General features: G+C 47.4%; 8 protein-coding genes and 1 long non-coding RNA gene across 13 annotated transcripts; 7 read left to right on the top strand and 2 right to left on the bottom strand.

Annotated features, from left to right (window-relative positions):
• The first annotated feature begins 26,370 nt into the window (after window positions 1-26,370).
• On the top strand, window positions 26,371-43,355 carry LOC127604717 (uncharacterized). Its single transcript, XR_007963390.1, has 3 exons — window positions 26,371-26,471; window positions 41,293-41,434; window positions 43,182-43,355. It is a non-coding gene; the product is annotated as an uncharacterized LOC127604717 (long non-coding RNA).
• med10 (mediator complex subunit 10) lies at window positions 29,456-30,920 on the bottom strand. The gene is made up of 4 exons (XM_052071941.1): window positions 30,611-30,920; window positions 30,447-30,530; window positions 30,067-30,169; window positions 29,456-29,997 (listed from the first exon to the last, which is right to left on the bottom strand). The coding sequence occupies exons 1-4, from the start codon at window positions 30,730-30,732 to the stop codon at window positions 29,902-29,904; spliced, it is 405 nt and encodes a 134-aa protein (XP_051927901.1). The 5' UTR covers window positions 30,733-30,920; the 3' UTR covers window positions 29,456-29,901.
• Window positions 31,646-39,270, top strand: ube2ql1 (ubiquitin-conjugating enzyme E2Q family-like 1). Its single transcript, XM_052071938.1, has 3 exons — window positions 31,646-31,886; window positions 32,211-33,112; window positions 36,720-39,270. Exons 2-3 carry the CDS (start codon window positions 32,402-32,404, stop codon window positions 36,849-36,851), a joined length of 843 nt encoding a protein of 280 aa, XP_051927898.1. The 5' UTR covers window positions 31,646-31,886; window positions 32,211-32,401; the 3' UTR covers window positions 36,852-39,270.
• A 372-nt stretch (window positions 43,356-43,727) lies between the features above and the next one.
• On the bottom strand, window positions 43,728-49,847 carry nsun2 (NOP2/Sun RNA methyltransferase 2). The gene is made up of 19 exons (XM_052071928.1): window positions 49,601-49,847; window positions 49,170-49,327; window positions 48,821-48,925; window positions 48,647-48,752; window positions 48,466-48,537; window positions 48,199-48,283; window positions 47,686-47,881; window positions 47,400-47,474; window positions 47,096-47,226; window positions 46,712-46,785; window positions 46,511-46,641; window positions 45,972-46,068; window positions 45,618-45,811; window positions 45,442-45,534; window positions 45,214-45,349; window positions 44,922-45,002; window positions 44,627-44,765; window positions 44,499-44,538; window positions 43,728-44,415 (listed from the first exon to the last, which is right to left on the bottom strand). Exons 1-19 carry the CDS (start codon window positions 49,664-49,666, stop codon window positions 44,118-44,120), a joined length of 2,277 nt encoding a protein of 758 aa, XP_051927888.1. The 5' UTR covers window positions 49,667-49,847; the 3' UTR covers window positions 43,728-44,117.
• Window positions 49,848-50,035: 188 nt separating this feature from the next.
• Window positions 50,036-55,193, top strand: txlna (taxilin alpha). Its single transcript, XM_052071932.1, has 11 exons — window positions 50,036-50,676; window positions 51,074-51,239; window positions 51,532-51,783; window positions 51,951-52,042; window positions 52,115-52,285; window positions 52,679-52,873; window positions 52,947-53,066; window positions 53,147-53,221; window positions 53,302-53,394; window positions 53,474-53,569; window positions 53,920-55,193. The coding sequence occupies exons 1-11, from the start codon at window positions 50,647-50,649 to the stop codon at window positions 54,241-54,243; spliced, it is 1,614 nt and encodes a 537-aa protein (XP_051927892.1). The 5' UTR covers window positions 50,036-50,646; the 3' UTR covers window positions 54,244-55,193.
• A 1,086-nt stretch (window positions 55,194-56,279) lies between these two features.
• Window positions 56,280-64,205, top strand: LOC127604700 (trafficking kinesin-binding protein 1-like). Of its 2 annotated transcripts, XM_052071926.1 has the most exons (18): window positions 56,280-56,444; window positions 56,515-56,709; window positions 57,186-57,262; window positions 57,745-57,861; window positions 57,954-58,054; window positions 58,400-58,505; window positions 58,593-58,671; window positions 58,772-58,902; window positions 58,984-59,058; window positions 59,309-59,446; window positions 59,543-59,619; window positions 59,866-60,114; window positions 60,179-60,453; window positions 61,735-61,853; window positions 62,084-62,255; window positions 62,342-62,447; window positions 62,534-62,659; window positions 62,759-64,205. In XM_052071926.1, exons 3-18 carry the CDS (start codon window positions 57,212-57,214, stop codon window positions 63,342-63,344), a joined length of 2,508 nt encoding a protein of 835 aa, XP_051927886.1. In that variant the 5' UTR covers window positions 56,280-56,444; window positions 56,515-56,709; window positions 57,186-57,211; the 3' UTR covers window positions 63,345-64,205. The 2 variants fall into 2 exon arrangements, with proteins under 2 accessions (XP_051927886.1, XP_051927887.1); XM_052071927.1 differs by lacking the exons at window positions 56,280-56,444; window positions 56,515-56,709 and having other exon boundaries at window positions 57,749-57,861; window positions 57,954-58,505.
• A 9,637-nt stretch (window positions 64,206-73,842) lies between these two features.
• Window positions 73,843-109,405, top strand: LOC127603576 (growth factor receptor-bound protein 10-like). 4 transcript variants are annotated; one of them, XM_052069927.1, is made up of 17 exons: window positions 73,843-73,979; window positions 78,189-78,295; window positions 83,065-83,158; window positions 85,786-86,029; window positions 86,459-86,582; window positions 94,380-94,536; window positions 96,537-96,652; window positions 97,821-97,895; window positions 98,223-98,360; window positions 99,616-99,726; window positions 101,188-101,286; window positions 101,391-101,468; window positions 102,279-102,395; window positions 102,482-102,548; window positions 102,633-102,720; window positions 103,226-103,319; window positions 104,887-109,405. In XM_052069927.1, the coding sequence occupies exons 2-17, from the start codon at window positions 78,245-78,247 to the stop codon at window positions 105,031-105,033; spliced, it is 1,800 nt and encodes a 599-aa protein (XP_051925887.1). In that variant the 5' UTR covers window positions 73,843-73,979; window positions 78,189-78,244; the 3' UTR covers window positions 105,034-109,405. The 4 variants fall into 4 exon arrangements, with proteins under 4 accessions (XP_051925887.1, XP_051925888.1, XP_051925889.1 ...); XM_052069928.1 differs by lacking the exon at window positions 83,065-83,158; XM_052069929.1 differs by lacking the exons at window positions 73,843-73,979; window positions 78,189-78,295; window positions 83,065-83,158; window positions 85,786-86,029; window positions 86,459-86,582 and adding an exon at window positions 92,669-92,982.
• Window positions 109,406-109,881: 476 nt separating this feature from the next.
• rpl14 (ribosomal protein L14) lies at window positions 109,882-112,098 on the top strand. The gene is made up of 6 exons (XM_052071881.1): window positions 109,882-109,959; window positions 111,051-111,152; window positions 111,257-111,351; window positions 111,455-111,554; window positions 111,774-111,827; window positions 111,998-112,098. Exons 1-6 carry the CDS (start codon window positions 109,957-109,959, stop codon window positions 112,061-112,063), a joined length of 420 nt encoding a protein of 139 aa, XP_051927841.1. The 5' UTR covers window positions 109,882-109,956; the 3' UTR covers window positions 112,064-112,098.
• A 1,925-nt stretch (window positions 112,099-114,023) lies between these two features.
• Window positions 114,024-128,349, top strand: snrka (SNF related kinase a). The gene is made up of 8 exons (XM_052069919.1): window positions 114,024-114,355; window positions 118,524-118,848; window positions 118,925-119,143; window positions 120,133-120,379; window positions 123,720-123,861; window positions 123,948-124,160; window positions 124,613-124,747; window positions 126,114-128,349. The coding sequence occupies exons 2-8, from the start codon at window positions 118,726-118,728 to the stop codon at window positions 127,309-127,311; spliced, it is 2,277 nt and encodes a 758-aa protein (XP_051925879.1). The 5' UTR covers window positions 114,024-114,355; window positions 118,524-118,725; the 3' UTR covers window positions 127,312-128,349.
• The last annotated feature ends 1,562 nt before the right edge of the window (window positions 128,350-129,911 follow it).

Below are 129,911 nucleotides of genomic sequence, written 5' to 3'. Positions count from 1 at the left end.
TACGGATCGGGAACTTCCCCGGTTGGAGTTGTCGACAATAGGCAGGAGCTAGCGGAGGCCGGGGAACGCCGGGCGGCCAGAAATCCCCATTATTCATTGGCCGCCAGTTCAAGAGCTGACCCCGGTGTAACACCGACACAGCCGGTGAACAACACTGAGGCCCTTTGTCTCGACCGGCCCGCTCTCTGATCACCCTGTAATGAACTGGGGGGCTCCGGTGGAAAATTTACAGCCCGTCGTCGCTGTGCGGGCCTTGCCTTTCGCTTTCATGCACCTTTTCTGCCGCATCCTCCAGTTTTTAGTGCTCTTTTCTGAGCCGACATCCTTTTAAAGGGTGGCCCTGGCTCCAAATGCGCTCGCACAATAACAATGCAAACAATGTAGATGGGTTGTTAATTTCCCTCTCGATAGTTGCCTGTTGCTTTGCAGGATTCTCCTTGTCTCAAGTCCTTCCTATATCTTGTTGTGTCTTGTGTATGCGAGTCGCTGCTTTAAAAAAAAAAAAAAATACATATCGTCTGTTTGGGAAAAAATATTGCGCTAATAGCTAAATAATAGCAATAGCCCACAACCCTAAATAAATCACTTCCCACTGTTAGTATAATATGGAGTTAAACAGTTTAAATGTTTTATGACATGTAATCATTACTTTAACACCCCCCCCCCGCCTCCCCCGTCTCAGCCCCATCCCTCCCCCCCCCGAACACACACACACACACCCACACACACACAGCCTCAGCACAAGCCTTATCTGTGTGAAAAGGAAAAAAACATTCTAAATATATGCAAAACTATTCCAGGTTCTCAGTTCCACCCAAAAGATGTCTTGGGTTTTCTTAACATCTTATTTTTCTCCCTGAACTATTTTCTCAGTCTGGAATTGGTGATGGATTTCTGTGAACTGCTGCTGCTGTAATAAATCCGCTCCTTGAAGTTGTGGTTGTGTGTGCATGCGGGGCCACTGTGTTCGTGTGTGTGTGTGTGTGTGTGATATCCCGGGGTAAATTGTTTCCTCCGGTCTTTGAGAGGTGGGCATTCAATAGCTTGCCAAAACAGCTATAGGCAATAATTAAATGAGTCCACGCTTGAGAGGAGAAAGAAAAAGAGAGAGAGAGGGAGGGCGAGAATGGGAGAGAGACACTCAGGCAAAAGGGGAAGGAAGGAAGAGAGAGAGAGAGAGAGACCTGGACCGAAAGCAACAATGTGAACGGGCAACAGAGAAAGACATATTTAGAAAGAGAGCGAGAGGGATCGTAACACAGTCTGTGGGGCCAACACGCTGCGTTGTGCAAAGCCAAAGCATCGCCGCTAATCAGCCATGTTGGAGGCGTCCAAATCATGACGACTCCCGTCAAATGCCAAATGAACACCAGAGGAAAGATGCCATTTATTTCAAATTCGATTTCCTCCCGCTCGTCTTTTCAACTCATTTCGGCCTGGCAAGCGCTGCATTGCATTTCCCGGTATAGAAAAGCATCACTTTAATGAGTTAGCAAGTCCGCCGACAAGATTTAACTGGACAATTTGATTCGTTCGGTTCTGTTCTTGCCAAGAAGCCTTTGGCGAGTCAGTTCACAACAGAAGATGTCTTGAGCGGGTAAAAAAGCGCACCAAAAAACACCAAGCAATCGGAACACAGTGGCCATATTGTGCTTTTCAACAGAACCTAACCATATTTCTAATTTCATATGTAACCCGTTGAGGATATAGCGAAAAATATATGCGGGTGGCATACGTACTGTGCCACGTACATTCAAACGAATGAGAGCAAGCCCTGCATTTTTTCCCCTTTTCTTTAATATTTTTAATCTCACCCACACCCTCGTTCTACGTCGTCCTTTGACCGCCAATCCATTTTATGGAATTTTTTTTAAAAAGCGATACTGAGCAATTATATTGTATGAGGAGCCTTTAGACCTTGATAGGGGAGCAGAAGCATCGCGTGATATTTAATGCTTGATCTCGAAAAATAATAGCTCTTGTTGTACTTCACCTGCTAATTCAGAACAAATTGCGTTGCCATTTATTAGTTCTTTGTAAATAAATTGTCCATTTTATTTGGATTTTTTTTTAACAGCAGTATTGCAATTTCTCTTGGAGGGGGGAAAAGTAGCTGATAAGATGATTGGCAGAAGAATAAAGCCCTATAATGTCGGATTTGAATTTAAATATGGAAATCAACCTATCAGACCTGCCACAGCCCCCCCCCCCCCTCTCTTTTTGAAGCCGAGTTGCCGGCTACTTCCGCGGGATTTCGTTCCAGGTGCTGACGGGCGCCTGCTTAGCTGATGATTAGCTGCCTTGACGCCGTGAGATTTACCAGATACCGGGGGGGCAATCATGCTGAAATAATTCACTTTGTCTCCTCTATGCAAATCGCGTCTTATACTCGGATGCACCTGAAGCGCCATGCCGGAAATATTTGAGGGGCAAAAACAAAAGACAAACAATGATTTGCGGATGATTGGAAATGGACACACACACACACACACACACACACACACACACTGACTCAGACACATTGAGACGAGCAGCTGTCTGCAGGCAGGGTCAAACGTTGGTTAATTAGTCCTGTCGCCCGCTCGGGTCATCACACCTTCAGCTATGTCTGCCGCGATGAATAATAATACTGCAATATTCACTCTGTCAGCTCGGCTGGGGCTGATGGAGTCAACCTGTTGTTGGTGTGATGCATGACACTTTGCTCCTATGACACAGACGCACACACACACACACACACATATACACACACACACACCGTGTCCCCGAAAGGCCACCGCAGACTGTCACTTAGCGCTAATGACCGTCACAGTGACGCGTGCGCGGCGCCTCCTCCTCGTCTTCATCTTCGACTACGCGAGTCACTTTGTGTTGGAAATCGTCTTCGTCGAGTCGTCTTCGGGATCTCTCGGAAAAATGGCTCTCGTTAGCTCGGCCTGTCCGCAAAAGTCCTCCGCCGAGAGTTTTTGATGGTATTCCACTGTTAGGAAAGGTACATTTCAACTCGGCTGCCTGTGTGTGACTGAACTCTGTGTTGGCTTTTATGGGGGTGGGTGGGGGTGGGGTAGGAGGGGGGGGGGGGGGTGACAGGTGCTTCCGGGACAACAGGGAAAAGCAGGCAATGATTTTCCCATCTGGTTAGTCCGTAGAGAGTTGGTGTGGTTGTCCAATCTGAGGCGGGATGCGGCTAAAAGGAACATTTAAATGGAGTGGAAAAACTGATTTCCACCCTCGGAATTCTCATTTCCAATGGCGCGTCGCTACCTGCGTTTCCGCAGTCCTTTTCCGCCCCCGTCGGACGTTGCTGACGATGGTATCATAGCGTTAATTTGCCTGCCCGTGCACATCGCCGGTCCTCGTCCGTGGGTTTTTTTTTTTTTTGATGCCGACAAATATAGTATTAACTCCGGATGATTAGATCAGTTAGACAGAGACGCGCACCAGGGGATGGAGGGATGGATAAATGCCAGCCAGGCCTCATTAGCTTCTCGCTGCTTTCCTGGAAAGACGGGAGTGAGACGGTGGGTAGGGGGTGTGGGGCGTGGGGGTGGGGGGGTGGAAGGAAAGTGGGAGGTTAGATAAGCAGAGGGGAGTTGAAAGCGAGCCGAGGGGGGAGGCAGAGGTATGGGCTGGGGGGGGGGGGGGGGGGGCGAGAGAGAACCAGGTCTAGGATGGTGACCTGTTGGATTAAGGCTATTAGAAACCCATCTGGGGGCTGTTTGGCCACTTCACCGGCTGATCCGCCCCCAGCAGCCGCTCAGCTGAACCCTACAACGCTCACAAAATGCCCCCCCCCCGTCCCCCCTCAGGACACACTCGCACACACACACGGTCAAAACAGGATTACGTCCGTCCTTTCGCATCGTTTTTATTCATTAATTGACGAGGAGGCGCCGACTCTAAATCGTACGCAGCGGAAGAAAAATGACGTGGTAGTTTCATCAGCAAAGTCTTTTCTAAAATGGCTCTCGGGCGCTTTGTATTGTTGATGAATAAGCAACCAGACATCTCAGTGACACATCTCTTAAACGGTACATATTATCATTAGACGCACAGGATATGGGGGTATGTCCGCACTCTGCTCTAACTCCAATGTGTGTAATAAACTGTACCGTACATTCTAGTTTCATGCTAAGCTAATGCGGTTGTTCAGTGAAGGTCCACCTTGTGCTCATTTCGAGCAAATAATTGCCAAAAGCGTCCGTCCTGTCATTTCCCATCTTGTCGCCAACCCTCCCGTATTTTGATTGTTTGGATTTACATTGATAAGAGCTTAAAATTGGAACGTTCCAAAGGCACCTTACTGTGACATTGACGTATGGCTTATTGGGAAGATTCGACTTCCGTCCCAAATTGGATTCGTTTCCAACTCCCTCGTCCGCCTCTCCTTGTTTTTGCATTCCCATTTATTGATCGGAGAATCCCTCGTCATTGCCTTTCACTGCATAATCTCATGTCCCATTTACCTCATTATCATTATTATTATATTGTGTCAGACGGTACTACTCGAAGCTTATTGTGAGTGCTTTAGCAAGTGTGAGTTTGCTTTTTTTTTCAGTGGGGGGGGGGGGGGGTACTGGAAATGGCTTTGACTCACTTCACCAGATTACGAGAGCGAGTCGCCCGGCGCGGACGGACGAGCTCCCATCTGAATCGCTGCACATCAAACCTTTCAATCACTCGCCATTTACTGGGCTAAGCACAGATGAGAGGGGCTCCCGCCCGCTTGAGTACACAAAAACCTGCTGCAGTTTACTCACGCGAGAGCCAAATTCGGGCTTGCGCGCGCACACGCCACGGGAAGCCGCGTGTTAAATATGCAGCGCGTCTTTGAAAAAGAGAAATATTCATTCGCAAAAGAGAAATATTCATTGGGGCGATGTGTCTGCTGTCTGTGTGAAAACAAACGTGTGTGTGTGTGTGTGTGTGTGCGTCCCCTACAGTGTCACCAATGAGGTGATTAGCGATTTATACAAGGCAAATGATTAGCATACACCCCCCCCCTCCCTCCCTCTCCTCTCATGTGCGTGGCTCGCGGGGGCGCGTTTGCTCCCAGCGCCGCTTAAGTGTTTTAACGTGTTAATAATCATCAGGCGCTGCGCCGTCAAGTGGCAGAGGAACCGGGGGGAGGGCGGATGATGAGAAGGGGTGGCTTGGCACCGATCGACTGCCCTCCGACCTTTGACCTTCGACTCTCCTCCCGTGTTTGAGAGGCCGGCCTCTCATCTCGGGGGTCCATCAGGGACCCATTAAGGGCTGTCTCACACCCCGCCACCTCACTTAACTCCATCTTGTCAATATGCTACACCGCCTGTGAGAAGGAGAGTCGTGTTTATATTCACCTCCCCGTCCATCATGCTCATTTTTTTTTTTTTTTAAGCTGTCTCCCTCCACTTCTTAGTGTCTCTCTCCCCTTCCTTCTTTTCTCCTCTCGCTCCATCCCGCTGGCTGCGTCTGTCTTTGGAGATGCTAATTCCCAGTCCGGGGAGACCACATGAAACAGAGCCGAGTTTCTCTCATTAGCTGACACAGATGCCGAGGCGCGTGGACCTGAATAACAACGCTCTTGGCAGGCGGCGCACCTCCTCTTCCTCTCCGCACGCTCCACCGACGAGACCGCATTCCGACCGTATTCCGCACAAAGCCGGGCCGCGCGTGTCCGCTTCGTCTGCCGCTTTGCTAGTTTTACGTGTGAAATGAAATGTCCTTTTCAAAGAGATCCTGGCATTCCTTTGAGTGTTTTTTTTATATAAGTGCCTCGTCAATCCCCAAATGAGCATCAATACATTTGATTTTTTACAATTGTCACTTTCTATGAAGACTGACATGTTCTTAATTGAAATACTTTCACAAAAAAAAAAAACAGTCCCCACCCCCTCTCCAGCCATCCATTTTCTATAGCGCTTGTCCTCACTTCGGTCACGGCTAAACGCCAGTCTTAGATCACTAATTTGATAATTGAATAATTTAATATGCACTTGTGTGTTTATCCCCCCGCCCCCCTGAGCCCCCCCCCCCCCCAAAGTATGGTTGAAGTGAGAAATTAAATTTCCTCAGCCACGGCTGCGGCTTGAAGTTTTCATTGACATGCTGATCTTGAAACCTTTTTCTTGGTTCGGTTAGAAAGGATAAGCTTCGGATCAATCGGGGAAATAAGTCCGACCCGTTGTGCCGGAGCGCCGCGACGGACCGTAATCCCGTTTTTAAACCAGATCCACATGTTGACCATGTGAAGCTCTCTTGGAGTCAGACATGACTTCACCGGGAACTATGTCACCGTGCACCCCTTATAGTCGCCCCCTAAACACGGAGCTCAGCATTGTCACGGACAACGCACGCTGCTCATTTACACTCCATCACGGAGGCCCCGCAGAGAAGCATTGGGATTTACACACACACACACACACACTTTTGGTCCGAATGACAGTAATGTAATATTAATAGCCAGGAGGATGACGGTCTGTCTCCCTTGTGTTGATACCCTGAGGCTTGACAGAGCTTTGGTCACACATGCCACTGGTGGAAATCTGCTAACATTTGCTACAATTAGTCTCTCTCTCTGTCTCTCTCTTTCGCTCGCTGTCAATCTAGTCTCTCGTTTTAAGATCTGCCCCCCCCCCCTTCGGTTCATTTCAGTGAAACATCTGTTACCTCATTGCAAGCCCAATTGACTGAGCAGAAGTCCGTTCAAATAAGATCGTCTTGTTTTGTAATGATGAGGATACTGCGGGCAATACATTAGTGCCTTGAGATCGGAGTTTAATTTGGTCTGCGACCGTGGTCGTATCGCATGCCTGGGCAGCAGCATGATGCAGACAAACTGTAGAATTGCAGTAAAAGGCTCTCTAAACTACAGTAGTAATAGTCCTGTTTTGCAAATATAAAGAATGACTATTTGTCTGCTTGTGTTGCTGCACCATTTGTATTCAAATATTGGAGTAATAATAATAATAATAATTCTTGTTCCATTAAGCTAATGGAGCTTGATGCTAAATTGTGTGGTTGTTTGAATTGACAACATGTACACAATATATGCTAGTTCTGCATGCTCTACCTCTGCAACCTGGATGTGTGCTGCTGGTGCAGATAAAAAAAAAATAGCAAGAGGAACAAGTAAAAGAGGCGATGAGGACAGCTGCATCTTGACTTAAGAGAAGGGTGAACGATGGAGTCCACCCGGCTTCAGTCAGACAAATGCAAGTCCGAAAATCCCCCAACTGAGTCTCACAAATGCAGACGAGTTGGGCTTTGGAGGGGGGGAGCGGTTAGCGGCTTGGTGAGGAAGAGCAGCAGAGGAAGTCATTATCACTTCCCGACCTCACTCGCTATCTTATGTATTCACAGCCAAACAGTTAGATTTGTTGCCTTTGGCAGCCCACCGCCCAAAAATCGATTAGAATGGACGCGATAGAAGGAGCTGTTTTTGGTGGTGCCACTTCTCTGGGCTGCCCGTGTGCGTGCACGCCCGTGTGCATTGTCCTCCAAAACCTCGTTATGCATACGCACCGTTCATCTTGTCCGCTTTAAACTGTGTCCTACAGAGGAATCAGCGAGGAAGCACTATTATGGGGCCGGTGCTATTCATGAGCCACTCTATGGCGTTTTCCATTGTTTGTTAGCATTGAGCTAAGTGGGCTTTCCTACGGGAAAGCGATGTGTGTGTGTTGTTTTAAACACATAACATGGAATGATGTTTGTTTTGCATTTAGTTTGACAGAAAGCTTTAACTTGGAGGAGCAGTAAACAGCTTCAAGCCGCTCTTTTTTTGGGGGGGGGGGTGTTCTGCCAAACTGCTGCTTGTTGTCAAGTGACTTATTTGCTGCCACGATGGATGGAGATTTTTGCTTTCAATTCAAAGTAAAAAAAGACTTGCCATATTCACTCACATTATTTCCACTTAAAATAACATTTTTAAATGTTATTTAAAATAACATTGAAAGTCACTCGATAAATCACTTATTTATTATGGTAGAGTTTTTTAACCAATCATATTTCAGATAGCTTGTGTTGCCAGGTCAACTAAACTTGCTCGGGGCCTTCAGATGAAACAGCAGGCCCTGTGAGTTGGAAATGAACGGGCACAGTCAGCTTGCAATAGCCAATCAGATCACGAGTCTGCATACCAGGGCCAGCTGGAAGCGTTTACGTTGACACAGGACGTGCGCGTTCGGTGATTGGATTAGCGCCTGCTGTTGGTGCATTTTGACCCAAAATGGCCGTGGGTGAAGACGTTGATCTGGTTGCAGGACTACTTTCCACACAATTTGCAAGACGGACCTTCCACTGGATTTACCAATTGAAGCTGTTTTACCAAGGCAGCAAGGAAACATCAGAGCACGGATGGGCACTTACGCACTATGGTGCATTTAAAAACGTTTGGGGACACTCATGTAGATCTGCAGCTCAGTGACAAGGCACTACATTGGTGAGTAAAATCACACAGTGTCATTTGGGTGGCATTTTATTGAGTCTTTTTTAAATATTTTTATTTTTGACAATATCTGTAAATTGAGTTTCCTGCTCTTATTCGTGAATGCACACTTGATGGTTTTAAATGCTCCTGAAATTAAGTGCTGCTTGACGAGCCTATATTGTGTTCACATATGTGACGTCACTGAAGGCCTAAGGTTGAAATACACGGCCCGCCACTGGAGGCTCGTGTAGTTTGTCTCAAGGCAATTTTGTATAGTGGGATACTAGAAATGTAATCTGGCTCCCGGACCTTCAGTTTGACACCTGTTGCAATGCTAAAATCTATTGACAGAGTCGTATGGAGTGGGGACCTCAGGTTTTTGGGTCCTGGCTGTGTCTGCATACGTGTATGTGTGTGTGTGTGTGTGTATGAGAGAGAGATCTGACCGAGTTTGTTTTGTTTATTTATTTTAAACCCAAATCAACAATGGTGGTCTCCTGTTGAAGCCGCTACATCTGGTTTAATTGAAAGTTCCAAGAGCCTCCATTTTTGCTCCAAGACTGAGGGAGATTATTGTAATGAGTTGAGAGGTTGATGCGTGTGTGTGTGTGTGTGTGTGTGTGTGTGTGTGTGTGTGTGTGTGCATGCGCCAGTGTTCAGGGTGTTGTCCCCGTTGAGTGAAGGTTCAACAGCTCACAGGTAGACGAGGGCTTTAGTGGCCAAACATCCGCACAGGGCGCCGCTTGTCCCAATTTGATTTCGGACATATTTGGGGTATCGCTCGGAGAGCTGATGAAAGGAAAATAGAGAGCTAATCCCGGTTAAATTTGAGGGTATTGCAATATACACACACACTTGCGTGCACGCACGAACACACACGCACACAACCTGTAGGACATGTGTAACCTAAGTCTGTTGTGATTCTTTTCCTGGGGAGGCCAGGAGAAGTCTGGGAGAGGTTATAGCAACACTGCGCAGTGTGAAAACACATTGTGTGGTGTGCGCGTATGTGTGTGTGTGTGTGTGTGTGTGTGACTTTGATTAATTGGCCCTGCCTGTGTTTGCTATTGAGACAGTATTCATTCAGGTTTGCGAAGCAGTCCCTCCGCCCTCCTCCCTCCTAATAAAAGGTCAACAGACACACAGCTCAATCGGGCAGCCATTTTGGGGATTAATCCTCACTGTGGCCTCACTTGCCTCTGAGGGGCGCTGCGGTTCAAAGGTGAGGGTGAGCTTGGTCCAGAGAAAATGGAGGCGCCGCATCCACAGACTAATGAACCGGGAAACGTTTGCGCTGAATCGTCGTCACTTGGCAGTTTTTTTTTCCCCAAATCAATTTGAAAGGGCATCCCGGAGAGGAATAGTTGTTGATGCAATTTCAGGGACAGCATTCTGTTTGTGGCCGATAGTTTGAAGCTAAAAGATAATAATTTACCGGAAAGGTCAACAAATGAGTGCTAACACATTGTTCGAATGCATACTTTTTTTTTTCTGTGAGGCTGTCAACCAATTTAGTTGAAGCACTTCATTAAAAATACGTTGACATTTAATGTGAGACTTTGCATCATAAGCATTCATTTCTGATAGGCCAACGATTAATTGATAGATATTAGACTAATGTCTAAAAAGTGTTGTTGGCTTGATACAAAATGATGACATTGATTAACTGTATTGCAGTGTGTGTGTGAGTGTGAGAGGGCGAGATCTGCACTAATCACTCACTCACTCACACACACACATTGACACTAGGACAACTGACGCAAATGTTAGTCCTCAATTATTAATCCAGTTTAAATGGCAATCTGCAGGGTTGGAGGTGCTAATAGTCGAGCTATTAGGGCATCGTAGCTCCATGACACGGCGTGTCGCCACACCTACAGCGCCCGTGTTAATTGCACAGCCCCAAACTATCTTGTTGACTTTCACTGGTAAGCAACGTGCACCTCATGTCATCTGATGCGTTCTTAGATCACCTGACAGATGGTCTCAAATCTCAAAAGTCATCGTTCCGAGTCGGAGTGTTTCACACTCTTGGCGCCTGTACTCTTCGGCTCATCGCTTCATGTGTGTGTGTGTGTGTTTAGCATGATACACCCCCCCCCCCCAAAAAAAAACAGCTTATGAATAGTGATGAGGTAAATATTGGGCACGTGCTGAAAGACGCGAGAATACATGTGGGGAATAAACACACGCACAGAAATAGAGCCTGTGTGTGCAGTGTAAACGTTGGTGGAAAAATTCAGCATATTAGGTCCCACCCCTTTATTTCTAGTTAAAGTGGATATGTGCTAAAAATGCCACGACATTTTTTTTTTCTCCAAACATGTCAACGCTGTCGACATTCATCGACAAGCGGGGTCCACTACAAAAGGCGAACGCAGTGGATACTCGATATTTTGTCATTTGTATAACTACTCATGTTCACAATGCTGCATTGTCCCTTTGCTAGGACGTTGTTTCCTTTCAGAATATGAACAGAGCAAGTCACTGTGTGGGATTGATTCTGGCACAAAAAAAAAAATCGAAAGTATGAAAATAAATATCCGTCTTGTGGCTGGCAAAAGATGCGTGACGGCGTGCCGTTACTGCATGAGGCGCAGCAGTGAAACCATATGTGGCTCGAGGATATGAAAAGGGAAAGTGCGAGTCGGTTCCAAAGCAGCACAACTACCTGGCTGACCATCGCTTTTCATTTCATACGCCGGTGATGGAATCATCCTCCCACTTCTCCGCCATGAAGATGTCTCCATCCTCTCTGGCTGTTATCACTTTCACATACCTCCATTTAGATACGTACACGGAAGCACATCTGAGGCCCCGGTCCGTGTGTTTGAGCCGCAATCTCACAGGAGCAGCTGTATCCCACAGCCTATATGGAGATGGCGGTCAGTCACCCTGACCCGCTCGCCCGGCACACTGCGCGGTTCTTGCAGACTGGCAGGGGGAGCGGGGGGGGGGGGGGGGGGGGCACTTCAAAAGGTTGACTATTAGGACTTCAAGGGCGTTATCTGATCCAGGCGGCGGTGAGCTGGCGATGGCGAGTCAGAGGGGAGAATATGGCGGATGGCTTTTGATGACTGCCGAGAACATTTGATAGCACGCGGCATGTCGGAGTGAGATGCTTTGCTGGCAGAGCCTGCGCACCGTTGCGGGAAACTTGCGTTTTTGTCATTGTGAGAATGCCGTTCTGGAACTCAATCGGCAAAAATGCGGACAGTTCAATTCAGTACAGAATCGAATTAGTTGACAATTCCTCGATCAAAAGCAATGCACTTGTTTTTCATTTCATGTGAGGACCAGCTAGAAACATAGTGCTCCAAATGCCATCATTATGACCAATATTAGAATATTGAAGCATAGGAGGCCTATTGATCGTAGAACGTTTATTCCTCACAAGTATATTTCATATCCTTGAAAGCCACTCAAACATTCTGCACATTTTGAACACTGAGACATTTTGAAAATGATTTTTTCCATCTTCAAAATGAGATAACATGGACCTGATGATCAAAATGTCAAAAATCCTGACTGGCTCACCTTGTGTATCCATTTTATTTACAGCTGTTCATTAATCAAAAAATAATAATAATAATTGAGTACATTCCATTGGGTCTTGCGCTCCATCATTGAGTAATTGACTATTTTGACCAAAAGTGGCTCGACATATGCTCTCAAATTTAAAAGACCAGATGTCGCTTCGTAATCTCCGACTAAATAGCAAGTCGCACATCCTTTGCAACAGGGGTGCCGATTAATCACTTCCTCACCACAGATCATCTCATTCTGGGCCACCAAATTACCGCAGCCTAGGGTGCGTTTCAACGTTCAACCCTAATTATGGCTCGTTATTTGCAGATTCGCCACCCTGTCGCCCTCGTTCACCCCATGAGCATAACGCGCGTGCGAACCGTACAAATAATTGTCTGCATCCGCCGCTGAAGGCGACGTTTTCGGGTTTCATTCATGCATAATTACTTGCGTTAGAAGCAGAGAAAATGCCCTCCCGTGTATGCCATTGGATGTGAAGTATCTGCTGCCATCTACTGGGAAGAGTTGGGAAAAATGAAATAAAATTGTTATTTGCGCACATAGCCTGTAGGTGGCGATGCTGACGAAGCCAGTGCGGTTCAACGCATTGGTGACGTTGGTCGGGACACGTGGCGCAAGGGGGGGTGGGGGGGGCTGGGTGGGAAGCTGCATCAGCATTTACGGCAATGGCAGGAATGCAAAATATTTGAAGCAGAAAACGACAAGCATAATTAGAAACATAATGATCGTGCATCTTTATTCGATTTTTTAAATCATTGCAGTGTCATTTTTGTAATGTGGGAAGAAAAAAAATCAATTCTTACTTCTGAACTGCCTATACAGTAGTAAATGTAAAAATCTAAGCAAAAAATTTGCTAATAAAAAAGTCTACATCGCCCCTGATTAAATGAGACCATGTTAGTCATTTCAGATTTTTTTCCGCCGTTAATTTGACCTGCAACCTGTACTACTCAATTGAAAGCCTTCAGGTTTCTCCTAAAAGCTAAGGCAAAAAATAATAAAACAGGCATTTGATGCTACTGTTTAATTGTGAGCGCATCCCCACTTACGAAAGGCAACGCAACCACTTTGCCTCACTTGTGTAGTTATACTTATTGCAATAACATCTGTGCAGGTGATAGATCAAATTAATGGTGTCAAAAGCTCAGAAAATCGTGACAGACATGATGGCCACTCATCCGCCTGACTCTTTAAATAAATAATTTAAGGGCAATTACAGAACTTGGCTCAAAAAACACCTAAGACGTTATCTGTGCGTTTTAAACACAGCCACAAGAGGGCAGTCGTGTTCTAGTTTTGGACTATTTTTCAGTACATCTTTTCAAGGGCAAAGCGGGGGAAGCACAAGGAATACTCAACCTATTCTTTCTTTTTGAAGCATGCAGAATAGAATGAAGGCTGTGGGTGACGGCGGCAGGTGTTCTTTTTTGCATTCAGGGGGGGGGGGGGAAGCACACAGATACACACTGCAATAACAAACGGGTCATGGTCATGATTGCATCTTCTTCCCTCATCTCTTCCTCACACTCTTAATCAATTTCTCCCCCCCCCCCCCCCCCCCCCCCACACACATACAAAGACGTGCATCCCCTTTTTAAGACAGATCAAATCCATCAAACACTCTCCTGCCTCGTCCTTATTTTGCTCTCACCTTGTCTCGGGGAAATGTGACCTCTGGAGGCATCATGGCTGATTTCATTTCTGCTACGCAAACGGCAGCGTTTACACACAAGCCCTTTGTAAAAGACTTCCCTTGTGTATTTGTGTGTTTGTGCACGTCACGGCCTGGCGAATTGGCTATTTTGGGTCTTATAATAACCTATCGTGGGTGATTCTCCGCACTCATCCGACGGATTAGCATGCTAACATCGGCATGGCATCATCTCGACACGGTTGGAAAATCACATGCGGCAACGACGGTGTGAAAGTCGAGTGTGGGAACGGGGGGAGGCTTGCGGTGATGTCTACATTGTTGTCAAGAGTCGCATCAACGTAAGTGCTACTTGGCGGGTAGGAATGTTTTCCTTCATCCTAATCAGGGACGTCACAGAGGGAGGTTGTCCGTCAGCAGTCCAAGTCAAAGCAACCCACTGTGACTGCTGATTGGACCCCGGCCCCAGTTACTTATGTATACGTTTAAATGTGACGTGACATTAATATTTGTAGTCGCAAACAAGTAGCTGGATATGTTCTCCCGGGTGTGATTCCTGTTGAGCTGCTGTCAAAGCTTATACTGCATGCGTATTTGTGGTTCACCATTTGTGCATTCATATATGTGTGTATATATATATATATTTGTTGTCACCTATCCTCCATTAGTCACCGAATAACCCCCTTGTCGTCTTTGCGGACGAAAGTAGTGCTTCGCCACCATCTTGTGGCATTGTGGTGCCGTTGACGTAAATCGATCGACTTCATCTCGATTAAAGTGGTGCTTTACTGCCATCTTGTGGCGTCTTGGTGCCGAGGAACAATGCGAGAAAGAGTTGCGGAGTTTGATTCTGACCAAAGTAGTGCTTTGCCACCACCGTCTTGTTGCATTTTGGAAACGAGAAATGTTGTTGAATTGAGATGAGGTCTTTCATTTAAACAAGACTAGTGCTTTGCCGCCACGCGAATGGTGTCAGTTGTTGCTTTTGGAGGCTCCTTCTAAAGAGATTTGAAGTGGTTGTTTCAATGCCGCTAGCAGCTGTTTGTTTGTTTGTTGTCATAATTAGCTCTACAGTCCGCTAGCCAGAAGCTGAGCGGCACTGTGTCCCCCCCCCCCCCATCCCCCCCCAATTATTGCCCATAGAGACACCACCCTCTCTCCCAAAGTCAGATGTGATGGGCTCTCGTTCGCCCGCCAGTCGTGTCTGTCAAGAACGTGGCAGCACTCGTAATACAGAGCAAATTGGATCCGTCGGAGTTTCGCTGCTACGTAGCCAAACTGACCTTTCCATCCTCTCTTGCCGTGTCTCTTCCTCCTCATCCCCGCCACCCCCCCCCCCACCCCCACCCCCCGCTTGTCTCTCCTCCTCCTCCCAGACACACCCGAGACATGGCGTTGATCCCGCAGACGCGCGAAGATCAATAGCGCTGATAAGAAGCGCCGGTAAAGGAAATGACACGGCTGCGCTCGCCGCCAGCAGATATTTTATTTTCCCCAGCCCTCTCATCTTGATTTCTGCTCAACGCTGTGATTAGTCCCGCTGACGTTGGCTTGAAAGCGAAACCAAAGCGGCGGTGATAGCGCCGCGCTTGGTTCTTTTCTTCTGCTTTGTGCAAACAGCCGCTTCAGAGGCCTCGTCTCTCTCCTCGTCAGAGGTCTTTTGATGAGTCGAGCGGCCATATTGTCGTGGCGGTGACCTTCTGCGACCCCTGCGTACGCGTGTGTTGGGATGAGTGACAGAAGAGAGCATCTGTCACTGAAACGCGCCAGCAGACATCTCATACATAATTCCCTCGGTGGAGGTATCATACGGGCAGGCGGCGTGTGTAGGTACACGCGCGTGGCGCGACGCGACGCTTGCTGTATGTTTGAGCTTTGCCACTCAAATGTGACAAGAATTATTTGGGTATTTTATCACCTTCATGTGTATATGTGTGTGTTTTGTGTAAATATATGGCAGAGGAAAATGTTGCACTTTGGTGCTCGTGAATTGGTCAAGGTCATTGGCACATATGAATTTCCAATTCACACACACACACACACACACACACACACACACACAAACATGTATACAGACAAAGTACACAATCTTGACAGATAATCAACAACGTCCAATCATCCTGAACAAATGTTGTCCCGCAGGCTGAGAGCAACGGGAACTCCGGCCTAATCCCAGATGTCCTGTGGAGACGGATGGAAAGAATGGAAAAGAAAAGGTAAGAAGCGACCCCGCGGTGAAGCTTACATTAAGTTTGTATCCTAAGATGAGATCTAAGATAAGATAAGATAAGATATCTTTTATTCGTCCCACACTGGGGAAATTTACAGCCTCCAGCAGCAAGAATATATGTAGAAGAATATATTCTATTTCTATATATATATATATATATATATATATATATATATATATATATATATATAAATTCTATAATATAAATGCGTTCAAAATAAATCAAGGCAATGATATGCAAATGTGGGCATGGTGTCACCTTCACATGCGCCGAATGTTTGGGACCGTCTTCAGATGAAAGGCAGATGATACCTCTGAATTTAAATAGTGCCTCTTATCGGACCGGTTGCATTTCATTTAAAAAAAAAAAAAAAAACACGTATCCGTTGATCCAAGCGATTCAATCTTTTCGTTGGACAAAGAGAGACAAAATCTCTGCTGCTTTTGATGCATTTGTTTCCCTTCCGCCTGATCGCCGTCATCCATCTCCCGGACTTTTCGACAGGAAATTAATTATGAAGCCAACTTCCTGTTTAATGAAGCTCAAAACAAGTAAACAAACACCCGGCCTTGTTAGAGATGGCGTTGTGTGCAATGCGCGCCCGACAAGTCCTGAGTTTACAAACATTATCGTTCGCTTTTGATTGACACTGTCAGAGGGAGCGAATGAGTTTACATGCAGTCATTAGTTGGCAGTCGTGCGGAACTACGTACCCCCCACTCTAATATTGTCCTTTCTAAAAAAAAATATCATCACAAGAAATTGATTTTTTTTTCAAAAATTCTACTGTTTTTGTCACACTGCATCAATTGAATGGCAACGCTGATCCTTCTGGTGTGCCCGCCTTGGCCACCAGGGGGCAGCATAATGAAAAGATCTCACTCCTTCCCTCAGCTCATCGGTGCAGCACTAATATTCATTATTCTACGCAGTGGATAAAGCAGACGTGACTACGAGTACCGTGCCGCTCCACTGTTTGTCTTCAGTTTGTTACTCCGGGGGTGAAAGCATGTCGGGAGTTTAGTCTGCATCGTTGATTTTCATGCTTCTCTGGGTGTCGCGTCCCCGTGGTCCAGGTACTTTTGTCCGCGTAATGTAAATATGAAAAGCACAGATGCTCGCCCGCCCACGCGCGCGGCAACAGACGTACAAAAAGAACACAGTAGGGGGAACGAGGAGCACTTGCTCATCCATCTGGGTGGCAGACTGCTGCGTGTCACAATTAATCACAAGAGGACGACACGGGCGCCCGGGGGGGACGTGGATCATCACAACCTGACGAAAACAAAAGCAAAATCGCCCAGGTGAACAAGCAGAGATGGTGTGTCGTTTTCAAAGTCGGTTTGATCTGCCTCTTGACGGGTGCGCAAGGTAGTCTCGCCGTCTGTCCCTATTGTTTTCACTGTTTGCTGCCATTGTGCCCCCCCCCCCAAAAGTCAAGCCAAAAGTGGAGACTGTGCTTCAATTTCCCCACCCCTTAGATTCGTTGCAGTCTACTGAAAAATGGAAGGAAATTGATTCCTTTTTCATTGAGGCTGTGATGATAAGCAAGTGAAGGATTTAGCCCAGCCACCTGCACACACACACACACACACACACACACACACACACACACACACACACAATTTAGAGGGTTACAAAGTGAGGACCGGCCAAAATGTCCTCACTTCGTCAAATGTCCTCACTCTGTTGGTTAGAAACTCATGCCGGTCCTCCCAATGTGATGAGTACAAGAACACACACACACACACACACACACACACACACACACACAATTTAGAGGGTTACAAAGTGAGGACCGGCCAAAATGTCCTCACTTCGTCAAAATGTCCTCACTCTGTTGGTTAGAAACTCATGCCGGTCCTCCCAATGTGATGAGTACAAGAACACACACACACACACGCGTGACCTTTATTCGCCCCTTCAGTGGCAGCGTGCATTGCAGATGGACGAAGTATTTATCACGGCGCATGAGCATGCAAACCCTAGCACACGTGCGCACGTTTGGGGCTTCTCTCCCTTTAAATTGTCCAGCTGAGAAACTGACCCACCACCATATGTCCGCCGACCTCCCACCAATCCCAAATCTCCTTCGGTAGTCAAAACCATCCACGTGGAAGACAAAACGGATGGACAAATGGATTTCTTTTTTTTTTTTAATGAAGATTATTTCAGATGAAAGACACACACAATCGTTTTTGATGTGTTGCGTGACTTTAAGGGGCTCGGTCTAGTCGGTGACATCAGAAGCTCTGACTCCAGCTCTGGTGGTTATCCAAAAAAAATCATAATCATTTGGAGTGAGCTTAAAATGTCAAGGCAGCAAACGCCAATCCAATTTTAAGTTTGGCATTTAAGTTTTACAGTTGCTCTAATTTCAATTTTTGTTAGTCCCCATTTTTTTAAAAATATATGTTTTTTGGGCCATTGCAGTTAGCAACTCTTCTGAGGCAGTGTACCTAAAGATTCTATTTATTTATAAAAACAAAACAAAACATTTTTTGCTCAGCACAAAGCAGGAAATCGACCAAGTAATGTCTCTGAAATGAAGAAACTCGCAAGGTGTGATGCTTGAAATTCAAGTCGTCACTCTTCCTCACTCTCCGAAAAGGCCCAAATAACGTCGCTAATCATGAGCTCAGCCTAGACGGCAAATCCCAATCCCTGATGTGGTGACATCATCCTCTCCCCGCAACCCGACACGACATGACTCCGTGTTGATGCTGAAGCCACCCAAGTGGCCGCCTGTCCTGTCTGCAGCGGTGACACCTCCCCCCCCCCCCGAAAAGTCAATGCGATGACTCAACCGCTCGCGTAGTCCCGCTTGGTAGAAACCTGCACCCAAAATCCAACGTTACCATCACATGAGTCTGACTAGACGGTCTGACTCATGCGTTAGTGGTTTGTCATTGTCCTGAAGCGCATTCATATTGCACACAAAAAAAAAAACCATTAATGACTATTCATCACAACGCCATCTGGCTCAGGCGAAATGAAGTGCTAATTGGATAATTTCATATTACCTTCTGATAAAGGTCTTGCGATGAAAGCTTTGCAAAGACCGCGTGTCCTCTTTCAGTTCTCTTTGTTATGAAGTGTGGCTTTTATTCAAGGTAGAATCATATCTTGCGATCATTTAGAGCGCGGAAAATGTCATAAATGAGGCGCTAAAGTTGTCAATGAAATGTGAGCTCACTATATGGCAAGCGAGTGGTCATTCCTCGCAAGAGTGACAGTCGCCACTCAACGCCGGCAGGAAGTAGAAAATGCTCTTGTGTGAACGTTGCTCGACAACAACAATTGCATTTACGATGCAGGGCATGCAAATGAATTCATAAAGGAGCCGTTTTTAATTATTCAGCAAAGTGACACTTTTTTGCTCACAAAAGAAGGCTTCTTGCATCTTATTACATCACCGTTGCAGAGAACCGAGAGCCCCCCCCCCCCCACACGTTTTAATTGAAATGAAATGATTTGGATCAAGTAATGCCAAAATAAACAAGCTACAACGGGAAGGATAATGACCTAAATATCTAAGATGGGGGGGGGGGGGAATCCAGCTTAATTGAAATGTTATTGTCAGGCGTCTAGCAATGTCATAAATGTCAAAACATCACCCCCCCCCGAACCCTTCCCGTTTCCCCCTACACCAATACATTCGACGAACAATAAAATACTCAAATGCAATCAACATCAACTAAAATAGACTAAAGTACTAATTAAGTGCTTCAGGAACTCAAAGCGTAGATAATTGCCAGTCCCCCAGTAATGATGGGATGAGAAGGTGCGGCCGCCCCCCCCCAATAGAAAACCCAAGGTTTGTCGTAATTGTTTGGTAAACTGATGGCAACGCTTGAGCTCATTAGGCAAAGGATTGTGGAGGGTTGCGCCGATGAGGCTGGAGTGAGCGTTTTCGGGAGAAGAGCCTACCAGCCGAGTGCCGTGCTCGCTTTCATCCATCTTTTTTTTTTTTTTTTGCTCCATTTATGACCATAATAGATTTCGGCATCGCTATGGAAACAGAGAGGCTGTAATCAACGCGCGACGGTCTAAGTGGGGGCTCCGAACAAAGCCGGCGTAATGACGGCGAAGGCTGGTGGGAAGAAAAAAATGTTGACTTTGGCAGACGGATGGAGAGCGAAGGGAGGAAAAACAATAGATGGATTTCAACATGGTTCCGGGGGGGGGGGGGGGGCGGCGCAATCCTTTAAGCGCTTTGATTTATTGTCCGCTGTCATTTAAGTGCGATTAACTGGGGCAAAATGAAGAACTGGCAATCAGTCATCGCTAATGATGTTTTGTTTTGCTTTTTATTATTTATCGCTACGTACATTTACATATATAGATCATGCGCGACGGTCGCCCGAATACATCATGCGCCGTAATTGCAGCTCAAGTTCAGTTTGTGCGCTTTGCCTGCAGATAATACGGAAATAAGAATCGGCTCAGAAGATGGATGTTTTTTGTTTTTGTTTTTTGGAATACACGCGACAAAAGAATTCCTTGCTTGCAGCTTTTGTATTCATTCTATTTGCTCGCTTCTTTGTATTGTCATTCACGGGAATGGTGCTTTCATTTTAAATTCACTCCGCCAGTCGATCGCTGATTGTAGCAGCGTGAACGAAAACAATGTGATTGATGCCCGTTCGTGAAAATGCCTATTTAAGGAGGGTGGGGGTGGGCGGGTGGGGGTCTAATAAAACGAACCTCATAATTGTAAATATTTGGATCAGAATGTGTCACATCTGCCATTAGAAAACAAGCTCAAGCCTTTAATAAATCCTCAACCAAGGCATGTTTTTCGACCCATCAGAAAGGCTTTTGGGTGGGGGGGGGGGGGCAGAAGAGCTGCTCATCACGACAAGAAAGTCATAAAATGGCAACTTCCCCCTTTCAGATGAGTGGGCGGCGTGATGAAATCTGGTCAGAAGCCCCCCCCCCCTCACCTTGCTGAGCAGATCGCTTCCGCAGTGGGATAGTCTGATGCCTCACTGTCCCCTGGGGAGGTGTGTGGGAGGAGGCGGGGGTGTGGGATGGTGGGGGGGGGGGGGGCGGTGTAGAATGCATGTATTGTGTGTGTGTGTGTGTGTGTGTGTGTGTTGTGTGTTTTGTAGCTTTCCGGACTGGCAGCCTTCAGCCGCCCACAGAAAAGGAAAAGCGAGAGGGAGAGAAATCTAGGTGGGTGAGGGGCTTTCCTCTGTGCCGCACCACATAACCACGCACCTTGCGATGCAGAGATGGATGAGGATGATGGGGGGGGGGGGGGGAGAAGAAGGAAGAGGAAAGATGATAAAGAATGCAAAAGGGTGAAAATACACAGGGGTCATGTGAGAAGGTGTTTTATGGAGGAGGGGTGGTAGGAAGAAAGTTGAGGAAGACCCCCCCCCACCTCCCACCCCCTGCCCCCTCCAAAATGCAAAAATCCATTGATGTCATTTATCGACCGAAATGAGCTCGCCGCCATCTCCTTGGAAGAAGACACTCAAAAGAGGCGGAGATGATGACATCATCTTTCATTTTAAGGCCAGGCCAATCCATCCACTTCCATACGTGTGGAACGGCGGCGTGACATCACGTCGTGCAAGCGCACCTAATGGTCTTATCGAACAGAAATCACCACTGGGGAGAGGAGGAGGCTTGATTCAGCCGCTTTGTGTGCGCATTGTACGTGCGTGTGCTGTCGTTACGAGGTCGAGTCTACTTTGACTGATCCGATCAATAAATGCAGGAGGAGGGGTGTGTGGTGGTGGGGGCGGGGGGGTTACACAGACAATGGTCTTTGATTCCAGCGACTCACAAGGGTAGAGTGGAGGGCCAGAAAAGGAGGGCGTGATCAAACGGGAGAGCTGACAGGAGAGAGTCTCTTGTGTGGCACATCGGCTGAAAAGAATAGAACAAAAATCAAAACGTGAGGACACCCTGAACCGTTGCCAGCCCATCGCAGGGTACACGTAGACATCACACTTGGGGACAATTTGGAGCGTTCCATTAACCTGCCATGCATGTTTGTTGGAACGTGCCTTTGAATGTATTTTTAGTTCATACATGCCCCGTCGTCTGCGATTGGACGTTCAAGCCGCCGCGTGGCCTGCAGCCAAACATGCTTTGCGCGCACGTCTCGACCCAATTGCGGCCGCAACAACTCTTGTGAGTCACACTCCTCATTCACCGCCGCCTGAATCTCAGCCTGACCCAGTTAGACGCATGCTCAAGTCACGGCAGGGGGGGTGCCACGCAAGGCACAAAGAACCACAGTTGGCCGATCGACATGGTCGACTCATCGTCATAATCAGTTGCCTCTGGTGGGAACCTTTTTTTTTTTTTTTTTAAATCTTCCTCTGAGGGTTAAAGCGGCCAGTGGTGAGATTAGCTGCGCGGGGGCATGATTACGCCCCGTCTCCGTGTTCTCGCTGACCCCCGGCGGTCAGAAGTCGGCGCTAAGCCGTGGCCTTATGGCGACAGCACCATTACTCTTTCATTTGCCGCCTTCTCACCCCGCGCCGTGTCGTCATAGCAACAGCGGAAAAGCTTATCTGGATGCTGAGAAAATTGCACCTGAGCAGTGACACCCCCCCCCCAGGGTGATGCTTGTGAGCGTATGTGACATATGGTGTGCCCCGACTTTGGGTGGGAGAGAAGTGAGTTGTATTGTTCACCCGCCCCACTCCAGCTTACCCCCCCCAACCCCCAAATGATGGAAATTTCAAAAGACATAGTCATAGTTTGCAAATGCTACAGGTTACATTTTCAATTTTTTTTTTTTTAAATATCAATCAATGGCCGTCACCTCCGAACTGGATATTTCCTGCTTCCCCGAGTGCTTGAATGCATCGTGTAAAGCTTTGGTTTGAAAAGATTTGAAGCCAATGATGTCAATCTTATCATGCGAAGGTATCACTGACTGCGGCGTAGATTGTACGTTCAGTCGCCGGTGCAAGAAGCGAAATGTGATTAAAACTCCATTAGAGAAGCACGTTTGAGCTGACTAACAGGGTTGTTATAGATTTGTACCATTCCTTCACCATTCTGGACATGAATTGCTTTGCCCAGAACATGCTGAATCAAACACAATGCGATTATTTTCTCCCTATTAGATGTCAGCGCAATGAAAAAAAAAAAAGATATAAAAAATACACAATTGGCTGTGGAGTGCTAAGAATGTTTTGCAGGACGTTTTCATGTCGCTTGGATATTTAGACAAAATATTTGGACCAGACCTCTCGTAACAAAGTGAGGCCGTGTCGAGAAAAAAATTGCCGACATGGCGGCAAGGAGCGCTTCTATGCTAATGATATGCTAATTAGGACTGAAACGGGGTTGAAAGCGAACGCGCGTGTGGCTGCATAATGGCTGGCTGTTTGATCTGATGGATGCTAATTTAAGATATGTGTCGCATGGTAATTTCAGAGTGTTAGGCAAGCTCTCCAACAGTCTCCCCCCCACCCTGACCCCCCCCCCCCTCATCACAACGACATCTTCACCTTTCTTTTTCTGCATACCTCAGCACTGTTGAGATGGTCCTTGTATGCTGTGACTTTTTTGGTGGGGGGTGGGGGGGGGTCAGTGGGGGGGTGCATGTCGGTAATCATTCTCTGTGAATATGGTTTTGGAAATCACCTCTCTTCCTTGAGAGGTTTGTGCGTGCGAGTGATGTGGCCGGATGGAACCAACACACATGAATTGACACAGCATTGTAGACAAAAGTATCGGGACACCCGGACTGGACAGCCCAATTTTCATTGCTCAAAATGTCTTGATATCGGAACATTCTGATGAAGCGCGTGGTCTAGTCCAAAGCTTAATTGACTGAGTGAGTCTTCATGCTTAGTGAGTAACAGGTCGTAAAGGTCAACCCGTAATTCGGCCAATCGAGGAGAACTTCTGAGAAGCGAACTGACGATGTCGTCTTCAAATAACCCTGCCGTGGCACAATGGCGTCACGCTCAGCCACTTTTCCCCAAATAGCCGAGTCACCAAAGAGGCTCTTGCGACTGCATAACCCCCCCCCCCTCCCCCTTACGTAAGATCTTGTGCAGACAGGTCGTCCGACAATTTGTTGTCTGGCAACGGGCGGTTTACGCGCAACATGTCGTCAAATTGTGCGAAAAACCCATCAATGCCTCCCCGTAAGTGAATTCGTTTGGATTACGTGGCCGCGACAAGATGGCGGTAAACCCTCAACACGCCGTTGATGATTCTGTGACGAGAAAAAGGAGCTTACCTCCATTCAGAATGTGTCTGCCCCCCGTGTGCCATAGAGTATTTAAGCCCCTTGTTAGGCCTATTCTTGTCTCTGCGCACAGGTGCTTACCTAAGCTTAAGAAGGTGTGTGTGTGTGTGTGTGTGTTTTTGTGTGTGTGTGTGTGTGTGTGTGAGAGAGAGAGAGAATCTCACCCAGTGACTCAGAGAAGATGACATGAGTAACAGTACGACCTCACACTCGTTTTCCGCAGTGACGTCTATTGTGCAGATGGCGTGTGACGTGAACACGGGATCATTCTCGGAGCAGCCGTGTGTGCCAATCAACACATAAATGCCCCCCCCCCCCCCACAATGTCACATTCCCCCATGGGGGTGTATGGATTGAATGCACCACCGCCGCCACCAAATATATGATCCATCTATAGATACCATGTCTTTCCCGGCCGGCTAATTCTTTTTTTTTTTCTCTCCTCCCTTCATTATGGAGCAAAATCCCAGCGGTGCCTAGTGGCTGGCAGTGAGTCATTGCAAATGGCATTTGGGTTTTTACGCCCCCACCGCCAGCACCAAAGTGGTCCACAAACCCAAAGACTCCTGTCACAAGCTCCCCAATTTATTTATTTATGAATTTATTTTCTAGAATTCAACAGCCTCGAGTGAATGACGAGCCAAATGACGCAATGGCGCTACACAGCTGCAAAAGAGTCTTGGAATGAATATGAAATGCCCTGTTGGAAAGTATTCCTCTTTGGAGAATTGTCCATCTTTTGGCTGCGGAACTCATTTCCACAACTACGCGGGAGAGCTTGCTTCGCCCCCCCCCACACTTTCCCCCACTTTATCAGCAGCAAAAATGCTGGTGCAACTCATGCTAAAATGAGCTAATGTGGGCTCGCTTTAATTCAATTTAGATGAGCCTAATTCTCTTCATCCCAGAAGGAAATCCAGAAGGCGCGGTTGGCATCATTCCTCCTTACTTGCGCTTTGCCCGCAGCCCGTTTTCTTTGAGCGTAGACTCGCGACATCCCCCATCGGAATCCATCTTCATCCCGTCCGATGAGGGCGACGTAGTGTGAAGGAGCACAGTCTCAGCTTTGTCACCGAAATGTGTTCAGTGATGGTGCAGTGGTTCACTTGTCTGACGTGTATGTGTGTGTGTGTGTGTGTGTGTGTGTGTGTGTGTGTGTGTGTCCTTACGCGTGCTCTGTGATTGGCAATGGACAATGACAAAAAAGTTTTTTTTTAATTGATTACATGTCTACTTCCCCCAATTAATGTATTTGTATGCAAGGTGTTCAGATGTTGGTGGAACTCCAAAACCGCACTGGCGCATAGCCCCGAATGTCTCTTCTGCCTTCAGGTTGTCCTTTCGGTCTCGCATCAGGAGATTGTTTTGGCGAGCAGGTGTTTGCGTCCCTCTTCACTGCTTTGTTTATTCACCTTTTTTTCCCCCCCTCCCTCTAAGCCTGCAGGAGACATGCATGTTAAAATCCCAAAAGCGCTCGCGTGCAGCCGTACGTTCGGACCAGCCGGACCGCTTTTCGAACGTATAAAATAAACTCCATTTATTTACGAATCCAAAAAAACGTCTCGCCAGTAAACAAAAAGCAGTTGTTTTTTTTTTTTAATATTCCACAACTTGGTCTTTTCTAACTCCAATGACTTGAGTTGCGGTGATTCACCACAGGAGTAGTTCCTCTTGGACGCCGCCGCTCTGAAATCCAGATGAAGTTGTCAACAAGGCCGGAATATCGGTGCGGGAGTTGCGCTTCCATGAGTCGAGGCGTCCCAGCTGCGTCGCCGGTTCAAAAGTCCACTCGTGACGCGCTGTTGCATAAGTCGTAAGCCGCGGTTGGTCGCTGGCGGTTAAGCTGCTCATTTTGTGACCTCTGTCCACGTTTGATCGTTACTACTGACCTCCAAGGATGGCGGCTTTATTTTTCAACCGGGATATATACAGTCAATATTTGCCGTTCTATTGAAATTCTACGTCCACAATGCACATGGGAACGCAGAGGAGAAAATGTGCTTTTGCGTTATGTACCGCTGAAACCATTTTGGCCCGTAAAAAGCAGACTGAGGGACACCTTAAGCCAATATGACATCCGATTTGAATATTTCATTTCCAACTCGGTCCTTCTTCTGCGACTGTAACATCTTCCGCTGCTCCGGCAAGACGACATTTTGGTCTTTGCGAGTCCCATTTGTGGGCCCACTGATGCCGAAGGACATTTGTGAGGTCACTGACGCGACAGAAGTTCTCCCGCGACAAATTCACATTCTCACGCCGTCTGCATTTTTAACCACAAGCGCAATATTTCTTCTGTGTGTTCCCTCCCAGTGACGAAACCGTCGGACATGCGCTTCTGATATCAATGTCAGCACTTCCGCGGCAGAGTCACGAAGGCCTCCTCCAAGTCACGAGGTAAGCCGCGGGCCGACGCGCTCGCTTGACGGTCCTCCCACACCGGACTCAAGTACGCGCGTGGTTGTAAACGCCAAAATTGTGCGGGGTGGTGCACAAAGACGGAGAGAGAGTGGGTCGAGGGATGATAAATAAAAAATTTAAAAAGTGCTAAGCTAGCTATTGCGGCTAAACGCTGTGCTGCTACATACAGTCAACAAAGTATTTTTACCTCGTTCCTACATAGTCACCGTTGTATGACATGCGATGAATGCGTTTCTCCCTTTCTCCATAAGGAGGAGAGTGGAGGGGTTCCAAAAAAAAAAAAAAAAAGTGGGGGGAGGGTTGGCCTGGCATTTATGGGTTGACCTCAGTGAGGGTGTTGGAGTTTTATGGAGCGTGTGCATGTGTGTCCGTTGGGATAATGCATCTTGGGGACAATAGGGGAGGAGGGGGGGGGGGGGTTATGGGTAGCCGCTGACTATAGGTTCGAATATTCAGGAAACAAATAAACGGTCGACTTGACCATGTGGGACATGGGACATAAAACTCAGAAAGCCGTATGTGCTTGTGAATTAGCAACTATCCAGCCGCATATATTATTTTTGGAGTGAGCCAGGCAAAATGTTCTAGCCCGATATATATTATCGGCCAGCAGCTTCTGATTCAGTCAACTTTATTTAACCCACTAGGGGCAATTTTCGTTTGCATAAATGAAACATGAAAATGGCTGTGAGCTGCTCACTGATTTTTGTCATTTCTAGCCAGCGAGACCTCGTCACCAAAATAAAAGAGTAAAGTCAGCTAAGGCAAAAACGATTCCCTTCATAGTAATGCGGCAATACCACTTTATTTCCGCCCCACCTTTCCGAAACACCATGATGTTCGCCCCCCCCCCCCCCCCCCCAGTAGTGCACTGCTGCTCTCCCCAACACCCCCCGCTTCAAAACGCCTGGAGCGCTAATCGCCGCCTCTGGCAAACACCGATAGCGTTACGGTGACCCCGGTGGACTGTGAGAAGCTCCACCGACAGCCTTCCCACATTTGAAAGCAAAGCAGCCACTGAGAACCCCAATAAGCGATAGCGTCCGTAATGTCTTCCATCCATTACATCGGTGGGTAATTGCCTTGTTGGTTCTCCTCGGATTAACTCGTGTGCAACCAGGTTTCAACTTGACAGTGAGATGACAGCAGTGGATGAGCTTTGTTGCAAATGTCACACTCGGCGCTCACAATTTCACCCTTGAACATGGCGCCGCACGAGGCAAACGAGGTGCAGGCTTAATTAAACCAAAGGGAAATGACGAGAAGTCCTCCCCCCCCCCCCACCTGCTCGTCGCTCTCATCCTTTATTCATTTCTGCCTGCCTCGCTTTCTGCGTTGTTTGTTTTCCCTCAGCAAATTAGGCCAGTTGCAGATGCACGTAATAAGCGACGAGTGTGTCTGGATGCCACGGACGGCGAAAAGCGTGGCAAACTATTGTTTTCCACCTATTAAGGCCCATCTGCGGGGCTTTCTGAGCGGCGTAATTCGATAGCCGCCGTTGACGGGTCCCTAAGCGAGGCCAGGTGCTAGGGGACATCAAGGCGGCAGACATTATCGCTCTGATTTATGGTTTTCATTCAGCACCTTTATCGTCCTATTATCGGCACTCTCGCATCGTCTGTTTCCCCCCGCCCGACGTAGCTGAGCGCTCACGGCGGGTCAGTGGCTCGCCGCCTCCAAATGTGACGCATGAAGGCCTCACGTGTGCGTGGTTGGTCGTTAGGAATGATTGTGGACAGATGGAGTTTTAAAGATGCGGCGTGAAAGTGTTTTTTTTTTATAAATTGGGTTTTTTTCCTGATGATGCGCATCAATCCAGAATACTGCTCATTGCAGCTCATAACCTTGATGCTAATTCCTGTTAGCCTGTGTATGGTGTTTTGTTTCATATGAAGCATTAAGCTAGTGAACTCGCACTAGACAAAATTTGGTTTAGGCAAACATTTTGGCATTTAAATATACATATTTGAGGGTGTGTGTGTCAGTCAGTTCGTGATGTGGGGGGGAGGATTGTTGCCATAGGGACGAATGCAGCAGAGGGAAGATGGGGGCCCGCCTCCTGACCTGCACAGAGAAACCGAATGACGGTCACAGAGCTGAGCTAGACAGGCGCTGGTCACAATGAGAGGAAAAGGGGAGAGGGGGCAGAGCCGCACCCGCGCAAACAAATTTCCTGGGCTTCAGCGACTACTCACCACTTAGCATTAGCATCAAAAAGGGATTATGCTAATTTGATCAAAGGTGGCTTTTGTGTCCCAGTAGCAATCCAAGGACACTGGGGATGTATGAAACCATGATAGCATTATGCGCAGGCTGAACATTAACACTGTACTTTAATATAAGAAAATCGAAACTCATTTCATTTCAAAGGTATTGCATGGAATAATTACATCAAAAAGAGTGCTTAAAAACAACCAGTTCCTAAAGATGAAATACAAGTATATGGAACTGAAGTTAAACACAACTGAACTGTTCTTCGGGATTAATTATTTTGAATGCCACTAGAGGGAGCCCACCTACGACTGGTGCTTCTGAAGTTTATTCCATTTGAATGTTAGCAGTGTAGCCAAATTGCACTCGTTGATATTTGTGTGCTATTATTTGCTATCAATGAAGGACTAGATGATGTCAACACGTAACATGTGATGTCACTAGCAGTACAGTATTGCAGTAGTTGCACATACTGTTGTCATTCATCCGTTTCCCAAAAGCATAGCACGTCGCAAAATTATAGACAGTGGAGAGCTTTGAAGAAACGTAAGCACCTCGCAGGTGGTGCCTGAACTTTTGTCCTTCCGCCCTTGTGAGATAAAACATGACTGGGCATACGAGTGTCTCTTTTTGCAAATATATTTCCGTGGTTCCGCTTGCCACGGGAGTTGATTTCTCGACTTCAGCTCAGTTTCTTCTTTCTGGAGCAAGTGAGGTGAAGTGGAAGTGAGCAATCAGACCAATAACGATTATCCACTTACAAAACCTTTAATATGATACAAATAAAGAGCAGACATGTTGCTGAGCAGGGCCGAAAAAAAAACAAAAAAAAAACACCTGCATTCAGATTGATCACAGCCCGAGCAAACAAATGTATGTCCAACTCTTACTGTGTGCCTTGTCAATTATTATAAAAACATATAAATAAGTACCACCGCTTCAGGGAGAGTCAGGAAGGAGCTTCGGTATGGCGCTTGAAATTTACCCTGCTGCTCATACAGCATCCAAGCGACATGGACGTGTAAGGCCACATTTGTCCAGCCAACACACTCCATCTGAATCAATTTTTAGGATAAAGAACATTGTCTCAGTCTGGTTGCGAGTGCAAAGGGTTCTCTTCCTTGATCTGACCGGTTCAAGGCTTAAAAAGTAATTGTCACAGGTTGACGGGTCAAGGGTAACAGTGCAGGAATCACTAGGATGGGCCGTCGTCGCCGTGTATCGCCTTATATTTCAACATCTCCTCCGGGAAGACTTTGCTGAGCTCGGAGATGAGAAGGCTCTTGAATTTCTGTAATAGAACAAAGAAGCCAGTAAATCAGAGGTGTCCAGTTATAACAGACTCACAATTACTTCTTACCGTCAGGGTGTCAATTTTTCCTTTAACTTGCTCGTTGCGGGCCAAGGCTCTCTCCAAACACTCCTTTGTGTATAGCTGTGGGTTTCGACCCTGATCGATGTATCTGAATAACATCACGCAGACAAAGGATGCACAATTCACAATTTAATCATCATCAATCCTTTTTATCCACCCGTTTTATGCGTCACTGTGGAGATGGAGCCTATCTGAGCTCTCTAAATAATTTCTAAACTTTCCACAACATTGCGACTTCAATTTAGAGGGGAATCCTTCTTTGGAATTGGGCGTTTTGGTATAAACAAACACATCAAGGCATACCATGTGGATGCTTTGGTCAAATGCGAGGAGGCAATGAAGTCAACATTCGAGTCCAGACTTACTCAAAAACTTCCAGTGGTACGTTGATCTCGTGCAGCTGCTGACGGCACTTCTCAATGTCTTGCAGTCCCGTTATCATTAAATTTCTGTAAAAGAAAATTCAGCCATAAAAATGTCCGTCGTATTGTATAAGTGTTTACAGGACGTCAATCCAAACGTGACTCACAGTTTTTGGTTGAGTCCAGCTTGGCTGCTCGACTGGAAGTCGCTTACGATAATTCCAAGCTGTCGAATATTTTCGACAAACTTTTCGAGGTGCTCCTCGAGGTTTTCGTTTTTCTCCGCCATTTAAATGTTATTCGAAAGATGAAAATGGCTTCAAGTGATGTCGTTTGTCAAAACAATCGCCGGTCTCTCGTTAGCCACCACAAGTAGCGTAGCTAAGAGTGCAGTTGTGCTTTACGGCAAAGAACCAGCCAATCGCTATACTGGGCGCTGCTGTGTTACCATGGTGATAACCAATGAGTGTTGTATTCTGTATGAAAACGTCGCGCTTCGGAAAATAAAGCTGTTTTTGCGAGCATTAAAGATGAAAGCAAACCGCTGAAACGTTCCCTTATTAATTTCATGTTTTCGTGGAACAAAAGCCCCAAATAGGAAAGAGTCATCACGCGACCGACTTATCAGTACTGTATCTACAGCGCCAATCAACAATTAAAAGACTAATTTACTACGTGTATAAACAATCGTTATTGGAGTAAATAAATGGCATATTAAAAGGTATAGGCAGGTGTCTGACAACCCTTGACCCCACATGAACAGGAAATAATACCACCACCTTCTCAATAAAAGCTTTGGGTCTTCTCTCCGTGAAGTGACATGATGATGTATTAATGAATGATAAAATAACGATTGAATGACGAAAAAGAGGGACTGTACTGATTGAAATGTTTAAATCTTGTGGATGTTGTGATTGTCTGATTATCTAACATCATCAGCAAGGACGCTAATACCACATGTTCAATTGACACGTAATGAATATTTTGAAATGTGTATATTTGTTCTTTACGGCGCGGCATCGCGTCTGCACAGATGCGCGCGCACGCACACGCACACAATCGTCAATGTGCGTGAGGAGCTTTACTTTGAAACGCACACAATCGTCAGTGCGCGTGAGGAGCTTTACTTTGAAACGCACACAATCGTCAGTGCGCGTGAGGAGCTTTACTTTGAAATGCGTCTTTGCTGGGTGAGCGCGTGTGGGCTGAGCGTTCTCGTTGGTGCGCTTGCTCGAGTCGTCATCCTCTGCATTACTCGAGCTGCAGCAGCTGAACACACATACACTCGCACGTACATTTACGCTCACACAAAGACAAGCCCTCTAATAAGCGCTTTCCTGCAGCTCCGCTACTTGGCAGCTCTCGTGGATCTTCTGGATTGTCGTTTTTTTTTCTCCACGCGGTGGCTATTTGCAGCAGATACTCTGGATTTCACGCAATTGGGTAAGCGAGTTCATGGTTTCATATGGGTTTCAGTGGCAAGGGGGGGACACTCGCGTTCGTCGTGCAGGTGTTGGATTTGTGACCTCATCTAAAGATGTCGTAGGCGTTTTTGGCCATTTTGTTCATGTACTGCAAACCGATTCGATGTCCTGTAGTGACGTGCAGCGTTTATCTTTTTAAATACATTTGCGTGACATCTCCCGTACTGCGGCTAGAACAAGGTTCTTAGGCGCGGGGGAGGGATGGGCTAGATATCCGGACGAAAACGCTACCTCCATTGTTGTTTTGCGGGGCTGAGGATGACATTTCTCTATCTGTGTGTAGTCACGCCGTGCAGTGATGATGCACTGAGAGGAGAGGCGCAGGATCGTGGGCTGCGATTACCCCCCGAAGGCTGCAGTGCAGGTTGAGATCTGAGAGTGGCGCAAGCAAGGTGAACTCAGTCGTCCCTATCCCTCGACCCTCTGTCGTGGGGGATCGGTGGAGGAATCCCAACCAGATCCGTTCAATAAATTATGGCCACTCTACTGCGGAAAATCGGCCTGATCCGCCTGCACGACCGAGACACGGAGGACCCCAAACACCACCAGGGCTCTTTAAAGGGCACCAAAGGCACCCCGAAAAACAACAAACATTGTCAGACGGCCAACGACGCCAACATCCTCAGCACCCCGGAGATCAAGGCGAGGAAGCTGGACCAGCACGGCAAGGACAAGGAAAAGCCAGGCAAGGATGCCAAGGAGAAACAGCAGCAGCAACAACAACAGCAGCAGCAAACGGGCGGAAGTGGGAATAAAAGCACGGCAGCCTCCTCCGTCCCTCCCCTCGCACCTCACCGGCATCATTGCACCCAAGTGCGGACGCGCAGGCTGATGAAGGAGCTGCAGGAGATCCGCAGGTTAGGGGATAGCTTCATCACGGTGGAGCTGGTGGAGGAGAACCTGTTTGACTGGAACGTCAAGCTGCACCAAGTGGACAAGGATTCCGCGCTGTGGCAGGACATGAAGGAGACGAGCACCGAGTTCATCCTCCTCAACGTCACCTTCCCCGACAACTTTCCTTTCTCGCCGCCCTTCATGCGGGTGCTGACGCCCCGCTTGGAGAACGGCTACGTGTTGGACGGCGGTGCCATTTGCATGGAGCTGCTGACCCCCCGCGGGTGGTCCAGCGCCTACACGGTGGAGGCCGTCATGAGGCAGTTTGCCGCCAGCCTCGTCAAAGGACAGGTGAGGGATCCTATCGCCGTCCTGACCGTGCGACAGTTAATCGTCACACTTATACCGCACCCGTTTGTAATTTACATATTTAAAACTCCCGTCGCGCACATTTTGAGGTTTCCTAATGGCTGCACCTCTTCGGATCAGCGGTTAGCAGTGGTCTGTCTGTCCCACACCTCAAATGTTTGGAATTTGAATTTTTTTTTATTGCAATAGAATAATGTAGAACAAAAACAGGGATGGGTGACTGGTGCCCTGCAACTCAAAAATATCTTTAAAAAAAAACCTTGATTAACATCCAATATACATTTTTCCTGAAAAAGTGGGGTGGAAAAACTGGGGGAAATACAAAATGTTGAAAAAGGGGAAAAAAAAATATGCCAAAATACCGAGGGGTAGTTTGAAGTTGTAAAATCACCAATCACCACTAGGTGGCAAACGTGTCATTAATTTGCGCTTACATGACTTTCCTGGGGCCGAGCAAAAATTTCCCATACGAGCGGCATGCCGCAACCTTTGCAAAATCCGCCCACCGTCAATTTTCATTGCTTCCCTTGCAGTGGAAGCACATTATCGGCTAGCTTGATGGCGGTAATGCACCATTAAGATGGGTCGCCACCCCTGCACAGTGGAGGGCAAACGTTACTGTGTACAGTACGACACCGCAAGTAACACTCGGGCATTCTTTTCAACGGGCAGTATTAATTATCAGCCAAAGGGAATGAAATTGAAACAAAAAATGTCCTTGTGGTCTGCACACTTGCCTCCCAGTTAGGAGGTTCTGGGTTTCGAACCTCGACTTGGCCTTTCTGTGTGGGTTTTACGTGCCGTTCCTCCTGCTTTGTTTTCCCTCGACCCGAATGAGGATACATCCTATCGGAGATGGACGGGTGTTTCTTTACGGCAACCATTTCGAGCCACGCTTCCCCCCCTCACGCCCCTCCCTCCCTTCCTCAATGCTCTCTGCAGTCCCAGTTTGATTGCCTTTCATCAGTCAGCCTCCTCTGGCAACAAAGACCCGCATACCAAGTGAAAGTCACGCAGGCTCACGATACGTGTCCTCCACCCCCCTCCCACCCCCACACAGCGCATTTACGAAAAACAAATAGACCACCGGGGGATGGGAAAGCAGGCTGCGGGCATGCCACGATTGCAGACGTGTGTGTGTGATTTAGATCAACTGGATTATGTAATCCTTTCAAATCCTGCCCCGCTCGGAGTTTGCAGCATCTCTGCGCTTCCGATGGAAATGGCCGCATCCTCAAATGCACTCCGCCTTATAACCCGCAAAGCTTTAACTTAAAATGACATCTGAATCTGCTTGCTCGTCCTCAGCGAGACTGAGCAGGATGATTGATATCCCCCCCTCACCGCCCCCCCCCCTCAAAAAGTACCAGATTGTCCTCCACGTCACCCTGTTGTGTCGTGCGTTTTGTTCAGTTCGCAAAGCATCTCCTATGCAAATGAGACTGATCGCTTGTGTGTGCGCGTGTGCGGAACCCCGCTTGGCAAAATTGACGACTGTGCCGCTCACCAAATGCGCCGCAGTGGTTCTTCCTCATATCTGATGGAAGCCTCATTGATCAACGTGGATGTACAGTATGCATTTGCGGCTTCCGCTAACAGTGCTTGGCATGCGATGCAATTTCAACACTCAAATAGGAATTCGATTTGTTGCATTGAAATTGTTCAACATTTTAAGAATGAATACTAAAGGCGAGACAGTCACAGAATTTGAATTCCTTCAAACATTCCGCACCAGCATGGGTCGAACCCACGCAGGAAAGCCAGAGTTGAGTCTACTTCTCATTTTATTTTTTCCCCCCACATCCAAGTGTAGGTAGCATGATGACATCATAACTAGCGTGTTAGCTTGATGAATCATCCCATTAATGCTTCCTGTGGTGTGTAAGTGCTTTCAAGCGCCACGTGGATGCGACATTTCATGCTGGTTATGACATCTGACCATTTTTTTTTTTTTGTAAGCGTGATTTTATCCTCTAATGACCCGACTATCAGTCCCAGAGAGGCTCCGTGATCCAATGAGTCCACTATTGATCTCTTGTTTGTTCATCCCTGACCTCTTGGTGCACATGCCCGCGTTATGCAACAAGCCACCTCCCGCTCCCCTCAGGCCGTTTCCCAACATGCGATGTGGCGTTGCCATGCCTGTCCTGTTCCGTCCATTGAGCGATTGCCATTCATCCAATTAGCCAACAGCCACTCTGCCAGAGTGTGCCGCTCTCCGCAAACGAGCACTTTGCCCAAATAGATAAACGCTGACATGGGACAACTTTGGCTGCCAGCACTGATGCTGATTCATTTAATCTGATCTCCCACTCCCTTGATGCCCCACCCACCCCAATTTTTTTTTTTTATGTAAGGTCGACGCATTCACCAGCCCTCTCACATCCTCGCAAATAAGGGAATACACCAGCGGCATAGCACAGGCCCTATTTAAACAAAAAAAAAAATCCTTGTTCAATGAAAGTGAGGTTATGTTCCTTGCCAGCGCATCACCATGGCAGCAAAGTCTTTCACAATAGCCGGCAATAATGAGTCCCGTCAGCAAGGCGACAGGCACCATTTTGAGGTGGCGAGAGCAACCGTAAGTGATGGCAAAGATATGCATGGCTAATCAGATCGCCTGTGATCCCTTGCCCCTGCGACCGCAATTGAGCCTGCGAGCGTGTTGCTGCATCATCGTGACATCACGGGCGCATCAGGATGCATCACTGTCCACTCACAAGGCACCGAGTGGGGGGTGGGGGAAAGCGGGTTGTATCATTCGCCAAGTATTTATCTGAGCTGCAATGCAGCATGCAGAAAGGCCGGCCGGTGAAACGTTTGTTTTGTTAGTTTGAGCTGCCAATAACAAGTCATTTCAGTTCATTTTTAGATCAAAACACTCCAGTGTGTGTTTTTCCCTACAGTGCAAATGTAATTGCGTGAAACTAGCTTAAAAGGGGGCAGCATGGTGTACTACCAGTTAGCTCAATGCTACCATACATGCAAAATTCCATAGACAGGCTAACGGATAGCAATGATGTGACAGCGTGATGCAATTTGAGGAGAGAGACAATATAATGTGTACTCACAGTCGCATATCTTCTTTATCCTCCGCGGAAAATTCTACGTCACTTGTGAAACTCTTCTTTCTTTGTATATGATGTTTTTCCCTACAGTGCAAATGTAATTGCGTGAAACTAGTTAAAAAGGGGGCAGCATGGTGTACTACCAGTTAGCTCAATGCTACCATACATGCAAAATGCCATAGACAGGCTAACGAATAGCATTGATGTGACGGCGTGATGCAATTTTAGGAGAGAGACAATATAATGTGTACTCACAGTCACAGGCACATCTTCTTTATCCTCTGCGGAAAATTCTACGTCACTTGTGAAAATCTTCTTTCTTTGCGTCTGAATTATTCTGCCCCCTGCTGGCTAAGGCATGCACACCCAGAGGCAGCACAACGTGTGGCTCAAACGGTATCATTCCATTTCCATCGTTTCAATGGGGAAGAGAGTATTTGAGCTATGACTTCATACTTGACCGAATGTTTGTCTTTTTGGGAGCTGATGTAAGTCATGATCCTTGATTTCATCTCTTGCAGGGGCGTATATGTCGGAAAGCGGGCAAGTCCAAGAAGGCCTTCAGCCGTAAAGAAGCCGAGGCCACCTTCAAGTCGTTGGTGAAGACCCACGAGAAGTACGGCTGGGTGTCCCCGCCCGTGTCGGACGGCTGAGCGCCGACCCCTGACCTCCAACATGCAAAATGACACCACGCTAACTCAACAATCTGTCACACTCACCTTTTGCTGTAGCTTTTATTTATTTTAGATTGCGTGTGTGTGTGTGTGTCACATGGGGGACTTTGTATTCGATATGCAGACAAGCGATCACTTTAACATCATCATCATCACCATCACTTTTCCAGGAAGTGATTTGCCCTCACCCTTGCCCAGGGAAATTCTTTCCCCATTTTGGGAAAGGCCTGAGAAGGTGTGTGTGTGTGTGTGTGTGTGTGTGTGTGCATTTGGGAATGCATTTCCTGCTTTTCCTCCATCTCTGTATTTATTTTTATTTCTTCTCGTGCACATGCAGTTGGACCCTGTGTGGACCTTTGCAGCCGAATGAAGCAGACTCAACCCCCGTGTGGCGCTCCCTTGCCCTCCCCACGCCTGAGCCCTTCCTTCCCTCTTCCTTTCGGCATTACTCTCGGTCGTCTGCCTATGGCTGCGGGCTCATTTGCATATAAATGAAGCCGTTGGTGTTTAATAGACGGGCAGCGCGCCGACTTCTCCACTCGTTCGCTTATTCCCTTTTTCTCGCCCCCCCCCTTGTCGGCTGTGCGGTTGCCCACACTTGGATGCAACAACATGAAGATTGTAATGTACATGGAGTTGTGCTCTCTCTCTCTCACATCCCTCCAAGCCCGCTCGCCCACTTTCTTTTTGTCTCGTGGCTAAATTTAGCGCTCACTGTTGCATCGATGAATATTGATTTCTAATGGAAGGAAAAAAAAAAAGTCATATGTTGCATTATGCAGAGACTTTGGACAATGCATAGAATGATCGTCACTCATTTCGCTGTGCGTGTTGGTGAAGAAGACTGCCCCCCTCATGATTTCGATGAAGGTCTGACTTCATTTTTTTTGTGTGGCGCGGACAACTCTGAACTGTGAATGACACGAAGGCCTCAAGAGTTAACTGTTTGTAAGCGAATTTGTGTGTGTGTTTGGTGTGAAACCAACCAAAGTCCAGCAGGAAATCCGCGGTGCGATGAACACACCCGTGCGCGCACCCGCTGTACCCGCACGGCTTGATATGCAGCCTCGGATTCGCCATTTCGATGAATGTACGCTCCCGAGCACCTCACGACTGCCCAGAGAGACATCCGGGGATATTTGGGAGAGGGCAAGCCGAGAGAACGGGGCGCATGGCGGGGGTCGCTTCTCGGAAATGTCAGTGAGTCGACTGTGAGATGGTCAAAAGCTGCATCTGACTTAGCCCAATAGCAGAATTGCCTTTGAGCTGTTGTAAGGAAATCTTCAGGAATGGCGTGACGAAAAATCGATTTCTTACCAAAACTGCTAAAGTGATCCTGCCTTGTTTGTTTCGTGTATTTTGCAAGAGCCGTCTTTGTGGAGCATCTGACGGTTCCTTTCCAAAAAGAGCTAGCATCACAGTGCCGCGGCAACGTTCTTCACCACCCCTGATTTTAAGCACAATGGTGTTTTGTTTTTTTTAATATATATACACTATATGTAAATATTGTGACCGTTCCAAAAAAAAAAAAATCACTCGGGCACTTATGCTATTGGGCGCAGGATATGCTCGTCATGCAGTTATGTAAGAATGTTCCTCCTAAATGTAGAATCAAACCAGAATGTGCGTCCCGATACGGTGTGTTGTCATGCCGCTCGCGCGTCTGCAACTTGTCCTTCCTGTCAGCTCGGCTTCCACTTCTGCCATGTGCCAGTTAAATGTCAGAGACAAATCTGCTAATTGGGCTGACATTTCTGCCAAGCGTCATACGATCGAGACGGGCGCTTGAGTGCGAAAGGATGGAGGATGTCAAACCTCCCGCTTGGCTCCCTCCTCCGCCCACTGGCATTTTGGTACGTGATGTGTAGCCCCGTGGCGTTTGTTTTAGTTGAAGGTACGTGTGTGTGTGTGTGTGTGTGTGTGGCGGGGTGTGGGGGTGCAGAAATACTGTAAATTGACTTCATATTCTACCACAAAATATCTCTTAGCTGAGTGTTTGCTGGTTTCAAGTCAATCATGTTGGTGATCTCTAGATTTAGACTGGTAGTGAGCAGACACTAACCGAGCTGGTTCTGTTGTATTATATTTGCATGTCAATTGTGATTGGTAGCTACTTACTGTATATTTTTTCTTTTTCAAGAAAAGTCAGGAAAAACTGGAGATGAACGAAAAAAAAAAGCAAAATGCTTCTCGTTCTTTTTTCGCTTTTTTTTTTTGGGAAGGAGCTTCTGTACTGTGTGCGTGCGGGTGTGCGTGCGTGCGCACGCGCTTCTCTTTTGATGCGTCCTCAAATGTCATATTGTCTTCTATGAATGTTTGTTTTAATTTATTTGAGATTTGCCAAAAATGAAGATTTGAAGCATGATGCAGGTATTGCCACAAGAAAATGAAGGGAAGGGGTGGAAGGAAAAAGAAAAAAAAATCTTACCACGAATGGGATTTGTGTTTATGTGGACAATTGAAGGACAAAGTTGCAAAAGCCTCAACACCTTAAAAAAAAGGGACTTTTCCCCTTGGAAGGAAATCCTGCCCCGGCTTCAAAATAAATTTGCGACAGCCTCCCATCAAGTCACACTTTACCCCATCCGCCCTGTTGTGATTTGGCTTCATGCTCTTAAAACTTGGATAAAAATCCCCCCCCCCCTCAGCCCCCACCCCAACCTCCCTCAATCACAGATGTAGGAGCAGTTTGAAGCTCCCAGTGCTTCACATCTCATGTACGATATGGGCATGTGCACATCCAGACCCGAGATCACCGACTCTGGACACAGTTTCATTCCCCTGACTTGATTGTTTGGTCAAAAAAGTGGGAAGAGGCTCCGTTTGCAAGACCAAACCAGAATGTGCAATAAAATACACAGCATATTCAAAAGTGGTTGTTTTTTGTCTGGTTTTTGTTTTTTCAACTGCATGAAACTCCAGCCGACCGCCGTAATTTGTGAATTCCTATTTCTGGCTGTAGCATCCTCCCTCCCCCCCCCCCCCCTCCTTTCGTCCAGTAAAACTGCACATTTGACAGTGGCCTTTTGTCATTGGCAGCCAAAGGCACACCTGTGCACCAATAGCTGACGTACTGGTGTGACCTTTCAGCATTTGGTGAACCAATATGACAATTCGATCCGGGTTTGTGTGTCATGACGCTTTAGAGTTACCTGATGGAAGCCAACAATCTTAAACCAAAAAATATTTGGAATCTAGTTGCATCGGGTTATACATTTATTTTATTTATTTATTTTTTGCAAAGGTTTACAAAATTGCCCACAACTCAGATTTTGTCCACGTCAGCACATGCTCAGCAGCTTACGACAAACACAATTCTGCTGGAGTGGACAAATTGCACAAGAACCAGTTCTCACACACACACACACACACCAACCATCATCTTAGCAAATGAACCCTAATTAATGAATCCCCTCCGAGCGCCCTTGTTTTTGCGTAGCTGATGCTCGCCACTGCTCATTAGCTTGGCAAAACCTGGGCAGCATATGGAATCCATAGTATGGATCTGCCTCGGTGAGCGAAATATTGACGAGGACATGGTGTGAACTCGCCGTGGACAACGGCGCGTGCAAAAGCTGCAAAATATTCTCGTTAGTCAAAGCTCGTGCACAAAGAAAAAAAGAAAAACATTCACTCTTAAATTCAGGTCTGATATTCCATTCCGCAAAGGTTACTCGAGTTTGAATTGAGACTAAAAGTGTGACCGCTTCGATCTTCATTTGAGCACGTTCGCGGCAGATCGAGCGCACGAGCACGTGCGTGGCAAGCGGCAGTTGGCTCTTACGTAAGCTCCGGGGGCCCGTGATGGCGGCAAGAGTCTGCACTTTTGGCAGTCGCTCCGCCTTCGCCTGCTTTCAGCTTCAGCATCGGCGCCATTCTTAGCAGACGAAAAGGCGCACTATAAATATTTTATGTGGCCCAGCGCATGTGGGAAAAAGTATTTTTAGCAACCCGCGGTGCTTTCACGCGTGGCAGCTTCGCTCTTCACCGATGCGCATCCGTCAACGAAACCGCCCGCATAAATGTGTGCTGCGTTCTATCAATGTGATGCTAATGCGCGTGTCGTTACGCCAGTTGAGTCGTTCAGGATTTGTTTGTCGTTCGAGCCCTTTGAATGGATCGATATCAACGCTTTACAAATGTTCAATGTACACATCTTGGCCATGTTGTGAGAATATGAAATGAGGTCAAATTCTGGCAAAAGACGTGTGTGTGTGTGTGTGAGCAGAGTGCTTGAAATGCAAAGCATGGCCTTTATGCCCCCCCCCCCCCACAGGCCCGCCAAGACTCGCCTGGGTGACCATGAGCAGCCCACACGGTAAAGGCCGAGCAGAGTCACATTGAACCTGAACAGGATGAAAGGGTGAAGTCATGATTTATCTTTTTTTTTTTTTTCTCTCCTGGTACATTTTGTTCCCAGGTTTGCCAGCGGCCGTCTTGAGGACCAATAACTGCCACTCTGCACAGTGCCCTCCATCTCACCTTGACCAATCGTGTGGAATGGCCGTGATTGTGTGTGAGATACGGCGGCACATTAAGCTGATTTATTGAGCCACTCTCTGGTAAGAGCCCCCCCCCCCCACACACACACACACACACACACGTTAGCAGGTACATATAGCCTCCCTTAAAGATTCACTTGGGAGAAAGTGTAACGAAGCAACAAATGCTATGGCAACGACATGGCCGGATGTCGACTTTCCCTCCACCCCAGGCTCCTCCTCTCTTTGCCCTCCTTTCCTCGTCTCCTTCCTGCCTGGCGTCCGTGCTGACTGCTAATGAGGAGCGACGCTTGGGCCAAGTGTGAGAATGAGAGTCGGGAATGCAGAGTGGCCTTTGTTGGCGGCTGTGCATGAGTTTGCATTTTTTTTAGGGGGGGGGTGTTGTGGGGAAAAATAAGGGAAAGTGGGAAAACAAGATAAAGCGAGGGATGTTCTTCAGCTTCTCTTCTCTCGCTCTGTCTGTTACTAGGCAACACCTGCAGGCATGCACTAAATAAAGCCTTGTGTCCGCCACTAGCCCCCGCCCGTCATCAACGCCCACCCAACCACCCGCCTCCACCCACCTTCCTCCTTGCCAACTCCAACTCTCACTGCTCATCCATTAAATCAATATATTCTTCCTCTGCTTGTCCCTCGCCTCTCCCGGGACATAAAACGCCCCCACCCCCACTCCCACCATCAGCCTCCTTGATGATAACGTCCCATTTATATCAGACATGTAAGGAATTTCTTACATTATTGTCCGCTCCACGCCCCCCCACCCCCCCAGCATTCTGACTTTGACTCATAATGCTGCACAGCTCCCACAGCATCAGGAAAAAAGAGTTTCACTTCTCGGACAGGTTCAAGCATTCAAGAGAGCTAATAATTTGGTATCAAGCTAACCGCAACACTTTAAATTAGTTTGTCATACGTAAAAATAAATAAACGAATAAATAGACAGATAAGCCGGACCCGCATGGAAACTTACCAATAGTGACAAGTTTGTGGAAAATATGAAATTGAACACACAGGATTAAAATGGTGTAAAAGCTGCAGCGTCACTGAATAAAAGTGCAGAGATGGAGAAATGGGGGGGGGGGGACGGTGGGCGGGGCATGCGTTTATACGGACAGGCTGCATCCTTGCCATTGTCTAATTTTGCAAAGGATGAGAACAGGCTTTGCACAATTATCAGATAAAGCCAGCAGGCGTAGTCAGAGATTTAGCAACAGATTTTAAAAGGCCTTGCAGTGTGTGCGTGTGCGTGTGTGTGTGTGTGTGTGTGTGTGTGTGTGTGTGTGTGTGTGTGTGTGTGTGTGTGTGGTGATTGGTTTAATCCAAACACCAGAGTCTCCTCTGGGTGAATCCGCCTCGCTCAGTCAGTGTAGCGTTGCATAACCGCTCAATTATATAATCCCAAACTATATGCATGTGGACAAGGCTTAGCAAGGCAGCGAGTGGGCACAGAGCATGCAAGCGTCTCACATCAGTGGGGGGGCCACTGCAGGAGCAAGGGACAAAATGCACCTCCACTTTACTGTAAACCTGCCCCATAAAATAAAAGAGAATAGAATGTGATTGGATATCTCAACACCAACGTTTGCTAGTTTGATGCTAGCATACGGGAACGACGCCTCGCGGAATTAGCAATAGCGGTGACGGGAATGATACATTTTGACATTCTCGGGCACATTCTCCCGCATTAAATCATCTTTCCATTTTCCTGAGGCTTTTATCACTTTGCATAAGCTCTTTGACTTGGGGCGAAGGGAAAGAAAATGTTTTTCCATCTCCTGTTTTCATCTTCCTGTTTGTCACGTTTTAGGAGGAAAAACTTCAGATTTGTCCCCCAACTCCCCACCCACCCCCATGATGCCGCGAGTTGTGTTCGCATCCAGTTTCCTGCCTTTTGCAACGGAGAGGTGAGAGTCCTTGTTGTCATAACAGCTGTTGTCATGGTAGCTCCACTGAGCAATCGACACGTCTCATCCATGCGTTGGGCCATTCAATATTTGGCAATTATAATAACCATTGATTTAGTGTTATTTTTTGAACATAGCAATCACAGTTGCGCTCGCAAACGTCACGTGAGCAAACTCGGAGCACAAGTAGGCCGTGATGAGTCACTGTGACGTCATTTTCAGTTCGACAGCAAGTGGCAAAATGGCCGCCGCCCCCGAGATGGATTTTGCATCTGAACGGGTGTTTTTTGCCGCCTCATTCATGTTCCACAAATACAACATAGTTTTCATCAGAATGCCATGTGTAGACCCGCGGGGGCGAAATGTTGAAAAGGAAGCTTTTGACGAACTTCCCCTTGAACAACATGTCAGCGCATAATGAACTAGCAATGACTTGACGTGAAACCACAAATCTTTCACACCTTTATTTAGCTCCATTTCTGCGCATCCAGGTGTACAAAAATGAAATGACCAAATATAAACTTCTTTTAAAACGCAAACCAGGATGAAGGCTTCCACCGCTGGGCAGGTGGAATAGCATTCTTGAAACAAAAGAAACAGCGGCCATTGAATTGACTCCGCCCACATTTTTTTAAAAAAAGGCCTCTTCCTGGGGAATACCCAAAACATTGCAGCCAAGCTGTCTTCCTCTGAGAGGGATTCCTTCGGTTACGATATTGTGCCGAAGAATAAGCTCCTCTTCCTCCCACACACACACACACACACACAGCGTAATCTCCGGAGCGGCCCGCAGCCCTCGGAGCTTCAATGCACTTTGACCAAGTCCTCTTCTTCCACTCTCAGACGCTCGTCCCTTGACTGTCGCCATCCATCTTGACTTCCGCTGATCCATTCTCACTCCCGTTCTCCAAATCCAGGCCCCCGTCGTCCTCCTGCCCAACCGCCACCGCCGCTTCTTCCTCGCCCCCCTCCTCCTCGCCCGTTGGCTTCCGACCCACGCCCTGCTTGTCCCGGAAGACCTCCACGCCCAGCATGCGTAGGTAGTGGTGCCTCTCGTTGCGAGGGACGAAGGCGCGGATGGACGTCTTTCCCCTCCAGCCGCACAGTTGGATGGAACACTGAGGCTCCGCTGGCTTACTGGCAAACAGGGAAAACGCACAGAAATCGCGACGCTGATCTAACGGTCCCAAACGTCACCTTCGCTTCGGTAAGACACTCACTTGGGGTTGGGAATGTACTTCAACACGATGCTGCCCATCACTACAAAAGACAACGGTAAAACATAGGTTGGAGAAAAGATGCCCCAAATCTGTTCATGTGAGCCGCAAGGTTGTTTTTTTCAGCCCACCTATTTTTTGGGCTTGCGCGTGGGCGTCGGCCTCCAATTTGCTGAGGAAGGGGTTTTCCTGAGTCAGCAGCACTTTGATGTCCTCCACACTCACCGTGATGATTCTCGAGCGAATATACGGCTGCAGAGTGTAGATACCCTGACGAGGGGGGGGGGGGGGCAAGGGCACATGCTCAGCAAACGTTAAATGCGACTGAATTCAGTTCTCCGAATGTATTTTGGCGTATTGAGATCATCTTCTAAAAACACATTGAGAGAAAATGCAGATGTATTTCCCGACGAATGTCTTAATCACCTCTTGAGCCAGCCTAAAGGCGCAACCAAACTCTTCCCCATCGCTGTTACGAGACCACACTTTCACCCCTGTATTGATAATCTAGAAGGGAGTGGAGAAAATAAGGGTTAGCTGCTATTTTTAGCATTAGCAATACCCTTCCTGAATTACAATCAGGGATTTCATCGTAATTGAGGACGACATTAGGCAGGCCCGAATTAAAAAATGAGTGGAATGTTTTTTGTTTACCCCCCCTCCCCCTCTCGTTAAAATGCAGTGAAACAATTCTGCTGTGTCGGCATGTCACGCGCACCTTCAGGCGCTCACTGTTGTTGAGCATGACGTTGCGCAACTCTTTGGACACGATGTACAAATGTCGCTTCTTGCCCTCGTAGGTTCGGGTCAGCACGTTCATCTTGGGGAAGTTTGGAGACAAGTCGTAGAAGGATCTACAGGACATTCAATGAGGTACGGTTTGTTCTTCCGTCACACATACAGTTTCATGTCACTTTTTTTGGGGGGGGGGTGATTGGAGACTCACTGCATGGTGGAGAAGACGGGGTCATCTTCACTGAGGAACACAAAGGGATCTTCTTTGAATCCAAATCGCTTCAGCTTTTTGGAGGGTGGAGGTCTAAGAGACGAGAAGAAAAAAAAAGTTGAAATCTATTCCAATTTGTTGACCGGTTTGCCGTTTCATCAAGCGGTGTGACTCACCCACACACGCCATCTTGTTTGGCGCTGGAAGAAGCTCCTTCGGGTGCCCCCGCCTGGGCCTCCTCGCCATCGCCGCCGCCGCCGCCGCCGCCTCCTTCCTGCATCTCCTCACCCTCGGGGAGACAAGGAGTCTCTGCCGGAGTCACCGGAGAGCTTTGCGATTGGGCTTCGGCGCTAGACGAGGCTTTCCTCAGCTGGAGGCGAGCGGGACAAGTAAGTGTGATTTGTTAACGGCTGTGATAAGGAGAACTGAACGGGTGAGCGGGACAAGTGCGGGGCGGGAGGGGGGTGATCATTTTTCTCCTCTTTCTGCTGTGACGGTCAAATCATCCATGACTGTGAATGAGAACGTACTTTGGGGTATCTTTTGTTCCAAGGCATCGGGGCTTTCTTCAGTAGCACAGCCACAAAGAAACCTCCCGTGTTCTGGTGATGTGGCAGAATCCTCATACTGACAAGACAAGACCATCTTTAAATCTGGCGTTTCAATTTCACTTCATTCGACCAAAAAAAAAAACAAACATGTATTTTCAACCAACTTGAGCCATCCATACCTGTGACATACACTCACAGCCAGAACAATTAAATGCTCTTCCATGACAAACTCATTGCTTTGCGTTTTTACTGAGGAAGTCAATTTGTGAGTAAAGCTGATCTATTTAATTTTTTTTTTGGGGTGGGGGGTACATTTCTGTTCCTTGATGATTGTAATTTGCTTGGTTGGTAAACACCAATCTAATACACACACACTCCTCTGGTTTTGTGCCAACAGGTTCGAGTGAATCGTGTGGCAACAGTGCCACCTGCAGGCCAGAACTTTTCACTGTCGTCCAACTGTGATGTCACGGCTCCGCCAGAAAACGGGTGTCATTGGTGTGCGTGCGTGCCCGTACCATCTCTCCAGATGCATGCCAGCCAGCTTCTCTGCATCCGTCGGCGCGAACATGGTGGGTCGGATTTGAGTGTGGCGACTGGTGGGAACCTCCGACCAGTCAGTGTACCACTTGCCCTCTTTCGTCATCAGCTGGAGAAATACAACAACTACTGCTTTCAGCACGTGATCGTGCCATTTTTGGCTGTTGTCATCATCGTACCTTCCAGGAAGTCACCCCGGGCATCCACTTCAAGCCGGGCAGGTCAGAAGAGCAGTCGACCAGCTCCAGTGCTCCTTGTAACATCCATGGCACAAGCAGTGACGTAAGGCTTCATATACTCCCCCCGCGCCGCTTTGACATGTTCAGTTTCAAACCCCCAAAATAGTTAAGTACCATATATTAAGATATAAAAATGTATTTCACTGAAAAAGAATAAAATGATTCTAGTGTAATTGAGCTTAAGGGCACACACACACACACTTCAGTCTTCCTGTGTTGAAAAGGGGCGTGGCCTACTGAGCGACATCAAGAGCTCCTGCAAATATCCTGCATTCCAAAGAACAGATGTAGTCCAAAATCAAAGTCTCCCCGGGTGTTTGATACCTTCGCTTTTCTCCAGGAGTGCCGCTATGACAGCTTCATCCTCAATGGGGTTGAGAGAACAGGTGGAGTAGACCATCCTGCCGCCGACGGCCAGCTGTTCCACACCGCGCACAGCAATACGCATCTGGAGGCTGGTGCGTGGAAACACACACTGTTAACACTGCCAACTTTTATCATTTATAATTAGAACCACAAGAGCACTCTCCGCCGCTCTGCCATTAAAAGCCATTTAATTTACTGCAAAAAAAAGAAAAAAAAAAGTAAGCACTCGACTATTTAGCACACAATCGCCGCCTCCTCTCACCCGTGAAGGTGCAGGCTGTTGCTGGTCGTCCACTTCTTCCACACGTCTATGTTCTTCCTCATCGTGCCGTCCCCGCTGCGTGAACACCGCAGTGGTCACACACATACTGAATTTGTCTTCACATTTCAAGTGGGGGGGTCGTGCACTGTATTGTCCATAGCACTGGGCCCGACCTTTTATCTTTTGCATCGACTATTTCGAGGTGTCACATGGTGATGCTAAGTGGCAATACAACCACACTGCAAAAACGAAATTAAAGGGGGGCGCAATGCAAGTTTCTTCTGACCTGCAGGGCACGTCGCACAAGATGCGGTCGTAGAAGAGGATGTCCTTCTTTCCGTCACAATCTTGAATCTGCATCATGGGGAAGCAGGAGGCGTCATGGTTGACCACCATGATGCAGGGACTGTTGAGACGCTTGGCCTGGTGCACCAGCAGGTAGCAGCGTTTGTTGTCCATGTCATTGGCGATGACGAAGCCCTCTGAGGAAAAATTAGCGCATGGTCATGCCTCGACTTGTCAAGTTTAATTTGTTCCGTGAGGACCACTTGTCACGCAAATCACCTTTCCTCATTGAAATGAATGTAAATGTCATTAATCCGTTACTCCTTCTGGTAATGTGTGCCTAAGGCCACTAAGGGGCAGTAAAATCACACTGACACATTACCAAAAAAATGACACCATCTCAAAAACCTGATGCATTTGAGGGAAAAAAAAGAACAGTATTTTTTAAATGAACATCCAAAATTACACTTTCGGGGTCCAAGAAGCCATAATTTGATGACGGATTGTTTCATACCTGGAAAGGGCACATCCATGTCAGAATGAAGCATTTCAATCAGTTGTGCTGTTTTTGAGCCGGGAGCTGCACACATGTCCAAAATCTTCACAAAATATTTGTGTGTGTTAGTGCTCTGATGACATGGCGCATTCCCAGGCACACGCAGATAATGTCCATTCATTCATTCATTCACTTAGGAAGGCAAATTCCTTCCTAATTTCAATATCAAAAATCACTTGGGTTGTTTGAATTTTCCGGTTATGACACATTTGGCTCTCTTGTCACCTTGTGATGGGACCCAATCTTCAAAAGAAGTGGAGGGATCATACTGACGGCTTCCTGGCGGCTGATGTTACCCTTTGAAAAGGAAACACAAAATAAAAGAACAGAATCTAGAGTCTGATATTTGGTAATCTTTTAAAGTCACATTTTTTTCAATGCTTCTGTTCTCTTCACACAGACTCACCGATTCTGTCTCACTGACGAGAAACTGATGGAATTTCTCCAGCAGGGGACACTTCCTAATAATCTTACGACTCATGTTGGTGTGCCAGGCTTGCTCGTCGGGATACCTGGGAAAAATGGGTGGAGTGAGCGTTTCTTCTCACAGTGCTTGCACTCATCTCACGATGAAGATTACCAGCTGAGAGGTTGCGGCGCCTCGATCTTCTGACCGTCGATCTCCAATTTCTCAATGTCCTTAAAGTACTTTTCCTTTAGGCAATGAAGGATTTCCTTCGCGTGACTGGAACCAGGAAGAGAGGGAGAGACGTGAACTCAAAGATAAATATTTTGGGCAAGTACATGAGTGTCACTCTCCCTTTTGTGACTGAACCCCCGCTATAATTAGCAGTACTTTATGTTAAAGCAAGGGGAGGAGCTTCATTTAGTCAGGCCATAGCCTTGTTGAGTAGAGAAAAATAAAACTGCACGGCTCCATCCCAATCCCGCACGAATTGTGAGAGTTCGCTATAGTGCATCCATTTCACCTTTTATATCCAGTGATGCGTATGGTGGCTGGAAGCGGTTCCCTCATTGCGTTCATAAACTGTTCAAACTCTCCCTCTGGAACCAAGCCTTGTTCCTTGTAGTAGTGCTCAAACAGCTTATTTTCTTTCACAATGTCAGCATAACCAGCACCCCAACCCTGCAACGCAGACAATTATTTATTTGTTGCAATCAAGCGGATCATCATTTGAATGAACAACATTTAACATTTTGCCTGGAGTCAACAAGCAAATAAATGATCTTTGTGTTGCAATGGATGAATTAATTGAGAACAGGCTTTGCTTTCAGTTGTGATTGGTAGGCTGCAGTATAAAACACATCAGCAAGTTCAATAGACTGGAGGTGGGAACTACTAACACACTAGTCGTAACACTTTTTCCTCCAAGTGTTTGAGCAGAAGAATGCCTCTTACAGCGTTGTCTCTGTGGTCTCCGCCGGCAGCCTGGTTTTTCTGCCTCTGTCTGCTTCTTTTCCCCATTCTGGATAACGTTACAACTCTAGAGTTAAGTATACGAAGCAGCTTTATTAGAGCAAACACCCCAAAATGGTGTGCAACTTTGGTAAATAGCAATACTGTACGTCTAACCACAAAGCCGCTATGCTACGCTATGTTAAAACCCTGAAGCGTGTGTAGTGTCTGACGCATTTGAATCAGGACCCTTCTTCGCCATCGACCAAATATGCCTGAAAGAAATATAATTTAGCAAAATCACTTGCTAACACGCTGTATATATATCTAGACAGACGCAAGTTATTTTTAAAAAATATACGGTATATTTTTATGTTTATTCAACTGAAATGAGGACACCTGATTGTGGTTGAGTGGGGGGTGTTGACGTTAAGATCAGTATCGTATCATTTCGTTCTTCAAGACATATTAAAGATTTTTTGTATGCTTGTATGCATGACACGACCCGACGTGATACCAAACAATATGTGGAATTACTGTCATGCAGCTCCACGGACGCTCTGTTTTTTACCGCCTCTGGGGCTGACTCGTACGTTAATGTTGCCGCCTTATTAGATGAGGCAAATGTAACATACACTGTTACAGTGTGTATTCCCGCGAGATCTGTCTTTTGACTTCACCAGTCGCCGTACTTTACCACATCCATGATGGCAGCGACGTCTACGTACTGTTTAGCGACCTAGGCGGTATCTCTGAGTGTGTGTATATTACGGCGAAACCGCCATTGACACAAACGAAGAAGAACACGAAGTTCTAACCGGAAGTGTACATCTTTTAGCTCACGGTATCAAGTTAGGTTGCTAGCATTTCTCTCATTGAGTCTATAGAAATACTTGGTTCTTCTCGGCAAAAGAGGATATCATTTAAATATTTGTACTTTTTTACTGCTCGTTTTTTTTCTTCATGTCATTTATAAATGAAGTAATGCACTGTATCTCGAGCTAATTTTGCCCATAGTGTTGCTTGCCTTGTGATAGCGTTTTCTGACAATGAGTGGCGAAGTACAAGAAAAAGCGAAGGTAAGGTGAAATCCACGTGGTAATTTATGCTTCAATTTCAATTGGAGAGTTATATCCTCAGTTAAACAGCAACGTAAGTGACAGCTCGTTTATGTGTACACTCACAGTGTTATGCGGGAAAGCAGTGACATTTTAAAAGGCAAACAGACATGAATGTGAACCTAAAACGGTTTTTGGAACGGCGGGCTTGTTCTGCTGTTAGGCGAGACAAGTAGGAACCGGTTTTATGCAGCCACGAAACTTTTAAAATATTTTTTTATTGAGAATATAGCAAAGGGAGAGTGACTGTTTAAAGCTAATACAAGAGTCCACAGTAAGCAGGGTGTCAACCAACAAGAGTTTTAAAGAATTGCATCTTGGTGCCTTTGCAAACCATCTTATTTAAAAAAAAAAACAGAATTCTGAGATGAAGCAAGACACAGAGGAGTCGGTCACCCAGGACAACGAGGATGCGTCAACTACAGCTGGCGGGACAGAGCCCCCCGTGGCTTCAAAGGACAGCACTAGCAGCAGCCCCAAAGAATCTTCAACACCACCTCTAGGAGATGAGGCAGCAAGTGAAGGTAATGTGCTGCAGGAACAACATCCATTACTGGAATTAAGCCTTGCATGGCATGCTGCGGAACAACATGAAGGGCTGCTACTCGATATCTGGCTTGCCCCGTGGAAACCGATTTCTTAAAAATCGGCGATATAACCCTAGGTTTAATGCAATATTGAAGGAGTTCACTGTAATTAATTATCATGTCCAACTTTTCTTCGAAGACCACGCCAACCAACTAAACGCATCAAATCCTAAATGTGTTTCCACCTTGTGTATGGATTTTCTTCTAACCTGCGTTTCTCCCTCCCCAGCAGCGGCAGTTCTGTCTCGCTGCGACAAGGCCAACGAGCTGAGCCGCCAGCTGGAGGACATCCTCAGCATCTACTGCAGAGAGAGTCTTTCGGACGATGCCGGCGCCCTCGACAACGGCCAGTCGCATAGCCTCGAGCTGAATGGGCTGACAGAGGACAAGAAGACCAGGGCGGGCAAAGTCAAGGGGGGTGCTGGCGGTGGAGACAAAGAGCAGAAGAAGATGCAGGACAAGAAGAAAGTGAAGGGTCTGGGTGAGGAAGAGCTCTTGGTCGAAGTACAGACATTGTAAAACAAAAATGAACAAGTACGGATTCAACCCGTAGAAGCAAAAGGAATGTAGTTGGGTAAAAAAAAAAAGAAAGCTGGTAAAAAGCAAATGTATGAATTGGCTTCTCTTTTTTTTTTGTGCTTGATACAGGCAAAGAAATCACCCTCCTCATGCAGACTCTCAACACATTGAGCACACCCGAGGAGAAGCTAACAGGCCTCTGCAAGAAGTACGCCGAACTGGTGAGCGTTTCCCCTCTCGCCATCCGCTGACGTTTCAGGTCCTCGAATGGCGTTTGTGTGCGTCCTCGACAGCTGGAGGAGCATCGAAACAGGCAGAAGCAGATGCGAGCGCTGCAGAAGAAGCAGACGCAGTTGGTACAGGAGAAGGACAACCTGAGGACCGAGCACAGCAAGGCCATCCTGGCTCGCAGCAAGCTGGAGAGCCTCTGCCGGGAGCTGCAGAGACACAACCGTACACTCAAGGTGCATAGCACGTACAGAGAAGAGACCACATGACTTCCTGTCGACTTCAGAGTGGTTAAAAGGGCAATTGGACACTATAGCACCACCTACTGCTTTGGCATGCACTTGACATCCCGTGCGGTCAATGTTAAATTGCTCCACTGGGGTATATTTTAGATTATAACAATACGTTATTCTCGATTGTAGTAAGATTTTTATGTTTAAATAAATTGCTCAAAAAAAAGGGGAACTTTTAAACCGCACAATATAACTCCGAGTATTCCCTTTATTTTTTTTTTAAGCAGTATTACTTGTCACAAATTCTCTCTCTCTCTCTTCAAGATTCACTCCTGGTGTCATCCATCCACCGAATTTAAATGTGAACGTTTATTTATTTATTGTCTGTCTCCGCAGGAGGAAGGCATCCAGAGGACCCGTCTGGAGGAGGAGAAACGAAAGGAGGTGACTTCGCATTTTCAGGTGACGCTCAATGACATCCAGGTTCAGATGGAGCAACACAACGAGAGGAACGCCAGCCTGCGCCAGGAGAACACGGAGCTTGCCGAGAAGCTCAAGAAGCTCCACGAGCAGTACAAGCTACGAGAAGAGGTGCGGGCGCGCCGCCTTTTGGTGCTAGCGCAGAGCGTTTTCATGCGGCTAAACCAGACTTGTACCCGATCAGCATATCGACAAAGTGGTGAAGCACAAGGACCTGCAGCAGCAGCTGGTGGACACCAAACTTCACCAGGCGCAGGAGCTGCTCAGCAAGTCGGAGGAGCGTCACGAGACGGAGAAACATTTTGTAAACGATGACGCGCACGTGAACGCCAGCTCGCGCTTGTCGCTCCGGCTCAAGGTTTCCAACTCTCTTCTCATCATCAGCTGCTACAAGAGGCGCTCGAGTCTCAGCGCATGTGCGAGCTGATGAAGCAGCAGGAAGGTCACCTCAAGCAGCAGGTTCCCCACCTAAATCCTCTCCCATCTGCTCCGTTTCCCCATGACGCCGGCACGATTTAACCCACGTTGTGTTTTCGTAGCTGTCCCTGTACACCGAAAAGTTCGAGGAGTTCCAGACCACCTTGTCCAAGAGCAACGAGGTCTTCGCTACGTTCAAGCAAGAGATGGAGAAGGTGAGGAGTCCGACGTCAACGCGCGTTTTGCTTTGCCGCTTTTGCAGACTTGGTTTGGCTTCCCTCCACATTTGAGCAGATGACGAAAAAGATCAAGAAGCTGGAGAAGGAGACGGCCATGTATCGCTCCAGGTGGGAGAGCAGTAACAAAGCTCTTCTGGAAATGGCTGAGGAGGTAACGCAGTGCCGCCGACGCAAATGTACAAAAACTCAAATAAACGGCGCTCGACATCGATGAGCGCCGTCGCAAACGGACAAAACCGGTGAGTCATTGACAAACTCCACCAAAAAGACATATAGTGGATTATAGATGCCGCAAGACGGTGCCAAAGTTCTACTTGTGTCCAAATGAACCTCCAGCGTTGTTCCTTGTTAATAATAGCAAAGTAATGCATATATCGCTTTGGACTCGGCGCAGCTCAAAATGGTAGACTTCCGCGATGAATTTATTTGTGTTTTCATAAAAGCCGCAAGTCAAATTTTGGTAGGAAACGGAACTTTAGCGCTCATATGTTTTCCGCGCAGAAATCCGCGCAAGACCGCGACTTTGAAGCCCTTCAAGGTAAAGTCCAGCGGCTGGAGAAGCTGCGCCGCGCCCTCAAAGTGGAACGTAACGAGCTCAACAAGAAAGTCCAGAAGCTCAGCGGCACCCCCGCGGCGCCCACCTGCGACTCAGAATGCCCCTCGCCGACACCCACAGACTCCCCGCCGGAAGGCGGCTCGGACGCTGCCACAAGCGGCTTCGGCCACGCCCTCCCCGAATCCAGCTCCCAAAACCCGCCATGTCACCCCGAACTGACCACGGACACCCAAGTGGAGGCGGTTCAGCCTGTCGCCACGCAGAAATGATGATCACTCCGGACCACCCCCACCCCCACGTCAGAAATCAAACTCGCTTTTTTTTTTTCCCCCCTTCTCCAATTCTCGCCTCTTGAAAGCGTCACGTCCACCACCATTTTCAAAGCGTCAAATCGAATCACGGTTTTGAAAGTACTTGACAAGTTGTCAGTTTGGTTCTATTACCTTTTCGGTCAATTTCGATTCCGATTGATGCCGAGGTACAAAAGTCCATCCCAAGAAGGCAGCCTTTCTTTGATGCAATCCCTCATTTATTCTTGTTCATTCCCATGGAAAGTTTCCAACGTTGAAAATTGATTGAATATTCCAGCTCGACTGGTTGATTTCACATTCCCCTTCGACAAACACTTGATTGCTTAAAGAGCCATTCGTGTTACATTACGTGTAGTATTGTGAACGCTATTTGATGGAACTCGACCGTTATGTCATTGAATATTAGCCAGTCATATGAAATGTCCTCTCTCTATTTTTTGCTGCGCGCGTTTGTGTTTGGGCGACCGCTATGCAAAACACGCTCCCTCCGTTTGAGTCTGTGGCTGTACTGAAGTGGAAAGCACTCAGAATGTTGGTTCTTTCTTCATCCTATCCAGGCATCTGTCATCCGTCAAAGCTGGCAAGCTTTTGATTGTTACCTCATGTTCAAATGTAGGAGTTGAATTATTTTTCCTTTGTGTTATTTCTTATTTAGACATGATTTTTAAAAGCTAATGACTCTGTAGCACTGGAAATCAGTATTTCCTGACCTTGTCTCACACGACAGATTCGTTGAACACGCAAAGGAACCAAAGATATTCCTTGTTTCTTTTGCTCTGCTTTTGTCTCTCCTGAGACGACTTCACATTTTGTTAAATGAAAATATCTGAGTTGTGCAGATTTTTTTCCCCCCAGCACGTTCCATGTCCTGGGCCCGCATTAAAAATGTTTTGAGAGCCACTGCAGAATACGTTTGGACGTAGGACGTAAATAACTGCTTTCTTGTTTAACGTCAGTGATGTATTTTGAAAGCCCACCCGGAAGTGCTGTCGTTGCCTCTCTTGTGGTGTCTTGACGCTCGAGCGGCCGCCTGACACCGACGCAAGGGATGGCTGCGGAAGGAGACAAGTGGACAAGGGCCTTTCGCGACTTCGTAAAGCTCCCGAAAGCGACCTTAACCGTTTGCTGAGCTGCCCGCTAACCGGAGGTGACCCCGCGGTGGCGACTTGCACCTCCGCGTTCCTCCCCGCCCTGTTTACACTGCGAGACGGCGAAAATCGACCAGCCAGTGGGGAGACGATTTTGACAGCCTTTATGAGCGTAAGTGGCTTGCTCCATTTCAAATGCATTCGTGGTGATTTCAGGCCATGTGCGAAAGACATTTATTGCGTCCCCTTGAAAGGACAAGGGCCATTTATATGTGAGACCAGCATCCGTGACGTCATGTGGTGATGGGGATGAAGCCACGCCCTCAAATAACCTCGCCACATGAATTAATAGCCAGTTGAGATTCAATTTCTTAATGTTTTATATATAAAATACCTTTTCCAAATATATTTAACCTTTTCCGCAAACAATGTGGCCCTTCAATCCATTTAAAAAAATCAAATGAGCACAAGTTTGCCCATCCTTGATTTACGTGCATGTTGTGTAATATTTTATTGCATTAATTTTCTTTCCTCAACTTTGTGAACAAAAACGCCTTCATTCATGTAACGTACTTTATATTTACTTATCTCAAAGAGTAAATTTTGAGTTAATTTATTGTAATTAGTTTCCCTGCTGTATCATCTGTTTTGGCGCAGATGAATGTCTGGCAGTGATGTTTTGCATGATTTAAAGCATGCAGCTGGCAGACGGCACGCTGCTGAGTCAGCGACGCGCAACTTAAAGACGGGAGGCGCATTGATCGCAGGAGTCTTTGGCTTAATAAAACATTCATATGAGTTCGATGGTTGTTCCTCTTACACTAAGTGGTTGTGCGTTTTGTCGTTCTCTCTCCGTCAGCTCAACAGATCCATGGCCACCGTTTCCTTCCGCCAGTGACAGGTGAGTCAAGCTGGCCTCCCCGGGCTCCCCCCAGCACCCTGCTCCGGACCCGGACCCGGGCCCTGACTGGGCGCGCAATGATGAGGATCAGTATGTAGGGGAGGGCGAATCCAGTCAGCCTGACGTCTTCAGGGCCCTCTCTGACTACAAGGACGCGGAGACCATCACAGGTAAAATTCTTCAGTGGCACAATGTTGGCATACGGTGAGGAGCTTCTTTGATATTGCTACGTGCCTTTAGATGTGTGCAACAGCACCGACCTGCCCGAATTTGAGATTATCAGCCTCCTGGAGGAGCAGCTGCCAGTTTATCGCTTGCGGGCCGACACGGTTTACGGCTACGACCACGATGACTGGCTGCACACGCCCCTGCTGGCCGCCGACGCCCCGCTCGACTTGACCACCGAGCAGATAGACGAGACGCTCAAATACTTCTGTAAGTCTGCACCGTTTCAACGCTTTAAATCATATGTTGTAGTACAAAACAGGTTACAGTAGTTTTTTTTATTAGTTAGTTTGTTTAAGTTTCACTTTTAGAAGGGGTTTGGTCATTTTTATTTTTTTGAAAATGCTTCATTTAATTAAAAAAAAAATTTGAGTAGCATATATACGGCAATTGAAATCTGTGCCTTGCTGTAGTAGAACTGGAGTTCTTACAATGTTGCAGTGAGCTGATCATCGATTGGACAAAGTCAATAAGAGTTAGCGCCTGCAGGTTGTGCGCAATGGAAAAAAAAAAAACGCATCAACATCATCGGCGTCATTGCTGACGAAAGCCTCGCACAAACTTGACCTGGCCGTTACCTCTGAAATGAATATTTTGGAAAACTGAGGAGGTTGCATAATGTCTTTGTGCTTCCTCGCTAACCTCCTCTTGTGTGCGCGTGTGTGTGTGTGTGTGTGTGTCCACAGTGCTGTGTGCTGACAGAGTGGGCCAGATGACAAAGACCTTCAGTGACATTGATGCCGTCACACGTCTTCTGGAGGAGGTGAGCTCACTCGTCTGAGATGTCGTGGAAGGAAAAAAACACACACACACACACACACACACAGTCACGTGCGACACACACACACAAAAATGTTCACACAAACAAATACCTCTCACACAACAAAAAGCTCTCACATTTGCAAAACAACCAAAAATCGGGACTCATTTGAGCAATGAGCTCGTTGACCCGTAACCTTGGCAACAGGCCAAGGGAGGGGGGGGGTGGACTTGGTGCATGAAAGCACCAATCAACATCCTGATTTGCGTTTTTATTTTTCGGCTTACATTCACTCACATACATTTTAACTTACACCTTTAAAAAAAAAAGTCTTGCTTTTCCAAAAACAAAAGTCTCCGGAGTTTGGGTGCGTGTGAGGTATTTTTGGGCTACATGGCGCCCGCCTCAAACGGACGCGCTATAAATATCCATCTGCTTGTGTTGCGAATACATCAAAAATGTCTCAAATGTCGCTTGTGCGTTAGAAAGAGAGAGATCTGGAGTTGGCCGCAAGGATCGGCCAGTCCCTCCTGAAGAAGAACCGAGTTCTGACCCAACACAACGACTATCTGGAGGAGCAAGTGGGACAAATCACCGAAGAGGTCCGCCGACACACCCGCACGACAGATTTTTTTTTTGTTGATGTGCGCCGCATGGGAGCGATTGACTTGAATGTAAGCTTTCGGTCCGACAGGTGGCCCAGCTGCACCATGAATTGAACCTGAAGGACGAGCTGCTGCAGTTTTACACCAACGCGGCCGACGAGAGCGAGGAGGAGTCCGGCGGATCGCCAACGTCTGCATATTTTTTTTTTTAATCGACTTGCATATACTTCCGGGCACCCATGATCGCTTGAGTTACTCGTCGGCTTGTTCCGTCAAATTTGTAAATGGCGCATGAATAATTGATGCGCACTCAAAAAGCGTTGTAATTGCTTCTAGACTCCACAAGATGGCGGTAGACAAAATAGAGCTCTTCCCTTCCCATGGGGAGCGCCGAGACGCAGCCAGATGTCAGCAAAGCAATCATTTTATATTTGTTTTTTTAGCATATATCATATGTTTGTAGCTCAAAAGAGTAAAAGTTGTCCCATATGTAAATGCGAGTTGTGATGTGGACCTTGTTCTTGTGTGCCCGAAGGGGTAAGAGGAGTCGGGTGGAAGCTGCCGCGGGAGGTTTCCTGAGCGACACCCTGCAGAGGAAACTCAAGGAGCTGGAAGAAGAGAATCTGTCGCTGCGCTCGGAGGTCTGTCCGTCAACGACGGCCGCCGCCTTGTCGCTCTCGCCGTCGATGCCGCGGCGTCACCTCAGCGCGTTTTATGCCCGCGTGCAGGCCAGCCATCTCAAGTCCGAGACCGAGACGTACGAGGAGAAGGAGCAGCAGCTCGTCAATGACTGCGTGAAAGAACTCAGTTGGGTTTCCTCTATTTGTCGGCCCACTCGACTTTGTGCGTCGTTGCTGGGAACCAACTTTGAAAACGACAACCCCCCCTCTCCCCTTCCCCCCCGCAGGGTTGTCCAGTCTTCAAATCTCGACCATCGCGGAGGAGCTCGCGCGCAAGACAGATGACGCCTCCCGACAGCAAGAAGAGATTACGCACCTCCTCTCCCAAATTGTCGACTTGCAGAAGAAAGCCAAGTCTGTGAGTAATATGCAAATGCAAAGAGAAACGTGGCCTTTCCTTCCCGTGTTCATCGCCAACTTCCTGTCTGCCCGTGCGCAGTTTGCCGTGGAGAACGAAGAGCTCTCTCAGCATCTGATCGCGGCCAAAGATGCGCAAAGGCAACTCACCGTAGAGGTGAGTCTTCGGTTACCACGGCGACCGACACTGTGAAACTTTCCATATGCACAAAAGAAGCTTCTCATGCGCACCAGAAATCTCTCTCTCATCCAAAGCATTTTTTTGAGTCACCAAATCTTCTCTTACTAAATCAAAACAACAACAAAAAAGTCACTTTTTGCTGAGGATTTTTTTAATTTTATTTTTTTAATGCACATGCCACCTTGTGGCCAAAGTGTGAACTTTTAATACGCGACGTTTCCACCAGCTGCAAGAGTTGGAGGAGAAGTACTCGGAGTGCATCGAAATGCTGCACGAGGCCCAGGAGGAGCTGAAGAACTTGAGGAACCGGAACTACGCCGTGGGAACGCCCAGACGCTTCCATCCGCTCGGATTGTACCCCATGGTGAGGGCCTTGCAGTGCTGCGTGTGCATGTGCGTGTGTGTGTGTGTGTGTGTGTGCGTGCACAAGATGCACGCAGCTCACGCGTGTGCTTGGCAGGATTCCCTGGCTGCCGAAATTGAGGGAACCATGAGGAAGGAGCTGAGCCTGGACGACCCCGACTGTGAGCAGCAAAAGTACGACTGAAATATTTCATTTTAATATTGTGGGGCGGCGCACTAAAAGTGACCCCCCCCCGCAATGGCCGACGGGTGTATTTGAAGTTAGCTGTTGATTGATTTAAGTGGGTGGTGCCCTCGACAATTCATGGACACAGGGAGGCCTTTATTTGAGGAAGTGTCATATCTCGGGGGTGGGGCGGGGGGGGGGGCATAAGCAAATGATGCAATAGTATTTCATCCGCATGTGTTCATCTTCGGCAGGGTCCACCGCAAGCGTGTTTTCGAGACGGTCAAGAATGTGAACCAGACAGCGCGTCGGCGTTCCGTCACCCCGACCGGCGGCAACATTCCAGGCTCCAACCAGTCCTTGTCCTCGCGCACGTCGCCCATGTCCAGCGGGCTCAGCAGCCCCCGCTCCAGCCTGTGTGGAGGCGACCTGGGCGGGGACGGCGTCGCCCTGGACAACCGCGCTCAGAGCATCCTCATGGAGACGGCGTCCAATCAGGAGAGGTGAGGAGGGGATTGGCTACGGATACTAAAGACGAGTACGGCAACTCTTTGCGTGACTATTTAGGAACGCCGACGGCCGAGAGAAGAAGACGAGCGGGGCTGAGGATTTGCGTCTGGCCCTGCGCCGCCTGTCCCTGCGGCGTCAGAACAACCTGTGCGAGCGGCGCTTCTTCGAGGAGGAGCGGGAGCGGCGGCGAGGCGGCGGCCTCCCCGACGCCGCCGGCCACGGGAGCGTCGCCACCCCCTCGGAAAGCATCATGTCGCTGGGGAACCTCCACCTGTGGGCCTCTAGGGGGCCCTACCTGCCCGACAAACTGCAGATTGTCAAGCCGCTGGAAGGTGAGGGCGGGGCCAAAAAGGAGCGAGAGAGCAGAAGGAGGAGGAGGATGGAGGGGGGCGGGCCCGGGCCGACACCCGAGGGAGAAAGAGCGGGCGGATGGGCTTGGGTGAGGAAAACCAGTGCCGGGTTGGAGAGGGAGCGGGGCAGGAGGTGGGCCAGCGACAAAACCGGGAGCAGGAAGAGGAAGGCGCTGAGCGAGGGCAAGGCCACGCCCCCCTCGCTCATGCTCTTCAACTCTTTCTGGTCTCTCATGCATCATCACAAGTCGGGCGTCTTTGCCTCCCCTCACACTTTCCGCAGGGACACTCAGCCCAGAGCGTGGCTCTAAAGTGGCGGTCCTCCCTTGAGAGCGCTCCCTTTGGCGCCCCCTGCCTTCAGTGGCAGAAGATGCTCCGAAATGATTTGGAGGATTGTGATATTTCAATAGGAAACGCGCGCAGAGAGAGCATGTAAACTAAGCGGCCATCCTGCGCGGAAAACGCCGCGGTCTGAAAAGCGACGACGTTTCATCTTAATGTGGGAAATCCTCCACTGGTGATGTCATGCTTTTTAGGAATGATGACGACCCTTTGACCTTTTGGCTCCTTTGGACATCCTAAGTGACTACAATGTTGAATTCCAGCACAAACAAAAAAGGCATTCATAGCGATCCTTTTTAAGACTTACAATTTGATAAGATTGTTATTGTTAACGATAGATTTTTTTTTGATGACATCACACGATCGATCTTAACACGGCAGAATATTGCATAATACGAGAATAACACAACAGCAAGCTTGCTTGATCGCTTTCAAAGCATTTGGCAATGCCTTGATTTAAGTGGAAGTCTTCAACACGGGCTTTGAATGAAGTTCGAGTGTCTGATATATGAGCAGGCCTGGCTGATGATGCAATATCGTCGTACGGTCACAATACCCGACGTGATTAAGGCATCATTTATTTATGCATGCAGTATTGGATCTCATCAGATTGTGTCGCCACAGCAGCTCCTGTTTTCATTCTCACTCTTCATTTTACTCTGCTTTTAAACTCGCCTGTTTTTCCTTTCCTTCCGTCCACATGGTGTACTTCCCTCTCTTCATTTCACCGCATCTGATTAATAAAAGTTTGTTTTTTTCCCCCTGTCATTCAAATGTCATTTCTTTTTTTTCTGTCGCTTTTAATCACCTTTGAGTTGTCTTCTCGCACTTGGTTGTCTCAAACCATCACTTCAGCCCGCATCCCATCCAAAAACCAGCCGGGTGCGCTACACGGCGGTCATACGTGTCTTTCCACCGTAGGCTCGGCCACCCTCCATCACTGGCAGCAGTTAGCCCAGCCGCACCTCGGGGTCATCCTGGACGCCAGGCCGGGGGTCGTGTCTAAAGGTTACAGACCCCTCGAACTGGAACTTGAACAGGTCCGTATGTCCCACCGTGCAGTTTGTCAATGTTGATTAATGTCGTGTGCTTCGAAACGGGAATTTTACCCGTGATCAAAATCGCATCAATAAGTGGCTGAAATGGTTCATCAATGTTTTACATGTGGCGTAAATAAATCCTATTTTCTCAATCATCAAGATTCTCCAGCGCTTTTAACGTGGCTCAATCCTATTGGCGTATTCTTCCATGTCTGAATGGTTGTCCGCAGGTGTATTCTTGGGGGAGCTTCGAGGAGGACGAGGCGGGAGAGCAGTACTTCCAGAATCTACCCACCACCTCATCTCTGCCGTGCGCCTCCTCCAGCCTGGGGCGGCCCTCGCCACGCTCGACTCCACCCTCGCCATCCCCGTCGCCGCATCTCAGCAACACCGATGCACTCGGTGAGGCGGGAGGAAATGCTGTGAAAACTCTTGCGGCACTTTTATTTTTTTTTGTTCATGAGGATTTTTTTTTTTTTTGTCTGCAGCTGCATACTATCCAGGTAAATGCATGGCCCATACAAGCTCCACCTACACCTTCACAACCTGCCGCATTCTGCATCCGACTGACGAGCAGACGCGGGTCACGCCCAGGTGAGCAAATTATAAAACAGCAGACGGAATTTAATCGAAGAAACTTCTTTTTCATTTGATCAAGTTTGGCTGGTTTTGCTCGACAGTTTGCACGCCATCCCCGCGTCGTCCTCCTGCGTAATGACCAGCTCGCTACTGGGCACGCCCGCCGCAACACCCTGCACGCCCCGCAGGCTCAGTCTGAGGCCGTCGGAGTCGTCAACAAATCTCAGGCAAAAAAACAAAAAACGCACACACACACACACACCAAAAAGCTCCTCGAAAGCGCTCAAGATGACCTTACGTGACTTGTTTGTTGCATTGGTCCGCAGAGATGCCACCCGTACCACAAGCACTTGCCTGGGCCTAGTGCGCCTCCTACAGGAGAGAGGCATTTCTGCAGCAATGTATCACCAGAGTCAGGGATTGGACGGCAGTCAGGCCAACCAGGGGCTGTTATTCAGCACTTCCATTACTCCTAACAGACCCCCCGACCCCGACCCCTCGCGTCCCTCCACCCCTCCGAGCTCCCCCACAGGACAGGGGCCTTCAGCCATAGCGACCTCCCTGAGCTTTGACTTCAAGAGCCCCTCTTATGACAACTTCCTGGCTTCCAAGCCGGCGCGGTCCATCCTGAAGGAGGTGACGGGAAGGACGAGGGGCCGGCAGAAGGGGCGGGACTGCGAGAGCCAGACCGACGTGAGCGTGACCGTGCACAACCTCAACCTGCTGGACAAGGTCAAACGGCTCGGGGTGGCCGGGGCGGCGGGGGCCCGAGCGGCCAGTCCCGGGCCCATCCTCGGGGGGCCTCTGGGTGGACTACGCAGATCAGGCTCCCCCTTCGGGCCGGACGGGATCAGACGGAACCGCAGTTATCCGGCCAGTATGGCCATGAAAGCTCCGGGTCCTCCGGAGTAATATTGATTACCGATGCATGAGCAAGGACTGGCTGCTGGTCAGTCACATGCTCACCGTTTTATAAAAGGAATATACTTTGTAGCAAGGGGGCTTCACAAAGCATCAATGTAGTGTTCCCCCCTCCATATTTGGACCCAACTTGGAATCGCCTGGAGATGTCACAAGACATCAAAGCGCTACAAGTGAAGCGCCTCAAATCACTCCAACGTTGACACCACGATGGTGCTGAAGTAGGACTACTATATTAGACAAAGCTTTGTTCGGACCACAAAAAACAATTGAGTCGCCCCACCGCCCATTTCCTGCTGTAGGTAATCGCTTTCACGAGCTGATTTTGATAACGAGATGCATCATTTTCGTTGATTTAGATGCCAAAATATACGCGGTGACGTTCCCAAGTTCTTTTTTTTGTTGTCCTACACAGATGAAACACTAGATGGCAGCATGTCTCCTTGATTGGAAACTCAAACACAGTATTGGATGAGTTGTGTGGTTGCTTGACATGTGAGTCTTTTCACACTGGGTTGCTTTTTCCATTACAAACAGGAAGCATAACAATGGACTGTCCACGCAATACCTTGACATTATTTTGACATTTGAGGATTGAGATCCTCATTGTGAGTTCACTGAAGTTGTACAACATTCGAGTCTATCCTAATCAACTTTGGGCAAGAGGTCGCCTACATCGGCGACCAATTACACTCATAACCCCCCTCCTGTGGGCAATTTAGTTTTCAATTAGCCTAAAATGCACGTGTTGGGACAAAAACTGATGCAAGAACGGGGAGACCATGCAAACGACACGCAGCAGCACCTGAACTTGGTACAGACTGTGTATTAAAAGTGTTTGTGGGAAACATGGTTTTGGGTTTACAGTCTTTTCATGTTTTGGTCGTTTTAGACTTGCGTGGCAGGCGCTGATTGTTTCCCTCCCTCTGCTTTAAATTGTGGTAGTGAAGTGGCTGATGTGTGTTTACATAACAGCCACTCAAAGCTAGTAGCTACTCATGCTGTGTGTTGTTACGGTGTCTTAAGAAAACGTTCCCACTTGAACGCTTTGTCTGGCGTTTCCTGTTGCCCCCCCCCCCACCCCCAAACAAAAACATGTTTGTTCCGAGTTTGATATTTATGTACCCAACTGTTAGCGGCGAGGGAAATCCTGTCTGACCCCTCAAGCCTTCCCGTCTGACCTCTCGGCCTCCCCGGATGAGAACATGGGCACTTGGTGACGTGCAGAGGTGGATGGGCATTTATTTTTTTTCATGTGAACCTTGCATAACCCACTAATCTTTGTTTGAGCAGAGATCCAATGAACGTACCTGGAAGTGGCTTAGGAAAGACATTTAAGTATGATTCAGAACACGCGAAAGCACGCGGATGATGAGTTACACTTGCGAATGCGCACACACACGCATGCGCGCACAGATGGTTGCACTTAGAGAGTAATATTTTAACCGAAGCTGACACTGGTGTTTCATGTCTGGAAAATCTGAGTAATGCTTGTTTGACAAATCATCTCTGATGTAGTGTAGGCTTTGTTTAATCAAGCTATGATGCATTAAAACAAGCTTGTACTGTACATGGAACAGATGGGAGCGCATTCATCCTCAGTGTTCCCGACCCCTTCAACTTATGAGTGTTAAATCATCAGGGCTCCACGTGACCACTTCACAAATGGCTCAATTTTAGGTTGAAGCAAGTCGACATACAGTGTGCTGCCTGAAATATTTCACACAGGAAAGTAAATTGAATACATTTACTTTTCTGAGAATAACAAATTAAATTTATTTTCATAAATATGTCAACAAAATTACTCTCTGTATTCTTTACGTCATATTATTTCCACTTAGTCGAGTGGCTTTCAATGTTATTTTAAATAACATTGAAAGCCACTCGATAAATAATTTAATTATTATGGTAGAGTTTTTAACCATTCATATTTCAGATAGCTTGTGTTGCCAGGTAAACAAAACTTGCTCAGGGCCTTCAGATGAAACAGCAGGCCCTGTGGGCTGGAAATGAACGGGCACAGTCAGCTTGCAATAGCCAATCAGAACACGAGTCTGCGTACTAGGGCCAGCTGGAAGCATTTACTTTGACACAGGACGTGCGCGTTCTGTGATTGGATTAGCGCCTGCTAGAGGAAGCTGTTGTTGCATTTTGATCCAAAATGGCCGAAGGAGTAGACTTGATCTGGTTGCATGACTACTTTCCACACAATTTGCAAGATGGACTGGCTTTATCAATTTAAGTTGTTTTACCAAGGCAGCAAGGAAACATCAGAGCATGGCTGGGCACTCACAAGCTACGGTGCGTTTAAAAACGTTTGGGGACACTCGCGGAGATCTGCAGCTCAGTGAACAGGCACTACATTGGTGAGTAAATGAATTTGAATTTATTTCGTTAGTATTGATGGTCACGAAATAAAATGACAAAGATACAAAAATGTATCAAATAAATCGGCTCACCTGCAATTTATAATGGCGCATTGTTTGAGAGACTTTTGAGGTATGGCTCAAGCAAATAGTGGAAGCTTGTTCCACCCCTGGCACATTAGATCACCTCCAAAATAATTTATAACGTGTTGCTCCTGGAAAACAGGGCGAAACAGCCCCCAGTCAGTCGCAGGTGTTATATAACAGGCCCCGGGCTTAGTGAAGCTGTCATCTGCTGGAATTGTAAAACAATGGGAGTGCAGGGTCAGAGCAGAGCATGGCCCCTACTGTGATAATAACATTGTCGGGTGACTATATTTAGAGGCTCGTTTTGCCTTGTGCGCGCGTACACTTGTAACATGACTCTTTTTGTGGGGACATAAATCTGTTTGCATGACGCGCCCCTCCTTCTGGAGGCAATGTAAGGCCATCGAGCCATGCTTGCACACACGTCAACGTGAGGTCACCCAAAGGTGTGCGTTTGTGCTTTAAGCAACATACACACAGTTTTGGGATAACATCCGGTACACTCGCACTCAGATCCAATGCGGAAAGCCTCTAGAAAGTTGCCGTTTTTCCTTCCGATGAAACTGGGGCCTTCAGACTTTTGCTCGACCGAAAAATAAAAACGGCAAAAGCTTTCAAGAACAGCTGAAATGTGGGGGTGAATTAAATGCACTTTAAATGGTGGCAGGTGCGTGCTGACGCAGCCGCTTCTCAATTATAAAAGGGTGTGCACGTAATTCCAGTTTATTTTCACCTCCCCTCTCAAAATGATTTCTTTTGTGTCCACGTTGTTGTTGCTCATACTCCTATTAAGGGTGGAAAAAAGTTTTGATTTAATGATGCAATGATTTAACCCGACCTCATCTTTTAGATCACAACAACCTAGCATTTGAATTAGGGGTGTGTAGACTTTTATACCCACTGTAACTGACTTGATAAAGGACAAGCATTGCTCGTTGTAGTTTCTAATATTTAGGTGGCTTTTGGTAACCGTTTTTTAGCTCCTTGAGAGAAAATACGCAGTTATATTTTCCCGTTCCCGCAATGAAATGGCCGAAATGTTTTGTAGCGCAGCTTGCAAGACCGCAACTTCTCAGCAGCAAACTGGGGAAAAAAAAAAAGAAGAAAATCACAAAGAGGCTTCAGATGATTTCATGTCCTGTGTTCATTGGCTGCCAGCCAATCACGAGGAGATAAGCCCATCAACATTGCCAAGTTGCTCTCGGGGTTATCAGCGCTGATGTTTACTCAGCCCTGGTCACCACATGTTCTCAATTTATTCTCGGTGGACACTCCAGGAACCTGCGAAAGTCCTCATCCGCAACATTAATATGCGCACTTTGGAGCGACACCATCAGGCAGGCTCAGTCGTACGTTGACTTGCAAATGTTTCAAAATTTGAGCCATCTCCCAGACAATTATTTTTTTGTCTTGCCTAGACTTGCAAGCAAAAATATGCGTACTCCATTCCCCCTGAAACAAGCAACAGCTTGGCATAAAATGAGCAATTCTTCGAAAATTAGGCTCGATGCCACCCCCAGTTGAAGTGCACTGTCAAACTCAACATCAAACAAAGTGCGTTTTACATTTTGTATTGAAAACACGCACATCTTAATGCTAACGAATGAAGAGCATTGACGTTGCGTGTTGTAACCCATTTAATAGCAACGGGGCAAATTGAAAATCTGTCAATATGCAAAGTCTGGTTTGAGAGGCCACTTCATCCCAAGTAGAACGCAGCAAGAATTTATTTGAAAGAAGTTTGGAGAATTGGAGCTCTGTGTGTGCGTGGGAGGGGGGCATTTTAGAGGCATTTGAGGTTCTCATTCCATTCTTTTATACTTGAAGTTTGCAGTGCATATGGATGCCGATGCAACTTACAGGTCACATTTAGTGCTGAGTTAGCTTGATATGCTATACGTTATAAAGAGTGTGCGCTGACTGTGAACATTTTGTCCGAAAGGATCTTGCCAGGAAGCCAAGTGACAAAGTCCCTTTTCGGGAGTGGTTTATGCTGGAGGGTCAAATAAAATCCGCATCCAAGAGCTCTAAACCTCTGTGAAATACTGTTTACTGGGACTGCGGCATAGTCATAAAATGTACATTTTTACGGACAAAAGTATGAACCTTGTCAACCACCGCTTGACCCCCCCCCCCGGAGCTCAATAATTCTTCATCTTACCGAGACATTTGCAACTTTTGTGGGAATAGTTGAGTGTGGAAAATCTTGAGAGCTCCATCAAGCACTTTTAAAAATGAGCCACAGCAGAGACGGGACGGGGCCGACTTTGCCCCGACATCGCGACTGCTCATCTCAAATAACTTGTATGACTGGACAAAAATTCCCAAAGGCATGCCTCGAGAGCTTGTAAAGAGTCTTCCCAGCAGAGTGGAAACTGGGGGGGACTCCACACGTTCTTCGCGCTCCGTTATTGCAGACCTCGGTGCGAAAAAAAAAGTGTGACGCGGCATTTCAGAATCCGTTCTTCCACCGTTTGAGGTCAGTGAGAACTGCAGCTAGCCACAGCGCTCTGAATTCCAACTCGAATCGAGTGAATCGGATAAGATACTCCAAGCGGGAGGGTGTGGCATTTTCTAGGTGTTGCTGGAATGACATTCGAAGGGTGTCTCTATTGGCAAGCGTACGTAAGACGAGGTTACATAAGAACATCTTGAGGCTTTGCGGCCGTGTCCTCGAAAGCCCTGCACTTTTGGTTGCGGGAATTTCGCTCTCCCGCCACGCCGCCTAAAAATGCGGTTCTCAAAAGCTATTTATACCATGTCGCATTAAATAGTTGAGGAAATAATGTGACAATTAGACGATCAGTCCACACCTTAACTCTCCCATGATATCCTGTAACCTGATCACATGATTAGCTGCCCACTGTCGTAACCGCTGTCCCTGATCTTCATTCATTCATCTTCCGAGCCGCTTGATCCTCACTAGGGTCGCGGGGGGTGCTGGAACCTATCTCAGCTGTCTTTGGGCAGTAGGCGGGGGACACCCTGAATCGGTTGCCAGCCAATCGCAGGGCACACAGAGACGAACAACCATTCGCACTCACACTCACACCTAGGGACAATTTAGAGCGTCCAATCAGCCATGCATGTTTTTGGAATGTGGGAGGAAACCGGAACACCCGGAGAAAACCCACGCAAGCCCGGGGAGAACATGCAAACTCCACACAACAGGGAGGCCGGAGCTGGAATCGAACCCGGTACCTCTGCACTGTGAAGCCCACGTGCTAACCACTGGACTACCGGGCCGCCTGATATTTTTATTTTACAAAAAATAAAATGTATCCCAATTTTTCCCATTGACAGTATCAACAGAATCCAACGTTGCCCTTTAGCAGTCTTGGCTTAAGATATGGATAGATTGTAAAATGTTGCCTCTCTGGTTATCATTCATGACGTTTTTCTTCATTGCCTCATAAAAACATCAACGTGTTCATCTTGCTTTCCATGCCCACTCTGCCCAAGTCTCATTTGAACTCCGAGCTGACTTCAATGGCATGTTGGATATTTTCTAAAGCGTTTTTGGGCTGAACTCTCAAAGTCGACCTATTTGGGGCTTTGCAAGTTCCTTGACGATGACTGAAAATTCTGGACAAAATCTTTCACAATGAGACTTGGGCTGCTTTGACAACGTTAGTCTTTGTCTGAATTTGTCTATCTTCAAATAATGAGCCAATACATCGAGTTTTGGGTCAACGCCAGTCCATGGGATACAAAAGTTTAAGGCACGTCCTTCAAAACACACACACACACACATAGAGACGAACCACCCCCCCTCCCTCCCCACTTCCTGTTGGATTTTGTTCTCGCTGTTCTCAGAAACCGAGTCATGACTTTGGAAATGGAATGTTCTGGACCATGTCAGCGGGGTTTGGGACCAATCAAGCAGCCCACAGTCCCTCGGGCCAAAGTCTGACACACTCCACGCTGCCCAGGTCAAAGCCCGTTTGACCTTTTGCGTGCCACTTTGGAGGGGAAAGTCCCACCGTAGTCTGTGCAAAGCTGCAAGCCCGCTTCAAGCTCTCGAGGTGTTTGCCGTTTGGACACGAAATGGCCGAAAGGGCTTTTGGCATCTCCAACTTCAAGTTGACATTTCCATGAATCACCCTCGCTCCCGCTTGGCCCACGTTCAGCAGCGTGGCTCCAAGTTGCTGCTTGTACACTACTCTGGTCCACTTATCAACTTGAAATGAGTATCCTCCTCCGTCAGCTGGGCTCGTTATTTTGTTTTTATCAGGGGGGGGATGGGGGGGGGGGGGGCCAGAGATCTGTTTGCTTTATCTCAAATTCCTCCTCCTCATGCAGCAAGAGTCATTGGAGATTCCCCAGATTGTTTTAATGGACGGTGAGCTCAGCCTTGACCTAAACAAATGCGGTTTGGATCCTCGGAGACTTGCTATAAATAGGCTTGTCTTTTGGCAAGGAGATAGCTGATATCCAAAGAGGTCCATGGGCACGATGGGAGGGAACTGTCCGCCTTCCTCCTGCGCAAAACCTTGAGTCGGCAGCTGTGCGCACCATGACAAAAGGAGAGGCTTCAAGCGACCGATTTTTAAACTGCGAGAGACCCAACATGAAGAAGAAGAAGAAGAAATCAGCACGTGAGCTTCAGGCTACTTTCTAATTGGCTACCTCGGTGTTGAAGGCACGTAAGGATTTGCCATCATGAATATTGAAACAGATCAAACATCTCAGATTGTCGGCCCGGACGAGACCGCTCTTAATGCGGCCCGCCCAGCAGGGCCCTCTCTCAGGATCCACCTATTGGATTCAGGCCTTTGCAGACTTTGTTCAGAAGGGAGGAGAAATACTTCAGTTTGGGTCGGCCAACTGCAATATACTGCTACCATTGTCTGATATTAGTCCAAAAATGTACAAATAAAGGCATCCACCCCCCAGCCCCCCATGTGAGGTTGAGTGATGAATACACGCTGATAAGAAGAATGCTGAAATCAGTAATCCACCCTTTGCCTTATTTCTCCTGAGTTGGCAAAGGCGGCTGGATGCCAGATCATGAGGATTTATTTATGTGCACAGTGAGTGGTTAAAGTGAGGTGAAATTAAATTCCTCAAATGATTATTGCTGACACCCCCACCCCCCACCCCCATACTTCCTGCATGCTCATAAAAGAAAAGACTTGCAGGTGCTGGTGGAACATTGCTCATGCTTTCCTCAAAACTCAACCGGGGGCATCCGTGCCAGATGGAAGGGTGGCGTTCCATCCTTTGCGCCCGGCCAAGCCAAATATCCACCTGGCAACAGCTGAGCCTGTGGTGAAATATACGACATCTTCATATTTTCTATCTTTGATCTGGGAAGAAAACGGCCTGGCGCTTGTTTATAAAGACCTCATTTGACTTGCCGAAATCAAGAATGTCATTAAAAAAAAATAAAATAAAATGAAGTCTTAACGCTAGATTCTGGATAACATAGCAATGCCATGACATGAAGAAAAAAAAAGTCGCTGGAATCATTTTCTTGTCTTCATCCCTCAAAAACATTCAACCTCATCATAGAATATGTTCCGTGACTCGTGAACTTTATGAGCCTGATGTCATATTAGTTTGACACAGTTGCTCAGTGTTTCCCTACCCTTCACTGCCTTTTCCTGTGCTAAAAAAAAAATAGAATCCAATAGCATCTGAATTCAATTCAAAAATAGGCGGAACGGCTTGCTAGGGATTAGCAAGTCTGTTTTCCGTATTGCAAAGTGATAAAGTAAAGCCACTCCGGTGGATCCGTAATCGTCATCCGTCCATTTTCTAGATCACTTTGCCTCGACCAGGCATGTATTGCTCGCTCTTCACGCTTCATTTGGCCATAGCTGTATGTTAGCTATACAGCTATTGTCCACAAATTAGGTCAAACTTGCACACAAAATATTAATTTGTTGACCCGAACTCAATATGATATTTGCCACGATATATGAAGTTGTGAGTTTGATGTTATTTCCGTGGACAACTTTGACACCTGGGTCAGCAAATCCAGCGCATCTTATCTAAAAATAGTAAAACGCTACTTCTACCTTCGCATCGTCTAGAAAACGTGCGCTCCATTTGCCGACCCGGCTGTCCCGGAATATTTTCAATACTGGGGATTTCTATTTTGTGCTCAAATTGGGCACAGATGAATATTTTGTGGCCACGGATGAGCATTTTTTCCGCATGTTGTAGCTTCAGTTGTTTGTGTGGTGGCAAAAAAAAAAAAAAAAGAAATCACCCCCCCCCCCCCCCCCACCACCTTCCCTTTCCTCCCACAACTACAATATGTAACATCCCTGGAAGTGAAGCCAAACACACTTAGGCAAACTCACGCTGACCTCGTTCCAACTGGCTTGACTGGAACCGGTCACAACGCGGTGAGTGTCATTGGCAACTATTTCTACCGCACCTCCAGAACATGTGTTCCGACCTACGTAGTCATGTCTCAATATTGTTTTCACCCCTATACACGGGACCTCCCACGGCCTTGACAAAGCCCGCAAACCCATCTGGCCCACTTATCTATTTCCCAAGAAGGGTCCTGTGGATTTTTTATTTTATTTTATGTATTTATTTGAAAGGCAGTCACACTTCTGTGTTTTGAAAACAGATCGCGGGACCATGTGTTTGTGGACTGACCCATTTTGGTGGGAATGATCAAGCTGTTTCTGTCATTGCGTAACTCCATGACACACGACCTCGGAATACAAACAAACACAGCAGTGGGACACTACAATCATCGGACCGAGCGTGGGTGGAGTGGGGTATTACTTCTTTCCTGGAAGGTTCTGTGCTTTAAAGTGGTCTTATTTTTGCCCCCCCCCCCCCCCCCACTCACTTTATGATATCATTGTTTAAAACCTCACATACTCCATTATAGACGTTGGAAAATCATTCTCTTTGCAACCCAGTGCAACATTACCTGCGAGCCAGCCGAGCATGTGTTCCATCACAGCTCGTCTTGGGTGGAGGGTGCACAAGACTTGGGATTGGCCCAGCGTGGAGTTCGAATGTGACCACTGGTTTGATGGATGTCTGAAAGGGGAGGAGACTTCAAGCATTATCTATCACTGTTACGTCAAAACAAACTGGAGGCCTGTTGAGTTGATATGGCCACTACGTCAATGACATCCGTATTATGGGTTAGAGCTGGGAACGTTGAGTGACCTGTTGATGCTTTTTCTCTGGCTTGTGGTGGTGATTCATGCACTAAATACAGCGTGAACTAACATCGCGACATCTGTCATCCACTTGAAAATGAGATGCGGAATGCAATATTATGTCACAGAGTGAAGGCTCAACACGGGGGCCTACTCGCTTGCAGCATTTTATTTTATTTTTTAAATCATCTTGGAAAAACTGGCGATTTTACAACAAAACAGATTTTTTTTCTCTCTCTCGTTTATCGTTCTGTCCAGGGCTCCCAATGTGTGTGTGGACGGGTTTTCAAAACGGAACAATTTGTGAACCTTATACAACTGATGAAAATTGACCACTTGTGTGAATGATTTTGTAATGAAAATCTACCACCTGAAAAAAAAATACCTGTATATATGTATTTTTTTGCAATTTCAATGCAGTAGCTATTTACTTTTTGGATGGGTTGATTCCCGAAAGCCATGGTAAGCATTTATTCAACATGTTAGGCATTCCATATTCGTCTTAATACGTTAATAGGTTATTTGTTTTCAATTGTAGCCCATCACACTTAAAGGAAACGATTGTCTAACTACAGTAAAAGTGTCATGTTTTTCGCCACGACTGTAGGCCGATGACATTTCTACAAGTAATAGTACAACTTTGGCATAATAATAGGACAACCACGTGATACTAATGAGGCAAACCCGCACAGTTGACAACAGCGTGTTACGAGCACGACGGAAGAACGCTTCACTCTCGTTCGTTTGAGAAAAAGCACCCGGCAGAGGAGGGAGCGGAAATGACGTGCACGCCTATCAGCTGGTGGAGCGGTCACAGTGCGCGTGCGCGGATATCTGAATGCGTGAGCGCGCACGTTCGTGCGTCCGAGAGGGAGAGCGCCTCTGGGCGGAGGCTGGGGGGCGGACAAGGTGAAGAGTTTGAGGAGGAGAAAGGAGGCGGGGGGGAGATCCATAGGAGTACATTCGAGGTTTGCCGGCTCCTTCGACGTTCTTCCCGGACGCCGCCGCGACGCTTCACGACGCTTTTCCCCAACGTAAGAACTTATTTTACCGTATAGCAACTTTGCTAGGGCTGCAACTGAACTATGAACGGGGCCTTTTAAAAGCAAACGTGCGAAGGGAAAAAAAAGCGTGTGACACGAGCGACGTGGTTGTGTTTGAAATGACACCGAGAAATGTTTAATAGGGAGAAATGTGTTGTTTACATTGTTTAGCGCAACCGAGATGAGCACAAGCTAGCTTGTTTTGAGGGCGAATGCAATGCCACATAGGTTACGAACTTGACAAACGCCAGCAAAGAAGTGCTCAAAATTACGCCTCTCGACATTTTTTTTAATGTTGACTGACATTGATTCATATGCAGCACACTTAAGCAGCAACGCAATAAAGGTCTCTGTCATTAAACTGCTGTCAAAAATAGCTGTACAGCCAAAGTAAAGGCATTGACTCCTTATGGACTCGTAAGACGAGGCACATATTTTACAATAGAAAAATTGAAAAACACACCACCAAATAAACAAGAAGTGTATTTATCGAAATATTGTTTCAGTTGTCTCGTTTACTCACAAATTAACTTGTTTAGTTGAACACAAAGCTATTTTTTCTCTTGAATGAATGGCAACAGGTGATGACAAAAGTTAAATGTACCTTTTTGTCATTCTAGTGGCAAGATATAATTGTTCTGCCTGTCACTATCGATCACTGTCTTAGATAAATTCACAACTATACGTCTTTGTAGTTAAAAAAAAATCAAAACATTTTTAAACGGACTTTTTTTTAAAGCTCACTCGGAACTCGATTCAATAACTCACGTCAAAAGACTTAAGGGATGCTCTGAACACAACAGTGTCCTTTTGCAAGAATGCAACCTCGGCTAATCTCTGCACAATACTCGCATAACCGCCTTCCTGTTGCATTATGGTATGTTTAAGATCAGGTGACATTAAGGCTTAACACAAGGCTCTTAAAGGTTGTCCACTTTAACTAGCGAGCTGTGCAGGTGCAGACGGATGTCGCAACTTGTGCAGTTGCAACTAGGAGGCCAATGGAAAGTGATTCATAGTTTTCAGGTGTCTTTCTTTGTATTAAGTGGCACAAAATACAAAGATATGACTCAAATTGGAGATAAAATGTAACATAAACATTTTTTTACCCAATGTACCAGCACATAAGTCCTTCTGTAGGTATTGCCATCATGAAAAACGTTATCATATTAGCAGGGTAGCAGGGCTATGTGATAAAAATAAGACACAACCGTGCAAATGTATTTATTGTATTTAAAAGTTAAATATAACTCAACTGCACCCTTATTGTTTATTTGTTTTTGTGTCATCCTACTCAGAAATGAACAGGCGAAACAATAACAACCTCGCTCGGCACGGTTCATCCGTGAGCAACAAGTGTGGCATTATTAAGTGCCCTCGCCTCTCATTTAATTCTCGGGATCTCCCCCGTTCGGGCCCAGTAAAGCTAAATGAGTCCCATTCTTTTGCACAAGGAACCACAAATGTCAGCAAATGTCAAGCACTCTGAGCTTTGGCTTCACTTTCAAAGCCTATTAGCAGTGCGATTTGCCCTTTTGGCCAGCCGCTTGATTGGCGTCAACAGACTCATCAGCCTTTGCCGCAACATGTGAGATATACAGTGGAGCCTTAAAGGTTGAACATAATCCCTTTAGAGATGCTTTGTTGAGTTCTGGTGTACTCAATTTTGGAAATTATTTTCCAACTAGCACCTGATGGGAAAGTGTTTGGATGTTAGTCAAATCTATTAACTATTGAGATCTATTAACAAGATTGAAGAGCCTAGAGCCTAAATAAAAATAAAAAATTCAACAATAACGCTGTTAACAAATCTTTTCCGCTAGTTAGTTAATCTGCTCACTTAGCTGAAGCCTGGTGAGATTTCGTGAGACACCCACTTGCATATTTTATGTTTGCCTTTCTTGGAAAAAAATGTGACCAGTTTCCAAATTATTCAACCGTAAGGGCGAGAGAGCAAAATTAAGTCTGCAATTATCAGCTGGCTATCTGCAAATGGCATGTACACATTCCCACTGAGCAGGGGAGAGGCCTAAAGATAGCGGCAGCAAAGCCCCAGTGGAAAGAGTAATTGGCGGGGTGCTCGGAGTGGCTGAGAAGGAGGAGGAGATCTAGTTTGAAGCATCTGATATCTGTTACATAATGCTATGTACAATGGAGACCCACTGGGAGAGAGCAAGGAGCAGTGCCAAGCAAGTGAGAGGAGCGAGTGAGAGTTCAGCTCCAGTGTGTGTGTCTGTGTGCAGACTCGCATACGCCGAATCTGCGGATGTCTGCTTCCGCCCAAAGATTTGTCGAGTCCGCTTGACAACCTCGGCTTTCTTGAGTTTGGAGAAAATCTTGCTCATGAAACGGATGCCCTAGAAATGTGCCAGCTTTCCGTTCAATTGGGACGCCAGATCGGACGTGTGGGCGGGAACAGTCCCCCCCCCGGCCCCCCCAACTGCCACGAAAGAGACGTCGCAACGAAGGCCTCATAGTACCACAGAGAAAAGGGAAAAATGTGTTATTTCACCAAATCGGTGACACCATTTTAACGAAGGAATGCAAAAAATTCACTCGCCGACCTTAGACCTTGCTTAATTCTCATGAAAATACCACTTTATGTTCATGATATTGAAAGTTATTGTCGCCAAATGAAGTTTTTCTTGGAAAATTACCATTTTCATTATTGGCTTTATTCTAATAAGTGCATTCTAGTGCTCTTCGGATTTGTGAAACATTTGTTAAAATGTGTTTTTTTTAAAAATAATTTCTCGCCACTTTGACTTAAATGTCAATATTATGTTCAATGTAAGGTAAGATGTTTAATAGTCATTCATCGATTTGATTAGTTATATTTATTCATTCATTCATCTTCCGAGCCGCTTGATCCTCACTCGGGTCGCGGGGGGTGCTGGAGCCTATCCCAGCTGTCTTCGGGCAGTGGGCGGGGGACACCCTGAATCGGTTGCCAGCCAATCGTAGGGCACACAGAAACGAACAACCATTCGCACTCACACTCACACCTAGGGACAATTTAGAGCGTCCAATCAGCCTGCCACGCATATTTTTGGAATGTGGGAGGAAACCGGAGCACCCGGAGAAAACCCACGCCGGCCCGGGGAGAACATGCAAACTCCACACAGGGAGGCCGGAGCTGGAATCGAACCCGGTACTTCTGCACTGTGAAGCCCACGTGCTAACCACTGGCCTACCGGGCCGCCCCTAGTTATATTTATTCCACATTTTTTCCCATGTGTCAAACTGTTATTATTCCGTATAAAATGTAATTTTTTTGCGAATGTTTCTGTGCGTGGAATATAGATCTACTGTACACGATAATTCCCCAAACCAAACAAGATTCCGTTCCACTGCTTTTCTGGCGTATTTTTGCATCCGTCTTATTTTTATGTCATGTGTTTTGTTTTTTTTCCCACCCTCCTGCCTCTATTTTCTGCTCGATTTTAGTATCAGTAACATCAGAAAATCAGAAGCCGCCATTGCAACAACAACACAAAAATCAAATCTAGCAGCGCTGAAGATGGCTAGCGCGTGCTTGCGTGTGCTCGCTAGCGTGTGTAGATCAGCTTTCCAACCACAACCTCTCTCGTACTCATAACTTGCCCCCGCCCCGCTTACTCGCAACAGATAATGCGGCACAGTGCAGTTAAAATAGCCCACTCTTGATTTCAAGTTCCCTCCCACACCACCACCCCACATCCCCCATTTTCTACAGACACCCCCCCACCCTCCTTCCCCCTTTGGCTTTACATGCGCTCTGCAGGTGGTGAGTGGTCATGTGTTGCTATGGAGGAGGGTGGGTCGAAGGGTGATGGACTGTGTGTGGGGGGGGGCTTCTTATTTAGTCGTAAGCCCCCGGGCATTGTTTAGGAACTGACTTGTGTGTGCGTCGCGCACAATGGCCGTGTTTACTTTGGATTTGGTGTGCACATGTTCATCCATGCATGCGCCTTCACTCGCACTTGTGGACTTTGTTTTCTGCTTGGGAGCGAGCGGGGTGTTTGGTTTGGTTCCCGTCGCCTTTCTTGAAGCGTATGCCAAACGCAAAGCGCTCTGCTCAGTGTTGAGCGCAAATCTCTCACTTGGGAAAGACGATGCGATTTGAAGCCGCCGTTGTCTCTCAATGGAACATTCCCTTTTCTTTTTCCTGCTTTCTGCGCGTTTGATTTCAATTCAGTACATGTCCTGGTTTCTGTGCAGGGTGCCGAGACCAGTGGGGTGTCACTCCCTTCATAAGGGGGTGCTGAACCAACAAAATGGCCTTAGCGGGAGGTCCTGACTACTTCCTATGTCACTCAAACTACCAGGTGAGTGTATCGAGAGTGAAATAGGAAACTATGAGTATATTCAATCTTACGGTTTGATCGATAGCCACTTTGACGTTGGCTTCCGCGTCGGACGAGAGAGCAGTGCTGGGGGGTGTTGCTGAATGCAAACGCATGAGGTGACGTGGCGTAACGGGATTGGCTTGTGGTGCGATGCCAAGGTGTGTTGATGGATTGGGAAAAAAAAATATGTCACGTTCATGTCATACATGATGATGTGTAGAAATTCTGGGTTAGCCCGATGCATGAGCGCCGATCTTGGAAGAGTCCTCGTCCCTTAGCAATGAGTAACTCGCAACACATCTTGACTGGTACTCGTAAGAGGGAGCATATAACTCCTACTTTGGCATCCCTTCACTGGCTCCCCATTCATTTTAGAATTATTTTTAAGATCCTCCTCTTTGTTTTCAAATCTCTGAATAATCTCGCGCCACCTTACCTCTCTGAGCTCATACGCCCCTACACCCCTGCCCGGCGCCTCAGGTCTGTGGACCAGTCTTTGCTAGACGTACCAAGAACTAAACTGAGGCTCAGAGGGGATCGAGCCTTTTCTGTTGCTGGTCCATCTCTCTGGAATGACCTCCCACTGAACATTCGGCAAGCCTCCTCGCTGCCCATCTTTAAAGCCCTCCTCAAAACTCACTTGTATTCTTTGGCGTTTAACTCAGCATGACTTAGATTTGCTCTTGATTTTACTGCTTGGTGCTTTCTACCGCCTTATTACTTATTACTGATTCGTCTTACTGTTTATTGTATATGTTAAATCGCTCCATGTACAGCACTTTGTATGCAGCGATGGCTGTTTGAAAGTGCTCTATAAATACTGTTGACTTGACTTGACTTGACATCAGACCCATTTCTAATGTCCAATTCCTGCAGAATGAGCCTTTTTTTTTTTTTTTTGACTGCGGGATTTTCTCCACTTCAACCACCAGTAATGCAAAGAATTTCTCTAAGGAGCACGGCGAGAGTCTATAAATAGGAGGGCACAACAACAATAACAAGCTCGCAGCTTTGCTCTGCGACAGGCCCGGACGCTCACGATTGTCGGGTTTTGAAAGAGGGGGCTGAGGTTCTCGCTATTTTTTTTTTCTCCCCCCCCCCTTTTCATAAACGGAAGGTGACTTGCTAACAGCTGAGCCAGTTTGAGGGGTCATTAAATTAGATTGGTTCGCGTTAGCTTCCAGGAAAGTTCCAGTTCTGCACCAGTAAGACTGCAGTGAATAGTCAATTGAATCCCCGTCGAGAGCAACATTCCTCCAGCCTGCATCTAGTGGGAGGGGGTGGGGGGGGGGGGTTCTTTGGTAGTGCGAGGGAGAGAAGTGGGTCATAGCATTTGCTATGTGTGTGTGTGTGTGTGTTTTATGTAAAGACTGACATGACACAGCATGGCACACATTCATTCCACCCCGTGGAATCTCTCTGCGGAGCTTGCGACCGCAGAGTTAGTGTGTCTTGATAAGCCAGTATTTTGAAAACATACTTGCATAATACGATGAAGAACATTACTGCAGGCATGTTTTGGTCGCCTGGGCCGCATTCCAGGTGTGTGTGCGTCTTCCTCGAGGATAAATAAATGTCTTGTCTGTCATTGTAAGAACTTTGGATCGAGGCAGTGGAAGCATCAATCAACCGTCGTCTTCGTGTGCAAACGCGCCCGTAAAGCGCGCGCGTGAAACCGCAGCCATCGCGCCGAAAGTTGGGCTGAGTTATGGCCCGAGCGGGGGTCCGAAGGGCGGAAAACACCAACGAAGGGACATACCCGGCGGCACGTCGCCCGGCTCCAAAGTTTCTTCCAGTGGCGGCCGACGGCCAACACGTGTGATCTGTCTCGGAGCTCGGACTACAATTCCCTCTTTCTCCCTCCCTCCCCCCCCTCTGAGGTCAGGGGTTAGCGGCTGTGTGCATCGGTCGCCCGGGCAACTTGTGGTTATGCTCCCAAGTAAGTACAGCGGTTGCTTTGCGAGAGAAAGTCCAACTGGTTCGATGTGCGTTGGAGTGTGACAATTGTACTTTCACTTCCGACTTTGATTTGTTCCGTGACTGAGCTAACGACTTGGTTGACCGGAACATGAAACGAATGGAAATGCCATTCCTGCGACGGTTTTCTTTGAATTGAGAAAAATGCCATTGTCCGCATGTGAAAACATCCTCAGAGACTGGATCGCAATTTTCATCATTTGTGATGAAGCCAAAAAACCTCGCGCACTCCACTCTACTGCATTTGCGTGTTGACGCATGACTTGATGGGGCGTGGCCGAGTGAGTGACGTCAGGATCAATAGCATCCGGTTGGCCATTTACCTCGTGCTTTGTTCAGTGTGAACATCTTTGGCATGCTCCATGCGAGTGGTTTCCATTTTGCGTCCAGATTTGACCGTTTGTCCCATTTCAATTGAACGACTGAAAGTGCACCGGCGACAGTCCCTCTTCTGTATTTATTTATTTGGTACGGTCGACGCGTGCTTGGCTGATGTCGCTCACCGCCGGTCCAAGGAATGCTCAGGGAAGTTTGCGTCAACGCTCAGACGCATCACAAGTCGGAGGGAATGTTGCCGATGATTAATCCTGCTTCTAAGATGAGTCTCCTCACTTCAGACTCCTTATATCGCACTCCTTTTTTTTTTTTGGGTGTGACTTCCATCCTGGTTGGTATCACTAAACTGATGTTGTGAGTGAAATTTTAGGCCAATTTCCAAACTGCCTTCCATTTCAAAAGCGGTGCACCATCCATCCATCCATCCATCTTCTACCGCTTATCCGGGGCCGGGTCGCGGGGGCAACAGGGCCCAGACTTCCCTCTCCCTAGCTACTTCTTCCAGCTCTCCCCGGGGGATCCCGAGGCGTTCCCAGGCCAGCTGGGTGACATAGTCTCTCCAGCGTGTCCTGGGTCTTCCTCGGGGTCTCCTCCCGGTGGGACATCACCGGAACACCTCACCGGGGAGGCGCTCAGGAGGCATCCGAATCAGATGCCCAAGCCACCTCATCTGGCTCCTCTCGATGTGGAGGAGAAGCGGCTCGACTCTGAGCCCCTCCCGGATGACCGAGCTTCTCACCTTATCTCTAAGGGAGAGCGGTGCACATGCAGTTGAAATCTTTCTTGGATGAACGTAACATCGCGGCGGTTTCAAGATGATGCATAGCACAGAGTCCGCCCCGTTATGCGTTTCTAATGACATCCTCCTGGCAAATGACACTTGGAGACTACGTGTGACCTCTGCTTTTATGGGATTTAACTGCAGCATTTGATACAGTGGATCACGGTACTCTGCCGACTCGTTTGCAGCACTTGATGGGCATCGGAGGTAGCGCTCTTGAGTGGTTTAGGTCCTATTTAGCGGACAGAACCTTTTGTGTCAGCTTTAAACCAGACAATGATTTTCAACTTGAGTGGCAAATTGGTGCCGTTGTTAAATCCAGCTTCTTTCATCTTAGACAGCTGGCTAAATTAAAGTTTCCGTTGCTGGTCCCTCTCTCTGGAATGACCTCCCGCTGAACATTCGGCAAGCCCCCTCGCGGCCCGTTTTTAAAACTCCCTCGTATTCTTTGGCACTTGACTCAGCATGACTCAGATTGGATCTTAGTTTTACTGTTTGTTGCCATCTTTGTTCCTGATTTATTGCTTTATTGTTGTATATATGTTAGTTGCTCCATGTACAGAACTTTGTATGCAGCGATGGCTGTTTGAAAGCGCTCTATAAATTCAGTTGAGTTGGGCCAAAAAAAATTAAAATGTCTTGGGACCCACCCATTTTTGGTCATTGATCTTAATTGTTTGCAGTTTATGCTCTAAGTTGTCCCATGTGCAGATTCTGCATGAGAAGGCAACACAACTTTTTACGTCTCCAAATCCTTGGCCACATTCGTGTCACGAACGAGTAGATTTGATGTCGGTGAAAGTTTATACGCGGGTCCGCCTTGTCAAAATGGCTTCCGTGATGTATGTGCACACTCGCACGGTTCTATATTCGCTTCATTTCAAATTCGGAGGTCCTGATCCGGCTCCGATAGAGAGGGTGTGCTGCAGGCCGCCGACATCCTCCATCCAACAGGCGGCCTCGTCAAGTTGCCTTCCTTGGAAAGTTTTTGGCTGCAGCTTCTCGGAGCTGTAAATCATACTTTGGGCATTCATGGATGTTTTCGAATCATCCCACATGCACGCGTATGTGCGTGCGTCTGCAGCAGGACATCTGGCCACTAGCAATTCCTGGGAACAATTCCCCTGCCTTCTGCGTTTTCCACGAAAAGTAGACATGTATTTTATTCATTTATATATATATATATATATATATATATATATATATATATATTTATTTATTTTTTTTGTTGGGCCCTCCCTCACTCTGCAGCTTTCAAGGCCGGAGGCTGCGTCGAATTACCCGATGCGTGAGGAACTTGACTGTGAGCGATGGTTGAAGTGTGCTCGGAGAGTGATTGAGTGTCATATGTGGCGGTTTGAAGCAAGTGTGGGCGCGCATGTGTTGGTGTGCGACAGGCAGGGGAAAAAGGTCAGCGGGTCACCGAGTCCCAGTGCCGCAGGGTCAAAGTATCGCCCGTGTGTCACTCAGTGTTCCTCGAGAGCAGAGCGGAGGTGTGAACCCGCCTATTGTCTGAGCGCTGTGAAAATAACCCACTGCCTCTTGCTTCACTGAAATATCTGACATCCAACACCCCACCGCATGGCCTTTTGTGACACGCTCGGTTCAAAAACATCTTTCTTTTTTTGTTCTGCCTGTTTTGTTTATTTGGCAGGAGGGCATGGACCGCAGTTCCTCTCGCAGGCCCGAGGAGCTGATTGTTCCAGACTTTCAGCGCTCGGCCCATCCAAACTTGCCACATCACCATGGTAACTCCTGTCCTGTCTCTTTAAGAAATTACATTCCACAGCCAGTATGGCCGGTAATTGTCCGTCACTGTCTCCAAGCTATAGATGATGGATGACATGTTCCCCTTTCTAACAATTCCCCCATATGTATCGTTGTGGAATCTTTGTGCTGCCAACCTTTCTCGCTCACAAAGGTTCTCCCCAACTAACCCCCCACCCCATTTTTTTGTCTATATTCATCATCTTGGACATTGACTTCCTTCATCACTTCAAGCTCTGCTCTCCAGATGTCGAGCTTTTAGTCGACTATTTAGTTGCGCATTTGTTTTGATGACCTCTTGAGCACATTCGACTCTTTGCTCCCTGCGCCACGTTCTCAGAAATCCCTTCAGTCGTCGTGGAAATGCCTGGAAGCAGAGGAGACGTTGTAAATCTAACATGGGCCGACCTCCTCTTCTTCCCTCGAGTTCGCCGATGCGTGCTCGGCATGCATGTGCAAGTGCGTTGTCAACAAGGCCCAGAGAGGTGGACTAGGAGTGTTTGTCGGCCTGTAGGTCAGATCATCGGAAGGGAATGAGAGATGAGAGCAAGTGGGAGAGGGGCCAGGTGGCACAAAGGATGAACAAATAGACGCCTTCCTATCCCATCGAAATAAATTCGATGACAAACTCACCTTTTCAGCCGCTTTCCATGATGCACAAAGATGCCACAAGATGGCGGCAAAGCTCTGGCTAACGGGAAAGTAGCAATCGGTGTCCAGTGCTGTATGTTGAAGTGATATATCCCCACTGAGAATCTCACATCTTTGTACACGATGTCAGGGAGGAGTTAAGTGTACCCTCCCTGAGTTGTTAGCGGAAGTAACGGGAGTTTTTGTTGTATGACTACCATCTCACATTTGTCCACTGTATGGTGCGGTCTTAATACTTGCCGTGGCTGTGAGGGTGTTGTGGAAGTCAGCATTTGGATTCTTAGGTGAGTGGCCGGACTACTTCGGACGCCACGCACGAACCGTTCAATCTCACCTGGCACAAGTTAGCCAAGGTAGCTGAGGTCCGAGTTGCCCATCAATGATTGCCTCTGCCAGGGACAGAGAGCGCTCATTCACTGTATCCTGCGATCTCGCTGGAATGTCCTGTCCGCGTTCGTAGCCAGATGCCGGCCAGACGGAGGCTGCAGTTCCGAACCGTCGAAGAAAAAGGCGAGGGAAAGCCTTTATGTATGTTCCCTGGCTGAAAGCAAAAGTGCAGTTTGGGCCAAGCCGGCAATGGGAGGAGGGTGATGAATGCCAGCGATGCTATCATTATCATCCTCCAGCTACGTGATAGTCCAGATTGAATTCCAAATGGCATCTGGCTCATCGCGCCAAATCCGAAAGTGATGTTAAAACTGCGACAGCTGTCATCACCCATTTTTTAAATTACACAAGGGGCTTTAAATGTCACCCAGAGAATGAAAGTTTGAGAGCAGCGGTGTCTAAACGTTTTCCTCCGAGGGCCACAAACTAAAAAAAAAAATGCGACCGCCACTTTTAAATGTTTTGATATACATTTATCAAAGCACATCCAAATCATTCCATTGAGCCATCGCGTATTGTTTATATATGATCTTCTGAAAACCTGTTACCCGAACATCTTAATTTTAAACAGTGTAAACTTTATTCACCACAGTGTTATGAGCAGAAATGCTGTTGCCTGATTTGACATGGAAAAGCTCCACAGTATGTAAAACCGATCGCTAGCATATCGGTGGGCCGCTTAAATGGATGGCTGGCCCACAAATGGCCTCTGGGGCCATAGTTTGGACACCTCTGCCTTTGAACCATCTTGTACACGGTTCAGCTCAGCTTCTGTTTGCATCAAACAGATGGCTGCAAGAGTGAAGTTGCTTTGCGTAAAAGCTGTCGGCAGGGGGTGAACAACACAGCCACTTTGCATGATAGCCATCCCCTTGCTGTCCTCATCAGCCGTTCACCTCGTACCCCGTGTCCTGCTCTTGAACATCACATGACCTTCTGTCCTCGACTTCACCCCCCCACAACCTCTTTCTTCTCACTTGGACTGCAGACGGTGTCCATTTTTGATTTTACTGTATAATTACACGCACATCAGCACTGCATATTGTACACCGCGTCCTCGGCTGCCCTGTGTGCGCGCGCGCACGCACACACACAAGTGTGTTTGGTGTTTGACTTTGTTGTGAACACTCGGTCCACTCAGGCTGGTGAGCGCTCGCAGATTGCCGCGATTTATTTATTTATTTTTCGCAAATTGGAATGTCAGGAATTCCGTGCGGTGTTGGTTTGGGACGGCCATCGGTCAAAAAGGGGCCTCGGGACATTGGAACATATTGGTGCCTTCATGTCGGCTTTTTTGACTGGCCCTCGCCTCAAACTGGCATTATTCAAGAAGTTTTGACTGACAAGTGTGTTATGTTGCTCCGGTGTGGCCCGAGCCTGGTTTTGCTTGATTGATTGTGGGTCACATAGTCAGTCGTAGTCACAAATGTGCTGCTAGAATTGTAGATGTTGCTTTTGTGTCTTCATTGTTGCGCCCCTCTGGTTCGAAATGTATGTCTGACCGACAGACACCTGCAGCCATTGCGACTTCCGCTGTCCCTCATAGTTCTTTGTCCCCTTTTTCTCACAGACGACGACGTGGATCTGGAGCAGCTCGTCAATGAGATGAACTCCTCCATGGAGAGCGTTTACTCGACGCCCGCGGACACGGCTCTCATTCTCAACAACGGCCACGCGCCTCCCCACCACCACCACCACCTTATGCACGTTCCCTTCGTCAGACACGGCCCGGCCGTCCGACGTCACGCGCCCCCCTCCGTACCCGCCAGGGAGAGGCTGCGGCACTCTCAGCCGATGCACATCCAGGCCGTCAGGTAGACGCACAACAGTCTCCTCCTTCAATCGTTCTCCGTCTGACATCAATAAGCATTATCAATACCCTTTCAAGGACAGCGGTTACTACAGCGGACAGCTTATCATGTGATCAGGTTACAGGGTGCGTAAAAGGGTTAAATACTTCATGCGTGACTTACTTTAATAGATGTTCCTGGATTTGGGATGCAATCAATTTACAAACCGCAGTCTGATGATGTCTGAAATGCCTCCTAGTATGAATGATGGCTTCAAGAAATGCTTTATAGCGAGTTGTAGGTAGAAACGTACGTTTCGGAATGAGAGCTATAAATTAAGGCAATGGGAGCATTCCAAGATAACCTTGCCTTTTCTCGCTCCGTGGTTTCCCCGGGTTAGCTCAGACAGAGACTTGACTGTCTGTCTATCTGTGTGTGTGTCTCCCCCTGCAGGTGCCTGCGGGATGAGCAGCATCTGCGTCCCGCTTCTCTGCCTGCCATCCCCAACCCTTTCCCCGAGCTGTGCAGTCCGACCGGCTCGCCGGTTCTCAGCCCCATTGACGCCTCTCACCAACACGTAGGTGCTCACAAGACACTTCAGAGGTTCCCAACGACTACCGTTCTTACCTATTTATCATGGCCCCAAAATGCCCGATAGCCAACGCCATCCTGAATCTTTCCCCCCCTCCGTTTGTTCTTGTTGTTGTTGCGATTGCATTGGAGTCATGAGAGCGCTTGAGATCAGCTGACTGGCCTATTTTGCTCAGGTCAGAGCAGCCTGTGTTGACTTTGCATGCCCCCGGCCTTCCCTCCAATCGCAGGTTACCCCAGGTTATCTTCCGCCGTGTGTCTTTTTGCGAGTATAATATTATCAAAAACACAACAAAGGCACCCGGCCATAGTGAGAGCCGTGTTTTGCTTATGGAAGGAGGTGAGCAATGTCTCCAGGATGCCGGAAAGCGGGCGCAGGCTTCCGTAGCGGAGGCGCGAGCGCGGGCTGGGAACGTCTGCAGGTTGGCTCTCTCTGAACTTTGTTAATCCATCTGCTTGCTCCGGCAAGACAGGCGTCCATTTCCGGTTCACACGCTTTCAAGATGGCTCTTGGCGTCACTGTGTGTGTGTGTGTGTGTGTCACAGCCTTGCCCTTCCTCCCCCCGGCAGAGCCTCCTGTCCCAGGAATTTTCCATCCTTTTCAGGATGCCCTCCCTGAATAATGAAAATGATTCTGAATGCTTTTTTTTGCGACACGCACTTTGACCGACACGCTCTCGCACCGAAGCGTTTCCACCGACGTTTTGTGCCGATCGCAGGTGCGTTCGACACGCATTCATTCGACTTCCTTGACATCATCTCACAAGATGTGCAGTCAGCGACCGAGCTTGCACTTTGCACAAAGGCCCCGTTGTGCCACTTTTCCTCAAGCATCTTCCATTTTGTTCCGTTCGGCTCATTCAACGGCTGCCTTGTGCGCCGAAATGGGACAAAACGCATTCACATTCAGAGGACATTTTTGTTTTATTCTACTTTGTGTCTGCGTGTGTGTGTGTGTGTGTGTGTGTGTTTTTTTTCCCCCATTATTGAGGTTAAAGCAGTCCGCTCGCTTTCTCCGCCGCTCTCCTTCCCTGGAACCATCATGTGTTCTAATCATAATTAATGCTTGAAAAGAAGCCGTCCAGCCTTTGAATCTTGACCTGAACTGATCAAATCAGTGTCACAGTAAGAACTCCAGACCATGGCGCTTCTGCTGGCATGCAACGTTGTATCACCGAGGAGGTTCCCAATCGTTGGTATGCGTCGAGTACATTTTAGTGTATGGCACAGATGACAATCTGCAGTACGTTAGTCGACAGATATAGTTGCGTTGTATTTGGAGTGGCTTGGTTTTTTGTTGTTGTTGTTTTTAATCGCAGGATCTCTCTCAAGGTCGCTTCCCTCCAGCTGTTCTGCTGGAATCTGAACATTCTTCACTAATCTTCAGTCTTTCTCGCTGGAATACACGGCTCATATTCTCAGCTTATGTTATTACGCTATAAGTTTACCCGAGTATATGCGTGACATGACAGGTTTACGGTCGCCATCGTCGCTAATAAGATAAATGGATTTGTCCTCTGGGTGTTATGAGTAGCCCACTTCTGCGCTCCTGGGAACCGCCCGCATGTTATTTAACCTTGGTTCTGGTGGGCCCTCCTCAACCTGAACCACGTCTGCAGTTAAGGTGGCGCCGCACTCAAGAGTATCGTTTTGTTGCGACCGCCTCCAGGGATTGGATTGGTCACTATACGGCAGAATTGATCAACTTCAGCATCGGGTTGCGAGCCGTAACTATTCATTCATTCATCTTCCGTACCGCTTGATCCTCACTAGGGTCGCGGGGGGTGCTGGAGCCCATCCCAGCTGTCTCCGGGCAGTAGGCGGGGGCCACCCTGAATCGGTTGCCAGCCAATCGCAGGGCACACAGAAACAAACAACCATTCGCACTCACACTCACACCTAGGGACAATTTAGAGTGTTCAATCAGCCTGCCACGCATGTTTTTGGAATGTGGGAGGAAACCGGAGCACCCGGAGAAAACCCACGCAGGCCCGGGGAGAACATGCAAACTCCACACAGGGAGGCCAGAGCTGGAATCGAACCCGGTACCTCTGCACTGTGAAGCCGACGTGCTAACCACTGGACTACCAGGCCGCCCCGAGCCGTAACTAATTCGTCCTTTTATTCGTGAGCACGGACACTGCCTGATGAGCGTTATTCGGTCGAGAATTTCGGTTTACCGCGCAGCTGTGCCTTCACCACTGGGAAAAGTACGAGAGTGGTCCGATAAAATCGCTACCAGATTGATTTTGGATGATATTTTTTGTACCGCTAATCCACCCCTGAAAGCGTTTCCCCCCCCCCTGCCGATTGCCCGCAAACATTGCATTGGAGTTGAAGATCTTTTGTCCGGCATGGAAATTAGATCTTCCTTCCCCGCTATTGTTGTGCGAGTGAATAGGAGCGGCGAGGTGGACTTATTCGTGTAGCAACTCGGAGCCATTCGTGGACAAACGCAACGCAAATCGAGTGAGAGCGAGTGTTGATTTTAACTTGAAGAAATGACAAAAGCCATTAGACAACTCTGATCAGTGCTTCTCCATCCGATCCCCGGGATGTTTTAGTTGTCCCATCACATGCTAGCTTATTGATAGCACACAGTTGTGAGCACCTGCGGACATATGTTCTGATTGATCGCCCAAAACGCGTTTGTGATGTCAGGATTTATTTTGACAATGTCACGGCATCTGAATGCCGAGTCATTCCATCCCTATGGTGAGGACTTCTTGCCCCGCTTTTGTCCACGGTCAGCTGATGTTGGCCTGCACGCAAGGTCTGCTGACCCGCTGCAATCAGATCAGGCGCGCCAGTGTGTTGTGTTGTGTTGCGTGCGTGCGTGCGGTGATTGCGGAGAGGGCCTGTTCTAAGCTCATAATGACATGGATGTGTCAGCTCTATTGTTCGGGAGTTGCGTCACCGTCGATTCCAATGTGGATCAAGGTGCTGTCTCGCAAATTGGAATTCAGTCGCCCACCTGCTTATAGCGTGCGAGTTCATGTCTTCCGTGGAAGTAGTTTACCGTCGTTTTTTTTGGGGGGGTTGACTGAGAAATTTCCTTGCGTCCCAAAACCACACGTTATTTGAAACGGCGGCGCGGCCTCCACCTCTGACGAGCACTTAGGGTGCGGTAGCAACACTGGCATCCAGGAGAAATGTCACCATACAGCACGCCGCGGAAGCCTTTTGACACAAAACCGTGTCGGTGTTGCTGCGCGTTGATCAAAACCCTGAAAACGAGATTGAAAAGAAGTTTACTCGGTCATTGTCATCGAAACATAGCCTAAATCGGCGGTCGCTGGCCTTTTTTTTTTTTTGCAGACTGTTTTCACCTCCGAAGCTATATTTTTTGACAAAGTGGCATATGAGCAAATCAAAACATATGATTAAAAACGCAACAGACCATTCCGTGTCATTTCCGCGCGGCAGTTGCTGTAATTAGTGGGAACTCTTGCATTTGTTTCTCTTCTGTGAGCTGCTCGCGGGAGATAATGACACCCGAGTGCCTTACTTGAGGTCAGTCCGCGCCAGGATTTGGTTTTGTCGCCGTCATTGCTTCACAAAGATAGGACGTTGCAAATGGAAGCAGAATATTCAGTCGCTTTTGGGGCAGATTTTGAAGGTTTTAATGACCTCATTTGCAAGCTCGTCGCCACGTATTACGCAGTGGGGGCTTTTTTCCCGGACGTTGGAGAGCCGCTTCTTATTTGGATTTGGGATTTTCCCCTTTCTGAAGAAACGTTCGAAAGTTTCTTTCTTTTTCTTTATACATTTTTGAGACCTCGTCGGCTTAAAATTGACCACGGCATCACCGCCGGGACAAGGGGCTGCACCGGATTTTCAAACAAAAATGCCTTTCGGACTCTGATCAATCAAATATTCTTTTTGTCGAGTCTTTCCGTGCCGCAAATGTCCGATGGACCAGCTGTTTGGGACTGCTCCCTTTAAATAACCCATCGTGCTTTGTACCAATTGGTGAACAATAAAAGGAGCTAAAGAAAGAGTCGATGTTGGATGCATTCCACGTGCAAGGAGATGCAGACGACGCCTTACTTTAGGACACCCCAACGGTTGCTTGCACGCAGACTAGCATCTCTCCAACAAGTACTTTTTATTTTAACCGGTATTTATTTACTTGATTTGCCTTCAGCGGGACTCAAACTTGTTCCTTCCAGCTCCGTAGTCCTTACAAATGAGCTGAAGCCGCCCGTTTCTACCAGATAAAGAATAAGCTTTTTCCTCTGCGTGTCGTAATTCAATATCTCAACCAATTGGGCTCGAAACGTCGGATTCTTTTGGAGCCAATGAGTGACGGTGTTGGAATTCAACCCCCCCCCCCTCCCGGTACATTGGAAACAAACCTCGCGGCAGCGACAAATGATCGGTCAGCTGACAATCTCCCCGAAATGCCATCATAGATGCGCTTTTGTCGATTTTCGATTGCCGTGCAGAGAGCAGAGAATCCATCATTGTGCTCTTATGTTACATAAAAAGATTGCATCTGCAGAGAAAGGCCCTCGCCGCCGCCGCCGCCGCCTCCTCCTCCTCCTCCCTCGGCTGCAACTGAATTGAGATTTGCTTTACAATATGTACTTTTTGTCATCGCGGACGAGCCCCGCGCCGCTTTAGAACAACCGCTTTACTTTGTGCTGTGCGTGTGTGTGTGTGTGTGTGTGTGTGTGTGTGTGTGTGTGTGTGTGTGTGTGTGTGTGTGTGCGCGTGTGCTTGCAAATAGCCTGATTGGTTTAGGGCCCTATAAACCTTTTTGGTCAAGTAGTCCTGACCCGAGTGCAGATTATTCAGTTTGACCCCTGACCCTGGACATACTGTTCTATGTGTCCTTTAGTTTTCATGCTTGCAGATGTCTGTTCGTGACCCTTCAATCCAATATGCTCCAAACCCACTTTTTGTGTGTGTGCGCGTTGACAAGGAGGCCCAAAACGTATACACCCTCACCCTCCTCTACAGGGGCAGCGGGGGGAGGGTAGTAAACGAAGAGGGGGAAGACTTGGCGACTTCATTTCATCCTGTAAAGTTTTCAAGTATCTTAAAGGTCGAGGTTGTTCCGTGCAAAAGCAAACAAAGCCACCGAGATGGCCGCTTTGTTTGCTTTATGTTCTTCCTTTCGTGCGTGAACATGCAGGATCCTCCCACACAGCCATACATCAACATAAACATTTACAAGTACCGTGGACCGCAGCTCAGATGGGCTGCTAACCTAGCGCAAGCGGCTGAAGCCCCCCCCCGCAAAAAAAAGTCATCTTGGTTTACATTTGCTCTTCCTCGTTTGGCTCTCACTTCTCATGCACACCGTATTAGGGGCCAGCTGCGTTGGCCCACCCGCTACACATGAGCCTGATTATGACTCAGTATTGCATTTCTCACATTCCACCATTGCTCTCCTTTCTGTACTTGCTCTCAGCCCTCCCTCGATACCTCCTTGCCCCCCCCCCCCTCCCCAAGCCCCCACTTGCTGCCTCGACTCGGGCTGTGCAGAATTGCTGAGCAACCCCCCTCCCTCTTCTACCCCTCCCCTCCTTTCACCCCCCTCAGCGAAGCCAGAGCAGCACTTGATCCATATTGCTTCGAATCAACGACCTCATCGCGTCGACGCACGAGCGCGCGTTACACACGTTTCTCTGCCGCAAACCTCCCCCAGCATAATATTTCACACACAGCTGTTGAGAGGAAAGAGGATATGAGGGGGAGGGGAGGGGGTTGAAATTAAAACCTGGCAGGCAGAGTGTGAGGGATGCGTGTGTACAGCGATTGGCTTTGTACTTCAGTACATTAAGCCCTGCATATATGTGTGTGTGTGTGTGTGTGTGTGTGAGAGAGCGAGTCGGGGGTGTCATTAAAAGCAGCTGATGGTGCGGAAAGGGCGGCTAGGTGACGATTTGGAGGTAACCCTGGCGACAGGGGTGTTGGCTACATGACAGGTAGCAGCTCACCGTTTCCCAAAAATCCCACACTGGTTTAGTCCAATGTGAGGTGGAGTGAGGGGAGAAATAGGCGGGGGCAGAAGGACGGGCGGATTTGGCGGCGGCGGCGGCGGCGGCGGCGGCGGCGGCGGCGGCGGTTCATAGCGCTCCGCGTCACTCTCCCAGCCTCGGTGCTGTCGGTCGCCAGCCGAGCCGAGCCCAGCCATCGCGGGTCTCTCTCGTCTTTCCTCCGTCACTTCCTCCCTCCTCTTCGTCCCCGCTTGCCCCCTTCGCTCTCACCTCTCTTCTGTTCTCCTTGCCAGTCAGCCCCTCCCTCCCTCTTCCTGACTTCTCTGCCCCCCCCCCACCTCCCTCTCTCTCTCCCTCTCTCTCTGTGTCACTGGAGAGCGTCTCAGTGTGAAAATGCCATCCTGCTCTCCAGACTGTTGCCTCTTTCAGGCTGTGGAGGTAAGAGACTTTCATTGCGTTTCATTCTTTTTCTGGATGGGTCTTTAACACAGTGTGTGTGTGTGTGTGTGTGTCCGCGGTTGACAAAGTGCACCGATTGAGCCCCCCCCCCCCACCGCCCACCCCCGCTTTCCGTTTCCCTCCTGTCTATGTTTCACAAACTTTTCTCAAACAAAAGTCACATGTCATGAAATCACTATTTTATTTTTTGGGGGGGGGGTGAAGGAAGGAGTCTTCTGGCTTCAGAAGGGGCAGGGAGCACTGTGACGTTTTTTTTTTTCCCTCCCCCCCTCTCCCTCGCTCGTGTTAGGAGGCTCTCTCTTAACGTCGCCGCGGCGGCGGTGCTTGCGGTGTTGCGTGCCATTTTCGGCGCCGGGCACATTTCCGAATCGCGGCGGCGGCGGCACCGTTAGGCTTGATCTCCCGAGTCGTCGTCCGTTCGCTCCTTTTGTTTCTTGTTCCATGTCATTTCCAAGAGTTGCTCCAGCTCGCTTTGTGTGCAGTGCGGGGCAGTAGAGTTTGCGAGCAGAACGCCCGCTTCAGGCGCAGCATGAGAAGTAGCGTACGTAGGTGTGCGATGCATGCACGCGCGCATAATCACGCAAACATGTAACGCCTTCTCTTTGACCTAATGTACGTCCGCCGATTTGGTTCGGAAACACTTTGGGTGTCCACGCGCTCATATTTATTGCATGCGTCCGTGTTCCGCGCCGCACGGGAGAGCGAGCGAGGGCTTTTTTTTGTGTGAGCGTGCAGATGGAGCGGTGTGAGGCAGCTGCTCTGTGGTTCTCTGCGGAGCAAACGCGCTCGCAGGCGAAATTACAGCGAGTTTAAATGTCGCTTCGGGCGCTTGGCTGAAATGGTTCAAAATGGCGCAACAATGGGGCGGTACTTGGGCTTTGAACTCTGCCCGCTTGCTGCTCCCAGTGGTGGCATTTTTAAGGACATAATCAAAATGTCCTCCAACTGCGAATATTTTCTACTTTTTCCCCTCTCGCCCTCGGCGTCGGCGCGCTAGAAAACACGTCAGCGGCCGATGTGCGCAAGCAAGTTTACATGCATATCCGGGGATGTGCGTGTGAGGGAGTTTGGTTGAGCCGTGGACAAAAGGGCTGAACCCAGCGTGCAGGCGGCAGTTTCCGGGACTTTGCTGCGTGTTTTTTTTTTTTTTTTTTTTAAATAAACTCTCCTGTCGGGGAGGAAACTAAGCGGGGACTTTAAGGATGGACTTGACAGAGCATGTGGCCATGGAGGTAAATGGACGTTCGGAATCCGATCCGTCCTTCCCTTTCCCGACGGTTTGAATTTTCCTGTGAAGCGGCTTAGGCCGCGTGGTGCCGTCGCGGGACTTCTTCCAGCCTGCGACGAGCGTGACCTTGGCCTACGTGTGCTTTCAGATAGTGAAGGTGTGGAGCGAGGACGGGGCTGGCAAAGTGGTGGAAATCCCGGCGGACATGACGGCCAGAGACGTGTGCCAGCTCCTGGTCTACAAGAGCCACTGTGTGGACGACAACGCCTGGACGCTGGTGGAGCACCACCCCATCCTTGGCCTTGGTAAGCACCGTGCTCTGCCTTTTATATTACTACTCGGTCTTTTGTCAAGGAATTCAACTTGAATAACGTGTAGGTCGGGCAGGGTTTCGCAAAATCGGGTCACTCGCCCTACCTTGCTAAAACGTTGCATTGCCTTAACATCGACTTTTCAGGTGTTTGCCCATTAAGAAAAGTGCTCGACAAATTATTTTTTTTTCTTACCATTTAAAACAACAAAAGTTGTGTGGCGTGCAGTCGTGGGTCTGCCTTGCGGCATTTTATTTTGTGACCCGGAAGAGAGAGACACACATTTTGGGTGCCGGCCCAAAACTCTTGCGCACTTAAAATCTTAATGATACATTTTTGCATTTTTGTCATGTGCGGTACATGCATATGTGAAGCTTGACCTCGGCTTTTAACCCCTCGTGCGCAAAAAGTGACCCGCTGCAGTCGTGTCCTGCTTTTCTACCAAGTGTACTGATGCACGTTTAAGACCAGCTAGCTTGCGCATGTATCACGAGGCCAAACGCCTCTTCCAGGATGTCATACAAACACAAAAAGATGCACAGGTTGCTGTTACGGTGGCTTGTGTGTGGCTGGGGATGTTCTCGTATGGGCCCCCCCTCCGTTTGTGCGGGTGTCTTGAGCATGGCACAAGTGTGTTCGTGTGCCTTCTATACGTCCCAAGGAGGCGGTCGCGCAAGCGGCATTAAGAATTTTCCTGCTCCCCCGAACACACACGTCTTCCCTCCCCCAATAATAATCAGAAAGGAAGATAACAAAAAGAACATTGACTTTCACAGCAAGTGCGTTTGAAGCTTTACTTAGCTCCTTTTTCCCCGGGTCTGTCTTTGTCCTACCGTGAGGCTTTCCCACTCCTGGCCTTGTATTTTTAGAGTCAAAGGCTCGCTTTGTGCATTGCTGCTTCATCTGCGTTGCTGGAAAAAAAAAAAGCGCACTGGAGAGATGGAATGTGAGGTGAGCCGACGGAGGGAGGGCAGAAGGGAAGGAAAAAAAGCAAGCAGAAAGAAGGGAGCGACGGAGAGAAAAAAGAGGCAAAGGAGAGGGGGTGGGGGGGCATGCAGAGAGGCCTGGACTAAAGCGTCATACCAGAGTCGTGAGGAACCAATCGCGGTTCTCTGTCGGACGAGCCCCTAGCACGGCTGGCCAATCACTTTGCGCGTAACCCTCCATAGGAAATTCCCCCGCTTGCACACACACACAACAGAGGTCAAACATTTCCACCCATGCGTTGCTGCCACATTCATTTTTAGCATGCGGCTGATTTTTTTTTTTAATCGTTGCGCGCGTGTGTGTGTGTGTGCGCGCATTTGATAATAAGACATGGGGAGAAGAATTATGGCTGAAGCCTTCGTGTGCGTGTGTCCAGAGAACATCCTGTCACTATCCATTTCTTAGATCATGTACCCTCCACACTCACACACACACGTACACACACACACACACACGTACAGTGATCACGTTAGGCCTGCGTGAGCTCTTAATGTACGCTTGTCTTCTGTCTTGGTGCACTTTGCTTATGGCTCCTCCGCTCCCGGCAATCAGCCTAAATAGATGACATCATCTTCCTGCAATGCCCACACGGCCAAACCCTCCCCCACTCCCTCCCTTCCCCCCCCCCCCCCACCACCCACCCCTCGCCATCCCTTGCCACTCCCCCCCCCCCCCCCTCCACCTTCGCTTTCCTCCCGCCCTGCCTCACAGTGCCTCTTTTCTTCTTTGCTGCCGTTACTCGGTCAATCTTCCTGCTTTTATTCTATTACTGTGTAATGACAATGGTGTGGGAAGGAAAGATTGAATGAGCTTTGCACAAGACCGATCGCCATGTGTTTTAATATAAGGAAGAAGAGAGAGAGTTGGAATGAGCAAGTGCAGATAGGAGACGATGAATGCATTTTTTTTTAATTGTAGTCTCCCTCAAAAGCTCCCAGCAGACAATACAAAGATATCACTGTGGCTCACGCTGTCCGTCTGTCTGTCCGTGTCTTCCTGGTGGCCAGAGAGATGCCTGGAGGACCACGAACTGGTGGTTCAGGTTCAAGCTTCCATGAGCAGCGACAGCAAATTCCTCTTCAGGAAGAACTATGCCAAATATGAATTCTTCAGGAACCCCCTGGTGAGTCTCTCGCATCCCCGTGCTGACCTTTCTGTGACTGCGTCGCTTTAGCACGCAGCACTGCACACGCACGCACACACTTCACCATGATGATTCCGGTTGGAGCGGCCGATATTAAGGCACATGCATCCTGTATGTATGTTAAATTAAAATGCTTCAAGCTGTCGAAAGATTTTGAACGACAGTGGATGTCCATGGGCTCACACAGGAGTAACCTTTATTCTCATAATCGTGGTTTTTTTGTCTTCCGCGGGTTAACAATGTGGCCCATTTAAACCATCGGTGTTAAATTCATGACCCGGGGGCCAGATCCGGCCCGCCACATCAATTCATGTGGTCCACTCGAGCAAATGGCAAGTGTGTGTGAATTTCTTCATTTTGATGATCCCTCAATTTGCTGTGAAAAAGAATATAACAGCAAGTCAACTGCAGGCACGAGGGGAGGGGGATTTTTTTAATATTCCAAACCAGAAGGAGGAATGGTAACGTGTCCGTCGTCTATTCTAGCGGAAATATAAACGTGTTTTTTTGTGCTAAGCAGAACCCCTTGCGAAATATCCAAATCCATTTTTCAACATCGCTTATCCTGAACAGGGTCGCACGGGGGAGCCCATCCCGGCTGACCTTAGGCGAAAGGTGCGGCGTACCCTGATCTGGTTACCAGTCAGTCGCAGGACACATGGGGACAAAGACCCATTCACACCCATTTTGAATAAAGACCCAACTTTTAATTTCTTTCCTTCCGAGTTTAATCCCATGACTTCGCAGCATACTGTACGAATCAAACAAAGCACTTTTCACCGTTTTAAGGAGACGGCATCTCAAAGCTCCGCGGTGGCGCACATCAATAGGGGCCGTCCTGGGCCTGGCATCATCTCGAGCTGATCTGCTTGATATGCTCTCAGCCCGGGGCCGCCGCGCCGCCTTTACGGTGACATTATTGCCGCGTTGATTTAGGTGTGTGTCCGAGCCAGCAGGTGACCTCAGCTCTGTGGTAATGAGCGCACTAAAACACCAGAGTGCTGGCCACAGCCTGTCAATCACACTAAGAGTGGCGCTGCTGGCTAAAGGGGATTACATCAGCGGGTGAGATCATACTGCATCCACTCTCAGGCTCAAGTCAAGTCTCTCTCTCTCTCTCTCTCGCTCTCTGTGTTTTTCCATGCAGAACTTTTTTCCAGAGCAGATGGTGGCTTGGTGTCAGGAGTCTGATGGCACAATCCCTCAATCACAGCTCTTACAGGTAAAGGGGGGAGGGCGGGGGGCTGCACGTGCGAGTGACTGGTTATCTAACACCCGCTTCAATCGGAAAACCCAAAATTGCGGTCCTTGAACGGCGTGAAACCAGAACGAAAAAAAGTCTCGTCTCCTCCTGAAGGCTGTGACAAGGACATCTGTTGTCTAAAAATATTCATGCCGAGTCATTGCAATCTGCTAATTGCATTTTGCCTGCTGGTGCTACAGCAGCGCGTTTAGGACTATAGAAAATGCCATCGTTCCTCCTCATTTACTGTTCAGATGTTTTGTTTTGTATCGCTGACTCGCGCGTCGTCTGCCGTTTTGCTCACAGAACTTCCTGAACTCCAGCAGCTGTCCAGAGATTCAGGGCTATCTGTTTGTGAAGGAACCCGGACGCAAGTCTTGGAAGAAGCTCTACATGTTCCTGCGACGCTCCGGCCTCTACTTCTCCACGAAAGGAACATCCAAGGTAATTGATATCACGCAACAAGAGGCACTTGTGAATAATCGAATCTGAACCTTTTGCGAGAGCTCTCTGCCAGTGCTCGGTTTTGATTGAGACTATAATCGAGGATAATTGTATCCCATCGGAATGCATCGTCTCTTCCACCACTCCCAGGTTTAATTTGAAACATGATTCACATTTTACTGGCACGGTGAAAAAGCGGTTAGCGAGGCTGGCTCACAGCGGGAAAGATCCCTGGTTAGAAAGGTCACTTTCCAGAAAGTTTTCACAGAATCTGGATTCCCTCCCCAGGCGGGACACGTTGGCTGCCCGTTGCGCCTCGAGGGAAGGGTTAAATGCAGAGAACGCATCTTGCTGTGTACGTTGTACATGGCAAATGAAGATGATTTCTCTGGTTCTCGATGCCATGTTTTGGATTCATTTAATTGGCATCATGAGATGACTACATTTAAAAAAGTGTTTTAAACTTTTTTTGGAGGGGGGGGTCATTTCACTGACCCCGAGGCCGACAGGAAGTTCCTCAATCTGAAAAGATTTTTCAAATGGCAAAATGCGCATCTGGTTTTCTATCTGGTTTTTGAGAAGAAAGGAGCGTTAGCGCGGAGCGCCGATGCAGATTTGGAGCTGGGAGTCGCGACTTGGAGTTTGAAGCGGATTACGTGGGACAGGAAAAGTGAACTAATCTCTTTTCGTCAATGGATGCTACAGCTTCGTGTTTGCTTTCAAAACTTAGCTTGTAGCAGACGTGTGCACATTTTCACCTCTGATCCACTGGTGAAAGGACACTTTGATCCTCTCCTCTTTCATCCATAACTGCTTCAGACAACAAAGTGTATGCAGAAAATTGGTGAAGATCGCACGACTGTCTGTGTCCTATGTGTTGTGTTGTGTTTTTTTTGGTTATTTTGACTTCAAAATGGCGCCGCGTGAGTGGCTGCCTTTCCAGCAGCTCCTATATTTTGTTGTTCTACTTCTTACTTTCATAACTTTGCTGCTGTGAATTGGGAATTTCTCCATTGCGAGACTAATAAAGGGTTTCTTATCTTATCCTCAGTTGATACGACTTGTGAAATTAAGATTTCCGTCAACGAGTTATTGCGTCAGCGTTAACGGTCCGCGGATCGGAATTTGAAATGGTACTTGAGAAGCCTGTGAAGTTGAAGAGGTTATTTACTATCCACGACTTGATTATCCGTGACTCCACGTCACAATAATACGTGACGTTGTAACGACTCGTCATTATTCCTTGACTGAACAGGAGCCCCGACACCTGCAGCTGTTGTCTGATCTGGACGACAGCAACATCTTCACCACCATCACCAGCAGAAAAGTACACAATGCGCCGACAGACTACCAGTTCTCCATCAAGGTAACGCGGACTTTCAATCTGCCGCCAAAAACGCTGCAAGAGTGACGAAACGTGATCACAACCCTTACTTAGATGAGCGACTGGCACTTATGCAATGTAGAAAAGCCCCTTTGTAACAGATGTACCTCCTTTGCCTTTGCAAGTGTTGTGTGTGTGTGCGTGTGTGTGTGTGTCCGCGCGCACGTGTGGGTCAGAGGACACAGGGGTTAAAACCACCCAGTGGGGGTTCAAACACACACTCAGCACTGTGCGTCCCACTCCAGGCGTTATCTGTGGTGGGTCACCTGCTGATCTGGGATAAGACCAATAGGATAAGCCAGGATGGTCCAGAGAATCTTTCCAAGTAACCCCCCCCTCCCCTGCACCCCCTCAGCTCGCTTCCACACACACACACACACACACAAGCACGCATGCTAAGCGACTGTCATGTCAAATGCTGTCAGCGGGGGTGACAGTGCAGAATTGGGTTAGGGATTTTACTTGACGGGTGGTGGCTTGCATCATCGCTATGGTTACACAAATTAATTCATCGCGAGCGGCTGGCCCATCCCCATCGCTGCTGGGGTTAGGGTTAAAAAAGGACAAAAGCCCGGACGGCGACGCTCGTCGTCTACTCCCAAGACTGCAACGCCGCATTGTGCGTGCGCAATCAATGCCTCGCGGGTGAAACCGAATCTCCTTCGCTCCCCCTGTGAACTCTGAGGTGACAATTGCCGCCCGAGAAAGTTTGCAGGCTTCTTCTGGCCGTCGGCCTTTGTTGCGTGGAATGCTGAACTGTGCAAAAAAAAACACATTTGATAGCAACTGGATAAAGAATGACGGGAAACACCACAGATGGTTCTGCTAAATTTGGACTTTTTAGGGCAATAGTAAAAAGTAAAGCTGATTTTGGTGGGAGAGAAAATCGAATGTCATCTACAGTATATGCTCGAGCAACAAAACTCCAGGAAAAAAACACACGTATACAATCATGTACAACGCGAGGTGTGATTCTTGGGTTCCTTTTACGGAGCCATACTACGAATCGCTTTTGCCAGTCTATGGAAATGACTGATGAATGTCGCGGGCCAAGTCATTTAGTCCGAAGTTGAAAAAGCTTTGTGGGGCAGAGCCGCAGCTCACCGGTAGTTATTTGTGATCTTTACGGTCCCCAAAAAGATGCTAAAAGCTAGCATGCTGCTCCTTGTACCGTACGTTCACATTGTTTTGTTTTCAATATTTTATCTTTTGTGAATTAGCAGCATTGTGCAAAGAGGATTCTAAATGCTAACTTCTTTTTTTTTTTTTTTTGTCGGCAAGTTTTTGCATTTTTCCTCCATCTGAGTCAATAATACATGAATCCTAATGCCATAATTAATACATGAGTGGGCGGCGGGTATCTCGCCGTCCCAAATTAGGCTCACAGCACAGCACTGCACTGCTGTGGTCAAGTCACGTGTTGCTGCTGTTCTTCACTTGCAGCCCAGTAAATCGAGAGGGGACTGTAAGGAGCTGAAGATGTTGTGCGCCGAAGACGAGCAGAGCCGGACGTGCTGGATGACCGCCTTCAGACTTCTCAAGGTACCCGATTGACTGTTGTCAGGCCGCACCAAAGCAATGTGTGATTTTTTTGTAAGTTCATCACTTGCACACCAAAAAAACGTTTCTCCCTCTTGTCTTCATAGTATGGCCTTGTCCTATATAAGAGCTACAGCGTCCCCCAGCAGAGGAAGACCAACCTCTCGCGATTCTCCACGCCTGTGGTGAGGATCTGCTCCGTGACATCATCCCCTTGTTGGCATGCTAATGCTAGTGCTAATTCTCCACACTGCGCCATTAATGGGCTGATGAATTGCAGAGCTGCTCACTTCGTTTCGCACGCCTCGCTCGAGCTGGAGAGAAAACAAAGCAAGGGCTGCGATAGAGGGTGTGTCGCACTTGACACTTCTTTGGTTCACGGTTCGAATCTCGACTCTGGGTTTCCTGCCTATATTTAGAACATTGTGCCCTTGCTTTGCGTGCATTTTCTTCTGGTACAACGGCCTCCTCTCGCTTTCCAAAAACACATTCAGTTCATTTAAGGCTCTAAATTGCCTTTAGGTGAGAATGTGAGCGTGACACACGAGTCCTCTGATGGACTGTTGACCGGTTCAGGGTGTGCAACGCCTTTGGGTGAAAAAGGAGTTTGCAAAGTGGTACCATTTTTTTCTGACTGAAAATCCAAATTAGGTAAAAAAAACATTATTTTGACTGGCACACAGAGGTCACAGACCCCCCCCCCCTCCCCCCAACTTTTGTGCGTGACAGGAAGTTTGTGTCTTTTCCAATTTCAAGTAATTGTGGTTGATTAAAATGATTCCAGAAGCCAAGCCAGTAAGCCAAGGGGGACGTTTGTGATGTAGGAGTGGACTGGAGTGGGTCTCTGTGCAGACAGGATTTGTCATGCCCCAGTGAGTGCGTCTGGCTTGTTAGACCTCTGACCTTTGTCCCCCCCTTTCATACCCCTCACCCTCCGCCAACCCTTACCACCACTCCCACCCTACCCTTTCCTCAACCCTGCCCCCCAATAACAGCGAAGTGTGTCAGAGAACTCCCTGGTGGCGATGGACTTCTCGGGACGGACTGGCCGTGTCATCGACAACCCCGTGGAGGCCCAGAGCGCTGCCGTGGAGGAGGGACAGACATGGAGGGTAAAAGCAAAAGAGGGGGGGGAATGAAACGATGCCCCCGGTTTGCCGTGTCGGATGCCAGTTCTCATTCTCTTCATGTCATGTAGAAACGGAGTCAGCGTATGAATGTCCTGGGCAGCCCGTCGCCCCTGCACCCGTCCTCTTTGAGCACAGGTAGGCGCCGATGCCGCAAACTGTACAAGCGTGAGGTCGAGCTTCGTTACGGCGGGCTAACGTGTGTGTGCCTCTGTTGAGCAGTTATCCACAGGACGCAGGTTTGGTTTCACGGTCGCATCATGAGAGAAGAAGCCCACAAAATGATCATACAACAAGGCCAAGTAGACGGGTAAGATTGCGTACTTGGGAAGATTTCACTGTTCCCTTGCCGCAAAAAAAAAAACAAAAACAAGCAAGCGTAGACAGCTTTGTGGCTCTCATGTTGGTTCCACCTGTAATTGTAAATGACAAACCTGAGTGTATTTATTGTTCGAATAATCAGAGTGATAGTCATAGGATTGAAACCAAACCAAAAACCCGTCAGTCGCCTTTTCCAATACGCTCGCTCACATTCAAAAAAAAAAAAAAAGACAAAGTGCGTAGGCTCCAACAAAAGGCGCGACCATCTCAGTTCTGTATCGGATCCAGATGTCAGCACCCCCAAAAGGAAAAGTCAAAAGAAAGGAATCGTCAAACCATTTGGAGGCAAGCGTATGCTTTCTTCCATGTCGATTATTACGCGTCAAGAATGCTTCAGGGCTAATCATCCACAGATAATTGTTGACGCAACACGTGGCTGCCTGTATTTACCCTCCATCACTTTTCCACTTCTCTCTCTTTTTGTGTTTTCTCAGGTTATTCCTCTTGCGGGACAGTCAAAGTAACCCCAAGGCCTTCGTGCTCACTTTGTGCCATCACCAGAAGATTAAGCACTTCCAAATTTTACCGGTCAGTGACATAAGAGCAATTGTTATGTGCTGGAAGAAAATTGTATACATATTTTAAAAAGTGCAGAGGGGCGATTATTATGTTCAGAAGTCAAACCAGTTATGGCCGGTGGCTATCGTCAGTTGAAGAAAAAAGCTTTCTTCAAAACTTGGGTTTTAACTGGCAAGCGGGTTTGATTTTTTTTTATTTTTTTTGTAAATGCTCCTAAATGGACATCGTAGTGTTGCGTAATGTGGAAAAAGCCGAAGCCAGCCAAAAAAGCCAGCCAATGGAGCGCCTTTGGCTTTGATTACAGAAAGCATTTCCTTTTGGCATCATCTGGCTAATCTTATGCAATCGCACAACATTCAGAGCCGCATTCATTTTTTTGTATGAAAGATAAGCGAGTCCGGAGCCCTGTGTACAAATCTTCTCTGACATATCCCAAAGATTCTTAGGGGGATTAAGGTCTGGACTGGACTCTTCTTATACCCTGCCCGTTTACTTTGGAACATGGTCCATCTGGACTCATTAGATCACATGATCTTTTTTTTCCATTGCTCCAGAGCACAATGTTATGCTCCCAAAGAAAATTGAAGCCTTATTTTGCACCACTTTAAGTGGTTTTGTGGAGGCTACGCAGCTATTTGGAACATGATTGTAGTGCTTTTGTAACTTTTTCCCCCCGCCCCCAAAATGGTAACATTTAGCACTACATCTACAAAAATGAATAAATAAGTAAATAAAAATCATCATGGGCGGCCCGGTAGTCCAGTGGTTAGCACGTGGGCTTCACAGTGCAGAGGTACCGGGTTCAATTCCAGCTCCGGCCTCCCTGTGTGGAGTTTGCATGTTCTCCCCGGGCCTGCGTGGGTTTTCTCCGGGTGCTCCGGTTTCCTCCCACATTCCAAAAATATGCGTGGCAGGCTGATTGAACACTCTAAATTGTCCCTAGGTGTGAGTGTGAGTGCGAATGGTTGTTCGTCTCTGTGTGCCCTGCGATTGGCTGGCAACCGATTCAGGGTGTCCCCCGCCTACTGCCCGGAGACGGCTGGGATGGGCTCCAGCAGCCCCCGCGACCCTAGTGAGGATCAAGCGGTTAGGAAGATGAATGAATGAATGAATGAAAATCATCATAATAATTGACCGGGATAGCCTATTGGTTCCCGAAAACGTTTTCATGATGATCGCTACCTTGGATGGCTTGCGTGGTTCTCTTGTGAGTTTTTAGCACCTGTAAATTTCCCCAGTGTGGGACGAATAAAGTAAAATAATTATCTTATCTTATCTTAAATAAGAGGCAGAGAGGGTGACGCTTATCAAAGAGAATGAAGCATTGTGCCTCCGAACATCATAACGCTCCGTCTTAAATAATGATCAAAGCGTAGAAAGTCAAATTGCCATAAATGTTTCAGTCAATCTCAAACCTTCATCTGACGGCACAGCAACCGATAGCGATAGAGTCTCGTGGGCGCACATTTGTTCTATTACTACACGATTATTACTGGAGGCCTTAATTAGCGAGGGAAACCTTGTGATGTGATTGTCACGTGTTGCAAACTGCCCTCTTCCATTTGCCGGCGTCAAGTGTGAAGAGGACGGTCAGGTGTTCTTCAGCCTGGACGACGGCGCCACCAAGTTCACCGACCTGATCCACCTGGTGGAGTTCTACCAGCTCAACAGAGGAGTGCTGCCCTGCAAGCTCAAGCACCCGTGCACCGCCGTGGCCTTGTGACACTCCTTCTCCTCAGCCCTTTCAGTTTTTTTTTTGGTTTGCACACCTCACAGATTTCCACCCGAGACCCTACCTTTCTGCCCCACGCCCCCGGTGAGTCCGAGTCTGGGTGAAGAAGTGAAGCGAGCTTTTCCGCTGCCTTATTTCTTTTTGGAGGTTTGAAAAGGGCGCAGAACGTTGTGGATTGTGGACTCCTGCGTCGCTGCCACGGAGACCGGAACCTTTGTGATGGTGCACAGAAGCTCGTGAATGATGGCTCTCCTTCCATTAGAACCCCCACCCCGTCCCCTTCCGATCCTACTCTATTTCCCCCCCAGGCCTGATAAGCTGTGGTGCAGGAAGCGCCACCCTTCTTCTTCTTCATTGATCATCAGGGATGGAGGGGAATCCCTCCGGGTCTCGAGCAAACTTTGGATCCGGGAGGTTTTCTCAACCTGTGCAGTTCCAGTCTGGATAAGCTGACACCATGACACCGCCCACTCCACCAAACCACACCCACCCAAACCCCCACCCCATGCGGTGTGGCTCTACTGCTGTGTCCGGGATCAAGTCAAGCGCGAGGAGAAGGATCTAAACGAGCAGAGGCTTATCAGAAAAGGACAAAGGAATGTTTCATCAGGAAGGCCGTGACGAGCCTCTCTTTTAGACTTGATTACTTGATGTCATTTTAATGCTGTTTTTATTACTGTTGATTAAATGCAGAACTAGTTTGCACTCGTGTGCAGGGAGAGAGCGGGTGGGGGGTGGCACCAGTCAATCATCATCATCCTCCTCCTCTTCCGATTGGGAGAAACGTGCAAGTTGATCTCCATCCGCGCTGATGGGATTTCAAACGAGAGGAGGCAAAGAGAGTCACGGCTGACCATGCGGGGCTTTCCGGAAGCTTTGAGAACATCCCGGAGATGTATGTAGCTCACGGCGCCGTGGCCAAACTACTGTTGTAATGGCGAGAGCAAGAGAGAGGGAGGGGGGGGGGGAAAGTGCAACTAGGAAGAGGAGGAGGAGGAGGAACGTCGGAATCCGCCGAGACCATTTGAAATGAAAAGGGTTATTTGTTGGCTTTGTGAATGTCGTTTTGCTTTTATTCCCCCGAGTCTGTTTTCAGGCTCGCTGCTTGCACATTTTTAATGATCCAGAGGGTAGAGCGTCGGAGGCATCCCGAAGACTCCCGCTAACCCCCACCCCCTTCGTCCCCACCGCCCCACTCAGAAAAGACAAATCAAAGAAAAGCACTCCCACGATTATTGTTTTTTTTTTAAATTTTGTTTTAGTTTTAGTTTTTTTTTTTTTGGTTTGTTTTTTTTTTAAGCGTGGAAACGAACAAAAAGACTTGAAGTGTGAAACTCAGCTGACTGCGCATCAAACACACAATCAAATGAGCTTCACTTGCCTTAAGTGGAAACAATGAGCCTTGTACATACAATTGAAACGTATATATGAAGATGCACACACAGCAATGAGTAACCTTTTTGGGGGGTGGGAGTGGGGGGGGGGGGGACTGATGCCACTGTCGCAACTATATACTAACTATGGAGCAACAAATGGCCACAAGCCTGGCTTTCAAAGTCCACCTAAAACCGTCTCTGATAGCTCATGTTCTTCATTTAATCCATACACAAAGGATTATTACTTTTTTTAGGGGGGGGGGGGCTTGCTGCTGGGTGCGTTTTACTGTGCAAAGATAAATGTTGCTAGCTGGCTAAATCACCCTCTTTCTTTTCACAGATTTATCAAACGTCAAACTCGGTCACGTCCTAAATGCTGAAAAAAAGAAAGAAAATAAAAACGCGACCCAAACCATTTTCCTTATGTCGGTTGGTTTAACGATGGAGCAACAACCAGCTACAGTAGCTAGCCTGGCTAACTAGCTGGTTGTGACTAAATCCACCCAAAAGACCCTCGAACGGATCATACTCATCCTTTTGTCATTCCAGGTATTATTCAGTCAAGTTGTATTTAGTTGTTTTTATACTGCACTCTGCATTGCAGCAAGCAACAAAGGCTTTTGGGGGGTGTTTTCTGGCACTAATGAGCTGTACATTTGGCTAGCTCTTTGAAATCGTCGGACTAACATTTGATTCATTTCCTGGGAAATGAAACTGAAAGATGGTTTCTACCTATTTGATAAACAACGACAATATGCTAGTTTGTATTGACGCGAATGTCTTGGATGCCGCTTGGTAGTAAGAAATATCGTGTTGATTGCTACACAAATAGTTTTGAACATTCAACTTTTTTTTAAAAAAATCAATCCAAACTGCAGTTTTCTTTGAGTTCTTGTCTTGCGTGGAAGGATGTTCCAAAAATAATTCCCCCTCCCACCCTACCGCAAAATCCATCTTGTACCAGAGCAGGGTTAGCACAAGGCGCAGCGCCATGTCACTTTGCCCCACGCGACCAACCGGGGGCGGACTCTCTCCAGGGATTGGAAAATGCTTGAACCCCCCCCCGCAGCCCACTTGCTCCCACCTGTGTCCAGCCTGTAAGCTATGAGCCTGTGGTGAATAAATGTGTGTGTGAGTGTGCGTGAGAGAGATTTAGCGAGTGTATGGCTCGACTGTTATTAACTGCTGGTCATCCAACTTGCCTTGTAGAGACCGTACGGAAAGTCAGGAAAGTGAAGGGATGCATTCGATTCTCATGTCACTAGAGGAGGGGGAAGTTTAACCACATCACGAGACACCAGTAGACAATTTTACACCCCCCCCCCACACACACACACAACCCCTCTCTTTCTTTTCATTTGAAATCACTGTGTCCAACATGAAACAGCCATCTAGTGCATCCTTGGTTTCCGAATGAATATGTGAAGACTATGGTGGAGCTCCAACACTGTACCTTAGGTCAAAGATCACTATGTATGGCTGTTAGGCTTTGCCCATAACGCCGTGTAAAATGAAGAATGCTCTTTTGTCCTTCATTCGTTTGTTCATGATGTGTACATTGACATTATTGTGTATTTGCTGATCTTTTTTTTTTGTCACAAAATGACCGTATAGACAATACATATAGTATTAATTTAACGTGCTCAAATTTGTATTGGAAGACTTCAAACTCGTCCAACTTCACTCGTATTAGGGTCCACACTGAGAAATGAAAAAATGGTAAACTTGTGAGACAAAATTCTTTAAAGCTACAAGACAAAAGTTGTAATGTTACAAGACGGATCGCGTATTGTCGCTACAGACAAAGCAAGGACAGCCACATGAACAAAGTCGTAATATGAACTGAAAAAAGGTAGTGGGCGGAGTTACAAATTCTCAATGGAAAAAGTTTGAATTTTTACATTTGTCAATGGAGGGGTGAAAAAATCCCAAATTTCTGAGAAATAAATTGGGTTTTTTTCTGAGGGGAAAAGTGTGACTTTCATGGATTTTTAAAAAAGAAATAAAGTGTATATTTGCAAGAAAAGTCCTAATATTCAGTGAGGGGAAAAAGTCAGAACATGATGGTAAAATACTTTTTTTCCCAATAAAAAGTAATAATAGAGGGCAAAAAAATAAGTTATTTTCTCTGGGTGATAAAAAGTCACACATTTTAATTTAAAAAAACATACAGATAATTATATCGGGGGGGGGGGGGGGTGCTAAATTCCAACCAAAAGGTCGTATTTATTATTTTAGTGAGCGAATGATATTTCTGGTAATCGTGTGACCATATTCCCATAAAATGATAAATTCTCATCAGATTACATTCTTCTCGTGACTCATTACCATGTTTCCTGGTAGTGATCGTTGTAATTCTCTGCTTTAATTTTTAAGTTTTGTTCTACTTTAGGTGGCCCTGATACTTGTACTAGATTCTCTTTGTTTCATGTGATGTTCAGTTAGCACCTCTCTGATAGTGTCGCATTGGATGTCACCTTTCCATTTCAATTTTGCAGGAAATATTTTGGTCATTAACCACGTGCACACACCAGTGTTGTTTCCATGGATGTATATTCTTTGGGGATTTTAGTAGCAGCTTTCAGCATGAAAGACAGTCTGCCGTTTTTCAGCGTAGCAGTTGACGTAGTGGCGCCTCCGGTTTCTTCATATGGTCCATCCGCTCGTTCTTGATTTTCCACTCGGTTGTCGTCAAGCCAAACAAGTCCAATTGTCAACGGTGTTTTCATAAGCTCAGTCATCATAAGCTCCATTCAAACAACAAAACGTGTCAGGGAAAGGAAAACGGGGCAGAAAAAAAAGGTCCACACGTGAATTGTGTTTCACTCATGTTCTTTTTGTGCTTTTGCTTCATATTCTGTAAGTGTCTACGCAGCTCCTGGATCGACATTGTATCCTGTTCAGGTATTTTTTTGTACAAATAAGGGACTGATATATTCTCTGTTTATTGGAAATTAGAATAAAATATGACGTTGCTATAAACCAAATGGCCTGGCCTGCCGATCATTCATTTCTCATCGAGCCGTTCATCTTTATACACCCAAGATGCACCATAAACGTACATGGTGATGGGGTAAAAGCAATCACCAACGCCGACCTGAAACCCTCCTCTTAGTAATTGTAGTTTTGAAGAAACCAGTCCCTTTATGAGCTTGAAAGTAGTTCTACTCCAGCAGCACCAAGAACGTGTTACAGGCTTACTCGTGTCGCAAATCAACCCTAGAGCTCCCGTGACACCTTGTGGACGGGTGGTGTAACAGCGGGTTAGAATGGCTATGTAATTGGGACGTTACCAAAATAATAAACAGATCAACAGTAATGCATTTTTTAATTTTCACGTCAATTGTAAAAATAAAATCCGTGAATTGTGAATCGTCAAACACGAACTATGGACAACAACTACTAAACAAAAACGGATAAACTACAGTCAGAGGCTTGTTCTGAATACTTACACATTACGCATGCGCACCGTCTAACCAGATGTGACGTTTGCTTCTGCCGGAAGCCATGTCGTTCTTTCTGCTCCTGAGCTGCCATCATGGTAGGTTTGCCTGAACCGCTTAAGCATTTTCACGGCGACGTTTTTTTTTCTTATGTGCCATCCACTTGCCACAACAGTGGCTATATGTGAACCAAAAACACTCTTGCACATTTTCTCGATTTGTCTGACGCCCCTGCGTACGTATTTTGGACTTTATTACATTTCGGTAAAATGTCGGCTATCAAGCTCAGTACAACGTGGTCCAGACGGTAGACCCGGGCCGAGAGCAACCCTGCTAAGCTAACGGGTTTCAAATAAAAAAAAATAGTGACTAAAACCAACACCATCATGTGACTGTAACACGCTTTCGTAGTAAATTGCACGGTCTGGTTAGATTTGTGTCACTCATACCGGCTCCTATGCGGAATGTTGTAGTTAGCCCATGCTCAAAGCGACGTTCTGTACTTCGAATTTTATTATGGCGCCTTGGTGAATGATGATTCGTTCTCGTGATACCTATGCACAAATTGTAGAAATCATTTTATCTGAATTAATCTGAAGCAGTCCATACTGACCAATTTATGTACACCCAACGGCACACATTGACAAACAACCACAGTTGGGGACAATTTGGAGTGCCCAATCAACTTGCCATGTATATTTTTGCAATGTGGGAGGAAACCGGAGTACCCGCAGAAAACCCACATAGACACAAGGAGAACACGCAAGCTCCACACAGGAAGGCTGGAGCCGGAATTGAACCCTGTACCTATGAGGCCGACCCGCTCATATATTATCCACCGTACCGCCAATTTGTGTACATTTTGACCCTCAAATGTTGTTGGTGTATTCGTACAAACTTTACATCGACCAGTTGAATTATTTACCACCTGAATTGATTCGTATTACATTACTAGCTGTGAGCGATCATCAACACAAAATCGAAAGTATTACGCTAATACTGGTCAATCCAATCTGAATGTCGTACTATTTTTATACAATGAACAAAAATGTCAAAGACATGCGTTTCCTTTTTAAAAATAGCATGCCAAGTCAGAATCAGATTCAAACAAATTTTCTCTTGCTTGGTTACATTGTTTATTTACTTTGTTCGGGTTTGTGCATTTACATCCTGATGTGTACTTTCTTAGGTGTTCAAGCGCTTTGTCCAAATTGGCCGCGTCGCCTACATCGGTTTCGGGCCTTACGCCGGCAAGCTGGTGGCCATCGTCGATGTCATCGACCAAAATAGGGTGGGTGCTTTCTGAAAATAATGTGATTGTTATTTTTGCGACTGAACACACTTGATTTATGTGATTTTAGCAAAGCGTTAGTGAGTCGTTTGTCACATTTGCAGGCTCTTGTTGACGGTCCGTGCACTGGTGTGAAGAGGCAGGCCATGCCCTTCAAGTGCATGCAGCTCACAGACTACGTCATCAAAGTACCTCACGGGTAGGAATGAGTTGTATCGGTGCCTTGCGCTTTGTTTTGGAAACGGGCTGCTGAAAGTGCATTGGCGACTTCACATCTGTGTCTTTTGTGTGCTGGATAACAGTGCTCGCCAGAAGTTTGTGAGAAGAGCCTGGGAGAAGGCCGGCGTCAACGAGAAGTGGGAACAGAGCAGCTGGGCCAAGAAGATCGAGGCGAGAGAGAAGGTGAAATTGTTTGCCGAAGCGATTGATTATTCAAAATGATTGTCTTGGGTTGAAACATCTGACAGTGTACCGAAGGGTTGCAAGACCAGTTTTGATCAAAGGACAAAATGATCCACAAAAACTAAGCTGTTTGTGATTATAGGGTCCCCCCCCCCCTTCTTTTCCTCAACCCTAGCTCCTGGGTTAAAGGCAGGTTCTTTGTGTCACATTTCTTTGCAGAGGGCCAAAATGTCCGACTTCGACCGCTACAAGGTGATGAAAGCGAAGAGGATGGTAAGTGATCTGGAAAGTGGAAAGAACTTATCAGTTCCAAATACCAGTCAGTCATGCTTCTGCTAGAATGTAATGGTTGTCTTTGGTTACTGTGGGTGAAAAGGATTGCTTTGGAGAGATTTAACCTGCAACTGCTTGAAGTGCTTATGTGTGAACTTTTTTTTGTGCAGAGGAACAAGATCATCAAGCACGAGGTGAAGAAACTCCAGAAACAGGCGGCAACGAAGAAAAAGTGAAATTATTTTTGTCCAAAATAAACATTCTGATTGGTTCCACGCCTCGGTGTCTTGGCTCCTTCGACACTATGGTTGCACTTGAACTCTTTTGAGAGGGATGGAAAAACTTTGGCGGACAAAATAATGGGTGTATTCAATTGACGGAATCATATGTACAGTAACCGCCTCAGGCATATTCAAAGTTCAGTTTTGGCATATACTTCTTTTGAAAAACAATTATTTGTTGAAAATAGTACAAGTATTTGTAGCCATGTTGCTGATTTTTGGTCCCAGAGAACCTTATTAACTCATTGAGGAGCTTCATTTTGAGAAAATTACTGCTTGCTACTACATTTCCTTACCACGAAGATGCCAACCTTTGTGGTAAGGAACTGTTGGACTGAGTTTTAGTTTCATTTATCTGTGAGTGGTAACTAAAAGCAATTTTAAACCCTTTTGGGAGTCAATTACAGGTGGGGTTCTGCTATTTGCAGCAGCTGGCTGGCTCAGCGTCGCGGAACACTATCTGTATGGTAAGCTATGTTGTGCAAATCTCAGCAATTTAGCTGTAGCTGTCTAAATATAGCGCGCTATTCTCATTGACTGCCATAGTAAGGCAAATTAAAATAAATTTGAATAGATGAAAATATTATAAATGGCCGGGAGTATTATGGAAATTCGACTGTGTGAGTGATGGACCTTTTTCTAAGGTTACTACCGGGCATGTAATTGGTTCAGACTATTTGATAAATGGTACAGTATATGTATTAGATAATTGCTGATGGATGTGGAAGGAGGGGTGGGGGGCATTACACAACAAAAGAGCAAATGCTTCTTTATACCAGTGGAGGGCGGTCTGTACATTGGGACTGTTGCTTTGTGTTTACTGTTTACGTCCCCCTTGTGAAAGTAAAGGAAGGTCCGGCTGTCGCAAAATCAAACCTCGCGTTTGTCTGGTTTTATGGCGGTTCTCGCACCTGACACACCTGTCCTGTATGTAAATCTTTTTAAATTAAATGTCGCGCTCCCCGCAGTCCAAACTAACTGTCCGTAATCCCGGTGAGTGATGGCTCATCGGCCAAACAGGTCCTCCTTGAACCCGTACAAGAGCGACTGGTGATTACATAACCGGCTAGAACATTGTCCATGTGCGCGGCCAGTTATTACGCCGTCGTGCTACAAATAGCGCATTCACATACAGTATACACGGTCTTATGCAGCTAGCGTCTTTTTACACCAGACATGTCCAGCTACGCGTGGAGGGCCACTTTCCTGCCTGTTTTCCAGCTCTCCCGGCTACAACACGCCTGGTTCACATGATCAGCCAGCTCCGAAGCAGCATTAAATCGATCCTGATGATTTGATTCAGGTGCGTTGCTCCTTGGAGAGCTGGAAAACAGGGCCCTTGAGAACCGACTTTGGACACCCCTGTTTTACACACATTCATTCCATAATCGGCCATTGTGCTTTTGAATTTACACATTTCCACGAATCCCCTTGTTCTTTGATTATACACAATGAGGCGGTGGGGTTTTTTTTTTTGTTTGTTTGCTTTTTTGGTGCGTTGCACTATGAAAAGAACTCGGTAAATATTCCGCGTATTAATGCAATACCGACGTCAGAGATGGCCGATGCGCAGTGACAATCAAGTTGACGCTGTGCAGAAAGAGACGCAAGCGGAAACTGGTTAATTTGTTGTTAAGAATAAATATTGTTGACGTTTGAATTACCAAACGAAAATGAAAATTCGAAAATGAAATCTGGCATGGGATGGGTACACTAGTTTGTAGTATCGTGTCGGGTTTAACGTGTTTTTTTTTTTGTCATCTTCCCCCCCCCCGCCCCCTCATGTTTCGTTTTTAGGTTTTCGTATCGGACCAAAATGATATTCTGGCAGGGTCAATCTAATGCTTGTGGTTTGAAACAACACTTTATTAAACCTCTTCAAATGTAGGGTTGATTGACTGAAGAGTCGTTAATAATAAAGAGTGCTTGTGTTTTGATAACTACAACCGCGCTCACTTCCTGTGTTAGAGCTAAACCACATCCGTCGCTTGACGCAATCGAACGAGAGGGCTGGAGCAAGCTACACTGAGGGGAGAGAGCCGTCCAAATTTTATTCGGAAGCTGTTTGCGTTTAAAACGCCGTGTTGTTCAACCTCAATCGGTTCCGCGCATCACCCAAAACTTGGCGGGTCTAAACGTCGTCGAAAGCTGCAGTTCCAGCAGCCGGATCCCCGTGCGGCCTTTCCGTCTGGTTAAGCGGGAGCTCGAAGAGGACAAGCGTTGACTGGCTGGCTGCTTCCTTCCGTGGTAAGCAATGCATGCAAGGCAAAGGTGGCAAAGATTCCGTGGGCCCGGGTGATCACTTGTGTCAAAGGGTTCGGCTGAATCCACTGCAGGATCTTTTTTGCGTTGTTGTCAATCCGTATTTCCTTTGGATTGAGTCTTGAGGGACCTATATGGCCACTATTACCATAGCAGTGAAAATCTAACAATGGTTTGTTGACACTGTTGCTATTATTGGACCCGCTGGAGTAAAATAAATATAATAAAATGTGATTTGGTTGTGCTTTAAACCAAAAAAAAAAAATGTACACTTAGAGGCACGCTTATTTACATGAACTAAAGCAGTAATGCATGATGGATTAGGGGATTAAAAAGACAAAGCATCCATCCATCGAGCAAGCATCCGGTTTCTATAGAATTAGGAAATAGGGCTGGAAAGTGTGGAAGAGCTAGAAAAAAAAAGACAAAAGCAAACTTTTCTGACCACGTAATAATCGTACAGTATTATCAAATTGGTAATTTTTGGATTACATGTAGGCAAGGATTCGTGGTTAGCATTTATGGCTCATTATTTAACTACTTTATGCATGTCACTGGAGCCTACGAGAAAATGCACGCCAGCACGAGGAGAACTTCTAATGTCCACACAGGAAGACCGCAGCTGGGATTTGACCTTCCAACCTCAGAACTGTGAAATAGAGTTTTCCACCATGCCTATTTCTCAAACATGAGGACACTTTCGTTTTAAATTATCCTAACGTTCATGGATTTGGAAACTGCAAGGAGAAAACTCCACACTGACGCAAACATGCTAACCACAAGGCTTACTATGCTGCCCCTAAAACTAAAAATGATGTCCCCTTCACCCCCCCCCATTATATACAGTATATGTTTTCATCTCACTTGTATGTACTGTTCTGGCCTGATTGAATTTCCGCTTGCAAAGAAACATATTAGGATGAGACATGACTACATATTGTAATCCACCGAGCTCTGTGTTTTGAACCCCTTGTATTTGGTGATTTTCTCACGAAACCAATGGAATGCAAATACGTTATTGTCAGTGCAAATGTGAGGAGCCAATAAAAATAGAAATTGACTGAACAAGATGCTAAAATAAAAATAACAAAAGCAAATAAGCGTTAATGAAAAGAACAGATGACTCTGGTGAACTCATCTGCCTCACAGTTCTGAGTTGCACTTTTTGCTGCGGCTTTCCTGCAGGGCGTTTGTGAGGTTTATTTCACTCAACATGGTTTGTCAGTGTGAATGACTGTCATTATGTGCTGTGTGAAAGACTGGTGACCACGCCTGGGTGTACCTCACCTCTCTCCCAGATGTCAGCCGAGATAGGCACTCTCTCTCGCTAGCGACCCAAAACAATTTTAGAAAATGGCATGAGTAGTAGTAGTAGTACTGTAGTAGTCGAAGAAGAAGTACCGGTAGTAGTAATATTGTTTATTATTTATTATTTTATATTATATATTTTATTGTCAAGGATGGTGATAAGTGTTTGTGTTGCTGCAGTATGCATATAGATGCGATACCTTGTCAGAATGGAAATCGAGTTGAGTAGGTTTGCATTAAATATTAATGTGACTCTTGTGTTTGTCGCCACTCCTAGAAAGCTGCGGTATCACGGCGGGTTTTGCACATGGCCATCGTATCAATGTGGGATGACCGTATTTAAAGATCCCCAGCTCTTAAATTTGGGAAACCGTCGTGACAACTATTGCTTGTGTGGTCTTCAGTCGTTCTCATATTCCACATTTTATGATATATTTACGCCTCGAGTCCTTGACGCGGTATATGTTTTCCAGTATTGGCATGTGTACACTCCTTGCCCCTTTGTTAAAAATGAACAACGCTTTTGCTCGCTTACATAACAGACTACCGATGTGCATTTTCAAGACGCAACGTCCACTAGTTGGCGGATATACAGGAAGCACTCGCACACTTGCACCTCATTAGGTAACCCGAGCGTCAAGGAGAGATTAAGCCAACACATGCTTACACTGACCACACGTAACATGGCCATGTGTGGCGTTGCGCTTAAAGCAGGACACGTCAATAGGGTGCACCTGTGCAATCCAATGAGATGCATAAAGTCTGGACACCCCCCCCCCCCCCGCCCCGAACAATAATACTGATAAAGTGGTAACTTATTTTACGAGTTAAATCTGTTCCATGACCAGCTGCAGCTTACAGAGGGGTTGTGACCGTCTCCGTGTGTGCATCCATTTGTCTGGATTGTAAAGTAGCCACGGCTAGCTGAGTAGAGGGAGCAACCCGATGTCCATTGAATTGCACCTCTAAATTTGCCCAACCCGGTTACTTTCTATTTTATTATGTCGTTCCTGAATGTTTTCAATAATATCTTAAAGTTCTGATTTCCTATGGGAGGGGGGGGGGGTCTTCTTTATTCATTCATTCATTCATTCATTCATTCATCTTCCGTACCGCTTGATCCTCACCAGGGTCGCGGGGGGTGCTGGAGCCTATCCCAGCTGTCTCCGGGCAGTAGGCGGGGACACCCTGAATCGGTTGCCAGCCAATCGCAGGGCACACATAGACGAACAACCATCCACGCTCACACTCACACCTCGGGACAATTTAGAGTGTTCAATCAGCCTGCCACGCATGTTTTTGGAATGTGGGAGGAAACCGGAGCACCCGGAGAAAAGCCACGCAGGCCCGGGGAGAACATGCAAACTCCACACAGGCCTCCCTGTGAGCTGGAATCGAACCCGGTACCTCTGCACTGTGAAGCCCACGTGCTAACCACTGGACTACCGGGCCGCCTCATTCATTCATTCATTCATTCATTCATTCATTCATTCATTCATTCATTTATTTATTTATTTATTTATTTATTTTCATTTTGATTCGGAACGAGTTTGGAACAGATGAATGACGCCGCCATTTAATTTCATGACACTCGGAGATGTTTGTAATATGTCGTGGAGCGGCCCGCTGCAGCAGGTGGGCGGTATTTTATGTCTTGCGTGCTGTATTTTTCGCTGTTCTTTCTGAAGGTGTGCTCCCTGGCAACAGCTCCCCTTTGTCCTATTGTTTCTATGAGTCTAGTAGGTGAGCGTGGGCACACCTTAGGTGTGGATCACCTCGCAGGAATGTTCCGGGCCTGTACTTGGCGGGCCTGCCGTGCGCTCCGCGTCGGCTCGGCATGCAGGTCGGCTCGTGGAAGTCAAGAATGTCAGGCCGCTCCTCCCGCCTGCGGGGCGTTGTTACGCCATTAGGACGATGTGGGAGCAAGTATCCCTGGAACGACGCGTCCCGCACGCCGGGAGGGAGCCTTTTACCGCGATTTAGGTGACCGGAATGAACATCATCGGCTAACGGTCTCCTGCGAGTTGACCTCATTATTGGAACTTTATTGCTTTATTGCTTGAACAGCTTTTATGGCAGCGATGCATTTTGGGCGATTTTAATGGCATGACGCGGGAATGACACAAAAAGGAAACGGTTCTTTGGAAATCTTATCAACGCTTATATTCAGTGGAATGCATTGTTGGATTTTGAGAAGTAAATGTGTCGGTCTGTACTATTGATCAATGATCATTGATAGTCTTTATGATGGCCATCTTTTACTGAGCAGACTTATTTCCTGTATCGTGAAAAAAATACTTTGGCTCCTCTTCTGTGGTAGCTTCACAAAAAAAAAAAAAAAACACACACACTTGTAACCGCCGTGAGCAATGTGCGTTGACTGGAAAATGTCGGGATCTTTCCCCACAGCGTCCCGGTAAAAAAGTCATCATGAAGGCTTACACGCAAGGACACAGGAAGTCAAATGAAGGCCTTCACGCAACTTCACGCCGTGTTTTTCAACAAGCAAAACTTGTAATGGCAGCATCGCAGCAGCCACTTGGCACCTTGGAAAAAAAAAAAAATCCCAGTGCATTTTTACTGTCCCGCAGGCCGCCGCTCGTTCTAAAAATAAAACTAAACAAGGCAGTGGCGTGCATCAGAACGTTTGGAAGTGTAGCGGACAACTCATAAGACAGGAAACAAGACAAAAGTTGCTCCTTGCTGATGGTAATGGTGACCAGTTAAGTTTACTAAGGGAGACGGGCGACTTATCGGGGTTGTCGGCTGTTTTTTTTTTTTTTTCTCGAAATAAAGTGAATAAAGTGAGTTTGAATGTGTGATTAATGCATGAACCCCCCCGTAGAGCATGACAAGATGGGACTAAGGTGACTTGCGTCCCTTGAAGCCACCCCAGCAAAGAAGCAGATCTCCTATCTTGTCGTGACACGCCTCCGCTGACAATCCGGCCACACGTCAAAGAAGATGGACATCTGACGCAGGGACCAAAGGGTGACACGAGACTTCTCCCCCTCTCCCCCCCCGCCCCTCACTTTCCCACCAACGCCATGGCGGGCCTCAAACGACACCATGACGGGAAGATCGCCGGGCTGTACGACCTGGACAAGACGTTGGGCCGCGGACACTTTGCTGTGGTCAAACTTGCCCGGCATGTCTTCACCGGAGAAAAGGTCTACGCTTCCCCGATTATTGATTTCGATTTTTTTTTTAGCGTGCCCCTTCTGACTGACCCCCCCGACCTCTCAGGTGGCGGTGAAGGTGATTGACAAGACCAAGCTGGACCAGGTGGCGCGGGGCCACCTTTTCCAGGAGGTGCGCTGCATGAAACTGGTGCAGCATCCCAACGTGGTGCGTCTGTACGAGGTCATCGACACGGCCACCAAGCTCTACCTCATTCTGGAGCTGGGGGACGGCGGCGACATGTTCGACTGCATCATGAAGCACGAGGGGGGGCTCAGTGAGGAGGTGAGTCGGGCCGCCGCCGGCGCGATCGTGCACGTAGTCGTAGTGGAGCAGTTGTGAAAGTGAAGAGATTTGGGCTCATGCCACTATGACAACAAGGTGCGTTTGTTTTGTTTGCCCTTAGCAGCATTACGCAAAAAAAAAAAAAAAAAAAAAACGACACAAAACTTTGCGGCCGGATGGGAAATGAGCCAAGCAAGGAGTCATTAAACTTGATTGTGAATCCGGGAGCCTCATTGTGTATTTTCACATGGTGGGTGTTTGATTTTTTTTTTTTTTGTGTGTAATTTTTACGGCAAAATGATTGAATCGGCTCCCCCTTTTTTAAAGTAGCGGCACATGGGCCAAGAGTTCCCTGAAAGGGAGACCTATGAAGCATTTTAGCCTCAATTTAAATGGCTTCCTTTTTCCGTCTGTTTTAAGAACATGCCAATTGATCAAAAATATCCCGAGAGGCGAGACTTTTACACGCCCCGATGTCAATTAGCCACGCTGTTATGCGAATGACCCATTTTTATTTGTATTCTGTTGCCAATAGTGAACGCGAGTACGAATTTTCCCGCCCACGCAAAAGCTTTATAATTGGTGACAACTGTCCAATTAAAATTCCTTCCTTCACTTGAACCTCGTTCTTTGGCACCAAAGCAACGCTTTTATACGAGACAGGACGTGGGTCTAAGCTTAAAATCAGTGAATATAAATAATATAAATAAAATATAAATATATAAATAATATATTTATTATTTAAATAAATAATAATAGATATAATAATAAATAAAATATAATAATATATGTTATTATTTAAATAAATAATAATAAATAAAATCTGATGTTTTATTTAAATAATAATAAATATAATAATATATTTTATTTAAATAAATAATAATAAATAAAATATAATAGTATATTTTATTATTTAAATAAATAAATAATACATATAACAATGAATATAATAATATATTTATTCCCCCCCCCCCCCCCCCCCTTTCCAGGTGTCCAAGTGTTACTTTGCCCAGATCGTGCACGCCATCTCCTACTGCCACCGTCTGCACGTGGTGCACCGGGACCTCAAGCCCGAGAACGTGGTGTTCTTCGAGAAGCAGGGCGTCGTCAAGCTCACCGACTTCGGCTTCAGCAACCGGTTTCAGCCGGGCAAGAAGCTCAACACCTCGTGCGGCTCGCTGGCGTACTCGGCCCCCGAGATCCTGCTCGGGGACGAATACGACGCTCCCGCCGTCGGTGAGTTGGAACTCCGATAGGGCGCGACCTCTGTTGATTTTTTTTTTTTTTTTTTATTTATGAGTGCTTGTTGTAGTCAAGGGAAGCTTCTTAAGCGGCGACGTGGAATGCGGTGGCGCCACATCGTGCGCATCGTTGGCGGCTGTTGTCACCGGTCCATGTGGGACACGCCGTACGCTCCTCCATAGCTGGATTACTTTCACATTCCTGCCCATTATCAGCAGGCTGATAAGGAGCTCAAGGTTCACATTGCCCGAGAAAAAATATTATGTAAGAACATAAAAGATAGCATTTGTACAGTGGACAATTTAAAGAAGGAAATGTCTCCTTGCTCTGTACGCCAGGGCACAAAATGGAGAAAGCAGGCGATGGAGAGAAGCATTTTCATGTATTTTTTTTTGTGTCCTCTCTCACTGGATGGATTAGTGGCGCTATTTTCTGCTCTCCGCCTCTCTTTATTTTGTGCCGAGCAGATGAGCGTTCTCCAAATCTCCAGAGTGAAATAATGCCATCGTGTTGTTGGACAATATCAGCTGGATGGGAGGTCGCGCCAGCAATTGTGTTGTGGCGCTTGTGCATTTTGTCCTTAAATGGGAACAATGTGACGTCATAATTAGAAGGTTCCAAAACCGGAATTCTTGTATGGAGGATTTGAAGGTGAACCGGGCTGCAGCGTGCCAGGTGGCCACGAGCCCACTTTAGAACAGAGATAAGCAGACGGTCCGAGTTTTCATTCAGCCCAATTTGGAGTTTACAAAATGCATCGAGATTGAATTGTGTCTGCGGAAAACGCTTCTGGAAAAAAAAAAAATCAGTCCATGCGCAGGCCGTTCTGTATTTTTAGTCAGTCACCTCATTGGAAAAAGCCGTCGCCGGCAACAAAACCCATACTGGGCGTCGGCCAAACCGTAGGTGGGGGGGATGGTGGTCGGCGACGGTTGATTTGGTGAGAGCGCCCCCCTCAAAACGGGCTCTTGAGCGAGGCACAAATAGTGCTTTTGATTTTCGATCCTCGTCAGTGATGCGTTTTCAAGAAGCGTTTGAATGAACCCTTTGGGGGAGAGCGGCCATCATCGCGGAGGCCGAAAGGGTTAAATTGTCTGATAGTGGGATGTCGGATGGAATATCGGAGCTTTTTCCTGAATAACTTAGCGCGGGCGGCCCGGTAGTCCAGTGGTTAGCACGTGGGCTTCACAGTGCAGAGGTACCGGGTTCGATTCCAGCTCCGGCCTCCCTGTGTGGAGTTTGCATGTTCTCCCCGGGCCTGCGTGGGTTTACTCCGGGTGCTCCGGTTTCCTCAAAGTTCTCGTGCATTTGAACAAAAGTTGAATCAACGTGGTTGCGCATTTAAAGACTTCCCAGGTTGATCTCGATGCAGAGAGGATCCACAAGTGGTGTCAAAAGTGCCCGCCGCCGTCTCTTCTCCTTTTCTGATGTTATGCAGCATGTCAGCTCCCTCCGCGTTTTTCTTTCTTTTTTTTTTTTTAAACATCCTGCAAATGTCGGGTTAAATATAGACTTCTTCTTTCCACCCGACCAAGCACGGGCTGCATGAATACACACACACACACACCAAAGGAAGTTTCCTGTTGCACGTACATCATTCAGGAAATAATCTGCATTCGGTACTTGGGCCCAATTTAATAGCATCTAAAATGGATCTTTGTTAAAGGTAAAAAGGCTCTTTCTGCACCGCATTTCCCGCATGAGAGGCTCGGCGGCGTATTCCGCTTTTACAAATGCAGTCGTCCGGCGATGTGTCGACAGCCATCTGGTTTGGGGAAATAAAGTTACGGAGGAAGGAAGGAAGGAAGCGGAACGCACCGCTGACGCAAGTAATGAGGGAGACGGTAGCGGTTGCTAGGAGACGTCGACGGGGGCGGGGGAGGGGGGGTGTAAAGATGGCGACGGCGACTGCAAGCAGCTTGAGACGCCTCCAAGCACAAAAAAAAAACACACTTTGTGGATCCTCATAGAGATGGAACACATCCCCAAGTGTTTAATTACGACACGGTTGTTGACTTTAGCTTTGCTGTTTTTTTTTTGCATTTTCATTTTCTCATAGTTTTTCATGATTTTTAAAAAAATATTTTTTCCTCTCTTAAATCCAAACTTTAAAAAAAAATTTTTGGTTTCATGCGTTTTTCAGCACGAGTCCTTTCAACGACTTCCCGAGTAAGCATGCGCTCAACCTTTTTGGATGCCCGCGCGCACCCAAGCGCGGCATGAATAAATCGCAGCAGAAGACGCTCGGGCGACCAAGATGCGTGTAAAAAAATATAGGGAGTTGACCTTGAAATAGCACACCTTTTTTAAAGGTGGCGCCTATCAATATTTTATGCCAAACAAAAGAAATGAATTTGAGCTGCGGGGAGGGAATTGTCCACCGACTCAGCAGCTTTGCGCAGTCTTGCCGCCATATTGTTCCTTCCTGTCACTTTTCAGACTGCACTGCAAGTGTCTTTCCGAATCACGGGCAACATGTCACGGCGGGAAGTGTGCCAAAGGACCACTGAGCTGGTGAAAAAAAAGTTGCCCCCCCACGCCCCACCCTAAAGTGGTCAAGTGAAGTGTAGCATGAAATTAGCACTTGTGCATACGCTGCGGTGAGATGCGCACGTTAACCCAGTTTCCGGGATATTTCATGCATGCGTGTCGGGGGTGGGGGGGTGCGAGGGGGGGCGAGTGCTCCAGGGCCATGCGAGCTTTGTTCTCAGTCAGACAGATGCGCACGAAAGCGACGAGCGCATATTTATGACCGCCACTCTGCATGAATGTGGTTCAAGGGGGGGGGGGGGGGGGGGTGCAGTATTTCTTGTTTGTTTGGTTGGTTGGTTGTTTTTTTTTTTTTTTTTTTTAAATCTAGGTCAGGAAGCAGAAAGGGCACTGGAGCGAGTTGCATTTCAATCCAACTACCGTCGTCGTTGAACTCATTTCAACCGTCTCGTGCGAGTAATCGTATTGGTGCGCCTCCAGCTGCCGTCAATGCGCCGCACCTCCCATCAGATCTTGACCCGCATCCAGAGACTTTTTGCTTGGCACCTTCGCTGCTCCTCCACGAGGTTCCCTCGCAAATAGAGACCTTGCCAAAAAGTCTGCGATGTGGACTTTTCACAACTTTATAATAATAATAATAATAATAATAATAATAATACATGTTATTTATAAGCGCCTTTCAAAACACCCAAGGACACTTTACAATAACAAAAAAATAGACGGCGGGTAAAAGGCAAAGCCGCCTCGCGAACTGAACCGTAGCCGGAGCAGCGCCCGGTGAAAAAGTGGAAAGTGGCGTTTACGGATGCACGGATTTCACACCTCGCTGTCACCTCCCACGCAGATATCTGGAGTCTGGGTGTGATTCTCTTCATGCTGGTGTGCGGTCAGCCGCCCTTCCAGGAGGCCAACGACAGCGAGACGCTCACCATGATCATGGACTGCAAATACACGGTGCCCCCGCACATCTCCGGAGCTTGCCGAGAGTGAGTACCAGCGCACGCAGATCAATGTCCAAGGCTGGCAAATATGAACTTCTGCGGGCTCGATAACGATATGTGAACTCTTTCAGTCTTATCGGACACATGCTGCAGCGGGACCCCAAGAAGCGAGCGACTCTGGAGGAGATCGAGAACCACGCGTGGCTGCGAGGCGTCGACCCGTCGCCGGCCACCAAGCTGTCCACCCCGCTGGTGTCCCACCGCAGTTTGCTGGAAGAAGAGCACGGCTCCATCATCCAGCGCATGGTGCTGGGGGCCATTGCCGACCGAGACGCCATCATAGAGTACGTGCCGCACTTCACCTCTTTCGACTTTTGATTGCCCGACTGTGAAATGTTTCGGCACTTTTTTGCACCGCCGGCAGCCGAATGGCAAAATCCAAAGCTGGTGTTTTATATACACAAATGGATCAATATGTGTTGTGGTTGATCAAAAATGATTAGTTCAACAACCCCCAAAGTGTAGTGAAAGTCCATTTATGTTGACCTGCATAGTTACACAGCATCGTGAGCACAGCCCGCCGCCCAGAGTGAAAATCGGCCCCCCCGCAAAAGGTTTGTAATCGGCTTCGGATGCTACAAGATGGCGGCAAAGTAGCTTGAATTTGAATTGAATTGAATTTTGCTGGAATATTCACCCAAAAGCCCCAAGTTGAGTCGCGTAGTTGCAATGAAAATGTCACGTGAGAGTTGCCGCACGGAAAAACAGAGTTGACGGTGCGTCCCTCGCTTGTTAGGGCTCTGGAATCAAATCAGTACAACCACATCACGGCCACGTACTTCCTCCTGGCTGAGAGGATGCTGAGGGAGCGGCAGGAGAAGGAGCAGCACAGCCAGACGCGCTCGCCTAGCCCCAGCAAGGCCCAGTTCAGGTACAAAAATAACCAGGAAAAAGTCTTCGACGTCATTGTGCTCCTTGCTAAAGAGCGTCTTCAAGTCATAAACACCCCCTCCTCGAGTTCAGGCTGGCTACTCTCGATCTGCAACAGATGAACTCGACAGCATAGGGACAGATGGCCGCCTTTAAAAACACACACACACGGATCCAACCAAGAACACTCTGACCATAACACACATTTAAAGACACACGAGAGAAAAATATATAATGTTGAGCCATGAGGCGGCCATAAGTGATTTTTTTACTGTTAGCTTTTCGCGCTGTTTTGGCTAACAGCCAGTCGTTGAGCTTTATAACGGAGAGCTAACGAAACTATTTCAAATGCTCATGTAAATAATCACTTCTAGCAAGCGGTTGAAAAGATACAAGAGAATAACGTGTGGTATTTTTAGTTCGAAGGCTGTTTTTAGGGAGCTTTTAGTGATGTTTTGTTCACGCTAAATACAGTTTAATAATACAACAAAAAACGTGCTCGCTATACAACAGATTAAAATCTCCTTGGTGGAAAGCAGCTAACACCAAAAACAAATCTAATGTACTAATATTTTGTGATGAGAGTGTTTTAAGTGATCTTTTAGGAATCTTTCGGCGCTGTTTTGTTGGTGGAAAGGGAACGCTAGCATCCGCTTTGGTTTTAGAATGGAGCACGACGACACAAGGACTTGAAAACAAAAATGAAAAATCGCCCCTAGGACAAGTTTACAACACACAAAGGATTATCGTGTGATAATATTGAGTTATAAGGGTGTTCGTTGAACAAGAAATGAGCTGTTTTGTTAGCGGTGAAGAGGCGAACGGCAAAATACAGTTTAGTTTTACAATGGAAACTAACACGATGACTGAAAAATACAAATGATAAATCTCCTTGATAGCATGCAGATCACAACGCGAGAGGATAAATTGTACTTGCTTACGAAGCTGTTCACGTAACGGGAAAGTGAGCAGTTTAGCGAGCAGCGAAGAAGCTAATTCTGAAATACAATTTAATTTTATAGGCGAGTAGTAAAACGATGATAATATATCTCCTTTATGATACGCGGTTAGCAAATAAAATGTGATCGTATCTATGAGGTTGTTAAAAGGAAGCAATGTTTGTGTATTTTGTTAGCAGAGAATAGGGCTCACTTTAAAACACTGTTTAGCTAGCACAGCGAGGTTTCTTGACTTGAGAGACTCTATTTTTTTTTTCTCTGCATGTTCCTATAACGTTGGGCCTTCCCTTATGAAACATGTTTTATGACTGAAAAATTCACGCATACTTAGACTCTAGCGGTAAAAAAAATATATATTTTTTAAATTAAAAAACACTTGCGCTTTGTCTGCACGGTGACCATTCGCAGGCAGTCTTGGCCCACCCGAGTGGATGTCCACCAGGATGTCAGCGATGGCTTGGGCGGTCCGACGATGTCACACCCCGGGGGGCCCCAGTCACCCGCCCGCAGCGCAGAAAGCCTCCATAAAGGCCCCCGGCCCAAAACGGCTCTGCCGGACCTCAGTCAGAGGCAGGACAACCAGCAGACGGCCGGTCAGAACCCGGACAAGGGTCTCCGGCCTCTCTCCAAGCCGCACGCCAACCCCCTCAGACTGGGCTCTCTGACCGCGGTGGGGTCTTGCAAAACTCGCAGTCTCAGCCTTTTCAGCGTGGAGGAGGATGAGGAAGAGGAGAGGGAGGACAGTTGTTCCCCCTCTGCCCCTCCCGCTCAAGTGGTGCTCCGTTCCAAAGTGTCATCAGCCATGGCCTCGTCCTGTAACCGTTTGACGTCGCGCTTGAGCGCCCCGGTTCTCAACCAGATCCACGAGGACGAGAAAGGGGAGGACGAGGAAGAGGAGGGGGACGGCGACTTAAAAGGGCCGGGGGGGCTGACCAAGCCCAGCCTCAGCCTGGATTTGAACTCGCGAGCAGCGTCACCTCCGTCGCCTAAAAGCGTCGGCCCGCTGGCGGAGCCCATCGCCACCCGCACGCCCTCCTCGGAGATGAGCGACGGCAACACGGAGACTCGTCGGCTGTCGGGTACCGAGGACGGCGAGAAAAGGCCGTCGGCCCAGGACGGCCCCTCGCACTGCACCAGCCCCGGCTCCGTTTTGGGCCAGGGAAAGAATTCGGCCAAAGCTTCCAGTGGCCTGGTGGAAAGCCTCAAGTTGATGAGTTTATGCTTCAGCTCGCAGTTCCACAACCTGACGGGCGGGGCGGGCGGGGGCACGCCCGGCAACGGCCCCGCCGGCATTGGCGGGGACCCTCAGGAACGCCCGGTGTGGCGCATGTGCGTGGGCGGCTCCACCGGCAGCCTGGACAAGGTCTCGCTTTTGGGGGGGCCGTCGCCACGGGGAAACCTGTACCAGCAGCCGCCCCCTTTGGGGGACGCGCGAGCAGACCCCTTGCTGGAGGGGTCTTGCTCGGGGACCCTCGTGCTGGGGGAGCTGGACCTGGCCCGCGAGAACCACAGGAACATGAAGAACCGTGCCCTGCAGATGCCTCTGAGTCCTAAGGAGGGGCTGCTGTGCACCCCGACCCCTCACAGCTGCTGTCAGGTCATCTAGGGGGGGGGCACTCCTCCGCTCACTCATTGCCTTTTCATCCGGGCTCGGGCGCGCACGGCTGTTTGAGCGTTTATTGCGTATTCTTGAGATCCACCTCGAGGTCCATGTACTCGTATGCACTTTGTCCTCACTAATAAGACAATTCGGCACACTTGTAGAACGACGAGAGTCTTAATTGCGATCTCTATTATTTTTTTTTTTCCCTCTCCACTGCTAATGCCGGTTCAGGCCTCTATTAAAGCAGAATCAGTCAACTACAGTGCTGGACTAGTAACACAACTGGGCCCATGGAGTAGGCATGTGTCACAAACACACTAGCAGTTGTGCTTACTAGTGTGCAGAAACGTTATAACGTAGTGAGCAAAACGTTCTCCTTGTATGCATTTTATTTCACCTTTTATTTATTCTGGTACAGCTTGATATGAAAAATGCTGAATACATCCTCAAATGGCTTTGGAGAAAAGCCTTTTGAGCAATTATTGAGGGTTTTTATCTCCAGCCGTAGCTTCGCTAGTAGAAAACAGAGTGCAGCTTTGCATCACTAGTAACATGTACCGGTAGTTGTTTTACTGATACGCCAAAGTCCTACGATTGTACAGATGTTTCATACAGTCATGGAAAAAAATCATCATTGCTACGAAACACGTCAAACGACTCGTGTGCCGAATTGTCTTCGTAACAAGGACAAAGAGCGTTCATATGGACCTTGAGCTGGACGTCATCTCAATGGTCCAACAGCTTTCGGTCCATTGTCACACTTGCCAGTTGTGTTTGGCGGATCACCCGAGGGGGGTGGAGGGGAAATCCAAATTCTGACCCTACACATTAAGAGACGCTGGGGCCTGTTTAAAAAATAATAATAAAATAAAAAAGAGGCATTCAGTGCACTATTATTATGCACAACGTTTGCACACAATCATGTAATATAGTAACCATACAAAACACTGACTTCACTTGCTGTTCAAAGGAACATCCGAGCAGTTTTCATCTCGTTACATTTTGTTGCACTGTGCTGGTTTTTATTTCCTGATGTTTAAATTATTTTTTTAAGATTTTGTGTGTGCGTGCGTGTGCGTTATTTTTTTTTTTTTTTTGGACTTGGGAGGGGGAAAAAAAGACGACTGAAAGTGTACTTTCATGAAAACGGGGAGAAATGAAAGAGTCAAGGTGGTGGCGCACAGTCTTTTGTAGTCCATCGCTTTTATTTTTCTATCTGGAGTGTCAACACTGCTAGGAAAAGAAAAAAACAACAACAACAACAACTCACACAAGCCAACGTGCAGTGTGCAGCAGACTTTTAGTGTACATATGTGAATAAGACTGAAGCACTTCATCGAGTGTTGACGTATCACCATTTACTCCTCTCTTCCTGCTGGATTATTGAAACACCCATAACTTGAAAAATGACTCAGACTGGAAACAAAAAAAAAAGACATTACACTCATGTACATACCTGTACGTACTTACACCCAAAAATGGCAGCTCTTTATCTTAACATTGAAAAGGGAATTAAGCGGTTGGAAGTGAACCCGAGTCCATCCAGAGGTTTGACGGCAATCATGGTAGCCGCTGTTGTAGCGTCATTCCAAAAACAACCTTGATGGAGATGATTTGGGGGAGAGGGGGGGGGGGTTCTTCCTATAGCTCATGACAACAGTGCCTCCCTCACCCACATAAAGCATCGCTGTGTCTAATTGGATGTGTGACTCACCCCTGGTGGAATCTTCATATTGACAATGCATGTGTTCTTGCTGTAGCAACCAACAATCAACCTGTTGCGCGCGCGTGTGTGTGCGTGCGTGCGTGCGTGTAGATGGATGCAGATCTATCTAGATATTGCTATCTCTAGATATCTATTTCTAGATAGAGCTATCAATCGATCTAGACAGCTCGATATCGAGATAGAGCTATCTCGCTAGATCGTTAGATAACTCTGTCTCGATATCTCTTTAGATAGAGCTATCAATCGATCTAGACAGCTCGATATCGAGATAGAGCTATCTCGCTAGATCGATAGATAACTCTGTCTCGATATCTCTTTAGATAGAGCTATCAATCGATCTAGACGGCTCGGTATCGAGATAGAGCTATCTAGCTAGATCGATAGATAACTCTGTCTCGATATCTCTATATATCTATGTATAGATAGATAGAGCTATCAATCGATCTAGAAAGCTCGATATCGAGATAGAGCTATCTAGCTAGATCGATAGATAACTCTGTCTCGATATGTCTATATATCCATCTCTCGATAGGTACTGTAGATATCGATCTATATTGCTAGATGGATGGATATAATACATACGCGCACGCATACACACAAATACCTGAGGGGCAGATGAACAAACTCACATGATACTGTAGCCACACAGCAATACCAGCGACTGCAAAATGTACAACAATAATGGATGTGCCATACGTCTTGAGCATATTGTACTGTATGTATATGATAGAGATATATTAGAATAAACTGTTGTGAATGGAAGGTGTGGCGTGGCTTTTTTTGCCATTTGGGTCCTATCGGTGTCAAGAATAACGCAAATTTGACTCGGTGTTTTTTTTTTTCATTTATAGACAAAGGTTTTGAGTGAAAAAGAGAA

Source organism: Hippocampus zosterae, chromosome 7 (genome assembly GCF_025434085.1).
Source record: "Hippocampus zosterae strain Florida chromosome 7, ASM2543408v3, whole genome shotgun sequence".
Lineage (NCBI taxonomy): Eukaryota > Metazoa > Chordata > Actinopteri > Syngnathiformes > Syngnathidae > Hippocampus > Hippocampus zosterae.
The sequence above is the reverse complement of the archived record's forward strand: the minus strand, read 5'-3'. Positions and strand labels throughout refer to the sequence as shown.

What these genes read in the sequence shown, in the direction of transcription:
- txlna (XM_052071932.1), top strand. Translation starts at nt 50,647, where the DNA reads ATGAGTGGCGAAGTACAAGAAAAAGCGAAG. An exon ending in ACGAGACGGAGAAACATTTT is followed by an intron (nt 53,067 to 53,146) that starts GTAAACGATGAC and finishes TCTCATCATCAG; the next exon opens with CTGCTACAAGAGGCGCTCGA. An exon ending in TTCTGGAAATGGCTGAGGAG is followed by an intron (nt 53,570 to 53,919) that starts GTAACGCAGTGC and finishes TTTTCCGCGCAG; the next exon opens with AAATCCGCGCAAGACCGCGA.
- med10 (XM_052071941.1), bottom strand. Translation starts at nt 30,732, where the DNA reads ATGGCGGAGAAAAACGAAAACCTCGAGGAGCACCTCGAAAAGTTTGTC. An exon ending in GCTGGACTCAACCAAAAACT is followed by an intron (nt 30,531 to 30,610) that starts GTGAGTCACGTT and finishes TTTCTTTTACAG; the next exon opens with AAATTTAATGATAACGGGAC. An exon ending in GTACCACTGGAAGTTTTTGA is followed by an intron (nt 30,170 to 30,446) that starts GTAAGTCTGGAC and finishes GATGTTATTCAG; the next exon opens with ATACATCGATCAGGGTCGAA.
- nsun2 (XM_052071928.1), bottom strand. Translation starts at nt 49,666, where the DNA reads ATGGGGAAAAGAAGCAGACAGAGGCAGAAAAACCAGGCTGCCGGCGGA. An exon ending in CGCATCACTGGATATAAAAG is followed by an intron (nt 48,926 to 49,169) that starts GTGAAATGGATG and finishes TCCTGGTTCCAG; the next exon opens with TCACGCGAAGGAAATCCTTC. An exon ending in CCGGGGTGACTTCCTGGAAG is followed by an intron (nt 46,642 to 46,711) that starts GTACGATGATGA and finishes GTATTTCTCCAG; the next exon opens with CTGATGACGAAAGAGGGCAA.
- ube2ql1 (XM_052071938.1), top strand. Translation starts at nt 32,402, where the DNA reads ATGGCCACTCTACTGCGGAAAATCGGCCTGATCCGCCTGCACGACCGA. An exon ending in CCAGCCTCGTCAAAGGACAG is followed by an intron (nt 33,113 to 36,719) that starts GTGAGGGATCCT and finishes CATCTCTTGCAG; the next exon opens with GGGCGTATATGTCGGAAAGC.
- LOC127604700 (XM_052071926.1), top strand. Translation starts at nt 57,212, where the DNA reads ATGACAAAGACCTTCAGTGACATTGATGCCGTCACACGTCTTCTGGAG. An exon ending in GAGTCCGGCGGATCGCCAAC is followed by an intron (nt 58,055 to 58,399) that starts GTCTGCATATTT and finishes GTGTGCCCGAAG; the next exon opens with GGGTAAGAGGAGTCGGGTGG. An exon ending in GATTGTCAAGCCGCTGGAAG is followed by an intron (nt 60,454 to 61,734) that starts GTGAGGGCGGGG and finishes TTTCCACCGTAG; the next exon opens with GCTCGGCCACCCTCCATCAC.
- snrka (XM_052069919.1), top strand. Translation starts at nt 118,726, where the DNA reads ATGGCGGGCCTCAAACGACACCATGACGGGAAGATCGCCGGGCTGTAC. An exon ending in ATGTCTTCACCGGAGAAAAG is followed by an intron (nt 118,849 to 118,924) that starts GTCTACGCTTCC and finishes CCGACCTCTCAG; the next exon opens with GTGGCGGTGAAGGTGATTGA. An exon ending in ATACGACGCTCCCGCCGTCG is followed by an intron (nt 120,380 to 123,719) that starts GTGAGTTGGAAC and finishes CCTCCCACGCAG; the next exon opens with ATATCTGGAGTCTGGGTGTG.
- LOC127603576 (XM_052069927.1), top strand. Translation starts at nt 78,245, where the DNA reads ATGGCCTTAGCGGGAGGTCCTGACTACTTCCTATGTCACTCAAACTAC. An exon ending in AATTCTTCAGGAACCCCCTG is followed by an intron (nt 96,653 to 97,820) that starts GTGAGTCTCTCG and finishes TTTTCCATGCAG; the next exon opens with AACTTTTTTCCAGAGCAGAT. An exon ending in CCGCCTTCAGACTTCTCAAG is followed by an intron (nt 101,287 to 101,390) that starts GTACCCGATTGA and finishes TTGTCTTCATAG; the next exon opens with TATGGCCTTGTCCTATATAA.
- rpl14 (XM_052071881.1), top strand. An exon ending in GTCATCAAAGTACCTCACGG is followed by an intron (nt 111,352 to 111,454) that starts GTAGGAATGAGT and finishes GCTGGATAACAG; the next exon opens with TGCTCGCCAGAAGTTTGTGA. An exon ending in AGATCGAGGCGAGAGAGAAG is followed by an intron (nt 111,555 to 111,773) that starts GTGAAATTGTTT and finishes ATTTCTTTGCAG; the next exon opens with AGGGCCAAAATGTCCGACTT.